We start from the raw sequence: 125369 nt of genomic DNA, 5'->3' as shown, positions 1-125369 counted from the left end.
TCGCCAAAGCTACATTTAAAACGCCCAGGCTAGAGTTAGCGGGCTCCATTAGCTACGCGGCATCGAGTTTTACTCTCCAGACAGCATTAAGTAAATCAAACATATGCGACTAATTATCTTTCTCCCCGTTAACCATTAGCTCGCTAGGCCAGCTAGCTCGCAACTTCTATAGTTAGCATTGGCGGCTAACAACAACAAACCGAGGGACAGCGGAGCGTTACGGCTCAGCCATCCAGCTGCGCTTCGGTCGTTACTAAGTTCCCTGGTGTTAAACTTGTGCCGCACAGAGGAAGACGGTGTTTCCTTTCAGCTAAGCGTCTCTTCGATTAGTTCCCGTTACTACAACTGGCTGCTCGCTTAAAACCTTCATCCTTGTTGTTTCGTGCTCCAAACAAACGCCACTGTCAAACACCGTCCTGCCTGCCTGGCGTTCCTTTTCGCCTCAACTGCGCCCTCTACCGTCTCGCGGGTGAACGTCTGTTTACCGAGTGCCAAACGGTGCCAGGAGTTTGGGAGAATTTTCACACCCATCCACTGTGGGCTGACAAAGGTGTCGATGGTGATGAAAAAGGGGATAATTTACTCCATGAGGCACGTGTGACTAAGAGAGATTCCATATTAAACACATACACGGGTGCAGCATGGACTGCCTTTGTTTGCATTTCATTAAAAACAAATTTAACAAGAAGAATAAACATCCAGATTTTGATCTTAATGTTGATCTATCTGACAAAACATTACGTAATCTCTATGTCATAAACCGCCCTGCCCTGCCCCGTCTCTCTCTCTCTGTTTGTGTGTGTGTGTGTGTGTGTTACATACTATGCCTCTGAACAGGCCCGTGATAGTAGTATCCCATTACGTCCTTTGGGATGTGCTGGTGTTGGTATGGTGAGCAAAGGGCCAGAGGGGCTGTGCACCATTCTAATCAGTTCATGGCTCAACCCGCACTGTAACAATCACTCTCTAATAATCTGTGTGTGTGTGTGAATACAGTCTCTAAGACATTCAGTGTTTATACTGCAAGCGACTGTATGTCACTGCAATTCTCTCAGGTTTCACTGTGTGAGTTGAATACAATGTGTGATATGTAACACATTGATAACACCTTTCTTTCTTTAAAAGGTGGGTATGCTTGGATCACATAATATATAATATATGAGCATCCAGGTTAGCAGCAGGTTCTGCACTGCTTTGTGATCTGCCCTCACCTGCTACAACCGACATCGCAAGATTACTACAATTCTATTTTCAACAAAATTGAAACAGATAGTTCAGAACTAGGGTTTGTATTCATCCAGAATTTGATCAACAGGGGATATCAGAGAAAATCTGTGACTTTACTTTCAACAAATTAGCTTTCCTTGCAACACAATATAATTGTAGAGGTTTGGGAAATCATTGAAAACCCAAATATTTATTTTTAATATTTTGAACAGCAGTCAGTGTGCAGAATTGCAGTGTTCCTTATTTGAACTTTTGTTTTGAGTCCTACAGATGGCAGTCTATGAACCTGTGATGAATCTGGCTTTGGTTTCCTTTTCACCCTGAGCTGCTGTTGCTCTGGACTTTTCCCAGAAAAAACAGAGTGAGTCAGTCAGTCAGTTAGGTGGAGCCATGGTGGTTGTTGCACCATTAAGAAAGCAGAAGATAATAAAGCTGTAGAGGTCAATCTGGCCATATAGTTCTTAATCTGTTAATATTATCATCTGGAATGATGAACAACATTAAGTAAATGAGAGATCACGATATACAAGCTGTAACTGCTGCACTGCAAGGAAGACACTGAATTATATAAACAACCTAGTATAGGTGGCAGAATTAATTATAGCTTCAAATACAGTTGGACATTAATTACCATGTTTTTTGTCAGTGGAATGTAATTAGAATAACCGTAATTAAAGGAGGCTGCATAGCGTGATTTAACATATATACTGTAGGTGTTTCTGAGTTTACCTGGGTGTGAGTTGCTAGGCACTGAAAACAAAATGAAGAAATAGACAGAAAATACAAATTCAGTCATCATAATAGTTTATGCCACTGTGGTCAGTAAAGTCAGTGAATATGAGATAAATAATAGAACAAATGAACATTACGACTTATTCAATTGTGTGTTGTCAATTGAATTGTTTTTATTTCGAATTCATTTTGAGACATCATAACATTATAAAATATGAGTTATATTGAAAATACAGGCATGCAGTATGACAACATCTTAAGAACCTGTTTGCAGAACCCTTAAAGGCCACATTTGTTTTCTATTTTTGAGAGTGTCAGCAGAGTTTGGCCGGTCCAGAGGTTGAACCAGGTTGAAACCAATCCATGACAGTGATCCTGCTGAAGGTGCCAGGTCATTGCTTAGCTGGTGTCTCTGTCACTCAAGAGACACATTCATGTACAAATGTAGAAATGTGCTGATGCTGTTGGCCCACATGTCAGGGAATGAATTAATGTAGAAGATGTATATATATATGAAGTTATTGGCCCGTTATGAAGACATATTTGAGCAAACAACGTTCTAAACAATGCCCCCTTAGCTGCTGAAATCGAATGAACAGAAGTGCAAATCAAGTATAAAAGGAAAGGTAGGAAATTAAAGAGAATGTGCATTAAAGTTATGCATGTATTTAAAATACACCATTGCTTTGATCCTTTTCATGAACATTTTTGATGTGTATTTCACATCTTACAACATACTGTTACCTTCTCTCCTAAACAAGCACTTATTAATAATCAGTTATCTGTTTTTCATGAACGACATTAAAAGAAATGACAGTTTTTGGCCTCGTTACTATTAGAAAGCAATGTTTACAGCATGAACATTCCAAATGATACTGAGGCATAAGTCAATCTCTGATATGACAGTTACAATCAATGTGCCATTTAGCTTTCACGTTTCGATAGCAATCATAAATCAGATGTTCATGATCAATATTTGAATTTCAACAAAACGATATCAGACATGGAAACAGTGTTTGATCAAATAGGTGCCATCAATCCCCAACGTAACTCAAACCTCTTCATCCTCTCTAACATTCTTCATCAATCCGTCTGTAAAGCAAATTGTAGCAAATGCAGTATATAACACGACATATACACCTTGTGGTAAATTGATTATTGCACTGATAGGTATGTGTAAGATTTGCCCATACTAATTAAAAGTGTGAACAAACTGTGGTGAATATTTTGACAGTGTATTATGTGTATACCATGTGTATCACCTACTAATTTTGCAAAATGTCCATTGAAAATTACTGTAAATTCATTTTATCCAGTCTACTCTAAAGCTATATACATTTTGAATGCACTGTATAAGCTATGCTGTAATAACACAGTACAATGCCAACTGTCAGGAGTCTGCCTGAGCCAATGCGCTGTACAGTCCAAATAACCTTTACATTTACATATTCCTTACTCCAAGTGTTCTCTTTTAATGCGTTCATATAATTGGTCTCTCTCGTGCCAGATGAGAAAACTTAAAGTCAGTTTATTACTTTATATAAAATCCATACTTGAGTTGTGACCGTGAAAGTCAGCTTGATGTAAAAGTGTGAAAAGTGTAAAGTTGCTTCAAAGCTTATTAACATATCTTTGGTTATTTTGATCATTCTATTGTTTGGTATTCAAAGCCCACAAGCCACAGCAAGTGTGTTATGTAAAAAGCTTGTTCTTGTCAGTCCACGCTATGAAGGTGAGTCACATAAAATACCACAACATTAATATAATCCAGGTCCAGGATCCTTCTTCAAAGTCTCAGAGACGTTACTTTGTCCAAACTTACAGCAATGAAACTCGATTTCCCTTAGTGTGATCCATAACATGGTGGGATTGCATCTGTCTTTCTGGTTGATCCCATGCCCTAGATGACTTAAAATCTGTCAGAATACACTACTTATTTCATTTCCAGCTGGTTTTAAGGCCATCACAGGTCAGTGGAGACGCTGCTTCTCTTAACCCTCAGGCTGCCGCCCCAGCCCCGGGGACAGGTGTTGTAGGAGTGCAGGCCAGGTGACCTAAGGCCTGAATCCTCAGACTCTACTGAGGCATCAGAGTCAGTGAGAGAGCGAGTGTTGTACAGCCTCACAGGGGAGCAAATCCTTTGTGTTGGAGTAGGCGGGGGGCTTGTAAAGGTAGGGGACTGAACCCCCAATGCCCGTGGCTGGAAAGGGCTGATAGGAGGCTTGTGACAGTCATAACCATGATGGGAATTTCCCAGAGGTGAGATGGGAAGGCTGTGAGTGCTCAGTGCACCAGGGGAAGGGCTGTTTTTACGTTTGGCAGCGTTGATGATGTTCATCGCGAGGAGGCGGTGATTGGCCTTAGAGTCTGGGTTATTCATAGTAGGGGACATGCAGCGATTGTCTTTTGGAGGGGGGACAGGAGAGGTGGCAGAGGACCTGGGCAGAGGTTTATAGGTTGGACAGGACCAGCTGGACTGAGAAAGCGCAGGAGATTGGCATCTTGAACCCGAAGGAGGAGAGAATGGAGAGGTGGCTGTAGATGTTTGCTTGTTAGATTGAGTAGTTTGGTTTACCATGGGGGACTGGCACCTGGAATCCCACGGTTGAGAGAGGGGAGAGGTTGTTGTAGATGTTAGTTTGTTAGATTGAGTAGTTTGGTTTACCATGGGGGGCTGGAATCTTGAACCCCAAGGAGGAGAGAATGGGGATGTGGTTGTAGATGTTTGTGAGGGTCTGGATGGGGAAATGGAGACAACAGGGGAAGATGGGGTATTTTGGCTGACCATAGGGGACTGGCACCTTGAACCCCAAGGAGAACGAGAAGCTGGAGAAATCTGGGAGGGTCTGGAAGTGCTAACAGAGGTGACGGTGGAGGGTTGAATATTTTGGGTCACCATAGGGGACTGGCATCTCGATCCCCAAGGAGGAGAACACGGAGAGGTGACGAAAGATCTCTGGGAGTTTTTCGATGTAGATATAGTGGAGACTGAGGAATGCTGGGTGTTCTGGCTGGTCATTGGGGATTGGCACCTGGATCCAGTGGGAGGGGATACAGGGGAAATGACTGAGCGCTTGGAAATGGTGGAGGAGGCATGGTTAGTATGAGTTTGGAGGCTGGGAGTCCAGGCTCCAGTGGTGGGCACCTGTGGGCTGCTAAAACGCCTGGTGAAGCTGGGCATCCTGCTTGGTGTAGGGGTCTCGGGGGTTTTCACAGAGGAGGACTCCTTTGTCACCTGTTGGTTCACAAGAAAAAAAAGTTTTAGACTCCAATACACTGATAGAATCAAAGAATGTGTGGTTGCCTAAATTTGTCTTCTGCAGAATCACAAAATCTCACATAAATCATCACAGACCCTATTTCATTTCACTGGCCTTGTTTGTGAACCTGTTTTGATAACATGTTTACTTCTCACTCTGAGGCCGAGTGTCACCCAGGTCACACATGTGTGTGTCATCTATAAGCCTGAACACCAGCACACATGGGCCTGGTCTTTAGTGTCTCTCTCAGGTTACTGTCATCTGCTCACCCTGAGGTGCATAATGTTTACAAGGATATGAAATTACTCAATTGAGGCCAGAGAAACGTTCCCTTTTATGTGCTCCACATCTGATCATATTGTGAAGACTGTGTGTAGTATTGCAGAGGGAAAATGAGTGTTCGGAAAGTTGTGTATTTGATTTGGGACGTTTGTTGCAGGTCAAGGGTCATCTGTCTAAAAGTTCAACAAACCAAAACAACTCAATATCTCACAGTGGCAAGCACAAATAATCCCGTCTGAGCCTTAAATGTTGAGTACTGTATTTTAAAATGAATGTGTACTAAGAATTAAAGTTTTGTGTCTGTTATTCGGAAAAGCAGGAGAGTGAAATAACAAAGACAGAAGAGTCAAGTGGAAACGTTTTAGTGTGATGCCAGGAAATGAGAAAAGGAGAAGGAGGTCAGAGCAGAGTGTTAGATCAAAGCTTTAATCAGGAAGGAAAGATTCAGTGAATCACTAAGTGAGACATTCAGAAGGGAAAAGTGACTTGAGGTTTAAGATTCAACAAAGCCTATAGTCAGAAACAACAACGATTGATGCTGTTCTGTTCTATGAAAAACTTGCAGAATTACAGCTTAAAGACATGGAAAGAATATATGCACGTCCATAAAGCAAATTACTGTGCAGTCGGCAAATTAAAACATCAAAGAGTTCAAGTTCACAGCATGTATTTAGGTAGAAAATGTAGGAAAGCAGGAAAAAAACAACCCGGAGTACATAAAGACATAAAAGTAGTTCCTTCACTTCAACTTTCATGTGAGTGCGTTTAATTTGAAATCATAGCTCATTAAGCAGATGCCAGAACATCTGCTAAAGTGCTTTGTAAGGCAGCAACGGAGACTGGAAGTGTTGAGTTGATTCTCAGGGTAATTTAGACTCAAAATTAAGGTTTCTCAGTGCTTAGCAACTATGGCACATTTTTAGTTTGAGGATAATGAATATTTTTTTGGCATGTTCATCATCATAAGCAACTTTTCACACATTCACTCAACTATTAAGATACATTCACTTCACCCGTACTAAAAGTCAATGAATCTAATCTAATCTAATTTTACATGTAAAGAAACAGATTATACTGTATATTTACTCAACCATAAACAAACAGAGCAGCCACCTAAAGTCAATCATTAGTACATATGTATCTTGAGAAGTGGATCAGAGTAGTAGTTAGTTTTCTGACTTCCACTCTAAGTGCCAGACGAAGATATAATCGTTCAATCCTATTATATACTATATATATTAAATATAACTATAGAAAACGGTGCTGTACCCACATGTACATTCTAATAAGGCACAAGATCAACAAAAAAGAGCACTGAAATGTAAAGTTTAGGCCTCATATTGGCCACTTCCTTATCTTAGGTGTATCCTGCATATGTAAACAAACGATCTAATAATAGTAGACAGAAGGTCTCCACACCTGCGCCTCAATTCCTGCCTTCTTAGCAGAAAACGTTGGCTTTGGCGCCTGGACCCCCTGTCGAGGGGAAGACACTCGCTCAGGAGAGAAGGCAGACAGCTGAGAAGTGATCCGTGGCTGCCCGGAAGACAGCGGCTCCGTGTAATTTGATGGATATTCTCTTCCTCCTGTGGGGCTGAGAGTGAGCTGTGGAGAAAAGTAAGGAGCCGGACTGCTGGGCAAGGAAGCCTGTCTGGAGTACGACTGTGCGGTCGTCAGGGCCCTGGCGTGCGGCGCTCCTCTGGGTAAGGTGCTAATGGGATCTTTGATTGGGTTAAGGATGAAGAGCGAGGAGTTGAGCTGGTAGGGCCGGTGCCTGGAGAGGTCCATCTCTATCTTGGAGCAGCCGTTTTCCATAGAAGGGGGCTCCGGCACAGGCGCCACAGGAGGGGGCGGGGCTTTGTGAGCAGGTTTCCGCTGAGTCACCTGTTGGGCCTTTATGTTTTGTGACAGCTGAGCGCACATATCAGAGTTTTTAGCAATGGCCTTGACCCGACCAGGCATGCTTGACGGGTACACCCAAGATGGTGGCAGAGACATAGTTGGAGACGGAGACCTCATCTGTCCTGAATTCTTATTCTCCACTACATATTTCTCCATTCTTGACTGACGCTTGGCGAACAGCTCGGCCCCCTTCCCCGACACGTTGGTAAGGGTCTGCTCCGGCCTGTGCTCCTCCCTTGGTCTGGTCATGGAGCTCTTGAGGCAGGAGGTCCATGCTGGAGCTATTGCCTCCTTTATCCTGCATTCCTCCTTGGCCAGGAAGTTGGAGGCTTCTGCACCCAGAGCCAGTAACTCTTCCTCAGGTGCTGCCTCAGGCACAGATTCATGTCCATGTCTCTTCTTTTCATCCACCCCTTGCACCAGAGACAGCAGCTCTGGATTTGGAGCTACCACTGTTTTCTCTTTGAACGTGAACATAGCCTTCCTGTTTGACCTTTTGGCAGCGCCCTCCTCCAGTATTCCCGTTTTTACTCCTGGTGCCGCCTTCCTCTCGACACTGGGCTGAGGGACAAAGGTGGAAGGCTTGGGGGCCGTGGCAGGGCCGTAATGTTGAGGAGGGGACTGGTATAGCACAGTGGGGGTAGGGGACATGACCGGAGACATTGGAGGTGGACTGGTGTAGGTCTGTGGGGGTTGGTTCGTGAAGGCGGGTAGAGGAGGTGTGGGATACGATGGAGCTGGAGGTGGAGGTGAGAAGGCCACCTGTTGGGTGACAGTGAAAGCAGGGAGAGGTGGAGTGGCGTAGGAAGGCGCAGGAGGGATCTCCCTGACAGGGCTGGCCGTCTCTGGAGACTGAACTGTCAGCGGCGAGAAAAAAGGCCGGGCAGTTCGGTTGGTGATGGCAGCTGGCTGCTTGGATAAAGACACAGTGATCTTCTCTGGGCCAGACATACTATGGCAGCCGTTAGAAAGTGTGTGACCCCTGTTCATGCCTGCTCCCCCATCAGCATGTTCCAACATCACTTGATCTGTGCTGTTTCTTCCAGGGGGAATCTCATGCACGATCTCCCCATGGATTTCATCTTCCTCCTCCTCCTCCTCATGCTCTTCTATTTCTTTGACAGGAAGGAAATGTCTTTCTTGGATAACAGTGTTCTCCATCTCCTCCTCCTTCTGGAAATGCTCACCTTGTTCCTCCATGATATCACCTACCCTAGTTGGTGAAAAAGGTGTCTTGGTAGCGATGTTCTTACAGTTCAGGTCTCTGTCCTTCTCCTCACTGCTCCTTTCTGCCCATGTGGGTTTGTAAGACGAGGTGTTCACATTCTCTGCCCTGTCTCGCCTCGATCCCTCTCCACCACTTTCAAGTGTGAATGCGTTGACTCGCTGCTTTCGCCTGTTGAAGAGCTGAACCCCTTTGGAGTTGGAGTTGGGGATGGTGAGCTGAGCAGCAATGATCTGACTCCTGACACGAGCCTCCTTCAGCTCCTTGTCTGACAAACTGGCGCTCCTGGTCAGATCTAATGTCAAACAGACAACAAAACAGAGAGACAATCAGTGAACAAATCTCGGATTGTTAGAAAATAACAGATTTTGTCTTCTTTCCATTCTAGAGACGGCTATGTAGTTATTAAGTAGAGTAACTTTGGGTGACTTAAGAGTGCGCTGAACTTGCCATTAAAACCAAGAAAGATCCCACAACAGCTAATAAAAGCTCATCAAACAGTTTGATTCTAAATGTAACAACCCCGAGAGCCAACGAGGACAAATTCTTAACAAGTCTGGGTCGGCACATGCTATTTAAAAACCCACATAATTGTTCCTGCACCATATGGTTTTGATTGTCCATCGCTGTTCTTTTGATTCCAACCAGTTCAGTGAGAAATAAATACAGCATTTCAACTTTTCACTCAGCAGACTGGAGCTGGAGACAGACATAGCAAGCGTAGGTGGAGAACCATTTTCAAATAAACATTTTAATAAGAAAGTCAGGAAAGCGCCCTGACTGAAAGTTAAGAAAATAACAAATCGGCCACAGAGTCCTGAAGAAACGACTTCAATCATTTTACACTGCTTTTGCGTGTTTGGGGATTACTTAGAAGAATATGTGATAAATCAACAAGTAGAGAGAATGAGTGGAGTGTGTTGTGTGGAATGAAGTGCTCCATTCCAGGCCGTGGAGCTATTTCCTCTGCCATCTGCGGCGTCCCTCCCCGAGCATTCCTCCACTGCTGAGAAAAGTCCCTGCCTGTGCTTCCAACATGCCTTTGGTTTCCCTCTCCAACGCACATCAGCCCCTTAATGCACCATTTTTTACAATCTACACTTTCCAACAGCGTCATTTGAGGATTACGGTGTTAAAGCTAATGTAAGATTGCAGCGTTCTCCTCCTTCATTAATCAAATCTAATCAAAAAGAAAAGAAGAAAAAGAGCCAAAACCTGATGTGATGCATCATTTTTAATGTCAATTTCAGTTTCAAAGGGAATAACTCCACTTGTCACTTCTGGTCGATTATTCATGTAACTGACTGCCGGTTGACATTTAACATGGCTGGATGCTTTCCTCAGCTGGCACAGCGCTGATGCTCTCAGCATTTAACGAGGCCGCGGATCGTGACAGCTTTTTTATTTCATATAATGACATGCCAATCTAAATAATCAATCAAAGTGAAGTTTTCCTGTACGGGCTGCACATACTGCACACATAAAGACAGAGCGATTATTCATCTGGCAAAAATGAATAATGTGCATCTGTCTTTGCCTTCAAGGTAATTGTACTTTTGTTTATTTTCTCATCACATCTAAAGAAGGACTCAAGTTTATGTTTGTGTTCTAAACATTCACAATGCGATTATATTCTTGGCTGATGGAGGCGGTCACACACACACACACACACACGAAAACACATAAATGTCATTATCCATCATGCGAAAGGATCATATCAGCCCGTCACTGCCCTTTTGCTCCTCTAGCCACAAAGTAAAACCAGAACCTATTACATCAACCACATAACAGGGAAAAAGCATTATGACACAACTAATCCAATCACCACTACTAGCACCGGCATAAATCAGTCTTATGAACTATTAAAAGGACACACAGCCACTCACACTCAGCGTCTGTTATTAGTGTCTTGTGTTCAGGTTTGACACCCGCACATACATGATTAATAAAGGCTTTTATCAGTTATTTGCCTTTCTAACTGATCTAGCTTATGTTGTCCCAGCAGAGAGCTGAATAGCAGACTTGTAATAACACTCGGTCACCAGGCTGCTGCAGTGTATTGGCTGTAAACATTCCACCTCTAGTGGGTGCCAGATTACCGATCAAGTAACATGCAGGTGCAAATCCCATCAGGGATTAATACCAGGACCAAAATAGTGAGCATTTACAAGATTAGGATACAGCGTAGGAAATGTTTAGGCCTTTGTTTATCCATTGGATGTTACGATGAGGATTTGATTCACTATAACACAAATAAATAAATAACTCAGCTTTCTGTTAATTAATTCATGTTATTTAGATCAGATAAATAACTTTGATGCTTCAAACTATGATTTAAAATGAAAAGTGAAGCAAGATTCATCCCAGCAGGAGGAAAAGCTCAAAAGAAGTTTATATAAACTTTACCCAGAAGTTTATAAGTACAATATTCCATCACAGAAACATCACAAAGCTCCTAAATGGTCGTCTACTCGCCACAAACATACAAGTGCATCCGAGCGCAGAGCGTAATTCCTGGGCTGTAAACTCTCCTAATGATTCCCAGGCTGGCTGAAGGTTAATATATCTATTTCTTACCTTTTTATGTCAGGTGCTGAGCTCCACTGCCTTGCAGCACCTCCATAAGCCTTTGCTTGCAATTTAACTGCGTCTGTTACCTTCACACCCCCTTTGAGTACAGAGACAGAGGATCAGATTTCTTTTTCTTAGCAAACTTCGCTCTGCAGTCCAGCCTGCTCAGCAGCACAGACGGAGGGAGGGAGCGAGGGAGGGAGGGACAGAGGGGGGAAAGGCTGAATGACAGCACAGCCTTCAGCTTCATTTCACTTTCTCACATCTGAATCACTCTGCCGGGATAAACTCATTATGACGCTGAGAACACATCCCTGAGAACACAGCGTATGGCTTAGCCTGACAGAATATTGATCTTCCAGCAGTGGTACAGGCAACACTTTGTTTCGGACAGTGGTGAAGAGGTGTCCAATCAATGTCAAATATTGACTGGCTTATCTCAGTCTAATGACCCCTTCTGCTGTCTTTGAAGTGGAATGGGAACCCATAGATCCTCCACTCAGCTATTGAGACAGCAGATCCCCCTGCCTGACCTCGGCTGACACGCCTAAAGCCCTCACTGCCTGTCTGGATATCACTGACTGATGCTGCCTTCTCTCCAACGCTCTGCCCTCTGTGAACCCTTTAGGGGCCTAAGCTCCAACCTGCAATGGCAGGATTGGAATTTCCTGTTCCCCAGCTGAGACAAAACTTAGCCCTTGGCAATGATGCAAGCCCCTCCATATCACATTGTCCCTTCCCACCAACGCCTCACCTCCTTCCCTTCTCGTTTCCCTCTCCACCTTTCTCTACCCGGCTGCCCTCTCCCGTCCCGTCCCCTCGGCCTTGCGTGGGTGAGAGCAGGCGGAAACCTCCCCCGCAGCAGGAGGATTTAAGTCAGGAGCCAGCCCTGCGTTTGTGTATCAAAGGTCAGATTACCCTGTCGGATGTTATCTTTTCACCGGGGCGATGGCAGTGGGGTGAGCAGGATGACAGCGCCGGCCCCCGTGGGTGACGGCCGAAGCGGTATGGAAAGAGGGATTAATGGCGGGCCTGGGATCTGACGATGGTTGAATGTGAGCTAACCTCCCTGTGGATCCCGTGGGAGACTTAAAAGAGCGGGGCTGAAGCCAGGGCTCCTGTTGCACCATGAGGGGACTTTGCAGAGCTGTAGTCCAGTGTGAATTGTGTCGTTGTCATTGTTATGCATTCACGGATTTGTGTTCAATTTGAGGAAACTCATTATGGGATGGGAGGAGAGCTGGAGATTATCCTGTAGATGCATATCAGGGCTTCAGCCACTCTGACGCTTCCTTTATGCTTCACTACAATAAAACGACTCTCTTTAATGCGTCGGAGCAGCTTAGCGGTAATTACCTCACCACCATTTTCCATATCACCATCTAACAACACAATGCTTCGCTGTTCCTGAGCGCTAACGTCTCCTTTTTCGTACTTACTTGGGAGTTGACAGCTGTTAAAGTAAAAACGAAGCGACTGAAAAACTTTCCGAACAGCTTTTTCCCACAAGTTAGGTCATTATTGTCGGTGGCTGTGCTGCATAATAACGCTGCCCTTTAATGGTGACGCATGATTGCATTTCCATTGCTGTCTGTATTTTTTTTACTGCATGGAAACAGATGTTTCACCGAGCAACAAGGGCTGCGTGAAGATGTACTGACAGGTCTGTTTTACCAATTTGCTGTAAATTGGGTTTTCTACTGTAATGATATACTACACTTCAACAAACAAACAACTGGGAGGTTATTTACAACTACACAAACAGCCAAGATTAGGACGCCGGATAAACACTCACTTGTTTTCCGGCTCATCTGTTCTGTGTTGAATTCCCTCCTCTCCCATGATGCATTGCAGTCAGTCCCGGGGCCAGGCATGTCCTGCTCTGCCTCCAGAGGTTTCCTCAGCCCTCCTGGACTCCAGCTCACTCCTCTCCTGACAGACAGATGTCCCTTCTCCATCTCTGTGGCTGAAGTGAAGCGATTCAGCTGCAGGAGGAACAAACGCCCCTCAGCAGGGGAGGATGTGGATGTTTGGTTCCACTCGACAAAATCTTATTTCCCGATGAGATGAATCGGTCTCTCTCTATGTCAGTCCAGCTGGAAAATGACGGGGAGGCTTCAGTCCTCCCTGGCAGGCAGTGAAGGTATGAAGAGACAACAGCAGAGGAGAATGGAAAAGAGTGGGTCAACTTTCCAGGTTACTGCTGCTGGTTCCGGTCATACTCCCTGGTCCGGCAGTCAGTTCAAACTCGACAGGAGACGCTGAAGCTGACTGTGGTTTCATGCAGCATTGTTCCCTAGCAGGACCTCCCAGGAGGGGCAGCTCCGACGCATCTTGGAGGAGTTCCCATGGACGATTGCCATGAAAATTTCACAATCTGATATCCTCCGTTTGCGAATCTGGCAAAGGCGGCTGAGAAACGGGGCTGTTTTCTGTATTTGCATCTGTCTGATACTCTTTCCCAGACGTTCTTCTTCTATTTCAGTCACCAAAACATGCCTTTTGTCTGCAGCACAATCTCTCGCCCGCAGATTATTTTCCTTTCAGAGATCTGGCCCTTTATCTTGGAGAGCATAACTTTACAATGACGTGAGGGGGAACTGTATATATGGTCGCTTCCTGCTGTTAGGTGCATGTGAGGAATAATATTTCACGGTGAAAAGGTCATTCCACAGGCTGGCTGGAGTCCAGAGTGCCAAAGCTTTCAATTAGATTTGCTTTATTCTGGTGTCCCGTGTTGTAGAAAAAGGCCAGACGCAGTTTCCGCAGACAGGATAATCAATTTTGATCTCTAAAACATTTGGTCGTGGAAAATGAAACTGAGAAGGAAAGTTCTTATTTTTGGTGGCTGTTTTGATTTATGTTGAAGTCTATCAGAAGTAGGACCCAGACTCCTTCATGGACCGGGTCATTCTGCGGTCAGGAGCCTCCCGCATTCAGTGTTTGAGTTTGTTTTGCTCCTTTTTAGAGAGGATTTGTCTGTGTTCTGGCAGACTGTCTGTGCAATAACTGCTCCAGTTTGCTGAACCAACTCTGTGCAGGATCAAAGAGGAATTCTGCTGCTAGGGTTGATTCTGGAGACAAATCCAACTACAAGCCCATGTTCCATCCACAGCAGCCTGCAAAACAAGACAAATACAGTTTCACTCCAATCAAAAGCTTTCAAATATACTTTTCCTCAGTTGTGTTATTGAAACATGACTATTACCAAGTTAAATGTTTGTGTTTATTCACCCACAACATTGGCAAACCACTGGAACAAGATTCCTTCTCTGTTCCGTCTTATCACCACCGTTTATGAGTTCAAATCTAAGACCTCGAGAGAAAGTTTGGAGTTTCACACGAGATAAAGCGTCGGTGTTTAAGGAAGCGGTGGAGAGATTTATTACAGAATGCTGTTAATGAGCTTTGATTTATTTCCAAAATCATCTCATATCTCAGCCAGCGTTCACATGTGAGACAATAACAGGCGCATGTCTTCAAAGCCGCAGATCGGCTTTCCCACTCGGGCTTTCAGGGCGGAGAAGGAAAAGGAGGAGACGCCTTCATAAAAGTCTGAACTTGATAAAGCCAGTGTTCTCGTTAGGAGGGGAAGGAAGGTCACAATTCATTAATTCCTGAATGTCGGAAATCTGGAGGAAACCTGCCAAAGGAATGGCTTTATCTTCGCCTCTGGGTGGCTGTGACGCGATACAGAACACAACAAATATGCGGATTTGTGATTTGGTCGTGGAAAATAAAACTTTTCTAGCTTTCGTCCAGCGTCACGTTCCTCATACTGAGATACTGAGACCTGCTGGTACAGTGTGTGATCATACACACATAGGGTGTTTACACGGCCTTGTCCTTGATCAGACGTGTGTCTCCTTGACGCCGATCGGGGTGCGTTTGTTTTGGTTGTGAGTCACCGATGTAACACTCAAAGCAAACAAAGCACACGTGATCATTATTTTTAAGTGTGCTATTGTTTTTTAGAGATTCCTCAAAGGCATCGCACCATAAACCAGAGTCACCTTCTTCTCTAGGTGTGTGTGTGTGTGTGTGTGTCTGTTGGCACCATTAACATTGTTTGTGTCTGTGGAGGGCTGTGATTTCAGCGGCTGAGTCACGGCGGCCTGTAGAAACACTGTTCGCCCCAACTCAGACAATCAACCCAAACACCACGCTGCCCCTCCCCTCCTCCCTTTAAACAGACAAACATAAATCCTCCTCTCCTCGGCTCTAGCCGGCGCGATCACGTCCAGCGAGGAGCGATGAAGGTCTGCATTGTTTCTGCCGGTTGCGGCGGCGACAGCGGCTCTTTGATTCCTGCAGATGTGTGAAACATCCAGCTGTTCTCTCTGAGATGAGTTTAACTGTTTACCTCAGGCTGCGTCGTTATGTTTTCCTCCTCCCCGTCTGACAGATTCTTATCATTATTAAACGACCTCACGTCCAAACACCACTTAACCAAAATGACTCAAATCTGGCCTGATTGCTTCCTTTGATCTGCTCCACAACTATTTTGTAACAACCAGACAATAAGAGCAGATGTTAGACACTTAACCCTAACTGGTGGTGTGCAACACAATACTGACATGTTGAAATACTTTTAATTCTTCTTTAATTCCTCCTCTCCCACCTCTGAAGCTTGTATCCAGCTTGGTTCCCGTCTTACTCCTCCTCCAACAGATCCACTCCATCTCCTTGTCATACCTGAGATGTGATCTCATCCCTCCATCTCCCCTCCTCTACCCTCCAATTACATCCAAGTTCAAACGCTCCTCCACAGCGCTCACCTGTGCCGCACCCACCGTCTCTCCTGTACCACCCGTTGACCTCTGTGATTGAAGCCAAGGATATCATTTACAGTTTGTCCCATTGGCCCCTTTTAGCGCATAATCACAGAGTTCCTGTACGTCGTCAACAGCGGGTGGATTCTCGTGCAGGCAGCAGATCTCTCTCCCCCCCTCAGCCCCTCTCGCATAGTGACGACGTACAAAAGAAAAGGTTTTTGGCAGCCACACGAGCTGTAATCATTCATTTGTCCCTGTTGGCCATTTCCCTCTATGTTCCTCTGCACACCTGGATCAATAGACATCTTGTAGCAGCCATGTCAGCCGCCTAATAACTCATAAATCTCCCTTCAGGTGTGACACATGTACATCATCAGCTGCTCTGGGAAACACACACGGGCCAGGAATGTAAGATGTGAGGATCTGGGGCTAGGTGAGCATTCCACTCGCCACATGAAGCGGATCAGTTACCTCGCTCAGGATTGAGCCGCTGGTCGTGACATTGACTCTGATCGGAGAGCTCAGTGCTGCTGTGTGCCTGCAAACTTTCACAGGGCCTCTCTCTCTCTGTCTCTCTCTCTCTCTCTCTCACACACACACTCTAAAATGGGTTATTCTTGCTTTATAATTGCTCCGCTGGCTCTGATGCTCCACATGTCTGGGCTTGTGCTGGGGTAATGACTGACATCCATTAGTGCTGCAGGTAGCAGACGCCAACGAAACTGGCAGATTTCTCTCTGTGTTTATCTTTCTCTTTTACTTGAGACAAACTCTCAGCTAACACAGTCATCAATCATTCAAGGGGAGCGCCGTGTTATCAAGTTTATATTTCATGCAGCTCATCCTCTTATCCCCGTTACAGGTGGAGAACATCAAGGCGAAGATAAAAACATCAAGACGATGCGGATGATCCGGTGCCAGGAGGGAGGAATCTTCTCAAACAATCATGGAAAGCATTACACATCAAAGCAACAAAGCACAGCGACTAAATCAATGTTTTCAAAGTGTGTAAGGGAACATCAGGGCCTCTCTGAGCTTAGCATTTATTTACTCATGAACCCATTTGACTAACTAGCATGCTACAATTCTGACATGTCTTCATTCACACCAACATAAAGGCCGTATGGTTTGCTCATGTACATATGTATCTATAGCAACGTAAAGCTGATCCAAACCTGCTGCTGCCCCCCTGTGAAGCAGTTAACGGGCTTCACCTGTTGTGTTAACAGGAAGCAATTACTTCTAAATGTAAGTCAATACAGTCTCCAGCCAGGTCTTTAATTGGATACACCTTCTAATGTTACACAGTGCCGCTCAGAGTCCAACACGGGGCTCCGGCACAGGCGGGACAATGGGCTCGGGTATCAGGCAGGGACCACAGCAGCCCTGCAACCCTGCACAGGCTGCTGCAGCCGCCACAGATGTTTGTCATCCACTCACACAAAGGCTCTCTCTCTCTCCCTCCCTCTTTCTCTCTCTCTCATCTGCAGCTTCACTCCGCTGCTTTCTCCAAAAACAAAGATAAAGCCCCCTCTCCCCCCCCCCCTCCTCCCCTCCCTGCCCCCCTCCTCCATAAAGCTACATTTGGTGAGATACAGGTGGAAAAGTCTGCAGCCAACAAAGAGTTGCAGGAAGACAGATAACGATAAGATACAAGTTTGTAGTCCGGGGTAGTGTGTGTTTGCATGTGTTTGTTTGTGTTTGTGTGTGTGTAGTCGTGCTGCTCACCTGTACTCCGGTGGGTCTGGCTGTGTGAGGCGTTGTGTGTGTACTGCCCCTTTTTCAGCTCCTGAGGCTCTGATACACACACACCTCCCCTTTTTACCTCTTCCCTCTCTCTCTCTCTCTTTCTCGCTCACTCACTCGAAGCAGACGAAGGATGGGGGTGGGGGGGGTTGAGGGTAGGGGAGGCTAGGGTGGGGTGGGGGGAGGCGGGGGGGCGTGTAGCTGCAGCATTTGGAACACAGAAGGTTCTTTGTCTGGGATCTTTTCATATGGTTTCCTTCAGGCTTGCATACTGAACACATTATGCCATAATATATTTTCATATTCAACACAGGGATGTTGAGGGACCAGGGGGCCCCACTCTGGCCCCCCCTCCCCCCTTTTTTAACCCCCTTCCCCTCCTTCCTTGACCCATTTTTCCCGCCGTGCACACCGAGGAAGAGAAATCCAAATAAAGACGAAAAACTATGCAAGGAAAAATGCACAACAAGTTTCTGCTAAAAAACCCTACAAAGAACTCCGTTTCTGCTTTTCCTGCTTGTGTCTGAATCATTAAACTGGGATAAACACAGGAAATGAAGGCGGGAAAACATGCGTGAGGCTGGATAATAACTCATAGAGGCTTGTACTTTCTGCAGCCATGTTTTTGATGCTGCATGACCTCTGACCCTATATCTGGTCCCACTGATTTACTCCCAGGATCCCACAGGTGCCGTAAAAAAAAGGTTCTGCAACATCTGCTCCACCAGAGTGTGAGATTATTGGATTTATAGATGTTCTGCAGACCAAAGCATGGACAGTGTAACGTCTCACTAAAGGCTGAAGGTGGATGTTGACCAGTCGTGGTCTTGGGCACCAGGTTTTGTCTGGATCCAGATCTTCCAAAGGCTGCAGTGGATCATGCACGGTCCAATCTGTCAGCGGGGAGAAAGTCGTATCCTGAACATCTGCCAGACTTTAGGAGCCGCGTCTTAATCGCCCTCCGGCTACGGGACAAGCTAACTGTTGCTTAATGTTGCATTTCCTCCGCTTGTGGTTGGCCGCTGCGTTCAAACAGGGAGCTCTGCAGGTCGGGTGAAGTTTAAGTGAAGGACAAACCTCTCCATCACAAGCATCCCTCGGGTTTGGGAGCATTTTTCTTTTTATACAGAGAATATAAAGGGATAATCGCAGCGCTTTGCTATCAAAATGCTCCTGAAGGTGTCTGTGGAGGCGGCGGTGCGGTTTTGGTTAGATGGCCGTCGCTCTTCACCTGATGGATGGCGCTGCCGAGCCGTCGGGATAATCCATCACCTACAGGCGACTTCCTCTCCTCCTCACACCCCACCTCCCCCTCCCCCTCTCCTCCTGCACCGGCTCTCCTCGTCTTCTTTCTGCTCTCACTCTCTTCCTCACACATCTTTCCTCACATTTTTCCTTTTCTTACATTCCCCCATTAATCCACTCACTCCTATCTCCCCCTTCAGTCTCTCTCTGCCGTCTCCATTCCTCTGCGCTCTCTCCTTCGACCCCGCGTCTCCTGACATGTTTATATGTGTGAGACCCCATGCAGCTGGGAGAGCGGCCATTAGCCACTATCTCTATCTCTCTCTTCTCCCCTCGGCTCTGCTGGCGTGACTCTCTTAAGGGCAGCTGTGTCTGTCTGTGTGTGTGTGGGTGGGTGGGAGGCCGAAGAGCTGAGGGGAAATATTAGCGCACATTCCTTCAGAAGAGCGGAATTCTCTCAGTGATCTGGTTTGCGTTCCCTCTTAAGCCAGATCCGTCCACACTACACTGGCTGAAGTTATTAGAGAGCGACTTCTCTCCGGCTGAGACATGAACTGATTAGAATCATGCACAGCCCCCTTTGCTTGCCATACCACCACCAGCACGTCCCACTGGAGGTAATGGGATACAGTCACGGGCTGGTTCAAAGGCTCAGCTTTAGTATAAACAGAGAGAGAGAGAGAGAGAGAGAGAGAGATGAGTAGACACTGCTCTGTAAGCTCATGTGTGTGTCTCTCTCTCTCTCTCTCTCTCTCTCTCTCTCTCTCTCTCTCTCTGTGAACTTGACAGTAACTCCACCACTTGGCTTGATTAGGGCTGTGGTGTGTACATGAGACTGACTGTGTCGGGGCTGCGCTCAGGTTTCAGCTCAGTCTGTTTATTTTCATTCCACCAGGCCTGTGTGTTTCTAATGAACTTCCTCAGATGGTGCTGTGGTCTGAAGGGGAGCTGGCTAAAGCCTGGTAGAGTCAGGGTGTGCCCGCTCATGGTTTGCATGATGGATATTCCAGGAAAGCCACATGGAGGGGGAAAAAAGGACATATACAGAATATACGTACATACACAGATAGACGCATAGCAACGTTACAAAGGCAACGCAGCATTCTACTTCATTCAAATGCTGAATAGTAGATGCACTTATATCACAAAATACTCAATAACAAGTAAGCAAGTAAGCACATTAGCAGTATTAAGGCATCAAAAAGTGAAAGAACATCCCTGTCAGGGTCAAATGATTGAGCCATCAGTGATTAAGGTCTACAAAACAGGAGATACAAGGTTTCATGTGACAGTATGAACAGCTCATCATTTAAATTCAACAGTAAAAGATTAATTTAGAGTCCAAGAATGTGTATCTCCAGTCAGCGTTGGGCTTTTCATGCTTTTATGGCAGTTGAAGTGTTAAATGCTTCTCTATACAACAGTAACTCTGACGCCTGAAGCTACCAGATACAAGGTTTCTACCCAACAACAAGTGACATTTTCATAGTTAATCATGTGATGGATTTCAAATCTCAATGTGCAAAGTAAGTTGTCATTAACTAGTCATCAAATAAATGGAGGGAAATGCCGAATAAAATGTAGCACCAAATGGAAAAAATTAAGTAACAATTCCCGCCAAATTGTACAGTATGAGAGTCAATGTCCATAGTTACTTTCCACCCAAAATAAAATAAAATATAAGACAAAACGTTTCCAGGTCCGTCTGTAGCTCTGTGGTCTAAATTGCTTTCACAGACTGGGCAGGGCATGTGAGGGAGGGGTGTGTGTGTGTGTGTGTGTGTGTGTGTGTGTGTGTATGTGTGTGTTAATGTATGTACAGTATGTATATGCCAGACCTGAACCCGCTGCACCATAAGCAACCGGTGGCCACAGTCCACTAATATGCAGGCAGACTCTGAAGGCCCAAACCACAATCAGCTGGCCCAGTCTGTCTGTGTGTGAAAGAGCCAACACGGCCATTTACATACCACCAACAACAAACGACGGCCATGTGGCTTCTTTTGTCATTTCTCTGGAAAATGAATCTCCGGCGCTCCCTGGACATGCTGGATGTTGCGTTCACTGCCAGCGGGTCTGTTTTTGATATGTAACTGTTTTAATATGACAGTTTTCTGGTGTCGTCCACTTTAAAGTGACACTTTAAAGCTCACACATATTAATTCAAGTGCATTGGGAGGCGCTGCACCATCAGTCTGTGGTTTGGATGGAAGTCACACTTGGCATAGGTTCTCTCACACACACTCCACGTTATAATGTGTGCAGAACATTACTTACTTCAATGGAATGTCATGTAATACTTTATTAACTCCTCATTCGCCGTGCTTCTATATTGAGTGTTAAGGAATTAAGGTAAATGAGTGGAAGCTCCAAGGCGCCCACACACTTTTCACGCTGCTGCTTTCCATTTAAATGAGCTTTATAAATAAATAGGACTGAGCAGTTTATAACAACATTATATAGTTTATGGATTAAATCAGCAGAAGAGCTTTTTGGATCAATTGCTGTGACATTTGCGTCTGATTCTGTTTGGTTCAGCCCATTTCCCTCTAAATGCCGCTCTGCTCAGCAGCTGGGCCTCCCCGCAGATGGATACGAAACAAGGCAGGAATTATTCTCTTGACAAGAGACCGGCTCTTTGTTTGCATCCACGCTCTGCAGAATGTTATCAAAATTTACCGGGAGACAAAAACAAAATGCCAAACACAGATCTGGTTCACTGGCACACAAGCTTAAGACTTAATCTGTGTCACACTGAGCTCAGTCCTGACAAAATATTTATCCTTCTATCCCTCCTGCAAATGACATTAGTGCCTGAGCCCAAAATATCTCCGGCTAGTCATTGTGTGTGTGTAATGTAGTGAAATTCCAGGAAATCAGAGGCCCCAAATGTGTGTGTGCGTGTGTGCGTGTGTGTGTAGAGAGAGAGAGAAGAAGGAAAGAGACAGTCAGGGGACTTTACATGTACAGCCATCTCCCACGGCTAACATCTGTCTGAGCAGAGTACGGCTTTCTTCTCAGACCTCTCTGTCATATTGAAACGATCCCTCACTCTCACAAACCTGCTTCTGATGTCCATGTGCTTCGTCTTCAGGAAATCAATAAAAGAAAGTAATGATAGGGGGCTTCATGTTTGGCTGATACAGATTTCACTCAAACATGCACACATGGTTTCTCTGTGTTGCAAAAAGTCCAAATCTATTTATGACAAAACATCTGGCAACTTCCTCAAACGTTAGACCAACTTCAAAACCAAAAGACAAACATTTACATGTATCTTTGCTTTACAGAGTGAGATCTCGAAATAAAACAATGCTTATTATAGTAATTTCGTAGTGTTTTGTTCTTCCTGTCTGTCACACTTGCGTGTGTTTATCAGCTTCTCTTTTAACTGAGCTCATTTTAGTCCGTAATTACCTTTAATCGCAAATCAGAGATCAGATGTAATTGCCTCCTGTCATCTCAGTCACACTGGCACAGCTTGTACCTTTTTCACAAACCATCTAACTCAGTCCAGTCACAGTGGCTTAGAGTCATAATCATCTGTGGGTGTGTATTCCTGCAGCTACATTTACATCGGACCCCCACGCTTGCATTGTGTCTGGATGTAATTAGATTCATACCTTCATACCTTCATACCTTCTGCCATCTGGACTCAGGCTGTCTCACATTTTTACTCTCTAAATTAAGAGACTAAGATTGAATCTTTTTCCGCTCTGGGCTCATATTTATTCCCAGTACAGTGGAGACTTTGTTGGTTCATTTTTCCTTCTCTCTCTCTCTCTCTCTCTCTCTCTCTCTCTCTACACGTTTCTCAGTTAGAATGAGCCACCAGAGAGAGATTCCCTCTCTCGCCCTGGGAATAATTTAAGAGGATTTGCAGAGTTGATGTACAAATAACTCAGCTGCAAAAACATTCATGTAAAACAAGTTTATTTAATGCTTAATAGTGAAGCACAGTCCACAATGATCTCATTCATAATGCAAAGGCAGTTTTCTGGGCTTATGCTTGTTTTATTATGAGGGAGATAAGATCAAAGTGGAGGCTCAGTGTCATTCCAGCTGCCAGGTAGCGTCTGGAGCGTTGCCAGAGCGGTGAGTGTGGCGGTAATAGGTGTTCCTGCTGTTCACATTTAAGTGGAGTCTCCACAGCGGGAGCCGCTCATCACTGTCGCTCCTCAGGTTTAATGGTCTTTCACTGGGCTGCAGTGGATCCATTACTCAGACCTGAGCTGAAATTCTGGCAAAGATGCCACTTTCCCATTAAGGAGAAAGTGCCAAAGAAGTAAGACAGGTTATGGTGAAGTGGCTTCACCAGATACGGGAGGATATTTATCCTGCTTTGGCTCAAGAGACCTCCACAGATCCAGTGGAGGACCCCTGTGAGCTGTCCGCCAGCCGCCTGACGGATGGGACCAACAGCTGTGGAGACAGTCTGCTCCTCATGAGCCAAATCAAGACCTCATAATGAGAAATGAATGGAGGGCGTGTCTAGACTCCACGGCTGTAATGAGGGATTATAGAGGAATAAACCCAACTGAACAAACAGAACAGGTCTTCATCATCCTGAAGGGTTTATTCCGTAATAATCACCTGCTGACGATATAATGTCCTGCTTGTTAAACAGCTACATACCAAAGAACATACATGAAGTCATACAGTACTTTATATTATTTTAAATGGATGTATTTCTGATAACAAGCCTGTGCTGAGAAAACAGTGCCATTGTTGTTACTCTGTGCAAGCATAGCAACTACTTTGCTACGTAAACAATGGCAGCAGAGGCAAAGCTACAGTAGCTACAGTAGCTACAGTAGCTCAACAGTAGCAGCCTATTCAGAGAGAAAGTTAAATTGCTCCTAAATGTCTTGAGATTGGCAAAAACTCGAGTTGCTCAGATGACCGGCCCGTTATCAAGTTCACTGAATCGTTATTAAGGAAATAGTTGACCCGTGGTTTGCCGCCACTGACCAATCAGAGTCGCACATTACAGAAAGGCGTTTTAATGCATAACATCATCCATCCTGTTAGTACAATATGAAAGTAATGAAGTGAGGAGAGGCAGCGTGTCTGTCCTGTTTCTGGATCATCCTGTCAGTGCCATTGAACTCAACCACAAGCGGTGGGAGTTTAGCAAATCGGGTCTTTTTATTGGTCCGTTTTTACCACAATGACTTATTCAGCGGAGCTTTGTGCCCGAAAAAGAGATCCAAAATTCCCCTGAAACTGTAATGAAAGAATTTCCTTTACAGAAAAAGTTACAGGCAACTGGATCACTGTTGTATGTAAAGGAAAAGTTTTGACACATTTGACACATTAGGTTTGAGAGAGAGAGGGAGAGAGAGAGAGAGAGAGAGAGAGAGAGAGAGAGAGAGAGAGAGAGAGAGAGAGAGAGAGAGAGGCTTTTGTGAGCCATAGTGTGTCTGCTGGTGTTATCCATCACTTTTGGTTTGGGGTGTGTGCAGGTATGTGTGTTTCTGCTGAGGCATTTCCTTTCTCAGGAATGAAGGGAGTGCATGTGTGTGTGGGTGGAGTAAAGACGAGCGGCTCAGACTCAGACTCAGGCTCAGGCTCCATATTAGAGTGCTTTAATTCCAGCTATGTGATGACTGTGGCTCAGGATAAGGATAATATTTCTCCTGATGTTTCCTCCTCTGCCCTGATTGGTCGGATTTAAGTATTTATTTAATGAGCCAATCACAGCTAAACCCAAGTGATGAGTTACTCCAGGATGTTCTGGGCAGGTTCAATGTAAAATCTTTACATTTGCCTGCAAAAGCACTTTACATTCTGAACTAAATTACTTATAATGTAAGATTTTAAATCATGGGACGTATGAAGAGACAAGAAAATCCTGTTTGGCATTTAACTTTCCTCCATAAAGTGGTTTGGAAAAAAACACACAGTATCCAGACCTGCACAGTGTGTGTGTGTGCGTGCGTGCGTGCGTGTGTGTGTGTGCGTGTGTGTGTGTGTGTGTGTGTGTGTGTGTGTATATGTGTGTGTGTGTGTGTGTGTGTGTGTGTGTGTGTGTGTGTGTGTGTGTGTGTGTGTGTGTGTGTGTGTGTGTGTGTGTGTGTGTGTGTGTGTGTGTAGAGTATGGACACATATACCAGGACCACAGGAGAGAGGCTGAACTGCACTCAGCCTACCTTACCTAGGAGCTGTAGACGGGGGAAAATATCAGTGTGTGGCTGTTGGCTCAACGTCTGTTATTCTATCCCAGTATCTCTATTCTATCTGCTTCAATTGATTTATTCACCGACTAATCACAGCTACGCACTGTAACGTCTCAGGAACCAACATTAGTCAGATCATACTGAGAGTGTTTAGCTTCTGTGGTGTTCAGATAGAGAGAGAGAGAGAGAGAGAGAGAGAGAGAGAGAGAGAGAGAGAGAGAGAGAGAGAGATAGATAGATAGATAGATAGATAGATAGATCTACTCTGTCACTCATGTCTGTCAGGTGATTTAAAAGCCTATAAACTCTTCACTCGGGGAACTCAGACCCAGACAGAAGTAAAAACAGTCTGTAAGACCACAGAATGATTCACTCGTCACTGTGTGGATCATTAATTCCCTGAATTTACTACAGGGCCTTTCACTGGGCCCTGGTGAGCTGTGCTATGTGGGAGTTCTGCCGTCTGATTCAGATGAGTGCCGCTTCCCTCTGCACTGAGTGTGTATGAGTGTGTATGAGTGTGTGTGTGTGTGTAGACGCATATAACCCAAGCTGTTAAATCAGCCCCAGGTGTGTTCAGACTTTCCTCCGCTTCACCCCGGATGTCTGGAGAAGACACTGCAGGGTATGACATCATCGTCTCTTCCCATGAAACCCAGATCCTTCTCCTGCTCCTGCACCTGACCCCAACAGGCCCGGCACAGAATACATCCCTAAACCGCTCCCACGCCGGGCACAGGAAACGTCTTTACAGATTTAAAATGAACTCGCTTGTTACCGTAAAAAGAAGATTGCAGGTTGTTTATCTATAACTTCTTGTGAATGCTGGTTAGGTTTAAAGCCGGAGCCCATCTGTTCAGCATATGGCTCTGAATCAAACCTCTAAGCTCTTCACCAAGAACCAATTAAGTAAACATGTTTCTTCACCTGATACATTTTGGGATGTAAAGCACACTCGCGCCTCAAGAAACTCCTTCACCCGCCGCCGTCACCAGCCACCCACCATAACGTGAGATCACAACACGCAACACGCTAAAGAGGCTCTATTTTCATGCACTCAAGCCTGTTATAGTTGAAGTTGATGCAAAATACTGGATATGCATCCCCAGACGGAGCCTGAATGCCACAGCCTGCAGCTCCCTTGATTATTGCAGTCAAAAGACAGACATTCCAGACAGCAGCAATGAATGTGTTGTAAATAGACAAAACATGTTTCAACAGGCTTCCTGTGACTGTTTCACCATTTCCCTCTATTTCAACTTTTTCCTCAATTTTCTGCTACTCCACCCTCCTTATTAGAAACCTCTAAGACCACAGATATTCTCTGGAAAGCAACCTGGTTCGGTTCAGGGAACACACTGCGATGAAAATGAACTAACGGAAGTGAGAAGTCCTCCCCTGGGCCTCAGGAGGCAGTGAGAGGAGCTGAGAAATCACTGCAGCTTCCACCGGAGCACTTTCTGCACGACCCAGGGAGATTTGATGTTAATAGGATTGTGAAGTCACGGCCCTGCGAGCTCTGTGGTTCGTCTGTCTGTCTGCAAGAGTCAAACAAAGCTTCAGAAACAGTCAAAGTCACCACAGAAGAGAGAGAGAGAGACAGAGACCCCACAGACTGGCAGCTGAGTGACAAATTACACATGCAGCACTTTCCACTGGATGTTTGGCGTGTGGCGTGATTTGTGCATGTATGTCAGTCTGCCTGTCTCTGTGTGTGTGTATGTGGGGGGCGGCCTCTGATTGTGTGTGCGCTCCGTGTGTGACCGTGTTTGGTCTATGGACAGAAGGAAGGAGCTTGTGGTTTGACAAAGACAAATAGCAGAGTCTGGTGAGTGTGTGTATCAGCACATGGCATCGTGGCTTCCACTTCCATGCAGGTCGTGGCGCTCTGGGCAGGCTCACAGTGGACGCATGATGGAGAGGGAGTGAGAAACAGAGGGAGGGAGGGAGGGAGGGAGGGAGGGAGGTGAGGTGCAGCGTGTGATTAGTTAGGCGGTATGGCATTGTCGCGGGATAGAGCGAGCTACTTTGTGGTATTAGTGTTAACTGCATGTGCAACATCAGCGCAAAAATATGCTGAGCAACAGAACGAGAGGGGAGCAAATCATTATGCTGGAATTATGACACACAGGCGGATGAGAAGCTATGAATTCAAAACGCAGCTGGCTGATTCAACCCCGTGAAACACTGCCAACACACAGAGATATCTTCCAAGCTAATTATTATTTTGCATTTTTTGTTTTATCTTTTGGAAGGAGGAAGGAGGAGGAGGAGGAGGAGGAAGTCTGATAAATGACTCAAATGGAAGGTTAGACGGAGGAAAGCAGCAGGGCACATCACTCATTAGAGCACATACCTCCATCTATCTCTCTAGGTTATATCAAAACACACCAATCATGTATTTTAATCCTCCAGATAAGAATCTAGGCTGTGTTTGGGTTAATTGGTTATATTTCATCTATTAGTTTGACTGAAACTGACAAAAACGCTCCTGGATCACGATCCACAGTGTGTGATGGTTCCAGTGTGTGATGGTTCCTCCCTGGGCCACGTTGCATCAAAATTAATACATAACACTACACTAAAGTATCCAGAGAGCTCAAACCTCTGCCAAACTCAAAACTTGCATTCCTTGACCATGAGCTCATAGTGACTGCCTATAAAAAAAATCTCACACATCCAAAACAAAGCAATTCTTTGAAAGCAGTTTACCAGATCAGAGAGTAGAACATAAATAAAAAGTGCAACAATCAATAAAACTCATCCATCATCTCATTCTTTGACCTTGAAAGTGTACCCAGAGTAACTTCCTGTGTTGATCCTTGAGCCAGGACCCAATCTGTCCTCCATTACATACAAATCTACCAGAAATGTTTAGATTTTTTCTGAGACATCCAAACACACTGGAACCTCTTTGGTGGCGGTAACAAGCAACAGATGGTCAGAACAACCTTCGTGCAGGTAGAAATGATTTGCCATATTTGTTATTCTAATATGTACAGTACCAAAGGATAAAGAGTAAAACAGAATCCGTGTCTCTTCCCTGGTTGGCAGCAGATCCTAAACAGTATCGACTCGCTTCCCAGTGGAGGTAAGATCAACAAATGTGTGCCTGCAGTGAAGTCGTTAGTTGGCTCTAAAGACAAGAAGTGTAATTTGTTAGAGTTGACTCTTATCACTGTTCCTGTGGTCCCGTTTCTCGTTGCCTGGGCTCTGTAACATTTCCCGCCATATTCCTTTGATTAGGGTACATCTGACTCCCATTAAAGCTTCCACAAACGGATCCAGGCGCTGCTCCGGAGCTGGATGGAAAAGTTCTTTTTTTCCCCGTCTTCCTTCTTTTACTTTCATGCAGCCAGAGGCCAAGTGGAGCCTTCAGGACAGAGAGCAGAATCTGCCTGGCAGCGGAGGGTTGAGGGTGCTGGAATAAAGAGGAGCGTATAGGAGCGCCTGTTTTCTCATTAACACATTCCAAGTGAAGTGATAGAGTCCAGGCTTACGGGACTTTTATCCCTCAAAAGAACCTACCATGACACCAGTAACTAAATGTTGTTTTAATGATTTAACCGACACCATAAATGGACACGGTGCATAAGATTTTTGTGTAAATGCTGCCTGCCATTGGCCGCACATTAAAGTCCTGCTCCGAATTATATTTAAACCCTGGGAATTACGCTGAAACGGAGGAGATTTCCACTGCACTCTGGTCTCACCGTGTCATTTTCCAACCGTTAAATGGGAAAAGGGAAAAGAATCGACAAAGAGAATGTGTTTTGGACAGCAGTGGACTGGATGTGCTGACCGTGGCACAACGGTGAAGGCAGCCAGGCACAGAGGCAGGCAGGCAGACAGGCAGGCAGGCAGGCAGGCAGGCAGGCAGGCAGGCAGGCAGGCAGGCAGGGGCCAAGTGGGCCACGGGCCGGGCAAAGACAATAGGAAGTGATATGACTAATCCACCGGCTCCAGGGGAGGAAGTGACACTGTGGAAAGCCTCAGAGTCCTTGAATCCCACAGAAGATCAGGTGAGGTGGAGACCAGCCGCTAAAAGGAGAGGAAGCGATTTAACAAGCTGGACAGCTCGTCACTCCCACTGCAGGCAAGTGTGTGATACAGAAGGTGAAGTGTGACCAACAGGAAGAGATGAGAACGCCGCTCATGTCCCTGCTGTCCCCACTGCTGGACTGTGAACCATCGGTGGAAGAAAACAGCCAACAGAGGTCCAAGCAGAACTCAAATCCTTAGGTTAGATCAGTATAAAATGAATTCAAGAGGGTTTTCAAGTCAACATAATCAATAACTGATAACTAAAACCATCAGAAATGTCATCGAGCACAATATCTGCCTTTATCTGTGCATTTTGCTCATAATTCCTTATAGTTACAGTGGTCGAGTTCATGTATTTTGCAGGTTCCCACATCTGTGAAACACACAGGCCCGTAAGAATGTGTGTGTGTGTGTTCCTGGATGCAGATAGGCCTGCAGAAAGATGCAGCGATGAATCAGTGTTTATGTTCCACATACACAAACATTATTCAATAAATCAGTACAGAAGTCCCGAAGCCGTCTGACTTCTCTCTGGGCTGATCAAAGCAGAGCGCAGGCCCAGATGGGTCGTATTAAAATATGACCCTGTTTCATATTGGCTACCAGCCCCAGTATATCAGAGCAGATTCATGGCACTGACAGACCAGCTATTTCAGGTCATGCACTCCTGCCACAACAACCCGAGCACGTTGTAATTTGAGCCGGTCGCAAGGAATTAATTGTGTGCTTTTTTGGCCAGAGAGCATAAATCAGTTGTCTGTGTGCTTCCACAGTCTGTCGTCCGTCCCCCCGCCGCCCCCCTGCACAGCGAGGAGCAAGCAGGCCGGTGCACTTCTTACTGTTATCCTGTTGAAACGCCGGGGTGGTCCATAACCAGCCATGAAATCAGCCTTTCCGGAGGCTCAGACGACAGACAGCCGACAAGGCGAACCAACGTGCAAAAACATTCCCAACACTATGTAAAATAAAATAGGAACAGATTCTGATACACGTGTTCAGGCACAATCAATAGCAGCCTATTTCTAATAAATGACTTTGACATAATAATGATGCAGAACCGGTTGCTTGTTTTTATAAATCCCCCCATTTCCTGCGTGTTTGGCTCTTTTGAAGGATTAGCTAAGTGTTTTTAAGATCCAACTAAAACAAAGCTGACGTCGGTAGCTCCAGAGCCCGAAACCACCATCCAATCTCTGGGGCTGATCTCGGTCTAGATCCTGTCCAGACAATACCCCACTTCCCCTGGCTGCACCAATCAAAACACATGCCATTACAGGGCAGCTGGTACAGACGCTGGCAGATGAAAAACAAGAAGGGAAGGTGAGAGAAAGAGAACATGCTGCTCTGAGCTGAGACTGAAGAACATACAAAGTCTTCAGAGGAGGAGAGGCGGTCTTAGTGTCGTCTAACTCCGCTGACCTCTCTGCCTTTGTTGAGTCTTTGTGGCTTTGGTCTGCTTGGCTTCTTCTCCCCGCTGCTCTTAAACAAAACCCATTTAGTGAGATGGATGACAGCGCTCCGGCCTCTGGCAGCGCAGGAGTCGAGTAACAAATGTAAATATGCTTCATCACAGTGTTTAATTATTTAAGGAAGTAATTAAATAGACTTCTATCAACAGAGAATTTGGGTCACTGTAGAAGAAAATTAAAATGTGAGATTCTGAGAATAAAGTAGGCAAATATTTCGAGAAAATGGTCCAAATACAACAAGAAGACACTCATTTGAAGACTGCATCACAGGTACAAAGACCACAGTGAGGAAGAACTCCTATGTAGGTACAGCAAGTAAGAGTTCAGTCAAATTTAAGTGACTTTTGAATGAGATATCTCTACTTTAACACAAGTTCGACTCTGAGGGACTTCTTCATCCAGCCCTGGTCCCTGGTGCGGTGCAGTCCAGGCCTCTGAAGGAGTGAGTGAACCGGGGCTGCTGGTCAGGGGCAGTGAACACACTCACACACTCCCCTGCTACTCTCTGACAGACACTCTAATCCATTTAGGTCAAGTCGTGGCAGAAAATGTGAGGCCTTGACAAAGCCCAGCTCTGTCTGCGTGATCCAGCCCACTGAGTCTTAAGCTCTTACAGATGTGTGCAGAGAGTGGGCATGGATCAGGGCCTGGACTGGGACGGCTGACTAACTGGATGCACGGTGCTAAATCTGCCACACTGCCGCACTCACACACACACGGATCTTTCAGTCTTCGCCGCACGTCTGCCTTCTGTCTACAGATCTTACACACTGGATGCGTTCAGACAGCCGGGGGCCTGCTGGGTATTTCCCTGCCTGCTATGGCACAATGTACACGTCAGGATATCTGAGCCTTATTTCTCTGTTGCCTTCTAGGACGAGAGGCCAAACGTCTTATCAGCTCTGATGTTGTCTTATTGGAGTCTGACCTTATGATCTCCAGAAGCAGAGCAGCGCCTGACGAGGAATGTAATTTCTTTTGACTCCGGTTTCCCCTCATGAGAAACTGTCAGGCGCTTTTGCCGTCAAGCAAACCGCTGGAAAATCTGAGAAAAATGTAACATCTCTCCGATCAGACAAGTCAGTGCAGCTATTACTCTGAAATGAACCTCAAGACATCAAAGCGGATGGAGGAAGCTGACAGTAGATTATGTCATGGAGGCTGAATACAAAAAGATTTATTCAACATGATACTCAAACAGATGTCGGCAGTGTGTGTTGCCATGTGAATGCCCCCTTGTTTCCTTTTCCAGTCAGTAAAATGAGTTTGGGGTCTATCACGACTCGGTTCACATCCAGGGGCAGCGGCGGCCAAGAGTACGGGTCGGAATCCATTTTCTGTCGCTCTGATCAAGGCTTGAAGGCGAACTCAGAGAGACCCGGCACATCGTGGATCTATTAGAAGTTGAAGGAATGAAAGGCAGCGTCGTCTGCAGCACTACTGTGCGAGAGGGCGGGGCCATAATAAGGGTTGGGCCAGAAAAAAATACAGGGAGAAAAAATTAGAATGCCATGAAATCAAGTTAGACATAAAGGGGCATGGCCTGAAAGGAGGGATACAGACAGACACCAAGGAATCTAGGAAAATGTAGAAATGGTGATTACAGCGCCACCACCAGGCTGAACAGGACAGGTCCAGATTGTCCAGCAAGATTGATTGGATTTAACTTTTTCAACATCAGGAGTTTGACAGTTTGGACGGGTGAGGTGAGGTGTGGGGTGAATGAAGCACACAGGGTTTGGACGGTGTGTGTGTGTGTGTGTGTGTGTGTGTGCAGACAGATGTGCTGGATGAGGACGTGGAGGCGGTGAAATGAAGTAGGGAGGCGTTAGGTGTGATCCCAACACATTCCTCAACTCCTTTCCTGGCCACCTGTTGCCGCCTCCCAGACATGTTGTTTTAGCGTGACTGGGACTGTACTGTGCCTCTCTGTACACCCAAGGAATTCCTCCCCTTCCTCCTCCTCCTCCTTCTCCTCCTCCTCCTCCGTCTTTACTGGCTAGGTCAGACTCCATTAGACAAAAACAGTAACCCACACTAGCGGTTCTGCCAAAGGCTTCTTGAGAAAGGAAGCGAGGGCAGAATGCAGTGTGGGCTGCATTTTCAGACTTCTGTCTGCTATTCTAATATTTCACACAGCTCATAAATCATTGGGGTAAAATGTTGAAGAAGTCAACCAGATTAAAGATCCAATTGGGAAATCATCAAGTTCTGCCTCTGTTGCTGAGAAAGCTCTGGGGTTTTCCTCAGAGCAAGAATCTTTGCTTGCATCACAAAGGCAAAAACATGAAAGTAGACAAAATGTTCTTATATTGTCTGCAGAATCAAAGCAAGGGAGGCGACGTTCGTTTGGGATCGCATCCAAACCAGCATCTTACTCCCCTAAATCTGAGTCAGTAACCATTATGTGTGCTTTCCAACGGCAAATCTAATTACTGGCTGCAACCGGGGTTAACTAACAATTTGGGTTTGACAATTTTTCCCCTTTTAAACCGTTAGTAATGTAAGTCCAGACCAAAGATCTCATTAAAACAAGAAGAAGGAAGAAACCTGACAAATTTCTCATTTCGCTTAAAACAACAAAGTCGCTTGCAAAAGGCTTCCAAATAAATTCATCTCCGGTTACGCAACTCTAAAGATTATATCATTCTTTCACAACACTATAAACTGTAGAAGGATGACATCACGCATGCGGCATGTGTGGACAAAGCAAAGCAACATTTGATAGATCAAAATCCTGCAGCGTATTAACGGATTAAACGCTTGCATAACAAAAAACAACAATCACAAGGTATTGATATGACAGCCATGCAGGTTTTGAGTGTATCCATGGAGACCCGCCCCACATATAAACCGCCTGAAATACACGCCCGACAATCCGGCCAGCCAGCAGCCATCTGGGCCGATCCAATTACAGCGCAGGATGGGAGAATGAGAGAACGGTTAGCGCCGCGTTTGTGTTGAGGCTGACCGGAGGAAACCGCGTCTGTTTCCATCCGTTTCCAGGCCGCAGGTGACCAAACTAGTGTGAAAGCGCACAAATAGAATTCAGGCCCCTGCACGTCCCTGAGGTGTCTGGATTTGGGGGGTTCCTGGTTGAGGGGGGATGTTTGACCTCGCGGCTGGGTTCTGGAGTTGGGGCCTGGGACTCTGCGTCTCCAGAGGAATGTCTTAAGCTCTGCAGAGTCGGGCCTGGGTTTCAGTTTCCTGACCCACTTAAAGGCGGCGCACTAGCAAGCGGACCCCCGAAAGGTTCCCGTCTGGCAGCGAGACCCGGTCCGCTGCTCTGCTCCTCCTCCTCCTCCTCCTCCTGCCAAGCTCAACCAGCTTAGCGACTCCAACTTTTATTTTTACTCCCCTCTAATTAGGGGCCGGGGTGGACCGGGGAGGAGACGCAGAGAGGGAGAGGGAGAGAGAGAGAGAGAGAGAGAGAGAGAGAGAGAGGAGCAGTGAAAGAGAGGGAAGAAAGGACGAGTGGATGGAGAGAGAAGTGAATGAGACAGAGATGTAGATGAGTTTGATTGTGTGTCTGAGGAGAAGGAATGCTTTGTTTAGCTTTTCATAAGGTCTTGTTATTATAACCCTCAGCATGGAAATATTTATGAACTCAGTGGCGCGGGGAAGAGAAAGCCCACGATAACAGATCAAGCTGGACACTCGCCGGCATACGTTCCTACCAGCAATGTTGTGCAAGCTTCAGCAGAAACATTAGGTCATGCAGATCCAGGTTACACCTTCGCCAAAATCCTTCCCCGACTCCTCACACTCTTATTTTCCCTCATTCTCTCAATCTTTAAAGCAATATCTCCCATTAAATACCAGCAGATACTGTCCATGTGGTCTGCGTGAAACTAAGCCTCCCAAAGGCGAACGCTCTGTCAACACTCACAACACTTTAAAGTTATGTAAGGCATTAAGCACGCCGCTTAATGCGCCCCAGAGCCACGGACCAGGATCCAGGAGGGGGGGGATGTCTTGCTCTCGCCTCGGGGTGGTCAAGGTCAAGTACTCGGGGGTCAAACTCATCCATCCTGCGGTAAAGAAGGAAATATGTCAGGGACGTGTTACCGCCCGCAGGTCCGGGAGTCCCGCTCTCTCCTGTGTGTGTGCAGCTGTGTGTGTGTGTGTGTGTGTGAGCGGCTACGTGCCGTCTGCAGTGAGTCATTACTTTCCATTTAGGAGCAGACCGTGGAGGCTGAGGATGAAGGTTTGATGTTGCCCACTGAACACCATTAGGGCGCATTTAACCCAAACGGTGGTTGACAGCCTCAGATGTTCAAAGAGTAAAAATTCATGTGAAGTGAGATGACGATGACGACGTCGCTCTGCTTCACCCGCTGTAAGAGGGGGAACGCACAGGGGAGCGGTGACATGTGACTCCGACTGGTTCAAAACTAGAATCCTCCCTCCTTTGAAGGTTTCTCTCCTTCCCTCCCCCCCTCCCCCCCTCCTCCTCTCCTCTCCTCTCCCTCCCTCTGTCCTCGGCCTTTATTACTCTCCTCTTTTCCTGACCTTCTTCCGTCCAGGACGTAAGCCAAGCCACTTCTTCCTCACTTATCGCTGCACTTATCCAAAAAGCGATTTATTATTATGCTGTTGGTTGCAGAAAATCAGAGAAAGGTTGTGATAAAAAGTCAAAACGTGTTAATAATTTATCCCTAAATTCACTCTTCCTCTACTTTATTATCAAACCAAAAGCACATTGAAGCTTCTCACACACACACACACACACAAAGTCCCCTAAAGCTTAATTACATTCAACAGAAATGTAAATCTGGCGGGGCCGGGCCTCAGTGGGCGGGGGGGCGGGGTGGGGGGGCTCACTGGACTGAAATTTACCCCCAAATTTATTGGACTGACAACAAGATTATGTTTCTCCCCCGAAGGCAGGAAATCAAATCTGTGAGCCACATCAAGAGGAAAGTATGAGAGCAGCCCGGTTTATACAAAAGCTCCGTGTAGTCACATTCAGTCTGCAAACTTTACCGTTGACAAGTTGTGGCAGCGCTTTGAGACGTTCTCACAGTGAAACACCGAGCCAAGGTGGACGCACAGAGCAGCCAGGGTACTCAAGCTAATGAAAGATACGCTTAAGTCAATAATAAATGTCTGGAAATGTCTCCTTCAAACACCGGCGAGACTCTAACAGCTTGTCAGCTCATATTGTTAATGTCCTTCACGGGGACGAGCTAAATGTTGCGTTCGTGTGGTGTAGGAAAATCAGGAAATGGCGATTTTACAACTTGGAAATTGCAATCAAGGTCGTCTTTACATGTTGTAAACTCGGGATTGATGATGTCACACAGGATTAACAGCTCTCATGAATAATGTGGAAGAGTTCTATGCATCTCCTTATAAAACAGAACAGTAGCACTCGCTTGTACCACCCTTTGTTGAGCACTTGAAAGCAGCGTAATCCAAACCTGCACATTGCTAAACACAAAGGTGGACAAAATGCACATAACACCAAACAAAATGTGAGTTTCCAGCTGCAGAGGAGCGTCAGACACACACAGAGCCTTTCATCCTCCAAATGCCGATGTAAAGAGCTGTAATGACACCAAAATGCAGCTTGATTGAAGGCCTGAAGAAGCCTTGATGTGTCTCCTTTGGTGTGGCATTGTTGCCTTATTGTAAACCTCCCGCTGTAGTGCGCACAGGGGACGCCACACAATGTCTTTATGACTGTCAGAGACTCAGTCAAACTCCTTTAGACATTTAGATTATCATATTCTTGTCATTTCTCTTTCAGCAGCAATCTCAAACTGTAATTTCTCTTCAATTCCCCGGGCCTGATTGAGGGTTTTGTACCTGAGCCACCGTATTCTCTGATGAAAGGCTTTTGCGATCCTCTGACTCCATTTCCAGAGTAGATTGCAAACTCCTGGGCTCAGTTAGATTGAGTATCCATCAATCAGTCTAACACAGGGCGTGATGTACATTCAGCCCGAGCTTAAACATGTGTCCTGTGCAGAGAGCAATCAGGGCTGCTGTGGTTGATTCCCTGATTGGAATCGATACTGAATCAAAACACAACTCTCTACGCCTGTGGCTGCTTCTCTAGGTGATTGATTAAACAGGGCATGATCAATAAGAGCTATATACTGTGCGCCGTAAAATGTACAATCATAAGCTCTCTATTCATTAACATAAAGTTTTTAGATATGATTGCGTTATGGAGTTGTGTATCTCATTTGTATAAAAGACAAAATGTGCAAGTGTTGCGTGTTGATCTCCTCGCTTGTCTCGTTTCCAGCAGGATCAAGTCTCCATCTGCAGTGTGTGTGTGTGTGTGTGTGTGTGTGTGTGTGTGTGTGTGAGTGTGTGAGTGTGTGTGTGTGTGTGTGTGTGCGTGTGTGTGTGTGTGTGTGTGTGTGTGTAAGCTCCACCTCGTGAAATATGCCACATTTTAAAACACAGTCTGACATATATTACTGCTGCACAGTAAATCCATTAAAGCTTCCACTGGCTTAACTCAGACTCCCCTGGTTGCTACACAGCACAGCTCAGTGATGGGACGAGTGTGTGTGAGTGTGGGTCTTGTTGGGCTGGACGCGGTGGTTTTGGCGCCATGCCCTGAGAAAGCTGCACAACACAGAGCGACCGTCTCCGTCTGCTGTGTCCGTCTCCGTCCTCAGCATCCCTCTGCACGTTCTCAGCTGCCAGTGCACTTTCAGCCGGGCCTAATGGGGCATGGCTGCACAAGAAGCCCCCAGCTACAGCATCCACAGCACGACAACAATACTACTTCTATTACCAGTGTTAGCCTAATTGAAATCCTCTATTTATTGAACTTGCCTTATTGCTGGCGTGTGGCTGAATTTCTTGGGGGCATGTAATTCATTTTGTCAATTAAATGAGCTTGTTGGGGTGGATATTTGTAGACTTCAGAGGATTATACAGCGCTGGAGTGTGTAGGCCCAGGCTCTTCTCTATAAATCAATCAAGGAAGCCGAAGCTCTGTGTTTGTTGATTGCTTCAAAGTGAAAGTCGCTTTGTATTCTCAGGTTTAATGTCCTCAGACTGGAATTATAAGTTTGAGTGCGGAGAAGCAAAGTCCTGTGAAAGGTTGAGGCGTAGGCGTGGCTGGAGACTGGCAGTGTTGATCTTCCAGGTAGCAACACAACACTTCCCACACATCCCAGTGAAAGTCACACCTTATTAAGACATTCCAGAGTATTCCTGCCTTTACGATCCACTAGTCATGGTCCTCTAATTCCTTTTCTTGCTCTGCTCCATTCTTCCATTGAGTGGGCAGCTCACGAGCAAAAATGCAAGTCTTCCTGCCCGCCGGTGGCTCCAGCGGTTCCCATGGGTCCCCCCTCCCCCTCCTTCCCCCCCCCCTCCCCATCTGTGGCACCGGCCTGAGCCCATGGCTGCTGACACACTTGTGCCCTTACACACGCAATGCACCCGGTGAGCAATTGAGCAAATAATAAATGGAAGCACAGAGCGGCCGGCAGTCTGCTTCTGTGTCAAGTCGAGGCAGACGGGGGGGTTCAGATGCGGCGTCGGGGGTCAGCTGCTTTCTCAGAGCCATTCTTTTCAAAAAAGGCTTCCAAAGTCAACATTCCAACCAACCAACAGCCGTCAAGATGCAGCCGGGAGAATGAAAGGGAGAAGGAAACAGAATAGGGGAGAATGACAGGAAGAAAATGGAAGGGGAAAGGCTTTTTTCCACAGAACTCTAAGGTTTCACAGGTTTGGCTTCCCCGACCCTGAGAGCCTGCATGCCTACAGTTACTCATCTAGGCAGACATCATCAATTACCTCTAATTAACCAGATGATGGTCTGGTGAGCAGAAAATGAAGGAGGCGATTAATCACTCAGAGCACCTCCAGGCCCCGATACTCAACCTAAAGAGCTGCATGTGAATGAAAAGGTTCTCTTGAGCCTTTTGTACTTTCCATCCTTTTGCCCAGAGAGAGAGAGCCCAGCAGCACATCACATGTTCCAGCCAAAAAAGCTCCACAAACAAGGAGAGAAACATACTCTCGTCTGAGGATCACGTTAAGACAAATCCCAGCAGCTGTTATGGTGCATGTAGCTTCTCTCTCTCGCTCTCATTCTTGCTGGTGTCATGCCTCGTCTGTGGGCGAGCTACCGGCGGTTTCTGGTGAATGACGTTATTGTGGAAAAGGTCCTGTGTGTGTGTGTGTGTGTGTGTGTGCAGCGCTCAAACTTGTAATTCAGTGAGGAATTTTTCATCTGGTCAAACCTAGCCGGGTCATCTTTATAAATAGGGATGTCGGTCGCTTTCAAAAGAGTGGGGGAGAAGAGGAGGAGAGAAGAGGAGAGGAAAGGAGGCTTATTAAACACCCGACTCCGCTCCTGATCCGCTTGATGATCCACAGACTCACGGGTCACATTTCTGTGATGTTTACAGTCAAATAGCTACAAAATACGAAGACGCTGAGCATGAAATTATTCCCTTCTTGATCCAGGAAAATATTATCCTGACCAGATTTTTTTCCAGGTTGTGTGTGCCGGGATCAGTGGAGGTTCTGTGCATGAGTCAGTGATAAGGTTACAGCCTGCCTGCCTCTACAAAGCCATATGCTGCCGCTCAGTCACTCCCAATCGCTGCCTCCTCAGTTAACACAAATCAAATCACAGCCGTTAACCTGCATGCGGTGAAGACGTTAAGAACATCAACAAAGCCACGCAGCATAGAAGAAGCTAATTGTGCAGCAAAGAAGACAGGAACATGGGATATTCCGGCAACAGTCCCTAAGGAATAAGTGCAGGTAAAAGTCGACCATGCAGTAAAAGTTGGCTTCTGCAATCGTCAGCTGGGTCTCAAGTGGGAGGCCCGGCCCGTTCCGTGGTACGGCCTCGCCCAATGTGTTTTTTATTACCTCATTTTCAGGAGTGATTTATGAGTCGCACACAGGCCCCCCCCCCCCCCCCCCCCCCCCCCTCTTCTGAGCTGTTTATATCTGCCCGAGATAAAAGAACATCATGGCTTTATTACCCAGGCAGAGTGGAACTGTTTACATAGCAGACGGCCTCAATGGGGAAGTGCAGAGGGCCTGGATCACATATCTGATCGGCCCTCCTCTCAACCACCCTGTGTGTGTGTGTACAGAGGGACTCATGTGTACAGAATGGGATTTGCAAGAGCACATATTCAAACGGTACCCTGGAAAAATTCACAAGCAGGTATTGGAGCAGATTCTAAAGACAGAGCTTTGTTTGTGTCGCTATTTTAATGTTTATGTATCTGGAACAGAACTTCACATAACTCAAACCAAACAAATCAAGAGAATAGCTGAGGACTGTCTCACAGAGTCCTCCTGTCCTCTGATGCATCAACCCTAACCTCCCTGGTTAAGGCTCCACCGCTATTTAATAGTTTTCCTGCAGCTCCCCCCAGTGGCGAGAATGAATACAGCAACAAACCACAAAACATCATACAAATTATGACAATTCAAATTGGGGAATTGGGCCTTTTTCCACTTTGAAGTCCTCACAAGTCTGAAGAAGAAGAGAAGAGAAGTCTGGTAGATTATTGTGTTATTGTTTTATTGGCCAATACAGAAGAGTAAGTGTGTGATAAGGCTGACACTAGTTTACACTAGGTAACAAAAACAAAAGACAGCAGCTTACAGTACAGAGACAGTCAGTGAATTCTACAAAAACCATCAGAACACTTTGACTAGAACATATGATGCTGTGTCAGTACAATAGATTCAACACTGTGTTTTTTTTTAATATCATTCTTCTTCTTACCCTCTTCCATAGTGCCAAAGTGTTACCGTATGAGAGCGGTGACATCATCCTCACCGTCTGGGCTTACGGCGGGTTTAGCCCCGGAGCGCAAACTAACTGCATGAGATTACAGCAGACGCGGTACGTGTGACGTTACGTTGTCTAACATGTGATATGTACAATGGTTGTAGCATGCAATCAAACACGACACGACTGTGAAGCTGAGGCGTCTCCAGCTACGACGAGGGCAGCGTTGGAAACTGGTTGGATTTTTGTGATGCGATGATTTCTGATTCTGCTCATCGTGTTTGACTCATTTATTCTGTACAGTTTCTTATAGTAATGACGGAAAAAAAACATAATTTGTAGTGTAAGCATGAGGAAGAGGCCCCGGAACAGAATGTGAATGTGTCTGTGTGTGTGTGTGTGCAGTGTTGTGTTTGCCGTGTATGCATGAGCTGTAAATGTGAGGTTTCCACTGATTGCCTGCTGTTTGAGACGACACACTGAATACATATTAAATATATTTACTGTAAAGCATTAATAAAAACACAGCTTCAAGACAGAGTTGAACTTCTAGGCTGTTACTGTATGATGATGATGTGAGAGCGATAAAGCAGCTAAAGAAACACAAGCAAGCTACTGCAGCTGAGCAGTAAGTGTGTGTGTGTGTGTATGGTACATTTGGAATTCTGTTCTTAAAGACCAATAAGCAGAATCAGGAGTCATCCTTAAATCAATCGCACAGTTCAACCAAACCCCCTAACCTGTCGCCTAGGGGAACTATTAGAGAAGGAAAGTGTTGTGGTTGTTCAGGCGGCGAGCGGCCCAAGCCTCAGCTCTACGTGGTGTGTGAGCCACACCGTCTCGGTGACGGCGTCGGCGCCCTCCTCCGTCGACCTGATGGGAGCGGCCAGGTTGCGGAAATCGTGGCGGATTTTGAAGGAAATGCTGACGTCGCCGTCCTCTTCCCTCTGAGGAATCACCTTGATGAAGAAACCAATCTTGTTGGACTTCCTGAAAGCGACGACGCTGTGAGGGGAGAAAGGGAGGGATGTTAGGGGTTAATATACAATAATGCAACGTAGTCTTTAACAGTATGGGTGTGTGTGTGTGTGTGTGTGTGTGTGTGTGCAGGTGTTAACTTACTCTGGGTCGTCCTGAAAGTCCTGTGGTTCAGCCAGTTCATCATACTCAGCAGCAGCATCCTTTCCTGCCAACACCAGCTCCTTGCTCGGCACCAGGATCTGCAAAAAGAAAGAGTTCAGACGGACATGTATCATCTTCTGTCCTTCACTTTCACAGCCGGCTCACGTAGACGATAATTTTATCTCGTGAAAAAGGTTAACTATTTCTGACACGGCTTCCACATTTTGCGCCAAGTGTAAAGAAAACCGTCAACAGAGCCGGGGGAGGGAGAGTCAGCAACGCCCAAGATAGCCTCGCTGTAACAGGTTAGGAAATTGTTGATATTGGTGGGGCCAATAATCCAGGCTGAGGACACACACACACACACACACACACACACACACACACACACACACACACACACACACACACACACACACACACACACACACACACACACACACACACACACACACACACACACACACACACACACACACACACACACACACACACACACACACACACACACACACACACACACACACACACACACACACACACACACACACAGAGAGATCCCTTCATAGAGTCGGACCAAACGCTGCCACTACGACTGAACGGATCCTTATGTCTGTAACTCCCGTGAAAGAAAGTGTCGCACACTCTTCTTCTTCTCCTTCATCGTGTCTTACAAGTGTAAGCATACAAGGTGGGACACAGAGAACAGAACCTCGGGGTGTAACTAGCGAGATGAAATCAACAAAGCATAGCCCGGCCTCAGCACCGTGTGAATATCAAACGACAAAGAGCGACATGCGTTATGGCTCTCCCGCACTCGGCTGGTTCGCACTTGGCTGCTCAGTTGAAACTTCGCCTATTGGGACGAATTAAGAGAAGGAGATTGGGAGTTAAATACCTTGGCGCTGCTGTTGATGTCGTCGGCGTCTTCCTCCTCACAAGCCACCAGAGTGACATGCGTGATGTTCTCCACTGGGTTGGTCAAGGTCAGCAGCACTTGGCTCTCCTTAAAAGTTGGGGTTGAGAAGAGACCGCCGTTAAACCCAAATTGCTCTCCGGCAGCTGGTTTAGATCGTTTACACGGCAACGCAACGCCCCAAAGTGCCGGTCTGGGTTTGTTTTGATGGGGCCAGAGCTGAGACCACACTGGAAGGTTTCAGGAGCAGCGGTTCTTACACTGCTGCCCTCTGCTGGCTCGTCTGATTCCTAAGCCCCATCAGAGACAGAAGCTCTCCTCCTTCAGCTTCTTATATTTAAATGAAAGTGAAACACGTCGTTGTTCTCATTGTACACCGATTGCGGTCCCTAACGCCGTTTAAACCCACCTTTACGACCTTATTTCTGATGTCACTCGGTGTTATATATCGCTTTTACAACTTGTTCCACTCATTTGAATGTTTTTTTATTGTCTTCTTAGTTTTTTTACGATGTTATTACATGGCACAGCACCGTCGCCATTAGAGCTCCGATCTTGGCCATGATGTGCGGCTGGCAGCGAACCAAATCTCGCCGCTTAAAGCAATAAAGAGCGACCGCCTCCGGGCTTACGCTCTGGTTAGTGGAGTCTATTTCTGAGAGTCACGTACGGCTCTTTAAGACACAATAAAGCAGGGCTGACACGTCGTATGCTCAGTGTCTCAGGTTAGAGGTAATGTGTGTGTTCCATCACGTGTTCAACAAGCCGGAGCGGCGCTGCACACTGACCTTCATGTATCGGAGGTTTGGAATGGACATGATTCTCACTTCGGGGATGTAACTCCTGTGGGACGGAGAGAGAGAGAGAGAGAAGGAAATGAATGGGCTGTTTAGAGTTATTCTGGGAATCCGGTGAGGTCGCCACGTTCTGTGCTCTTTACAATAAACAACGTTAAAAGGCAGCGCACTCGACGGCCAAACAAACCAATCAGAGAGCTGTCCTTCAAGCTCAATCGATACCTGCCCACACAAGTACAAACACCCGAGAGAGAGAGAGAGCGCTCTGTGGGCGGACAGGGACTTTATAACCATGGGACCAGAGCTGTGGGGGATTACGCAACATTCTTTATCTGTGGCGACATCAGAAATCATATCACTTACATCACTCAGCCACTAAATGATTTGTTTGGTTTGATATTGAGCCAGTGCTGCCTGAAGAGAGAGTGTGTGTGTGTGTGTGTGTGTGTGTGTGTGTGTGTGTGTGTGTGTGTGTGTGTGTGTGTGTGTGTGTGTGTGTGTGTGTGTGTGTGTGTGTGTGTGTGTGTGTGTGTGTGTGTGTGTGTGTGTGTGTGTGTGTGTGTGTGTGTGTGTGTGTGTGTGTGTGTGTGTGTGTGTGTGTGTGTGTATGTTGTGTGTGTGTGTTTAAACAAATACGAGCAGGTTTTCCTGTAATCAGGCAACATGAAGCTTCAGGCTGATTTTCATTTTGCTGAAGTGCCAAACTGACCAACAGAGTAATCAGATAGTGGGGATGAATACTCACACAGCCACCAGCTGAATTTTGAACTTGATTGAAGTAGGGTTGAATTCCGGCTTGCTCAAATTGTGCTCGCATTTCTAGAGGAGGAGAAGGAAAACACTTATGTAGGGCTGAGTGTGTTATACACAGAACAACAGAGCGGAGGTGTGTGTGTGTGTGTGAAGCCCTGAGCTGGTACTGACCCTGCAACGCAGCGAGCGCTTCATGATGAGGTGTTTGTGTCGGGGGTGGAGCTGAGACGCCCCCGCAGGCTGGAAGTCCGGCTGCAGGAGCCGCTGGCGCAGCGTCGTCACTGTGAGGACGAGAGGATGTAACTAGAAAGGCTGAAGACTTCCAACCAGAGGGAATGATCAGGACTTAAATAGCAGGTAGTGTATTCTGTATGTGCTTACCCTCCGGCAGGTTGATGGGCCTGGTGTAGCAATCCTCAGGCAGCGGCTCCACCTCATCCAGGGCCTGAGCCGGCTCGATGCTGATCTCCTTCTGGTCCTCGCCCTCTTTAAGACTGTGTGAGGAGACACACACACATATCAGGACATCAACAAACTCTTACAGTGCTGTTGTGCTTCTCATAAACTTTATTGAATCTAATGCCAACTTGGGAGCAGAGATAGAAACCTATATAGAATCTGTAGTAAAGGGGCTAACACACATGTACAACACAGGTCCAGTCCTTTACACCAACTCTAACTTTCAGAATAAGACAAAGGGCCACTCACGAAAGTCCAGCTAGACTTGATATGGGAGCTCCAGGTCTCTGCCTCTGCAGTCTGGTGCCAAGGCCGTACTTTTCCTGAGGAAGTTCAAGAACAACATGTAGATCAATATAGATCATTAAAGAGTTTTGTATGAAAGGATTGAATCTACGACTACATCTACTCCTCTACAGACGACTGTTGACACCATGATCTAAAATGAATTAGTGAGAACTACAGAACATAAAAATGAAGAAGTTGGATTCAATTTAATGAAACAACACAAAAAGCCAAAAACAAAGTATTTTCTCTGGTGTTAAGAGAGACAAACAGGAGCTTTTGTGCCAAAGATAGTGGAAGAGAGTGGAAGAACCCGAGGAGGCAGGAGTTCATCTATAGTGAACATATTTTGATCTGGTTCAACACACAGCAGCAGTGTATTGTTTCTCTCCCACTAAGCGGCATAAAGGCTCCCATTATGTGGCTCTCAATCTCATTTAGGCGAGGAGACGTTCATGTGATCTGGGAGGTCACTGGGTAACAGATTAGGGACAGGGACAGAGGGACAGAGACACAGAGAAGACACGGCCACTACAGATGAGACGAGCCAATTTGTGAAAAATGCAACTCACCACCACATGAATTGTGTGTTGCTGAGGGGGCAAAAAAACCAAAATATCACAGTGCATTAGCAAAGAAAAAAGAGAGAGAGAGAATAGAGAACCAGGTGAAAGTAATCAAGCAAACATCAGTGGCATGCGACAGCAACAGAAAAACGCTTTCACTGATGGAAAAGAGCTGCGAGAGACGAGACGGAGCGATCTGCTGCTCCATCCTTCGCTTCCTTTGAGGCAGAATGCAGAGAAACAAGGTGGCAAGGGAGCATAAAAGACTGAAGAGCTCAATGTTCTGATCGTGTCAGTGTTCCTCCTGCTTATGGTGCCCTCATCAGTCTATGGGCCATGACTGCACCGCTGAATGAAAGGATGGATGATGGGACTTGGGAGTGTTCTGTGGGTAACATAGCTGCAATTTATCTACATCCTCCTGTTCTATAATAATGTTTTAGTACCAATTTTTGCTCAATGTTCCCTGTTCAGTTTACTGCAGAGACAGCAGGTTCTGTCCAGTTCAACCTGCTACTGTCTGCTGCTGATCCATTGATATCTACTCATTTGTTTGTTGTGGTTGTTGTTTCATATCATGTTTCCTTATTTGTGTCTGAACACCGTGTTCATCATGAGCTCTGAGGGGGAATCCATCCTCTCTCTCTCTTTGCTCTGCATGATGAGGTCACACGCCTCACTCGCCCCGCTGCAGTCTAACACGCCGATTTTACAGCCAATTCCAGAATCCTCCATCATTGTTATTAGCGTCACTAAATGTCAACGGCGGCGACTTTTCATCAGGTTGGCTGTAAAAGTAAAGAGCCCCTACAACATTTTTTACTAACTGCAAATCACGCTGCGACGGCATACGGAGCTGTTTGACATTTTGCAAAGGTTAATGAAAAACGTATGTCGTTCTCAAAAAGGCTGAACGGAAGTCCGAGTACCGAGAATGCCAGGGGCATGCACTGCCGCCTCCTCGCCAGCTTCTTCCTGTCTCGCTCCTGCTTCTCTCGGTGGGCCAGCTGCTGGTAATACTCGATCAGCTTGTTGATCTGTGGAAACAAACACGTCATAATGAGACCGGTCACTTATAGCTGGAGCACAGGGTTCTTATTTTAACTGAGCACTGTAGCGTGACCTTTGGGCTCCATTGTGGCAGAAGAGGCAAAGTAGATAAGAGTCCATGTTTACAGGAAAAGCACGACACAAAGCATGTTTAAAGTTTAAACTAATACATTCTGGGGGGAAAATGGAGAAGTTTAACATTTATAATTTCTCCGCTTCCTTCTGCCTTGAGCTGACTCTTAATGAAAGCATTTATTCACAGACACGTCTATGTGGGGACGTAGGAATGTCCGATCAGGAAACATGTGAGGTCATGAGACAGCTTAGATCCCTGCAGGGAGAACGTACCCGCTGAGTGTGAGGGTTCTCAGGCTCCTGCCATCCACCGCTGGCTGCAATGAAGGAAAAAGCACAACAAAGCTTTAAAACAGATTCAACACATAACAAACCACTGAATGATTGAATGATTAGATGGAATTTGAACACGACATTGAGCCGAGATAATGTTCACACTGCTGATACTCATGATATCAATGTTCTGGTAAAACACAGACAAGGGGAAATTCAATAATATGACCTTGTTATCAGTATTTTTTTATCCTTTTAAGACTGTTAAACCCACCGACTGATTTGTCAGCCATGCCTACATCCCTGGAGGTCCAGCGGCAGAAGCCACAGGCCAGGTAGTAGGCCTTCTTCATTGTGGTCTTGGTGGGATCGTCGGGCAGAGGAGCCGGGATGTTGGTCGCCCGGGTGGACAGAGTGTGCATGCAACACGGGCAGTCAAAACAGTTGGCGCATCTAGAAGCACACGCACAAACACACACACACACACCGAAGCATTAAACCAGATGTAAGGGCAGTTCAAGTACAATCAATGTATGAAGATGCATTTCCCTTTATCTCACCTGTTCTTTTTAAGCTTGGCCTCAGCTGACGGCATGTTTTCCAGACAGCTGGGACAAAAGTGAGAATCCACCTGATGAGCAGACAGAGTTACAGAGCAGACAGTCAAACCTCACATCCAAAGCTTAAACATTTGATTCAAGCTATTTCACAATCGCTGCATTATCTAACTGTATTAAATAGGCCTCCGTGTGACGAGGAAGAAGGCTCGATGCTTCTTCTCCTTCTCACAGGTTTATTAAGAATACGAGATTAGCAGTGATGTCAAAGTAGCACAGCTGATGTGTTCCACTCACTGAGTCTGGGTGTGGTGTCTGTGTCGTTTCTGTACACCGGGTTAACAAACAAGCAACGTTTCCACATTGAAAATGCCATCTTGGGTTTACCAACTAAGGCAGCTTATTTGCTTGAGGGCAGAATTGTTCGCTTTGGTTTGAATAAACGAGCAAATCAAAGAAGCTTCCAGCGTTGGCCTGGATAGCACCAACTAGCATTGCCACCTAGCTCGGTATTACGTTACCACCACGGAAGTTAAACTATCGCTTACAGCCAATGAAATAACAGAACGACGAAGAATATGTTGATTGACGGGTGGGCTACCCACAAAACGCGCGGCCTGTTCCGGAAAGTCCCGCCTACATGTCAAGGCAACTAGCTAACAGGCTAACAACAAAGCTACTGGCTATCCGAACCGAATAGCTAGCTTGAGCGTAGATAACGTGACGTACCTCATGAGACACGCACTCCAGGGACCGTAACTCGCTGCAGTAACGGCAGAAATAAAGCTGCGATATGGGGGCTCGGATCTTCTTCTCCCCGCGTACCAGATAGATCACTTTATCTGGCTGCAGTAGCGACGCCATCTCTGCCCCAGCTTCTGGCCCGATGACACCGCTAGACGTCTGGCGGCGTGTGAGAGAGGGGTAAACAGGCTGCTCAGTGGCGACACCATGCGGCGAACACTGGAACTGTTTAGTCACCATAAGATAAAACAGCTGACAAGTGATGATTTAGTTACAAGTCAGCTAGTTACCAATATGAAATTATTTAGTTAAGATCATTTCATATTGGCACTGATGATGTCATTTAAAATCTTAAGAAAGGTGGACGGATGTGTCTAGCAAACAAGACTCACTCCAACAAGTGATACATTAACTGAAATGGGACAAAGGTTTGTTTTGATTCGGTTCAGAGATCCCAACACCAAAACAAGACGAAAACAAGATCTGGATAAAGCCAGAGTTTAGAGAAACCCAGGGAGAAAGGATGATCAATGAATAACAACGAAACCAACAGATTGTCTTATTCATCCACTGTCTTTATTCAGAAAATTGTGGCATCTATCTATCTATCTATCTATCTATCTATCTATCTATCTATCTATCTATCTATCTATCTATCTATCTATCTATCTATCTATCTATCTATCTATCTGTCTGTCTATCTATCTATCTATCTTTGTAAATCCCTCTAAATTCATTCATTTCAACCATCTATTCATTCATTCGATCATCCATTCGGGTCAACCATTGTTGTGTGTTTACTCCGCCAGCAGGGGGCGTCGTGTTTGCAGCCCGCTGGTGGGACTCGCTTGGTTACTTATGCGGAGGGCTCGCAGCTCTCCCCTGCACACTGAGCGCTCACCATGCTGAGGATGTCGTCCGCTTTACCGCTGCTCCTGCTCGGGCTGCTGAGACCCAGCGCCGCCGGACACCTGACCACGCAGGTACACACACAACATGTACCAACACACACATCTAAGTCTAAACTGGGAATCAGATGATATCACCCTGTGCTATATTATGTTTACGGTGTTTAAGATGTTTTTAATCGTGTTTTGATGATTAAGAAGTAGGTAAATGCAGCGGTCATGTCTGTTTGGAATTTAATATCGCTCTTATATCTTGAAAGTTAATTACAGAGAGAAGGAAAGAAAACAATTTAAGTCATCAACTCAGCCTGTTAAGTACAGTTAGAAAGATTTCCACCAATCAATAGATCGTTATCAGCACTTATTGGCACGTTAACCTTTCCCTGCTGGTTTTCAACGTTTTGCATGTCAACACATCGACCAGCTGTAAAATGGGCAGCAGGTGAATTAGTCTGCGGCGCTTGAACCACATTAGCGTTAGTATCTGATAAAGCTGCTTGAATAGAATTTATTGGGTTGCAATCCCACCTTTTTATATTATTATTTTTGTTGTTGTTGTATTTTGCTCCTTTTCTTCAATGGTTGAAATGTATGTACAAACCGACAATCAAGACGGATTCAGCCCGTTTGTGTTCTCTGTCCAACAATAGCAAGGAAAAAAGCAAATGCACTCAGGTCAGCTCTCATTGTGAGGCTGAACTAAACTGAGTGCTTGTCTTTCAGCTTAATCCTCTCCTGCTCTGTTGGCGTTAGGGGCGTGTTTGGTTTATAGCAGTTTTGAGTACATAGCAAGATAGGTATGATGGTGAATAAGGAGATTTGTTTCATTTGTTGAATCAGCTGCCTTGCATTCAGACATCATACGTGTCATCGTCTGATCTAGATCGTCTGAAAATGTTACGGTTCTGATCATGGTGGCATGTTTCAGAATAAAACTAATCCTTTATCCAGTCTGAATCTCACCAAGATTGTGATAGCAAACATAAAACACAAAACACGGGGAGAGTAATTCCCCATTTCATGTCAGCGGGGCCTTTTTTTGGCAACCACACTGATATTGTGAAATGAAATGCAGAGGTGAAGTAAACACCGCTATCACAAATGGAAAAAAAGAAGCTACATATTATACAGCAGACCTAATGGATCACTGTGTTGTGTTGACCTGTAATGTTTCTACCCGCAGCTCTGTGACTCATCCACAGTAGGCACCATTTACGACTACCAGGCAAATGCTATAAACGGGAGTCGCACTGTGCTCTTCAGTGACTACAAGGGCAAAACCGTCCTTTTTGTGAATGTGGCGACATACTGAGGGTACACCTTCCAGTATGTGGGTAAGACAAAGCTCCAGTATCATATTTAAACACACACACACGTATCTCCCAGCTGCAGCAGAAGAGCCTCTACCTTTTCTTTTACCAGAGTTGAATGCACTGCACGAGGAGATGAATTCGCTTGGATTCACCATCCTTGGATTTCCCTGTAATCAGTTTGGAAAACAAGAACCAGGGCAGAACAGTGAAATTCTGCCAGCTGTAAAGTAAGAAACATCAAATGAATCATTCATTATGGAAATACGACGGATAGGGGATTTGTATTTATTTAAATTTCAGTCCCAAGGTTCCCTGACAAGGTGGTATAGAATGTGCTGGAACATTATATCCTGCAGGTCGAGATGTCCAGAGGAATTTGCAATATCGGCAAATCCTCTGTCAATCAGCAAAGCTTCATTTAATCTGGCTAAAAACATCTTTGGCAATCAGATCAGTTTCTCGCCACAAGCTTATACTCGAACATATGCATAGTTTCTATCTCAGTTTCCATCTGTCATAAGGCCAAGCGGCAGCTAAGCCTCAGCTCATGAAGTGTTGGTTGCAAAGTGCTTTAGATGCCTTTTAGAGAGTGTGTGTACTGATAAGATGCCCTCTCCCCGAATTCCAGGTATGTTAGACCAGGCAACGGATTCGTTCCAAACTTCCAGCTGTTTGAAAAAGGTGACGTAAATGGAATAAATGAGCAGCCGGTGTACACTTTTCTAAAGGTAAGGGCAGCGTGCAACAAGTGTGTGATTAAAGAACACAGTTTATATAGAAATAGAGGTTGAAGCTACAAAGGGCAGTAATAATCTGATTCTTCATTACACTTAAATACAAACTATTCATTTAGCAGGGACATCTATTCACAAACACAGCTGATGAAACCAAAGAATTGTGTGTTTCACAACAGCACATCATGTAAAACAAAGGCCTGTTTTGTTTGACATTATTCCTGATGAAACAGATAGGAGTTTCCCATCACATGATTTGAATATTGGTGACATGGTGAGCCATTTGTTTGCATTTAGATGACAGACTGAACCTCTAACCTTCACAGAAAGAACAGTAGATGTTGTTTGTACGTACACACAGACACAGACACACACACAGTCCGGTTAGGTTGGTTACTGAGAACACAAATCCCCAGTATGTAAGAGCCTGCAGACCCTTTAATGAAGTCTGTGTCGGTGAGTCATCATGCCTGACACAACTAAATGGAATGTAAATATGAATTAGTTAAACCTGTATTTTGCACAGTAATGGAAAACACTTATATTTAGATGTTCAAAAGTCATTTTATTGAGATGTAACAATCAAAGTCAGTCTTACCCATAAAGAGCTTGGTAGGCCTTGGTAGTCGATGAACGATTCCTCTGCCATTACAGTCTTTTTACTTTCTTCCATGCAGAAATCCTGCCCAGCGGTTGATGATAATTTCGGGAACCCCACCGACAGGTTGTTCTGGGAGCCTCTAAAGATCTCCGACATCAAGTGGAATTTTGAGAAGTTTCTTGTGGGTCCGGATGGGAAGCCGGTGATGAGGTGGCACCCCAGCATCAGCGTTTACAGCGTCGGAGCAGATATCCAGAAATACTTACGTCAACTGTACACCCAGCAGCGTCTAAGCTAGAGTCCCATTCATTATACAGTATTATATGCATCATATTCTCCTTATATATGATATAGACCATAGAATGTGATTTAGCAGTTGGAGAAAGGTATGGAACAGTTTTTGATACGTGGAGAAGGCATGTTTAAATGAAGGGGAGGCTTGAAAACAGGATCTCTGTGGTGCCTCTCCTGAGTCAGGGGGTTTCAGCTCAGCTCTTCAGTGCATTCAGGCTGCTCTGGAATCCTTCAGCATCATGTCATCTCCTCAACACAAGACCTGTTATCATTCCTTTCAAGATGTTAATTACTTTCAATAAATCATGGAGCACACACTGACCTGCAACGTGTTCCTTTGCCAGAAACGGTGGTGATGATAATAATAATGATGAGTGTTATGCAAGTGTGACCTTAGAAAAGCACGTGCACATTTGTCACTACCCCCAAAAAAAAGCATGGAAAAAGAAGTGTGAGATGCTAATAGACATTTAGAATAGATTTATTAAGCCAGTCAAATACAAAAAGTCTCACATGTGCTTTTGCCTACAGCAAAAAAAGGGCTACAAACCAAGAAAACACAACTGCCAGTAATTACAGCGTACCTTTCAAAGTGCAAGTTCTGCGGTTTCATTTCATCTCTCACCAATCATGATTTTTGTTCCCAGTAACTTAACTTGTTTATTCGAATGGAACCTTTTCTTCCAGATGTGTCTGCACATTTGAAGCCCTTCACCTGTCTACCTGAAATACTCTCCACTAAAGGGTTAAACCCAGCGGGTAATCGGTGGAACAGTGGCTTGATTTAAGATGCACGTTGGATCTGCTTGTCAATATTATCTCAGGGGAGGAACTCACGTCTCTTATCAGGGCTCGGGTGTTACAGCAGTTCACAGGTCAGTCGGTAAGGCATGTGTTGCTGGTTGAGTTGGACAATAAGCAAAGTCAAACATCCTGGCCGAGGTTTTTTCTCTGAGGAGTGGCAGTACTGCTGCAACACTAGGAAGGAATTCTTCCTCTTCTGCTTAGCACTTTAATGTGTCTCAGTTGTAATAGTATCACTACAACTATTATCGTTCAGTTAACAGGTATTAAAGATGAAGAGGAATGTTGTGGCGGTGCAGCCTTACAGCGCTGAAAAGCTTTCCATGTGTCGCGGGGGTTAAACTGTGGGCAATAGTACAGGATTCCATAAGATGAGTGTGAGGATTGTGATGAGCGGTCAAATCATCAAATCAAGTGTGGTCAAGTAAAAAAAGTGTTGTGTTTAATGAGATTAGGTCCATCGTCATGGAAAAAAGGTTGTGTTCATGTACTGTGCATTGTGTATTGTGTCTGATACAAACATACAATGTCAATAGCTACAATAATATTGGGATTACACTAACAACATAGAAAGAACAGCATTACTAAAGACAATGATTTACACTTAGTCAATGCAACTATCAAAACAGCAGATTATAAATAAATAATCAATAATCACAATCATGTTTTTAGGTATGATACCATCAAAAAATTCATTTCCCCAAATTTTTAGTATTTCAACAACCACTTTGGAACAGTTACACATAATGGGACAGTTCTAGAACATCGATGGTACTAAAGAAAGTAACATTCACGTTGTAATCTCTATGCTTCAATGTACCTATATCATCATTCACTGTTGGAATGAGTGGAATCTTACTCGTGTTGGGGGGGGAATGGCGTCCTTTAACCCTTACAAGTAACAAACTGTCCAGTTGTTACGTGTGTGAGAGAGAGAGAGACAATCACATAGGTATATTGACTGGGAAGGAAAAATTTTTAAAAGAAGATGTCGATTATTCCAACCTATTTAACAAATGACTTCGGTTCCTGCATAGAATCATATGAAGCAGATTTGAGTCTCAAAAAGAATAGATTTAAAAGAATCTAAAATGATATTTCATGTATATATATTCATAATAGCGAAGTGTTTCACAAATAGGCTTATAAAACGCAAGTATAAACAACATTACAATAGGATATCTACAGTTCAGTAGGAAAATTATAGATCAAATCACACCTTGTCAACTCAAAAACAAACTGATTCATGCTACTACCCAAATTCCAGCCAGAGGAAACGGCGATGCTTTTAGTGCTTTCCAGGGTCAATGTTCTGTCGCTCCCTTTTTCCAAATCCTGCTGCTGTGGACTGATCTGCACGTACACAAAAGCACATTTAAATGACATAACAGTGGAGCCATTCTGTGGTGGTAAAGTCACAATTTGTCAAAATATTCACAATCCTGGTTCAGTGATGCTTAAAAGCCACAGAAATGCAATGTGTGGAGCTAATTGTACAGATAAGAGATCCTCTGTGGGATGGTACCGTACCTGCATTCTCTGGCGGTGGTCTTGAACTCTCCCCCACTGCCCTGGCCCCTCTGGGTTGTGGGAACGATGACTGCCAAGGGAAACCCTGACCACAGAGAAGGAAGCGGCTTAGTTAAAAACTCAAGAGCGTCTCCATCACAGCCAGCAGCATTCAGTCCTAACAGTTGATGAAGAATATAAAGATCTTCAAAGTGGCTGGTCAGGAAAGGGCTAAATACCTAAAGGCCTAATAACAGCTTTCTGTTTCTCCCATATAGAGGTATAAAATAAAGAGCCATTTTTCTCAGTGAACCAGAGTCACTCCAGAGACGGAGACAGCGGGGCCTTAAAGGACCCTTACCGGGGTGACAGGCTGGAAGTCTCGTACAGGGGGTGGTGCTGCTGTCGCGGCTCCAGATGTGGCGCCTGCCGCATTGGGCATCCGGGGAGGGAAGTGTACGGGCCAGCCCTCAGGGCCCTGCGGTCCCACCTGCACAAAGGGACCACAGTAGGGAGGGCTCAGCGTGCCGTTCACTGAGCCTGACGTGGGGTCTGAGGTACGTCTTTTCTGCTGCTGCCCCTATGAGGGATCACAAGTACACACGTGATCCCCGATCAGTGCACTGCTGCTACTCTGGGGGGAAGTCAGGGCACCGGCTATGTCTGAACTTCACCCCTACTGCCACTACCTCCCACAGAGGAAAGACAATGTTCCACCTGCTCATTCCGAGAAGCACTGACTAAGCTATCTGGAGTGAGGCTCTTTCCCTGTACTACCGATCGTCCCATTTACAATATTACAGTCAGAACGTATGTGACTGCATTCTGTCACAAGGGGGCGCTGGTCTGCAGCATTTAACCAAGTTCACCTGCTTTTGATGCATTCCAAATGCCTGAAAGCACAACTATCAATGAACCCTTGAAGGCCAGAATGATCAAACTCTGAGCTGACAGCAGAACGTTCCTGTTTGTTCCTGTTTGCCTTCCGGTGGCACTGAGCTCATACTTGCATGCAGGCACCAGGATCATCTGGGGCTGCGTCCAGTACCTGTTTGTGATGCTGCATCTGTAGTCTCTCCAGCTTACATCTCTCTGTACGTTCTCGCTGACACTCGTTCTGTGCCTGATGGAGCTGAAACACACACAAGCGCATTTAGACAACACATCACACATGAGACTGCTCCTAAGTAACACATGTTCTTTAAAGAATCCTCCATCTGTTCTTCCTTAATATCTGAGTTGGTGCCACAAAATAGTCTAGATCAATTTACATTTACATTGCAATCACTCAATTGAACAGTTTATACAATACAATTACACAGCTGACAATAAAGTTAAGAAAGATAGTTTGTGGTTCTGTTAGACTGTTAACTGTTTAGTCTTGTGACGTGTGTGTGTATCTTTATGAATGAATATGGAGATTGGAGTGTAGCATATATAAGAACAACATGAATACACATCGTACCTGATTCGTCAAATTAGTAATCTGACCCTGCAGTCTCTCAACTTGCCGCCTCAAGTCCTCCTTCTCCTCATTCATTCGCTCCCTGTCGCTCCGCTCTTTTCTGAAGTCCTCCTCAAAGATTTTCACCTGAAGGGCAAAAACACATTGAGAACAAATGAATGTATAAATGTGCCACTGCAACCTATGTGTATGTCTGTGTGTGTGTGTGTGTGTGTTTCCCTTGTGTGTGCCGTACCTGTTCCTTTAGTACTGCTATTTGAGTGAGCAGCTCCTGCTTCTTTAGATTGCTGGCTGGATCCCCAAAGTTACCCTGACCAGGTGGTTGCTGAGAGGATGAAGGTGTGTGCAGGTTTAGGGCTTCCTCTAAAGCCTGGAGATGAGACACAAACACTGTTACATCCATTTCTGTCAATTTCTTCCTCTTTGTGGGAGAAGAGGAGACACAGATGATAACCCTCACCCTGTTGAGACGTTGGATTTCCTTCTCTTGGTATTCTCTCTGTTTGCTGAGGGGCAGCAGCTGATCCTGCAGGTAGCGAACCTTCTGCTTCAGCTCAGTGGTCTCAGTGTTCAAACACTCCTTCTCCCCCTGAAGCCAACGCATCCCAAATATTCAATAAACTTTCTTGGAGTATACTTTAAACTTTTGTGTAGTTTAAGTGGTGGTTTGTTGACATGTGATGTAGATCCAGTTGTCTCACCTGCACATTTTCAATCTTGGACTTGGCCAGCAGCAGCTTCTTGTCATAGTCCCGCTGCCTCTGCTCTCTCTCTGCCTCCAGCTCAACCACCGTCTTCTGGGACTCTGCTAGTCTTTGTCTGAGATCTGTGATCTGCAGGAAAATAACAATCCTTTAGCTGATCAATAGGAAGGCATTTCCCCCAATCACAGTTGTTGAACAAGTGCTGTGTTATGCTGATGCATTGTGCCTTAGAGCCTTAGAAAAGTGTTATCAATAATAAACTAAGGCACAGCAACATTTGCAAGCACACAGGTTTGTGTAAAATATGAAAGAACCCGATGACGCAAATGGATCTATCTGGTGTTCTGTGGTTTAAACCTGACGCTGCATGGTGTCCCCGTCTTAACAGTGTGAATCTGGAGCTGCACACGGTTGTGGGTTATCACACCTATAGGTGTGAGTTTGACTGCGAGAGTGTGCTTGTGTGTGTGTGTCCTTGCTGCCCTCTAACTGCACCGCAGCAGGATGTTGGCGGGTACCAGAGAGGAGGGGAATTCTTACAGAAGTGTGAGAGGCCTTGTGGTGAGCATGCTCAGATAGCAGCCATTGCAAGATTGCAGCTTTTCCACTGGACACGCACACAGAAATAGCACTCAGCTGCTTCACTGCCAAATGATGCAGAGACTGTAAACAGACTGAGGACGGTGTTCTATAACAGATTTCCATTTTGCAAAGTCTTTGCAAGCTGTCACTTGACTTTGTTGACTGATGCTTTTTTTTTTTTTTTTTACAGAAATTCTTTATGGTATTGAGAAATGTCATTGTTCAGTTTAACCTTGAAAACTGCTTATAAAGAAACTTCAAACTAAATTAGCCATTTATGAGCTAAATGTGGTCTAATGGCAAAACTAACAATAATATCATAACATAATATCTAACAATTAAAATAATGTCTGACGCATTTAACAGCATCTGCAGGGGCTGAAATTATGGAGGTGGAAAATGACTCAGAAACCAAGCACACTGTAAACACACACACACACACGCATCAATCACATGCAGTACCATGTATCATAACTAGTAAATATGATTGATTTGAATCAGAAATGATGGCTTCTGTTGGTATGTTGAAGCACAGTTGATGTGCCGAACAAAACATCTTATTATGAAGTGAAGAATGCAAAGGAAATAACATTTGCTCTCGAAAGCTTATTTCCTTTGAGTTCCATAATGTTCAGGTATGATTAATACAGATCAATATGTCATGAGTACACAGGAATGTCTTCTCCCACTCCTCACAGCAGCTCTAGTCATTACTATACCTTCTGTTCAAACTGTGTCTTCATGGAGTTCCACTGAATGTCCCACTGCTTGTTCACCTCCAGTACCTGAAGTGAAACAAATGACACTAAAGATACCGGAAACAAAATACACAGACTTTCCCCTTCGGCAAAAGAGGATGGGCAGCGGGTGTAATAAAAAAAAAAAAAAGACTCACATCCTTTCTCTGCTTCTCCAAAAGCTTGATCTTCTTTTCATACACCTCAGCGTCACACGGCCTCGTTGGGGTTTTCTCTGAAGACTTTCCACTCTGGGGGTCAAAATATTCCTTATCATCAACCAATCTGATTATGTCACGTTTTAATTTAAAAAGTTACATAACATGTAAACTATTTGAATAATTTCTTGGTTGTTTCTTAGACCCATCATTTAGTTTAGATTACCTTTTGCGGTGTGGTAGCTTCCATTTTAGGTCTGACAGCAGCAGATTCGTCCTTTACCGGCTCCTCTTTGGCCTCTGGAGGTTCAGTATCTGATGGTGCTGCTGCCGACGTTGTTGGCGCCGGCGCTGTCCCTCCTCCCGTGACCAGCTCCTTTAGTTTGTGATTCTCCTGTCTGAAGCGAGAGCAAAAACGATAGCGTTAGTCCCATCCCAGAATTTAGTCCCAGCCTTTAGTCCTTTGGGAAGAACCTAGAAAATCCACAGGGTGACGCCAACAGAAAGCACTGGAATAACAATCAAAGTGAAAGCGTAGTCAACTGTCAACACCCTTAATAAATTACGAGGACTTTCACTATCAGATAAACGAAGACGTGCAACTCAAAGAGCAGCCAAAGTTCAGCAGTTTTACAATTCAAAAACAAAAGGCTGGAGCAACACATCTAGTAGAAGTGAAAGTCGTTTCAATGTGAACACATCTGCAGGGGTGTAATATATCAGCACTGTTGACCCTGCAAACAATAAAGTTCTCCTCTAACAGAAGCAACACAAAGCTGAGCCGTGGCCAAAGAGAAGAAAAACATTACCTTAGATGTTCCAGGTCTCGGTTCCTGACATGATGATCCTCTTCCATTTTCTTTCTAAGCTCATTGTTTTCCTGTCTGAGCTGCTCACATAGAGTCTGTAAAAACACAAAGACACACCGTCACAAACACATCATCTGGGTATAATGATAGAATAACAACAGGTGTGCCATTTTTATTCATTGATAACATCCGTAAAGGGAAATGACTCAACAAACTACGTAACAAGAGAGAAAGTTCAATGTGTGACGTCTGTCCGTCACACGGTCCTCCTATATTCATAAAAACGACATCATGGAATTATTACATCCACAGACGGCGTGACTGTGGAGTTGTTGGGACCAGAATGTGAAGTGTATTTCCCAGTTTAAAGACTTTCTCTCTCCCCTTTAAAATAAAGTACTGCAGCGCATGGAGTAGAGCCTGGACACAGATCCGACCAAATGGGTGTTTACGTTTTAAGAGCTGCAGAAGTAGCATTATTGAATTGGCTAAAATAGCGCCAGCGTAGGTTGAAAAGGGGAATTCTTCCAGTTTTGCACTTAGGACGTTTCCCCCTTTCGTTTTTCTGGGAATGAGGATGTTACGAGCCTGTAAGAGGGAAGTCCTTTGTTCATTCTTCTGGACCTTGGAGGAAAGATGGTGAAACTCCACCGCCATGCGGCCCAGGTGAGCCAGGAGCTGGTTGGGGTTGGACTCCTCGGCAAAGATGCTGAAGGAGCTCTCTAGTCTCTTGAGCTGGCTGGCGAGCTCCGTGTTCTCCTGAGGCAGGGGGGGGATTACTCCTGCGACTGCAGCCGCCTGAAAGTGCACACACACAGATCAGTCAGTCCTCCCTCTCCAGCTGACTCACCCAGCAAACTAATCATAAAAAATTTAAACAAGACTGACAAATAAATATGCAAGGACTCGTCACGTGTTTTCTATAAATAACTGCGGCTAATTTCACTGTGAGGTCTAACCAGTTATTCACGCCGGATTGAGATCGACTCAACACAAGGCTACAAAATGGCATCCACCACACTAAACATGTTATACTAAACATTCTGGTTTAGTATTAAGAAGATCCTGCAGTACTGTGCAATATGTGACAGTATAGACAAGCATGTAAAGGATTCCACACACATGCCTCATGGACTTTGTCATGTCCTAATAAGAACTTCTCAGGGATGTAGTGATGTGTCACTCTAGTCAGTAATAATCCTGGACTTTCCCATTGACTGACTCAGAATGGAGCTACCAGTATTGAGTTTGGTGGTGAGTCACCACATCCATGGATACAGTACTGTATGTTCCTAATATTGAGGAAATGACAATAAAGAGGAAGAATCCCACAAGAGCCGGGTTACAGTCAGAGTGCTGTAAATGGTTTGTTAATAGTAACTTTTTTTTGGAACCACTTTAAACAGTTTGAAGAAACGTGGAAAATGATTAAGAGTGCCGGGGTGCCTGGAAATGTGAATTCAATCTGATCTAAACTGTAACTTACTGTCAGGCCATCTGTTTTCTCCTCCATATTTACCACCTCAAACTCTGATAAGGCCTCCTGTAAAGAGCAACGTGTTCAACAGTGAGTGCTTGTTATCCTTAAGGAATAACAGTAATAACCCTCCATTTAAAGCAAAACTTGACATGTTGTGAACTCTCTGGGTCACCTACATTGTTACACTGGAGGTATTACAGTGAAATATCATAGGAAATGATATTACAGAGTGATTTGTCAAGGGCTGAGTAAAGTAGGCAAAGTCTGCATCACATATATGTCTCTGCTTCAGCCTGCTACTCCACATTATCCAGCAACTGAATAGAAAGTACAGGTTTCTTACGTTGGGCTTGTCAGGCTGGAGCGCCTTCCCTAAACAGCTTGGCTGCTCCTCCTTCTGCTCTGTGCTGGGATGCACACAGGACTTACCGTGACCTAGAATAAACCATGATAGGTGCCATGGTTACTACTGGCTTCAATCAAAAACAAGCGCATGCCATGTTGTTTCAATAATGTACACAATCTGCAATACAAACATTAGCCTGTCAGGTTCAAATCATTGCAGTCAGGTGTGTGAGCGATACCTTGTGTTTCAGCCTGAACGTGCCCTCCTATACACAGACTGGCAGCAAAGCTGGAGGACTTGAGCGCCTCGTTGTCCCTCACGAGTTCCTCCACTCTCTGACGAAGCCTCGACGCCTCCGACTGAGACTCCTCCAGCAGGTCACCTGCAAGATTCACGGAGATCTCGTCTGTGTCCTCGACGTGCAGTCACCAAATAGAAACTGACACTCCAGGTTACGACATTATGTGTTCTGCCACCAACGGCTCTTTGACAAATACCAAGGAACGTCACCGACAAACAAACACCTCAGCACCCTATCAGTGCATATCAGGTTTCACTGCATTCCTTCAGTGTTGCCACAGGATTATTTCACCCATTCATTTACGTCACAGTCCTGTGATGGGAATGCTCAGTTATGTTTGTGTTATCAGTGTATACAGGCGGCTAGACTGCCCATGAGGAAACCATGCTGTCTTCAGAAACATACCTAAACTTTTGAGTCCCTTCATCCTCTCCCTCAGAATGCTGTTCTCCTCCAGTAGCTGTCGATAGCTGCTTCCCCCTGCAGCATCCTCCCTGGCTTTGACCTCACTCCCACCTGGGTCATAGATGCGGTATGGGCCTTTCCCTTCCATCACCGCGGCTCAATTCCTAGGCATAGTCCTTTGAACTGAAAGACAAAAAGGGTCAGAATTAACAAAATATACAAAGTACGAGAAACTGGAAAACCGAGCGAACGGCAATATTTGCTGCTTCTGGGGTCACTTTGTGAAACGCCAGTAAGGTTAACATGTGGTCGACTGTGTCTTTCTCCAAGGATATCATCAATCAACAACTTTTACTAATGCTGACTTCAGTCCCGAGCGAATGTTACCTCCCTCCAATTGTTGAATAATTCAGTCATTTAACGGTTGAGGTTTAATGTTACTGCTCCCACTTTTTGGGTTGTAGAGGACTTGCTTGTTCTTGGTTAAGGTCTGTCACTGCCTGCCTCACAACCTAATGGTCCATTTATATCAGGGGAAAAGTCATTTCATGTTCACGTGTCACAATCAGAGCCACAAAATGCATCAGCCAGCACTTACAAATGATGTATCAGCTGTGTTTGATCTGTCATTCATTCACATTGAAGTTAATTAATAAGTCATTAATGGTTTCTTACGTTACCAGTCAGTTATACAGGGAGTATTATCCAGAAGAAGACACTGCTTTGACAGGAAACTGATCACTTTCGACTAAAACAGTTTGGAAACTTAGTTGAGGAAGCAATCTAAAAGTTCACCCTAACTTTGTAAGGTTTGTGACAGAAGCTCTAAAACAAGTCAACATCACATGTGGACACAGAGATCGAGCCACTGATTATACAACAGGAGTCAACACGTACCTCAGAGACTACACCTGCATAGTATAACAAGAATTAACACAAGATTCTAACTGTGGAATAGCAGAAATGTCCTCTTACTACAACTTAAGCTGCACTACAATCACATCCACTGTGTTTCTTAGCCTTCTAATGACAGTGGTAACACGTATGAATGAAGCGGCTCCTCTGTCTCCTCTAACATGATGCACTGAAACAGGCCTTACCCCTCCTCTTCGTTTATTATTTATAACGGGATGCGCGTCAAGTATCGGTAAAGTCCGTTAAGAAGACCGAGGAGACTGTCAGCTCGACCACAGGAGCAGCAACAGCACCAGCATCCCGTCCACACTCACACTTTCGCAACATCTGCTCAAATGTGCTAATGTCTGTAGGCTACGTTCATATCCGAGGAACAATGGGGCAAAAGCAGAGTGAAAACGACACAAACGTGAGGTGAATTCTGCCCATAAAGCGTCGCCCGAGTAAACGAATGTGACACACGGCGTGAGCGAGCTAATGATATGTTCATTGGCTGAAAGAGGCTAATATTAGTTTTCGCTGTTGTCATGCAAATTGCTAGCAACATCATCGTTAGCTCACGGCTAGCTAACGTTAGCTGACAAGAGTGGGACGCGGAGCCGCCGTACGCGCGATACCGACAGTTGTTTCGACGCAGCGAGGCGACGAGAAAGCGGAGTGAGATGGTGGAAAGGTAAGAACAAAGCGGGGCGTTATGGCCGGCTACCTTTCAGCTCGCAGTGTCCTCTCGTCTCTGCCCAGACATCTATTGCGGAAGTGGTCTGCTGCTCTGTGCTGTAACCTGGGAAATTCCACCTCGCTCAAGACGTTTCATGTAAACAGCGATGACTGACAACGCCCGCGGCCAATCAGAGAAGAGCGTTCGACCGGGTCCCGCCCTCCTCAGGTACTGCCCGTAATGTAAACATGGAGCGAGCTGTTTGGCGTGTTCACACAGCTGCTGCCTTCACGGCCCTGCAGCCCGAAGTCACGTTTACTACTTTTCTGTTCCTGACATCACTGTACAACATTCATGCTGTATTAGAAAATAAATATATTAATAAATATTTTTTTTGCTTAAAGAGTGATTTCCTTCAAACATTCAGCGGATTTACTTGACCTGACCTGTTTCCTGTACAAATCAACATTTTTCAAGGAATGTCAAATAAATCAGATGTAACATTAAACAAGTACACAAAACCTTCACATCATCCTGAGAAAAAAGACGATTGTTTTGACAGTTCTATGAGAATAAAATGTTTCTTTAAATCTCAGAAAAAAGGGAAAATATTGATTCCACAAAACAAGAAAGAATTCTTGAAAATCGTCTTGATTATAAAAGATCAATATCCAAATCTGTCAAAATTTAAAAAAACCATCCGTATTTGAACAAATTTAGCAGTCTCCTTCACATTTGCCCTATAAACAACAAACAAGGACTCGAAAACGGTCTCTAAAGTGGGTGTATGCTATTTTGGTGCTTTTTACATTTTTATATTTTATCTCTATAAAAGGTGTTCCATCATGGGCCCTCAAATATGTATGTATTAATGTTTATAAATAATACCATATAACATTCAGAATCTGCATAATTTGGGTAAATACATTTGATCTACTTTATTTTATTGCTTAAAACAAACAAACAAAACAAAATCCTTTCCCATGAGCAAATTTGTCATGAAATGTAAGAAGAATAGAATAACATATTTCCTCTGAACTTTACGGCCGTACTTGGTATTGGACGGAGGATAGATAACAGATTTACCGGTAACTTGTCATATGAGAACACGTGCATATCATCTGTCATTTTTTTCCAAAAGCTTAAAAGTCATGTTCCATACTCTTGAGGTCAGTTACCCTGAACTTGAACAATTCTCTGAAATTAGTCGACTGTTTTAGCTGAGTGGAATGATCAACAAATGCCTCCAACTGCTTGACCATCGAATTCAACAGTACCAGTGAAGACCAGATCAGGCCGCGTAATTTATACTTCATACTGGAAACTCCAATATTAAAGAATACCAAAAATATAGCCACATTATAGATACTGAGGTACGCACTTTAGTTACTTAATTATAAATCAAAGTGTCAAAGTTCACACACTCCTAGAGTATGTTCAAATAAAAGCTCAGCATACATAATACATAATAAATGTAAAAATAATAATAATAATAATAAAATGATTAGGATTTGAATTAGAATTGCAGTACATGACTGGCCAACTATGAAACTCTTTGGAACAATAGTGACATCTTGTGGGAATTAACAAACTAGTAATCTAGTCGTATTTCTCCCATAGAGGCCTTGCAAAGACTACTGAAATATTTAATACTTCTAATTGATTTCACAAATGTTCCACACCTAACTGGTCATTTCAAACCAGATGAGTTTATTCCCACTGTTTCCTACATGTTTCTGTAGACTGACTCGGTCTTCTTGGGAAGTCACAGTCATACCACGATTAAATCAGAAACACAGTTTTGCAAATACCTCCAGAAAGATCTACAATAAAGCTGAACAAATATAATTACAGCTTTATTGTTTGTTTATATTGGTGGAATGGAAGCTGATGAGGTGAACAGCGAAGAGAAAACAATTTTCTCTGATGAAAACCAAATGAGAGAGAGAGGGGTAGACACTGTGTTGAGTGAGTAACAGCATACTTCATTTGTAATGTATCTCTAAAGTACCCTTACGTGACATTCAGCTCTAAGTGTGTTTTAACCACAATGCTTAGATATAGAAAGTCATCAGTTTTTATCTGTATTTTATTACTAAACTAATCCTCTTTATCTCAATCTGAAAGCTTGGGTGGCACATAATATTTAGATTTTTGCTGATGTTGGTGATAAGCCAGTTGGTGAACCTGAGCCTATATTACACAGCGCAGTAAACAAAAGTCTCAGAGTCTCAGAGTAAATGTCGCCCAATCATTTAGTGCTGCTGAGTAACACGTTCTGCCCTCTGTTCTCTCTCTCACCTCCTCCACTTTCTCAGATCATAGTGAGGTATTTTTCAAGGACTCCTAGTTGTAAAGACAAGAGGGAGAAGGAGAAGGGGGCGGGGGGGGAGCGGATGATCTCGAGTGTGAGAATCGCGTTGGACTGAAGCCCCGCCGTGTTACAAGCGCTCGGGCCTGCTGGGAGACAAGGACGGTCCAATCTGCTATCTCCTAGCAGCACAACCGAGCAGCTGATAGTCATTAAGTCTGTGCTGCCTCATACAGAGTGTCCTTTTGTTAGCAGTGGACCCCAGTTGTCCTCTCAAGGCCTTAAATCAGTCACCCTTCCCACCCTGTTTCTGTAATGAAGTTACAATCTAAAGCCCATATGCAACAGCACCAGAACCAGATATGATGTTTGTCTGACAGCCGTGTTTCTCATTATAGAAGCTATTTTAAACAACATTTTAAGACCAAGAAACCATCTCTTTAAGGTTTACAATTCAATCTTTATAGCATTATACTAAATATAGAAAATGTAGCAGAATGGTTTTAGAAACTAAAAAGGGAAAATGTAAACAATTATCCTAAAAAACAATGAGGACAAGTTAAAAGGAAATGTTGTGTTCACCCATAAGTTACACATCTTACAGCATTTGGTTAAGCTTAAGTGTTAAAGTACTATTAGACAGGAAATAGAGCTCATCTTCACTTTATACACATATAAAACATTCAAACAGGCAACTCCTCTAAATGTAATGTAGAAACTTTCTTCTTTTGTTACTCACGTTTCCTTTTTTGGTTTTGTCTCTACCATCCAGCAAACAACATGAAAATCATCAGAAACCACAACGGCGCCACAAATAACCGTAATAAATATAAAACGCTCTATTCTAACAACTCATATCTTCAAACAAATAAACAACAACTCACCCACACATTCTGCTTGTATCGGAGAGGCACTTTTTAAGGAAACTGGTGAATAGGGGGGAAGCAATTTCACTGTGAGACGTGGGGAATTCCCATTACCCAGCGAAATGGCCTGATGCTCTATGCTCAGAACAGAACCTGGTGTGTGTCCAACTGTGTGACCTGCCTCTCACTGACAACCAAGAAGAAAACATTCAGTGCATTTAATCAGTCTTATGTACCAGGCTTTAGACATTAAAGCATCCACAAGTGGAAGAAACAGGCCACAACACAACAACACCCAGCATTTAACTCAGGCAGAGGAGAATCAAACACACAGTGACCTCTTCTCTGTCCTTATTTCTACACACAGAACAGCACAGTATAGTATTTATGTCTTTATACTCATGACCAGACAGACCATCATAATGATGGAGACAGCAGCAAAGCCCCATCATTTCTCAGAGGGTATAACAGCTTTGAAATATGTAAATTGCAATGTTTTACACACACACACACACACACTGTGCGAGGAGCAGCAACGGTAAAAACTCCCCCACCTATCAAAAAGGGAATTCAAACAGCACGGCTTATTTTGTCACTGCACTGCATTATAACAATGTGCAATTGAATGTAATCTCTTAATCTCTTAGAATAATAAAACATCAAATAGAGCAATTTCAGGTTGTGTGCACCATTAAAAAGCAGAGTGTAAGTGCTGCAGACTGACTGACTGAGCTGGATTTTGGCTTACTGCAGGGGATTTCCTCGCCACATGCGTCTTTTTTCTTCTTTCCTCTTTTAACTCAAAGATGGCTTGACAACAGCTGTGCTCACGCATATGCAGTGAACTGAGACGCAGGCTACAAGAGAAAATGTGTCGCAGTTGACAGCTGTTGTGTGTCATTCTGCCTTAAAATGTATATAAGGCCAACCGAGATGTTTGGCACCAGGAAGACGTGGGCAAGGCCTGTCAGAATGAATGTCTCAGCTCCTCTGTGTGTGTGTGTGTCTGGTTATGAGTTCAGTCATGGTGCATAGGCAGGTCTGTACTTCTGTATTCTTCATGTATTTGAATGGAAAGAGAGTGTGTGATTGTTGTTTCAGTAAAGTTCAAAGCTGATAATAATATGCTGGATTTCGTCATGCGAGGCCTCACCCATTATTTACAGAGTGAGTGTGTAGCTTTAAGGGAAATAAACATTTTTGGGATTTTTTCAGTTTATTCAATAGAAGATAAACTCAATTGGACCGGGGAGTTTCCTGATGTTAAATATTAATAATATTTCCTGTTCGGCTCTGCTCAGTTCTGTTGCCAGAATCAACAAAGTGGATCACTGAACTGCCCCTGCTAGATAGAAACCAGCAAACCCCACCCACAACACACACTGTACGGAAAATTACAATGAGGAAATAACGGTGATGCACATTTAACATAAACTTGCATAACAGAAAGCAAAGAGACGTGGAGGCCTTTTGATTTTAAATGTTTAATTCAGGTATGTGCGATACCGTGAAATCACAGTAATCATTGGACGGCCTGTAATGTGAAGGCACTGTTCAAACACTAACAAGTCTGTGATGTGATGGACATGAAGAGAAGCACCTGACACCTCCATGTTACATATGAGTGTAAAAAAAAGAAATAAATGAAGTCAGGCGTCGTTCTGACTGACGGGAAGATGCGGAGGTGACAGCAGCAGACTGTAGGTCACTTGGTTTGGCAGCAGTTAGGGGCACTGACAATAGAAACTGATTTCAACCAGAATAGATTCATTCTGTGGGCGCTAATGCACTTTTTGTCTTGTGGTTTTGTTGACTGAACTGTGTGAAGCTGCAGACGGGCTTAATCTTCTCCTCCGCAGAGCATCAGCATGGTTTTACGATAGTCTCCTGAGGTATCGCCCTGTGAAATGACACATCAAACACACACACACACACACACACACACACACACACACACAGAGAGAGATGAAGTGCAATTCAGGGGAAAAAAAAGTCTGCTGACATTTAGCCGTGACACAGTCGATACCAAATACCTTAATTTGCTAATTTGGAGTTTCTGGCTAAAAACGTCAGAATTGACATTCCCGCGTTCTAACGCTGTCATTGTTTTGGTCAAATCACAAGACTTCCAGTTGAATCATCCAGACGACTACAGCTCGAGTTAACCTTTGACGTCACCCGTGACACACGTGAGGCCAGTGATGTATTTATATGTCTTTATTTCGAAGGGAACTCTGCCATTTTTACACATCAAGATTCAGTTCGTTGAGCAATTAACCAGCAGGAGCATCAGCTTTTGTAGCTGTAAATGCAGATGTGTGAAGTCAGGGAAACTGACCTCCAAGAGATAGTTTTATCTCCCACTATACGTGATCAATCAGCTGCTGTCACGTGACGCAGATATGACATAGCGGTCATATTTCCCTCATTTTGCAGAGGCCCCATAAAGCTACAAAAGCCGTTACAATACATACAATGATGTCCTCCTGCTGAATAGTGCTCCTCCATGAACTTTGATGGGTAAAATTGGTGAAGTCAATGACAAAATACAGTAAATGATCCGAAATCTAATCTAATCTAAATGTATCCTATCAAAAGCACAAAGTTGCATAATGTCATTTTTGCCACAAGGTCACACTGAAGAAAGCACATTATAGGGCAATTCTTGTTATTGCATAATGTGTTAATATTTCAGGCAAAAACCAATCCAGGGCACCTACTTACTGGTTTGTACTGGAGCGATTTCATCTGTGAGTTATTATAGAACAGCTTCTGGGCACTTCCTGTGTCTACTGCTGTTAGCCAATCACAGAGGATATAGAGAGGAAGTTAGGCATGCAAGGGGAAATTCCTAAACAGCTGTGCCGTATCCGCAGACCCAAAGTCCACCACAGGAAGCTATAGATCACCGTACCCCAGCAGGTCAAGGCCAAGAGAGACGACACGCAGTGACGCACACAACACAACACAACACAGCACAACACAGCACAACACAGCACAACACAGCACGGCAGCCAGGAGGGTTAGTTGAAAGTCTTGACTTACGAGTGCGGTTTCTACCTGGATGAATTCATGGAGGGAGGCGTCCTGCGTTTCTTTAAACTCTTTGCGAATGTTGAAAAGGTCAATCTCGCTGCGGGACACCAGGATGCGGATCAGAGCTCTGTCGTCTGTGCCCAGGCCCTAGGGAGGGGATCAGTGTGTAGAGTAGCAGCACGCAGAGCAAGAATACCACAACACACACCAACACGTATCACTTTAATTTGCTTTATCAGGCGTCACATGATGACAACAATACCTTCATGGCTTTGTACAACCGGTCGGCAAAGTAGGACGGCTGATTCTTTACACTGCGAACTGTAAAGGATCAATAGAGACAGAAGTGTTGACGAGATGCATAGAATAGTTGGTGTCAATCATACAAAATGTAAAACTTTAAGGATGAAAGTATTATAAAGTTTCAGGCCATTACCTATAGCGAAAAAGGCATTTCTCACATCACCAGACATCTCCTTCTTGATAATCTGTTCAATGTCCTTATTGCTGCATCGGACAAATTCTTGGAATACTGTGAACGATAACGGGTGTCATCATTACTATGAGTCACATTTGATTCATTTTCTGAGAGAAATCTAGATCCAGATCTGTACTTGATCAATCTTTGTGTTGTATCTGGTTTGACCTTCTTTACCTTTCCTAAGATGAGGGAAGCTCCTGGTGCACAGAATACTCATGAACTTCATCTCCATGTCATCAGACTCTGCAATGCATGCGTCGGCCAGTTCCTGAGCGAGCGAGTGAGGGGAAACATACATTCACACTCATTCCTCCATTTCAAATGGAGAAAAATACTGTAGAGAAAGCTATGATGAAATCACCTGAGCATCTGCATTGGCTCTTTCATCATCTACAGGGCCGTCCTCTCTCGCACCCTGAACACAATGAGAAGAAACAACATTGCGGTACAGAAGTTCACTGAGATGTTTGGCCGTTTATATGATAAGTTATGCAAAACGTTATGAAAGAACATTGTGGTGGTGCTGCTTTTAATTTGACCTTTTCTCTGATACATCTACAGACACTAGACAGCAACCAGTGAGTGGGTGTGGAAATTATTAAACATGGTGTGAGTTCTCATAGCGATGAGCCGTACCTGAACCAGAGAGACCAGGATGCGGCAGAAGTGGCCTGATGTGTCGGAGCGAATGGCGTCCTCTAAAGACTTCTTATAGCCTGTGAATCATCAGCTCATCATCAGTGGATTGATACGGTGTGGAACAAGCTTCTCTCTCACAGAAATAAACTCCACAGTGATTTTAAGAGCATTATTGTACAATGAATTATTAAGGACAAAACTAATGGATGGAAGGATTTGGAGGCTGTGGTGAATTTATAATTTAGTATCGGCTTTTTCAAGTAAGGACATACTTGCAGTCATACATTTGAATGATTGTGCTGAATCACAGGAAATGCATTTGTTGTTTTTTTTATGAGGTGTTATGCCTAAATCAAACGTACCGTGCTTATAGGCAACATTCATGGCTTGGATCTCCTCGTTGGTCCTGGTGACCAGGATCTCGATCAGAGCGTGTTCGTCCGTTCCAGCACCCTGCAGAAACGAGAGAGAGAGATTTCAGAATCACATCATAAAGCTTGAAGTATGCACACGTCCCTAACACTGAGTTTAAAGTACAGATATCAATCACACGTCTGTAGAGTGAAGCTGTAGGCATCATCTTCACAGTACCTCCATTGCCTTCTGCATCATTTTGGCGTCAAACTCAGCAGGGGTCAGCATCAGCGCTATGATCACTCTCTCCAAATTCTTTGACAGCTCAGACTTCAAATCCTTCATCAGATCCTGAGAACAGATCAACCATAGTTGTGTTTCATCTGATATGAGCACATGCATATGTATGTTTATACATTTTAAACTAAACTTACTCTTCCCAAAAGAGATTTGAAGGTCTGTCTGATCTCTTGTCTCTGGGCGTTGCTTCTCTGTGCAATAATGTCAATAATTGCATCCTCATCAGTTCCTATGGCAAAGAAAGAGAGAAGTGTGCCATTTGTAGTTGTCGTTGTGATTTAAACGTGCTTTACTGTGTAAGTATCAAACGGCTGCATACCAAATCCCTTCATGGCTTTCCTCAGTGCCTGTGCATCAGCAGAGGGGTCACAACTGGATGCAGGACGGAGTGTTGGCTTCAGCTGAGGTCGTGGAATGACAGAATTAGATGAATGTGATTTTAAAGGACTGCATGCACACACAGACTCAAACATTTCAGTTAGTGTGTGTTAGTGGCAGCAAAGTGAAGCGAGTGAATTTTCAAAACACAAGCCAATAAACCTCGGAATTGAAAATACCTGCTGGGCAATGTTAAAGCAACAAACATGCAGAGGTCTGAAAACACGCAGGAGAGAAGAATCTGCCTAATGTGCTGTTGTTCAAAGATGTATCCAGCTGATATCATCACTCTCTGTACTCAAATAAAGCATTGTGAAAATAATCTCTTGACTTTTGAGCGAGCTTGTGCCCTCTGTGGGTTAGGAGTCATGACACCACCAACAGAGAAAAGGTGGGTGGTCTGAAAAACAGCAAACTTGCACAAAGCCAGTGAGAGAAAAGGTCTTTTGTGGCGCAAAATGTTGAGATCTTTTGGACATTCCCTCGCTCCTGGGTCACCGTTTGTTACAACGCACCCCTTTGTAAGATGAGCAACATTCTGATCATATTCCAGACAAAGCCGTCGCTGTGCAAGTGTGGCAGCCTTATCAGCAGCAGCAGGTTTGTTGCAATGCAGCGGCCGGTTAGTCGATGCATGCTGTTGCCAAGCCAAACGTACAATCGCACATCTAAAAGGGCAGCAGATGAGGCCAAACCTGGATTTTGGTCATGGCACTTAATTCCCACATCTTGTAGGCTATCTGAGCAGCTTCAGGGAAGAACTCTCCAGCTAGACTGCAACGACCAGTGTGACACAACACAACACACTCAGTATAATGGATCTGCATGGATGTCTTCCTTACTTTCACAAGGTTTCTCTCTTTAGAACATACTTATACACAGTAGTTCTATAAAACTGAGGGTCTAGCACCACCGTGTGGTCCCTGCTGTTGCTACAACCATAACTTACTCGTCATCGCCTCCACACAGGTTCAGCAGAGTCCTCTTGTAATCCCCTGATGTGTCCTCCTGATCGGTGTAAACACACACAGAATACGGTTACAGGTTTACTTCTAAAGCTACTTATTTGTATATTAAAACCTTAATTCTTTCCACACCTTAATCATGTTATAGAGTGACTTCTCATATCTGAGACGGAAACACTCTCGGATGTCCAGCATGTCGATTTCAGAGCGGCAAATCATGATCCTGATCAGTGTGTCGTCGGCTGTGCCAAGACCCTAAAGATGGAGAAAAGGAGGTGCAGGGTTGAGGGGAAGAAGAGTGCAGAGATGGGAAACAGTCCTAACTCATTTTAAATGGAATGTGAGGTTGAATTACAGGAGAAACTATGTTACCGTGACATAATGACTGTGTTGCTAAGGCACGTTGGTGTATTAACGGACGCAGATGAAAAGGAGGAGCTATTCTTCTATTTACCTTCATAGACATGTAAAGCCGTCTGGCAAAGAACATGGGAACGCTTCTTATGCACTGGACTGTGAGACAAGCCGGGAGAGAGAGACGCGTGTTTAACAGAGACGTGACAGTTCCTCATCGCACCGTGAAACCATTCGAAGGGCGGTGTGTGATTACCGACAGACAGCATCAAGCGCTCGAAGTCGCCTGACAGCTCGCTCTTTATGCTGTCCTCGATGGAGACTTCTGCAATCTTCTCATAGGCGTCAAAGACTGAGTGAAGGAGACAACAGGAGCAGACATATGGGATGGAGACGCAGTTAGAGGACTTTAACTGAGACAAAGTTACAATGAGAGTTCCTGTTTGTTTCCCAGAGAGCCTTGCTCACCCATGCGGAGGTGCGTCACACTGCGGTTTCCCAGTATCATGATGAATTTGGCCTCGTCGGTGCCCCACTGCTCTTCTCCGGCTGCAAACAGGTCCTAAACAAGCACAAGTTGAGATGATGCAATTCAAACCTTTCCTTTTATCTTAAACAAACAAAGCTAATCTTGAATTGCACATTAAAATCCTGCATTTATTCCAGTGTATAAATAGTTTGCAGAGAATGAAAGCACTGGATGTCGCCCTGTGCAACATCTCTTATCACCTACTCCCTATGCCAACCTAGCGTCTCTCCCTTTGCGTCTTCAATTACAGATCAATTTGCACGTTCATTCATGTGACAACTCAGGCGCCCGCTCGCTCGCATGACCGCCCCGTGACTCTATCAACCCCTGCCTGACCCCAGGAGCCGCCTGGAACCAAGGTGCGAATGACTCCCTGCAGATAATTGCCTGTTTAACTCCACAACAGGGACTCAGAACTTAAGAAGCCACTGGTGAGGAGCAGTGAGACGTTCTAAAGAATAAGCAGGACTAATGTTGAAGATCACCTGTGCGTCCTGATCCACGAGGTCGGCGTTCACCACTCCTGACTCCTCTCTGGTCCCCTGCATCCATGAACGCACAGTCAGAATCAAACCATCAAAACAACAAGAGTGCTGATACAGTGTGCATGGTTGCCTGGATACACATCAGTAATCTGCACAAACTCTCTTGTGATCTGACCTGAAGTAGAACAATCAGCATCTTCTTAAAGTGACCTGAGGTGTCGCCGATCACGTCCTCTTCCATGTCGCTGCCGTATGCTGCGGAGGGGCGACAGGAAACAGGAAGTCAGCATGAGCTATGAAAATTGGATGGAATTACATCTGGTAGATTATTTCATAATTTAAAGCAAAAGAAAGGCGTCTCACAATCCCTGTACGCTGCCACCATATCACGGATCTGCTGGTTGTTCCTTGATACCAGGACTTCCATCAGGCATCTCTCGTTTGTTCCGGCTCCCTTCAAAACGAACACGAAACCAGATATGAATCATCTCCTGTCTTCCTTACATGCAACTGAGAACTAAATCAGCTACCAGATCCTTGTCCTACTTGAAGAGCATCGTGGATTTCTTTGGCGTCGTGGTAGGCAGGGGTTCTCATCAGACTCACGATGAGGCGCTCAAACTTGCCCGTCAGCTCATACTTCAGATCATCAATCAGGTCCTGATGAAGTACAAATTTAGGACGGGATCATTTACAGTGATTGCTCTTATCAGAAAATCTGAAACCCCAGCTGGTCACGTGTTCTCCTACCTTTCCAAAGCTGCATTTATACGCCGAGATGACTTCCTGCCTCTGTGCGTTGCTCCTGGAGGTGACGAGATCCAAGATAGCATCTTTATCGCTGCCTGAGGAACACAGAGGCAGTCAGCTGAGTCACACGTGAGGGGGAAACATGGCCGCCCGTGCTACTATCACCACTGCCGGGTGAGATTCCTTATTGTGACGGGAGGAGATGAGAGATGACCTTTGAGCCGCCCGCTGCCAAAATAACTCACCCATGCCTTTCATAGCATTGTAGAGGCTCTCGCCATCAGCGGTGGGATCAAAGTCCGGAGCGTCGACTATTGTGCCTCTGAACACCTGCAAGAGAGAGAACAAGTTAGGGTACAAATTTAAGTTTTGAAGCCCTTAAAAGGACAATCCACCAATTTTACCAATCCAGCTGACTCATGGGCAGAAAGTGACTTTGTTTCCGGGCTACAAGCTGCAAATTAAACCCCTCAACTTCTCGGAGAGGCTTTAGTTTCCTTCAGTGATGTCATAGGGGTGAAGGGTCAGTTTGCATGTTCTGTCTAAATTCACAAATGCATTCTGTTGCTTTCACAGGCTGAATAGATGGAATTCAGCGTGAGTCCCTGTTTAACCCTGCAACTACTCACATAATGAGAATAAAGAGCAGATATGACACACAGTTTGATTGTATGTGTAACCAGATGACTGAGGTCAATACAGTACCCAGAATGCAATAGATAGTCCTTACAACATTAATAGCAGGAAGCATAAGGGGATGAAATGTGTTATGTAATTATATGATCTTCACATTCCGATTACAGCCTGGCTGTGTCGTTAACCTAAAGGTCAAAGGGGACAGAGGTCGCGTTGCTGTATCTGGGTGAAAATCTACATGTTGGAGACCTGGTTTGACCTTTAGTTCCTTGCAAAATGGTGCAGCAAACTGTGCAGGGCTGAGAGAGAGAGAGAGAGAGACGAGGAGTCGGCCATTATGACTGACAACCTGCACCTGTCGCCCCTGGCATGTGAGCTCAAACATGCACTGTGCGTGTATGTAGGGTGGGTCGGTGGGTGTGCAGGAGCAGCAGGGGGTCAGGTTACACATGAAGCAGCGGGGTCAAGCACACAATGGCTCAAAAACTGGAAATATGACGTGACTTACATATGAAGGCCTTCCGTGTGTAGTTTAAGTACTTTACCCTGAGGTATTGTGGTTAAACTACAACATAACAGCTCAGGCTTCTGGAATTTGTGAGCTGGTGAGGTTGTAAGATGGTGGAACTACTCAGACTATGCAGCAGTAATCTCAACACTTGTGCTGTAGAGATTACTGCTGCATTGGGGCGACGGGCCAGGATTCACTCCCTCTCTCTCTGCACTCTCTCTGCTCCTCCGCTTTACCATAGACCATCACTCTCCGCGACAGCTGGAGAGCTTCAGCCGCCTAGCAACAGGGCCACAAACACAGGCGCCCCTAGCGACCGGCCTCCTTTCACCCGGCTCGATTTAAAGGAGACGCAAATGACGAGGCAGCTTCCCAATGTGGAAAAAGTCAGGATATTGATTTCATCTTCCCAAGGAAATTCCTCCCCCCCCTCCGCCACCCCCCCCCCCCCCCCTCCGCCACCCCCCCCCCCCCCCCCCCCTCCCTGTTTCCACCGTCACAGAGTTCCCTTTGTCCTAAACATAATTGCCGCAGCGTAAACGTGTATAATTAAGAGCTAAGATCACTAAGTTGCACCTTTTAACAATAAAGCTGGACGTCTGCCATAGAAGTCATTACTTTTGGATTAATGCTGGCCCATTTGTCTCTCAGGTGCTCGGTCACCCAACACTCCTGCTTTTATCACACATGAGACTGGGACGGTGACAGGTTGCAGCAGATGAATGCTTCGTCTTCATCTGACCTCTCCATCCTGTCACCTCCTCCATTCAGCCTGAGACAAACCCGTGCCGTTTGTAGAATGGAACGTTCCAAACCTATTAGACACGCAACGCAAGATGGAAAGGAGAAAGAGGGCTCGTCTGCTTACCATCTCTGAAGTTTGGTCTTCTGTGCCAAGGCTGCAGGAATCAATAGTTTGGGGCCTAAAGGGAGAGAAATGCTGAGGTGGGATGGGATAGAATTGCACAGCGTCCATGTTGTCTCTTAAACAATAAGCATGAAACTGAATCCTTTGTTTCCTGAGTGACATTAATGAGCCGGCCGGCTAAGTATTCAGCCTGTGGTATTAAAGTTACACTTACACACATTCATACAGAGCAGCAGTGTCACACACAGCTGACACAAAAAGAGACAAATAGACAAGAATTCTGTTTTAAACCACATTATTTGGCTATTTCTTGCTCCTGAGGGATGTTTGAGCATGTGGCGTAATGAGGAGAGAACATACACACACACACACATGCTTGATAAGAGCTTTGAACTTTGAGATAGAAAAGGTTTTTTTTTTTAAAGGTTGTCCTGTTTGTTTAAGATAGAAGTGGAGCTCTACTTTAAATAGCATCCGGCTCATATTAGAGTGCAGGTCTGTGGGAGTGAGTCTGCAGAGCCGCACCCATGTCTGTGTGTCTGTGTGTGTGTGTCTGTACCCCACTATGGAGAGAGACTTTCATTCATGCCTGATTACAGTTCTTAAACATTTCATGCAGTATATAATCCATTTAAATGATGTAAACTAAGTCTGTTTCTTCACTTCATGTCCCTCAGGAGGTTTGTGCTGCAGTTCACTGACACACTGAATAATGACGCATCAGCAAACTTCTCCGCTGTAGGTCTAACGGTCTGTACCGGTCTCTGGAGGTCCCCCCAAGTCTCCTTAGTCCAGCCCGCCCAAGACAAATACCCGCTTACCTTTCCGTGCCGGGTGTGAGACCTAGGTCAGAGTATGAGTCGTCCTCAGGGTGGTCCTGGTCCTGGCTGTGTCCGCTGTCCCCGGTGCTTCTCCTCACGCCGTCCCGTTACGTGTCCTCTGCTGTGACGTAACCGACGCAACCACTGCGGCGCAGCGTCTCCAAAGTGCGCGTGTGTGTGCGTGTGTACGTGTGCGTGTGAGGGGGGAGGTCTGTGCGGTGAATCCGACGCTGTCCGTCAATGTAACGTGAAGCCCCCCAAATATGCCGCAAGCTGCGCGCCCCAATTACGCATAATTTTACGCATCACCCCACTTCCATATCAGTCAGTCAATAACTATGGATTTATTGGTAAATATTATTTTATAGCCTTTCAAATATCAGACATATACACATTACACAATATCAAGCCATTTCATCGTCAAAATGTGAAACTTTGACTTAAACGTCAAACTGCAAACGTCAAGCGATTTATAGGTTTGAAAAAAAAAGTGAGACTTTAACTTTGAAATACTCCAAAACAGTACAGTAAAAGTGTTTAGTAGTTTGTGATCAGAGTTGTCCTGAACACAACCATGTCAATCATAGCCAGTAACTCTGGGGAATCAATATTTCATAACCCCTCAAATATCAGACTTTAATCAATTTCAATACAAAATGTGTTACCACCTTTTCTCACCAGCTTATTTTGAAAAACGGACGTAGTCACTTGTGTATCCTTGCGCTAACGTCACCATTTTTCCGTTATAATACATTTACCGTAAAGACGAGAATACACGTGCAGACTAAATGTAGGTGCGGCTGATTTGATCACGGAGTTTTAAATGACGTCGAGCTTGACCGCAGTTACTCCAATGCTTGTGTTTACTTCGATTTCGCCACTTTTTCAACATTTCACAGTGGTAATTTTGTGAACCAACGCATCAATCACACACAAACAAAGGAACACACACCCACACTTCTCCATTGTTGTGCGTGTTGTGGGACAAACATTTCCATTAATAAACTTTCGATTTCTCTGAACAAGTGTTGACGCCTGACCGCGCTATTTCTGTCCTGGCCTCAGTCCATTCCCGTAAAAATGTGTGTGTGTGTGTGGTTGTGTTGACATCCAACTTGATGCGTGTAACATTTAACCTGATTACCTGTATAAGGGCTGAATGGAATAAATTACTTACAAACACACTTTATGGACATTTGCTACTAGAAGAAGAGGAGATTGCAGCTTGGATGACTTACTGACAGAGTCCAGCAATGCTCTCATAACAGAACATGACTCATCCTCTGCTGGTTTCTATAGTAACTCTCGTCTCTGGAAGTCGTAGCGCCTCCAGTCTATCTGGCTGTGGGCAAGAAGGAGCTTCAGTTTAACTTAATCATGTCATAATAATGTCATCAGCCACTGTGGAACATGTTGGACTCTCCCTCTCTGTTGAGTTCTCTCTCTCTAACTGTCCCTCCTAAACAAGGGCAGGTAGGAACCAATGATCACCTGAGGGGAGCTGAAAAGTTACACAACTATTTAACTTGTAAATATATTAAAATAAGTAAACTAATAAGTGATTGGAATATTGACTAAGTATAAAGTTAACAGTAGAATTTAAATAATGTATTAACTGAGGTTACACTGTCAATGTTTCCTTGAGATCACCTGACCATCATTCACGACATTAACGCGCTGTCGGTGGTGTGGAGAAGTTATTCTAGACGAACTGAAGAAAAATGTGTTCTTATGTATAATGTGTTCATTGAGTTTGTTTATCTTCACCCCTTTTCTTTAATAGAACACGAATCTGTACAAAAGAAGACACTGAATCAAAGTGTCTTTGCAAAACAGAACCATGTGAGGACTGAAATGTTTTTACTGACCTCTGCTGGTCTTATTGGATACTGCATGTTGGTCACGCTAACACCAACAGTCCTGAGAAAATTCCTTATAGAATGTCGTATTTTATGATATAAAATAAAGTTTTTAATGTGTACGCGTGTTATACAACCACAGAATACGAGGGAAAACATATTATTGCCTATATTATATGTTGCAAATTGTGTTTCTGAGAGGGTGTCAATAGACTATTATTTAATTTGACAGCAAATCACCGAGAAAGTGTTTTGCAAACGATGTCAACAAAAATAATTCTTTCACGAAAGTTTTGATTGCATTCTTGATTTCACCAGGAAAAATTTCCCCTTACCCATAATCCCGCCCCCCCCCACCCCAAACACCAGCAGGGGTTAAAGCAAAGCAAAGCAAAACAACGTCAAATAAGTGACAAATGAGCACAACAACATTTCTGTCATTGTGAGCAGGATTTGCTGTTCCCAGCTCTCTCCCCCCTCCGTGCCTCCATGCTATAAAGAGCACATTATGACCCAAGCTGGTGGGGACTGAGAAAGGCTACTTTGTAATTCCATTGAGTGGGAGGGTCACACAGGCCAGTCTTGTATATATCGCGCTAAAAATGATACTTCTGTCATTGGAGGAGTAAACAGCACGGACAAGTTTGTGGCATTCCATTTCTCACAGCTGCATCACTCCACATGGGACTGAAGATAAGGTAAACAATTTACACATCAGCAACATAGTCAGAATATTTGAGCTTGCATGTGTGAAAGTATTATTGCATCTCTAATGTTTCTTGCATAAAGAAAATGTAAATAAGTTATTAATGAACGTAAACAGAGTTTCAGGGTGATCCAGTTCTTTATCTTCCAGATGATAAAGCTGCCCTGCACGTGTGTAGTAGATGTTATTTAGTTAAGCATTATCCTCGTGTTCCCTGAGGAAATGATATCTGAAGGAGTGAGATGTGTAGATAGAGAGGCTGGGCTTTAAATTTGGTCAAAGGTAACGACCGTCCACACAGGCTCCCTACTTTCCTGCCTGCTGAAGTAGATGCCAGGAGGGATTAGGTGAGCTGAAATCCCCTGATGGGAGATGAGAAGGTGAAAGCTCCCTCTCAGAGAATAAGTGTGCAGCCGGCTGCAGGCATAAGCCATGAAAGCTGCTTTGTCCTCTCTTTCATTAACTCGTTAGGCCATTAGTCTGGCAGGCTCACACCTTCTGGATACAGCAGCGATAATGCAAGCAGGCGCACAAACTCCACCGTGACTCCCAGGATAAGGTCATGGCCGGCTCAGCTTTTACTCACGGGCTTGTTTCCAAGCAACATATGTATGTAAACAGGATTAAGACGCTGTAATCTCTTTGGGATGACATTTTTTCCCTGAATACTGAATGGATTCATAATACGGTGAATGAGAATGCGTCACATAGGGGTGACGGTTTGTTATGATACGTGGTTTTGAAAATAGAACATTTCTCCACTTGTTACTACTTGACTATACTGAAACATCTCTGCTTCTGCTGGTTCCTAATCATTTTTATATGAAGGTCGACCGCAGACACAGGTGCACCTCAAAGTTTTCTTCTCGGTTTACCTTGAAAACTCTATCAAAGCAGCGCTCTCACTCACAATACTCCATAAAAAGTGAGTCATCCTAACAATCAGCAATACGTTTCACATATTTCACCACAATAAAAACCAAAAGTCAAAAGTCAATTAAAACATATGCTTTAACAAACAATAAAAGACACGTGAAAGATAATAAGGCAGCATTTCCGTGATCCTTGATGTGTCAGACACCATAAATGTTGAATGAATAACTTAATTACTTCTGGCATGGCAGAATAACACCAATAAAGTCGTTTCTGAAAAATTAAACTGTACTTTATATTTACAACTGAAGCGGGGAAACACACGCATGTCCTTTTTCCTCCTTTGCAACAATGATAAGAAGTTACTCTGAACAACTGATAGAACTCAGTGGAGGTGAGAACATGCTGACGTACTTACAGACCGGCAGAGGAATGTTACATCTTGTTTAGACTTATGTATATTTTGTGAATGAAACGTTGTGGGTCATGCTTGTGTAAGTAGAGGTGTAGGTTGGTTAAAGTGCAGAGCTGGAGGACGGTGTTGTTGCTGCGTCAGTGGGCAGCCAAGGAAAAGCACAGGCATCAGCACTACAGTATCAGTGGGCGTGATAAAGCCCATAAAGAAGGAGGCTTATAAAAGAATAATGTGATTTGAATGATTGACAAATGATATTAATTGCCTCTTGTAAGTACACAGAGGAATTTCACAGAGAAGGTGAGCAGATTTTTTCTTACTTTTGTCTTTATTTCTTATTTACAGATATGTCTGGTTTTGTTTTGGGGGAAAGTTCAAGGTTAGACAGGAGTTGGAGTTTGAGTTTGATAAACTCAAAGAAAACAGGGAAGTTGTTGGAGTTCCTTACCGGTCTGTTGTGATACAGATAAAGAGATCAGCTTGTTGAATATAGAAGGTTACTGTTTGAGGGGGATTTTGGTAATTGTGTTGTTTTAAATAGGAAATGTTCTACTAAGGAGATGACCTAACAATTATTCACTGACATGTTCACTGATCCGCCCTATCCTACCCTCCCCACCCCTCTCTCACTCTCCCCCCCACATCTCTATCTCTCAAACACCACTGCTCTCCTCCACTCTGATTCCCTTCAGTCCTGTCTAAACCTCAGAAGCATGTCGTTCGGTGGGATAAAGTCGTTTTTGTTGAGCTTGTCTCGGAGGAAACCTCTGGAACCCGAGGGAGAGGAGTCCACCTTCAAGCGATGCCTCACCACCCTGGACCTGGTGGCCCTGGGCGTGGGCAGCACCCTGGGCGCCGGGGTCTACGTTCTGTCCGGAGAGGTGGCCAGAGACACTGCCGGGCCCAGCATCATCATCTCCTTCTTCATCGCTGCTCTGGCCTCCATATTCGCGGGGCTGTGCTATGCAGAGTTTGGGTCTCGGGTTCCTAAAACGGGCTCTGCATACCTCTACAGCTATGTGACTGTTGGAGAGCTGCTGGCCTTCATCACAGGCTGGAATCTCTTACTCTCCTACGTCATAGGCAAGTCCCACAGACAGGAATGCTTTCATAGATCAATGTGAGACTAAGTATTGTGTCAATCATAAACTTGAAAGAATTGCTTATTTTTAATATTACAGTCATCAAGTATTATTAATTTGACCAAACTGGACAGGAAATTAATTTAAATCTCATCTTAACCCTCTGTGTTTTTACTGTCATCCCCTGAAGAAATGCTAATGTAACATGTTATGGAACATGTTTGACTCACACAGACCATTAAACCCATAAATGATCAACCATCAACATGAGACACTAAAACATTCACCTTTCACCTGCTGCACAAGCACATTGTAACGACTCTTTTAACAAATTTGCTTGTAAAAATGCTTACAAACGGCCTGTTAGCTTTCACTGCTGTCAGCTTATTAACCCTCATGGAACATGGTTCAAAATAACAACGGCTGTAAACTGGAAGGAGCAATCACCGTCAATATCTGTGTGTTTATGAGTGATGCTTAGTTTAGCTGATTACTTTATTGCATCATTACTCATTTCCTTGCCAGGGACATCGAGCGTGGCCCTGGCGTGGAGCGGGACGTTCGATGACCTCATCGGCGGTGTCATATCTAAGTACTTTGAAGAACACGCAGCCATGGGCCTCCCCGGCCTAGCGCCCTACCCGGATGTCTTTGCTGCTATTCTCGTCTTGCTCCTTTCAGGTAATGTCAACCTCCAGTCAAGGCTAAAGAACCTGAAGAAAGTAGATACAGAGCTGTGAAGAGTTTTAACGTCTGTATTGCCCCATGAAGGCATTCTTGCATTTGGAGTGAAAGAGTCGACGACCATCAACAAGATCTTCACAGCGGTCAACATCCTGGTGCTGGTGTTCGTGGCCATTTCTGGCTTCATCAATGGAGACATCAGCAACTGGAGGATCAGCGAGGAGGCTCTGATCAACGCCACGGCGGAACTCCAGTAAAGTCAAACAACAATAGAATCCTATCTGTGTTTGGCCCTCGTGCAAGAATTGTGATTTTAGAGTTGTTTTCCTGTGTTATCTCCCCCCTCCCCCTGCAGTAATCTGAGTTCTACTGCCAATGTGACGAGCGACTTTGGAGTCGGGGGCTTTTTTCCTTATGGTATCAGTGGAACTCTCGCCGGGGCTGCGACATGTTTCTACGCTTTCGTCGGGTTTGACTGCATTGCCACAACAGGTAACAAAACGAGACCTCTTATCTGTATCACTGCACGTGTTTGCTTGTTAAATATGTTCTTTACCTGATAAATACAAGATGGAAAATAAAGATGAAGGCATCAATCTGAATCGGACAATTGTACTTTAGCCACAGATTTTAATTTCCAGTATTTGAAACATATTGAAGATGCAATTTCTAACAATGAAATAAGGATTTGATAGGTTACAGCTTTTCCAGCATTGTTCTATCGATACAACAAAACAGGATAGAAAACCTGTTGGAAACTGAAGGGGCATCGCCATTAAAATGACCTCTGACCTCTGTGCGACTTCATCCTAGGCGAGGAGGTGAAGAACCCCCAAAAGTCGGTTCCTATAGGCATCGTGGCCTCACTGCTCATCTGCTTCCTGGCCTACTTTGCCGTGTCTGCTGCTCTCACCCTGATGATGCCTTACTACATGCTCAGTGAGAAAAGCCCCCTGCCTGTGGCCTTTGAGTACATCGAATGGGGTCCTGCCAAATACGTTGTGGCTGTGGGTTCACTTTGTGCGCTTTCAACCAGGTCAGACTCACACAGAGCACAAATCTCTCTGCTAAAGACTACAAGCTAATAGACAAGTCAAGATCTCCACATTTCCACTACCTGTGAATGTGGTTTAACAGCTTCAGACTCGACCTTCAGACTCAGTAAATAGACAGAGAATGGTTTGATAAGTATGAATATTGTGCACCACAGTCTGCTGGGCTCTATGTTCCCGATGCCCCGTGTGCTCTTCGCCATGGCGAGAGACGGCCTCCTCTTCCGCCCCCTGACCAGGGTCACCGCCAAGGGGAGCCCTGCCATCGCCACCATATCGTCTGGGGTTGTGGCAGGTAAAGCTGGAGGGGAAGCTTTCCCAGGAGAGCTCCCATGTTTCAGCTCCATCTGTTCATCAGCCTCTGCACACATCTGGGGTTTATTGAAGTAACTGCATTGCCTGTTTCTCATCTTCAGCCATCATGGCTCTGCTGTTTGATCTGGCAGCCTTGGTGGAAATGATGTCCATCGGAACCCTGTTTGCTTACACCCTTGTGGCCATATGCATTCTTATACTGAGGTGTGTGTATTTGCTTTACTCGCACCAGCACAGAGGAACTTCACGCTCATTTACCCTGAACCTCACACACGTCTTCTCCTCTCACTCCAGGTACCAGGAGAGTCCCTCTGAAACAGACTCGGACCTGAATATCATAGACTCAAACACTAGGTTCAGCTGGTTGAAGCCTCCATCCACGCCTAATCCAGTCACATCTAAAACCGTCACGACATTGACTATAGTCTCAAGTAAGTAGAACAGAGGTTATATTGTTTGTAAAGCATCTGGACCAGGAACCTTTTCTTGATTTTTAGTGCCTTTCTGAGCCCCAGAAATTCACCTTTCTCACTCAGAGATGTTGTCTTTCTGTCTCCAGTTGTAGACGTGGCCTTACTGTGTGTCCTCCTGAGCCAAGGTATGGATGCCCTGATTGCCGTTGAGGCGTGGAGTGTGGTGTGTGTCTGTATTTTAGCCTTCATCCTGGTGCTCAACACGTTCCTCATCTGGAGGCACCCACAGAATACCGCCAAGGCTTCTTTCATGGTGAGAATATGTCAAATGCATAGCTGAGCATTCAGACCCAAATCCAGCGTCCAACAAGAAAAGACATGTTTTCTTTCTCTCTGTCCGTAGGTGCCGTGTCTCCCTGTACTGCCTATAGTCAGTGTGCTTATCAATGTCTACCTGATGGTCCAGTTAGGAGCAGAAACATGGTTGCGCTACGCCATCTGGATGTTAGTGGGTAAGAACACGTTGATGTCGATCGACTCCCAATGACGGGTGAAAGAGATCTTAGTTGTATTTAGATTGTGAACCCTCTATGATGTCTCCCTGCAGGGTTAATCATCTATTTTTGCTACGGAATTCGTAACAGCGTCCAGAAGAAGCGTCTCCTGGCCAGCAAGATCCCGATCGAAACCATCAGCGAAAAAGCAAACACTGACATCGTCAGGGAAGAAAGATTCTGAGAGAAGCAGATCAATGTGTTACAACCTGTAACCGCCGTGAGAGCGCAACTACTGTTTGACTTCCTGTCCTCAATGTGTGTCGGTGCGGCAGATGTGTGTCGCACTGGAATGCAGACAAATGGACAAATGGGACAACATGTTCACTTTTATCCCAAATGGCACTTTATCACATGTTGTTGCAGTTAGTGATGTAATGAATCACCATGATTCACTTTCTCTGGGTCTTCCATTTAGAAATGTGTCACTAGAGCAAAATTTCGTAATATAAAGTATAAAGTAAAGCACAGGGAATGAACATTTTTCTTAAAGCCATTGGTGGATGGCGCAATAATTATGCCTGCACACTATGTAGGATTATTGTAAATCCACTTTATAGAGTTTAAATCCAGACTCTCACTCCCACCGGCTGCCACCACACTTTTCACACGTTTGTATAAATAATCATCATTGTTGTATCTTTAAATGGAAAGTTTACATTTTCATATCAGATGTAGTATATAGAATATCGAAATCACGTCTAATGACATGCAGTTCTAATGAGGAACTTTTTATACATATCAAAATTAACATATCGACAAATAATCTGTAATATAGCTGCAGAAAGAAGATTCACTCAAGTCATGGATTATTGTGTTGTTGTTGTTGTAAATATGGAAAATGTACATGCTTGCAAATGATACTGTATATTGTAAATATCTTCATGAATTCAAATGAACAGGATGGTTATAGCGCTTTGTACAGTTCCTCTTCTATTAAAGGATGCGGGCTCAGAAATGGTTGAGCAGCCAGTGATCCTGCCGAACAAAAGCACCTTTTATGTCAGATTACCTGAGTCGTGTTCAAAACTGTAGCTGAGCAAGTCACCCGAAAGGTTACACTGTTCACCCTGGGTACAGTATGTTATGGGGCTTTAACAAGGTACTTTCCACTGATAAAGAACTGTGAGTGATGTCGCTTTGTTCTGTTTGACGTCATCCCCTTTTGCACCAGGAGTCCAACTCCTACTCTCAAATCTAGTTTTCACTCAATTGTTTCAATAAATTGTTCATACGCAATATTTCTGGGACCATGTCAGTGTTTTAAGCTCATCACGTGTTGAATAAAACATCAAAACGACATCTGTATGTCTTAGCGTGATCACTTGCTGAACCTGTAGACAGAAAGTTCACGTGGAAGCAGGACAGCTTGTTTACGGGGCACCAAATGTTTTCAGTAACATGGCCACAGTCCTCCTCTGCTGCAGTGTGTGGTGTGCTTTGGCCTGGACAGACCCATGCTGCTAACACACTTTCAGTCCAACAGCTAAGCAAACAGACACACGGAGGGGCCTCTGTCTCTGGACCCTCATTGGTCCTGGCGAGCTTGAAAGGCTCCATTGAACCAGTCAGGAGGAATTTGGGTTACTAACGCTACTCTCAGGAGGAGGAATCTAGGTGATTCTGGTAAACAGCTGACCACTCTGGTCTCAGTCTGCCCCTGAGTCTGCCCTCCCTCCTCCTCCTCTACCAGCTCTTCCTCACTCCTCTCTCTCCACGCGGCTTCGGCAGTAAGTTCTGGGTTGAAATACGTGAACTTATAACCCGGTGACCAATCATGTCTTTGGGGAAAGTGTTTGTGGCGAAGGGAACGCTGGTGTTGAGCACGCTGCTTATCTGTGCTGTGATCCTGGAGTTAGGTAAGTGACTGAAGAGCATTGCTGAGTATTTCTGTGAACATGAGTGCTTTGACAAGATCTATGTCCCTTAATATGAGATAATGAAATGATGGACTGCTTTTGTTCTCATATCATTAAATGTGTTTAAACTCCATTGGATCTGGTACATGATGTCATCTGTTTGTTCTGTAGCTCATTGTCAGAAAGATGGCCAAGAACAGAGAACTCCATCTCCAGGCAGAAAGCCCAAAGCCAACAAAGCCAAAGCAGGCAAAGCCACAAACAAAGGGCCCAGAGCTGTGACGGCTAAACCCAAGGTCAAAGCTACAGCAGCAGCCCAGGCACAGAGCGTCCTCACTCAGGTGCTGCACGTCTCATCCAGTCCACAATGAGTTTAGCTATGTTACATGAGCTTTTACTGCATGCTGGCACTGTAAAAAGATATCTAGAAATGTTATTGACTGGGTTTCTATCTGACACTTGAAGGTGCTAAACCGTGGTAAGTTTAAGAAGGTGGGTGCGACCCTGAGTGTGCAGGCTGGAGACACTCTGGAGCTGAGGTGCAGGGGCAGACCTGTGCAGTGGGGTGTTCCTACCTACCTAGAGGAGGATGATGAAGGGAGGCTGAGGTAGGCAGTATAAGCTTGGATGAGCGATGAGATTTATTGGACATAATGTATCATCTCAAAGTTTACCCAGTCTGTTTCCTATTTTGCCTCTTCAGCATTATCCAACACGAGCGATACGGATCTCTGACGTTGGTGAACAGCACGGGTGCAGACACAGGAGAGTACACCTGTTACCCTATGTACTGTGAAGATACTGATTGCAGGAAAGACTACGACAAAGCTCTTAAAGTCTTCGTCTTCTTCCCCGGTACCATAAATACACTTTATTGCACCTTACACATGCACATTACAGAACTATGAAAGGAGCCAACTTTATTTGCATGATAGTAAAGCTTTGTACATCCTCATCTTATCTTACTATCTTATCATGTACCACGTTTTCTACCTGTGCCAACTGTTAGACCCACAGGAGCTGTTTGTGCCATCATCTGACTATTATGAGGCGATTCAGCTGCGGACCAACTGGCCCACGGTCCTCCCCTGCCAGGTGACGTCACCTGAAGCCAAAGTAACGCTGCACCGTGAGTTCCCTCCATTGGAGGTGGCGGTGGACGGCTCAGAGATCTCCTTCAGTGTTACAAAGGGCTTCACCATCCATCGGCCCAGGCCTCATCACGCCGGAGCCCTGTACTGTGTCGCCAGTCTGGGCAACCTCAGGCAGAGCTCCACCAAGTACATGCTCATCTACGTCAACTGTGAGTGCTGACACAGACGCCTCCATTCCAGTCTAACTCAGTCTTGATACATGCAAATGCCATGTTTTCTATTTCTATTCCACATTTGTCATCAGACCCCATGGCCCCTCCGGCCCCTGTGATCCAGGCCTCGTCCAGCTCGGTGGCTCTGGGAGAGAACCTGCGTGTCACCTGTGTTGTGATGGGGGAACAGAATGTGGTTGTAGACTTTGCGTGGGAATACCCGGGACAGCAGGTCAGACATGGGAGCAGATCCTCCTTCCTGTTCACTCCATTAGCCCAGTGGTACAGCGCTACTCAGTGGACAGTCTAGGTTACTGATTTTATTTTAGGGAACCTGGAAGTCCCCTTAATCATATTTTCATGGATCAAATCTTCAGAAATTTGACTTCACCTATCAAAGAAAAGGAACCCAACAAAGACTTACACACAATGCACTGTATTGATGTACACACAACAGCTCCGTGTGGCCAGATTAGAGCTGTTCTGTTTTCTGCTTTGCTTTGGTTCTCAAACATCTGGCAGAGAGGAGGCAATGGGTTTTCCATGTTTCCTGGTGCTACTGGTGAAAAGATTGTGGAGTGTGGGCGGGTTAACGCCTACAACATGATCCTTTCTGCAGTCACCAGATGCTGCGCTGGAGTTTGTTGATGTCATATTTGACGGCAGAGTTAAACCAAACTGTCAACCAACATTTTAAGTGGTTATAGTGAATCTTTGTGTGATTGTGGCACAAACAGATGTGGACTCAAATGCACAACTCAGTAGTCAAGAGCAGGTAGAATCAAAAGTCCAAATTTGTGCACACAGACTAAATACATGAGGGAAGGAGGGATGATGACTCTTTGTGTTTATCTAATGGAGATCCTGTGCTGCTTGCAGATAGGAAGACCTCTGTACACGCAGGAGAGCACCAGTCAGGTGGCCGGAGGTGCAGCTCGTCAGCAGGTTCAGTCTGTTCTCCTGGTGGACGAGATGAGGGAGGTGGACCAGGGACTGTACACCTGCACAGCTGAGAACCTACAAGGGGCCAAATCAGTATCCACCACTGTTAAAGTAGTGACCAAAGCCAAACCAAAGAAGCCATGAAGCCAGCTGAGCCACTTTACTGACGGGAAGGAGAGAGAGAGGAAGAAACTCCTACTTTCTACTTGTAAGAATATTCTTTGTGGGTTTGAATAGATGGAAGTACAGTTACATTGATGTAATAATAGTGATAGATGTACTTTGCCTTTTCACACTGATCTGTGTTAATTGCTGTGTATTGATACTTTGGATATTAAACTGTTTTATACTCAATACACACATGGTTTCTATTCATTTCTTACTGTACATGAGACCGAGGATGAAAATACCAAAGTGATAAAGGTGAATATTCTAATTGATATTGTTAGAAATTGCAATGGTTTAGTTTTAAATATTTGTTTTTATATTTTTAATATTAACAGAACACAAGTAACATTATTGTAAGTAACTTTTTCCCCATAATTACTTTATTTCATTTTTTTAATCGCTTTTGCTAATTTACTAAATCAACCAACATTGTTATATTCAATAAACACATGAATTTGACACAAAATCAACTTTCAAAATGAAAAACAGCCAAGCTAATGAAGCGTCCATCGTGCACGTCTACAGTCTCGCCGCTAGAGGCCGCTCCTGCACGGCGTGAGGGAGAGACGGGCTCATGTCCCACCGCCTCACATGTCTCCCCCGCCCCTGCCTGCCCCCTCTCGGTCTGCGCTTGTTCAAATGTGTGAGAGGGAAAGCAAAGCAGAGCGAAGGGGGCCAGTCAGTCACAGTCTGCAAACAGGTCCGCGGAGCCACACACACTCACACGCCATCATCCGCCTCATCATCGACTTTAACCAGCGAGACCACCGAGACTTGAACCGCAGCAGACCACCAGGCTGAGATCATGACCAGGAGGACTCACGATACGGTGAGAGCCGGATTACACGCGAGTCTTTCCCCGATCGGATCTGATCTGCTCAGTTTGTTGTTGTGAGAAGAGAAGAAGCATGTTGCGAACTTTCTGAGGTTTAAACGCGAATAGGAGAGACGAACTTGTAGTTAAAGTTGATGGTGCAGATGAAGCGAAGAGTCCGTGTGTGTCCGACTGAGGTTTGTGCATTACCGTTTGTTTCATGTGTCCTGGCATTTGCAAGTGTGTGTGCGTGTGCATGTGTGTGTCTGTGTGTGTGTGTGTGTGAGAGAGAGAGAGAGAGAAAGAAATTGCCTAATCAACCATGCAATTTTGTCAGTTCTCTCTCTCTCTCTCTCTCTCTCTCTCTCTCTCTCTCTCTCTCTCTCTCTCTCTCTCTCTCTCTCTCTCTCTCTCTCCCCCCCCACTGCAGTATATTGAAAAGTGTGTGTCTCTCATGATTATGGCTGTTTGGATTGAAGCTCACACTCCAGGGTGCCTCCTCGATGCCAAAGGAGGTCGGGGACAAAAGGTGTGTGTGTGTGTGTGTGTGTGTGTGTGTGTGTGTGTGTGTGTGTGTGTGTGTGTGTGTGTGTGTGTGTGTGTGTGTGTGCAAGTGTGTGTGTGTTGCTGCATGTGTGGGTAGTTGTGGGTGGGTGCAGGGGGGAGGCGGGACACCAGCTCAGTCTTGGGGACTGCCAGGCTGTAGCCGTGGAGACCAGAGGCCACAGGTGACCTCTGACCTGTAGCGACGCGGTGACGGCTCCTCTGAGTCGGACGGTTACAAGTGCACGCTGACGCAAGTGGAGGACAATAAGCACGACAATACAAACGGACAACAGGGCCCAACATTCCTGTAGTGACGGAACGGATTATAGGCTCATTCAGGGAAGGAGATTGTGGAATTCTACACTGATGGAATGTGTGTGTGAGTGTGTGTGTGAGAGAGTGTGTGTATGATTGACAGGTTCAGCAGTAATCACAGAGACTAACACAGAGTCTAAGTATAGTGTGAGGTTGAACTCAGCCTACAAAAATGCATTTCTAACCATTTCTCCTTCTTAATGTTGAGTGTGACACAGAGGTGACTGAGAGGTCACAGCACAAACTACAGCAAAGTCACAACAACAATTAAGAAAAACATTCAAAACAAGATATCAACTGAATGTTTGTAGCCTAAATTGCATTTTTGCAAGAACAAACTGTTAGATTTACTGATAAATGTGTCTCCATCATGTTGTTTTCGATGCGCAGGGATCAGAAGTGAGGCTCCAGCAGCCTATTAGCACAGCATGTCCCTCCTCAGCAGAATGAGACAGACAGCTGATGAGACGTCTTCATTCAGCTGTTTGAGCTCCCAAGGGTGTGACACTCCCCTGTGCGTGTGTGTGTGTGTGTGTGTGTGGTAAGCTGGTATACATCTCCTCAAAGCAGCAGCAGCTGATGAAACAGCGTTCTCGCTGACCGTCAGATGTCTGCCGGCCATTTGCTCCGTGTAGCTCAGTAGAGTCATAAAAAGTGGAGATGGATACTAACTCGCCGCTTTCTATCCCACGTCTCCGTCCTGATCGAATGGAGACGACGTCAGAACTGGATCGGAGGCGTTCTTAGGGTCTTGTTCCTGGTCTGGTGTGAGGGCTCAGGGTGGCTCAGGGAGGCGTGGGCCTGTGGAGCTGTGTGAGGTCATTGTACATTGTGTGATCAGCCACACAGATGAACTGGACTCGACTACTTGGATCTCCAAAGTAATGCAATGCTGTTTTCCTGCAGCATGTGTGTGTGTGTGTGTGAGTGACACGCATACAACAGTGTAGCAGATGGTGTAACAGGGAGGAGAGGCTGCCTGGTCACGGTGGTCACGGTGTTTGAGGCTTCAGGCCGCTCAGCTAATCAAACCCTCATCAGCCTCTCTTCCGCTCCATGGCTCTGCTCTCTCTCATCTCCTCCTCCTCTGATTTTCCTCCTCATCTTCTCTCTCCGTTTGTACTTCTATCACTCCATCCTTTCTCTGCCCCTCAGCTTGACCCAATGGCTCAGAGGGGTAGACGGGTTTGTGTCGTGCTCTCTTTGGGATTACATCCTGAGCTTTCACTCCTTCCTCACCCCCCTCTTATGCCTCCTCCTGCCTTGATCCACTCACTGGGCCGTCTGTCTCTGCGATTAAAGCCTGGCCCGGTTCATACACTCACACTGGGACTCGACTGGCTGAGCTCTGCTGCTGTTTAATACTTTTACTACCCAAACTTAGACCTAAGACTCTCAAAGCGGTATTGACGGATTTCAGTGAGACTTGGTGGGCAGGTTGGACAAGATACAGAGAGGAACCTTAGACACTTCTGGCCTTCTAGTCGTCAATAGAACCTAATGGAAGGGTGTGTCTGCAGCAGCTCACATAGCAGGCAGTTCTCCTCCCAACATCTCAAATTTAATCAGCCTCTGTGTAAAACATTGATTTATTTAGACTTAATTCAGGGTCATGAGCTTCAGCTGAGTAATGCTCCTGCAGCTGAGAACACGCCCGAGTTAATCATTAGGTCTCTCTGACAGGTGTTTCCTCATAGCTGGAGATTGATCGTCCAAGCTTTTTGTCTCTTCTCGACAGAGTGGAAAGAAACAGACACCATAGACATACACAACTCAACCTTTGACATTTTTGGCGTTAAAGTTAAATGGAATGCCTCAGTGGACTCCGATCAGGCCAACAACAAATCTATCCCTCATATTCCTCCTTGCACTCTGTCGAGCAGCCACCTGACTTGTTGAACAATGGGTTCAAACCTCGTAGGACCTCCCGTGACCTTCAGGGTGTAAAGGTCTGAGAGGGGACTGAGGACTCCCTGCTGTGCTCTTTGTCCCTAAATGTCACACGCTCAGACAGAAATAGACGCTAACTCTGCGCGGCGTCTTATCCCCAGGCTATTGTGCCGATAATGAATGTGGGCCTGAATCTGCGTGAGTCAAACCCGCCTCGGCCTTATCGCTTCCCTCGTGTTTGTATCGATCGGGGCTTATCTCCCCCCGTGTGGAGCGCCCACCCTTCATCTGCCTTCTATAGATATCAGCAGCCATGGATATGCGTGCGTCGAGATGGAGTCCACGCACTCCCGAGCGGCCGGGCCCTTATCTCCTCTCTATTTAGTCTGGAGAGGTTTATAGCCATGTGCGGAACGAAAGGTCCAAAAGTCCAAGTCCTCCTCTGCGAGTGGGTATTGTTTATTTATATCAATGCGTGCAGCAGCAGCAGCAGCCACTTCTTCTGCTCAACAGCGTCACATCCTGTTGTTCTTACACAAAATCAATACTGTGGATTTGAAAGGTTATATTTAGCCGCTGCGACCCACTCGTGTCTCTCTGAGGTCACGGCGCCGCTTTGCTTCGAGGTGCAGAGAATTTAGAGCTGATTTTGGTGAAGATACAAGACTCAGTCACACAATATACTTTCTTTACTGAGCTCAGGTGGGAGGGCGGTTGTCTGGCTACGTCCCCCCCCATCGCTGCTTCCTGTGGCATTATTGTCCAGCGCAGCTTAGACAGAGGAAATGAGTCTGGTCCAGATTGCAGTCTGGTCTGGTCGGTGTGTCAGACAGGTACTCTGACTGTGAGCGGGCCCCGACTCGTCACGCTGCTTCATCTCTCCGTCTGCGCGTCTCAAACACACCCTGGCTCATGTGCAGTTAACAGCACACACACACACACACATGCGCCATCTTCACCTCAGTGTCCCCTAAGCTTTGTGACTGGAGCTTCTCTGTTGACCAGCTGGGACTTACAACTGAGAATCTGTGGAATCCTGAGCCTGGCTGTGCCTGTGGGGCCGGGGTGTAATGACAGGGGAGCAGCAGCACCTGTGTGAATGTGCAGCTTTGTTGGGGTTTTCCCCTCTTATCGCTTTACAGACGATTCTTCCAGATTCCACTCAGCAGGCCAAAGGGCGCCACGAAACTCTGAAATCTCGTCCTTTCTTTGGAATTCCTTTAATAAAGCGCCAATCTCTGAACTCTGGGCTCTGTGTGTGTGCTTCATCTCTAGTTGGCAAGTTCCTTTATTAGTTGGGATTCCTGTGTGCCCACCCATTGGTGCCAGCGGACACCTCCCTTCACCTTCCTTCACCTCCCTCTCCCGAGCGCCCGAATCAGCTCGCCAGGCCCTGCATCACATGCTGGGAGCGAAGAAAGAAGAAAGGAGTCAGTCACTCTCTCCTGGCTGAGGAGCGGAGAACAATGTCCTCTCTCTTCTGGCTCCTCACATGTACGCATCTCCAGTTTGAGTTATGTAACCCGATATGAAGGCCAACCCGTCCAGTCACTCCTGCCCCGGTTGAGGGAGACTCAGGCCTTTGTCCACTCTGTCCATGCCAAGTCAACCCCCACACACACACACTCTCTCCTTTTCCATGTCGTTGTTTCTCCGGGCTCAATTATTGTTTCCTTTGCTCGTCCGTCTTTGTCTCCTCTCTCGGTTTTGTGTTATTGTGTTATAATCCACACACAAACAAGACACGTTGGAATATCAACGGCAGGTCCTGATTGACCGCTTCGGATATCATTCACGTTCGGGGCTTTTGTCTGCGGAACTGGGAGAACGAGTCCGACCACAGCGTCCCAGAAGATGGCTCCTTATGAATGTACACAAAGAGATGAGCAGGAGGGGGGAAGGAGGAGGAGGAGGAGGAGGAGAGTTTAGGCTGGATGACAAACTACAACCTTCAAACAATTGTCGCTTTTTGTTTCCTACAGAGCCTTTGGTGTGATTCTCATGCACGCAAATTAAAAAAAACACCTCAGGCGTGTGTTTGGTCCAGTATGATGTCATCCTGTGGCGGCCTGAAGGGCAGCGGTTAGGGCAGCTCCCCTCCCATCCACACCTCCTCACTGCCATCACAACAAAACAGGAAGTCATGTGGCAAGATAATCAGTAGCGCGCGCATGAGACATAAAAGAGAGAGAGAGAGGGAGAGAGAGAGAGCACGAGATCAGGAGCAGAGGAGTGAACTAACCAGGTAAACTCACTGAATTTATCTCAATCAAGTGTTTCCTTAGAGGCTGTGTTGAACTTTTCAAAGCTTTTTCTACAACATTTGTTACACTTGAGCTGTCCAGCATCAGCAGCTGCTCTCCAGATCAAAGGAGCGACTCGTCCAACCTGTAGAATAAAACGAGCTCACGTCCACATGCCTGAGATTCAGAAATGGAGGTTTGATTTATTTACACGCCGGCGCATTGGTAGTTTGAATCCTTGGTGGTGATTTAAGGCAGAGTCGTCACAGATCTGCTGAGAGGAGCAGAGAGGAGATGTTGGTTAATTACTTATCTCACCAGGAATGCCAGTCTGCAATAGAGATGAATGGGAATGAGTCAACTCGGGAGCTAAATCTCTCCTCCCCGGACGGATGACGTCATACTTGGCAGCAGCCTGAGCCTCCATTCACTTCCCACAAGAAACAAAAAGCGCTAATTAACGACTACCGTTAATTATTCCCAAACGGAGCCACGTGGTGCCTGAACAGTTTGCAGGTTTTTCTGCTCCACTGAGCTGCAACCTGACGTCCTCACTCCATCCTCTCTCCATTACTCGTTTGTGTTATTTGCTTTTGTGGACGGTCGCCGGCCCGTTGATCTATTTGCGTCCCTGTAACTCCCTGAAGGACGACTCTCCGGCTCACTGTTGTTTATACGCACGGTGACCAGATTCCGGCGGGGCTAACTATGTTCTTAAAGGTTGTATTGTGTCCAGACACAGCTGCACAGTCTGAAGCGCTCCTCCTTATCTCTGTCATGTTGTTTTGCTCTTTGTGCAGTTTTCTGTCATCATTATGAGCTCACCGCAAACCCATGCGGGCACAACAAGCTGCTGTGTGCAGGTTCACACTGCTGTTTCTCAGCAAACACTTGCATTATTTACAGAGAAACTCCACAGGAGCCAAAAGTGCTGATTCCCTGATTCTGCAAAGTGAACGTCAGCATCGGTGTTTACTACCCGACACTCTCAGGCTGCTGTTACAGTGCTGAGCGGTTCAGTCTGGGTCAGGCCGGACCTGTGTGACGACCCACCCACACACACACACACACACACACAAACAGGGAAATGTGTGTGTGGCCTCGGGTCGAGTGTGGCGCAGGTGTGTGTCCGTGTGGGAACCGTTCACTTTCTATCGCTGTAATCACAGAGTGGTGACTCCTGCGTGAACCGCTGCAGGAAACAAAGGAGGCTTTTAGCAGAGCGGGAGCGAGAACCTCCGCTCATATTGGCTCTACTTTCTCTCTAATGAACTTAATAATATGCTCACTGGCTCGCTCAGGCTTATGTCTTTAACGGCTCAATTTAACACCCTGTGACTCCCACTCAGTCATTAAGCGTCTGATGTTACAGGTTCTCTTGGGAAGCGACTTGCCTCTGCTTATAGGCTCTGTGACTGCAGGAGAGGAGTGAGGGGGTTTTCTGGAATAGTAACTGGGTGCTGTTTGTGGTCTGCAGCACAGATGTGGAAGAATAAAGGTGCCCTCGCCATCACCCGTATCCGAGCTGCGCCGGTGATGTGAAGGCACATTAATAATTACCCAGAGAGAAATGTAAGGAATGTATGTCCTCGTATCGCTCTCTCTCTCTCTCTCACTCCACTCTTTTCCTTTAACCTCTGCTCTGCCTGCAGATAACAACAGTTGTCAAACGCTCCCTCCCTCGCTCGCTTGCTCACTCGCTCACACAGAGCACAGAAACCAAGCAGTGAACTTCAACTGCATTGGAGATTAGGTGAAATGAATAACCTGCCATTATGTTGTTTGCACTTTCTCAAATTCCTGCAGGATTGCGTGAGAAGATAGTTCACATTTGTCATCGTCCTCAGTGAATCATGGGAGAAATATTCCCCCTGTCTGTTTATTCATACTGAATGTGCTGAATGTGCCCCATGCACAAACCTGCCAGCAGCTCCTCCCATCTGCTCCCCTGGGACGGATATTCATGATACACCAGGACCGTCAAAAGTAAAAGTATCAACGTATGGAAAAGTAATGATACAGAAAGTTTAAAACAGTATCAATACTTATTTTGCACAGAATCGATCATCTCTCTCTCTCTCTCTCTCTCTCTCTCTCTCTCTCTCTCTCTCTCTCTCTCTCTCTCTCTCTCTCTACTCGTCACACACACACAAAGGCTGAAATTGCATCCTCTAAAAAGTAAAAGATGCTATAGATAACGCATTTCATTTCACATTACAAATTGGAGCGTAATGTCATTTTTGGAGGCGGGAGGCTCTCCTGTGCACAGACTCCCACGGGTGCTGTCTTCTCACCCCGAAACAAGCTTATGTAACATCATCCAGATCCAAATCAATGAGGTCTCATGAAACACCAGCGCAGCCATTCACCCCGCGTAACCTCAGCGTCGTTACTGTAGTCAGAGGCAGTAATTGAATTCTGCGCAGGAATACAATACTGTCCAGTCAGCAGCGACGGGGGCGACGACGAAGGGCCAGCACACACTGTGCAGACCGCCATCGATAGGTTTAACAGATGCAAATGCATGGCACGGTGGTGAGGAAACCCACATCAGCTGGTCCCTGTCAGTGGACGTCTTGATGGTTGATTTAGTGGAGTGATTTTCTGAGGGGAAACTGATCTGCTGTGGTGGCGTTTGTTCCCCAGTCAAATCCTCCCCTTAAGCTCCCCGTCAGTTTCCAGTTTCCATTTAAAGTGTAGGCTTTTGTAGAAACGCAAGAGACTGTACACAAGTTTGGTGAGACTTTAGTGACTTTGTTGGCGATTGGTAAACATGAATTCATTGTAAAAGCACACAAACGCTCCATAAATGAGGACATACTGCGTCTGAGCTGTCAATGTCCTGCAGCATCAAGTTCAACACTGAATATTTGACTTTTTCAACGCTGCTGTAGTTGTTATTCGTCCCTCACAATGGCTTTATCTATTTAGGGTCTTTGTTTAATCAATTTAATTAAAAAGAAGAATTGTTTGGGCCTGAGAATTACAAAACTTGTGAAATGAAAGATTGAACTCACTGAACTCATTAATAAACACATATAAAGGTATTGTGGTGTTTAAAAGAACAATTACCTTGAACTAGATCTGTCTCAGTCTGAGCTGTCCCACATTGCAAAGTTATAAATATTGGAAAATACAGAATATTGAGTAGTTTTAAAATGCTTCTTCTGTGCTCCTCAGAATGTCATCGGCGTTGCACTTGGATTGATATTTGAGTCGTAACCATCCGGTGTTTCATGGCTTCACACAATGCTGCAGTTCTCCCTCAATAAAAACTCTGACGCCAGCTTGGAAAAGTCGGCAAAGAAGCGGTGGTTCTCAATAGAGGCCTGTATCTACAAGTCTGACCAAATATGACCCACTGACCCCATGTGAGGACGGGGGCAGTATAGTCATCAATAGACACAGTGTGGGAATAAACACTGGCCTTTCAGCTGGAGCACCCGCACGTTTAACTGCTTGTGAGTTATGTCTGCTTCACATAAGGCGTCCTTCACCCTGAGTGTGTCATGAAATGAACCTCTGGCTTTCTTTCTATTCTGTCATTCAATAGTCAAGCGATAGAAAACACCTTGAGGCGGTTTTGCGGTTCTTACCAAAAATTTCATGTCTCCGTGTATCTTGTCTTGTTCGATTTCACACATGCATGATGGTACATGAGAAGCAACTGCCTTCACACACACACACACACGCACGCGCACACACACACACACACACACACACACACACACACACACACACACACAGATGGAGGAGGAGCGTCCCTTCTTTTCAGTCTCTTGCTTCCTCTGAGTGGCCCGAGGCTCCTCGGAGGGGAACGAGGTCTGCCTGGCTGAGTGTCTCTCATCCATAATGAATAACCTGCTAACAATTAGAGGCTGCTGCTGTGCACTCCACTGATGTCCCGCTCCACTCCCCCCCACCCCTCCAGTCTTTACACGCTCTCACGTTATAGTCAACCAGACAGTGGTGTTCTCCTTTGCTTCATAAAGGTGTTTGGATCGACCTGAGGGGGGCACTACAGCATTTGTCCAATCGTTGTTACGCTATTAACTGTCCTCAGGGGCGTCTGGACCATTTGTTAGGAGGATTTTAACAACATAATTGATACTAAGTGGCCTGCAGTGACATCACTTGTTTCCAACCTGCAAGGTTCACGCAGCAAAGGTCCGTGAGAGTCCGGGTCCGGATTCCGCCGCTGGTTTTCTTCAGCGTGCGCCTGCTGTTAGTTTGTGTTTCTGTGTGATAGAACTGTCAGGGCATGAAATATACTACTGTAGCTCTCTTTGAAGTGTATTAAATAAGGCTTGTGGTCAGTTGAGTCATAGCTACTGTGTTTTACAGGAGTACAGTATCTGCTGTGAGATCAGTGCAGCTTTGATGGAGCTTACATAACGTGTGGGAGGTTTAGATGGAACCTGCAAAGTGGCCCCACAAAGGTAAATAAACTTTGATGGGCCCGTTTACTGCAAGCTGTGAACAGGCTTTGGGGTTTTTTTTGCTTTCTTTGTTGCTTGACCTGCACACACATAACGTGTGTGTGTGCACCTGTGGGAGTGTGTGTCAGAAAATGGACGAGCCCAAGCTTGCATTGTGAAAAGCATGTTTGGAATGTAGCTTCCTTCTCTCGTATCCTCGGTCTGGGTCGCTCATACAGCCGTGACCTGCTTGTGTCTGAATAGTTGAAATGTCCCATCTCTATGTGCAAGAGTTCCAAGGAAGGCTTTGTTTTCCCCGCAGGAGGCCTGAGGACTGTATTTGTAAGGAGGGGGCATCTGTGGAGTCAGTCTGAACACAACCTCCCCTGAAAACAGTTTCAGGGGAGGCGTATGTTTTCTAAATGAGCAGAAGAGGAATTTCTGAGATATGCTTTGATGCATAAACCTGAGCTGAAGTTCATGCATGTTTAGCTATAAATACTCAGCAGGACTTCACAATAACATGAGTCACAGTAACACGAGATGTGATGCACACTGCACCGACTCAGATGGGACAGAAACGCTTCAATTTTCCTCAAGCAAACGGCACAAAAGCACATTAGAAGAAGTCTGAGGCAGATTTCCATCAGTCGTCAGTGTCCCACTCACTCTATTTTTATGTTCAATGCCCTGAACTAATAATGCCAAAGCTCGGCGCCGTTCAGCTGGCACCGTCTCGCTTCAGTGACTGTCAAATGGGGAGAAAAGTCTGCTGACAAGGCGGCTTAGCAGATTTATTCAGTCAATCAACCTCATTTGTGAGCATTGTGAACGCCGGGGATTCAGACTGATCATTTCTGTTTAAATTCAAGTTTTACATGACAGGTATTCTGTATTCACTATATAGATATATATAGGGTAAAAACGTATTATGAGGATTAAAGAGCCAGCACAGCACTTTGCCACATTAATGGTAACCACATTTTTATGCTTGATCATAGTTTTACGTTTGAAAAAGCTCATCAGTGCTTTGAAAGACGGATAAATCAAGAACAGAGCACGTTTCAATTACACCAAATAACATTTAAGGCTGGAAGGAGCTGCTTTGATGGCATGCGTGTGTGTGTACGTGTGTGTGTGATTTAAAGAGGTGTGCAGTGTTTCAGGGCCCCTCGGCGAGTCATGGCTGGGGCTGTAAATCTCTGTGTCTCCCGGCTTATTCAGGCCCATAAACTAGGAGGCAATTATAGGAAACAACTGGATGCAAGATTTCTTCAGTCCTCTAAGATTTGTGGTCGCAGTCTAAAAGGGTTTTTACCTTCACCTCCCCACCCAGAAGAAATTGCTTCGCCACCCCCATCTCCCTACGCCCCCTTCACCTTAACTCCCCCCAGCTTCCCGTACAGCATTGATTTGAGGCCCCCTGTATCTTTGGCAGAGACAAGACAAATGGAGTCAAACCCTGCACCTAAAAATACTGTGTCAGACCTTGGCCCCTCTCCATTATGATTTGCACTCATGGTTTATTCATATGGCATGAGACACACACACACACACACACACTTTGCCATGACCCACGCTGAGTCATATCCATCATCTGTATGTCACCCAGGACCCAGTCATACTAGAAAATCAGACCGGATCAGGTCACACTCGACAAATTACCCTTACTGCCATTATTGACAGACCAAAGGGAGCTATACTAGTATGCTTAAATGGAGCAAAACATGGCTCCTTTAAGAACTTCTTTTGTCACTCTGTGCCAGTAGGGGGCGCAGAATGGTCACAATGGCCTTTTACCACTTTGACAGACTTGGCTTTCATTCTTTTCTTGGCTGGTGAGAACTAATCACCTTCATTCCTCCATGTGGCTCTGCAGAGGTCCAGATCATTGACCCAGAACATCCTGGAGATTTCTCACCAAGCTCATTTCTGCTTAACTTCTATGCATACTCATAAAGGTGTAGCTGGGGGGTGGGGGGGACCCTGCACTAAAAACCACTAAAACAGCCTGAATCAGCCTTGCAAAATGCCTTTATACCCTTTAAGCTCTACATCTAATGAAGTATACTGGGACCTTTAGTAGCCAAGACGCTTTAGTGGAAAGTTTTATATTGGGGGAAAGAGAAGCTCATGAATATAAACATGAGAGCCTGAAGCTTCTTTGATCTGGGCCTGGCTCGCAGCCGTGTGTGGAGTGGGCCCGAGCTGCTGCTGCACCGCTCTCTCTCTCTCTCTCTCTCTCTTCAACATTTACATAATTGTTACAACCGTGTAGGGCAGCAGTGCAAAGTACTTGATAAATGTGAAAGAGATGCCTGAGTACCACAGGGAATGTCTTAAATATTTGCGTGTGACAGAGTAAGATTGGTTTTAGGGAGTGTGTGTGAATCTCAGGATGGCAGGACGGCCCGGTGTCTGCAGTTAGATGAGGCTCGCCCTCTCATGCAGCCTTGCACCTGTCAGATGTTCCTGCGCAGCACCAATTATACATTGTATTGCTTTATTTGGGTCAGAAGTTACAGTATTGGTGATACAGGAGGAAGCAGGAAAGGCGTGTTCGTGCATTCAAGGACACTCTATTGTTAGAAGTTGGCTGCTGAACAACAACCTTTTAAAGAAACAATCAAATGCACATAAACCTTTTGCTTATTTGTGATTTTCCGTGCTGGACCTTTTTAACAACACAACTACTGGCCCTCAGCAACCGGCCCCCGAGTCTTGGATACCGGATGTCCTTGATTGCACGAACAAGGAATTGCTTTCACAATGGTCTCAGAAGAAAACTAAATGCAGTGAAAAGTTCTGTGTGATGGATGACCCAGCCTGCTGAACGCCCCTTTGAATAAACCTTACAGTGGAACAACATGAATTCGAAGCAGAAGCTGCCTGGAAGTTTGGGAATTAATCTAAGAAACGTGATTTAAGAAATAACAGCAAAGTAGAAGAGTAGTTAATGTGCTGAAAAGGTGAAAACGTGTTCGCTAATACTCCGCCTGGTCACCGGGAGCCTTCACAAGCTGGCTGAGCACTAAAGGAGAATGTTTTCCTCCCGTGGGTCCTGTTTATTGTCGGAAAGACTGCGGCGTGTATGTGTGCTTTATGGTCTGGAGGATGTTTTATGGCTGCTGCTGGTGTTTATGCACGGGAAGAGAGAGGGTCAATAGGGTGAAATCAATAGTGATCCTTAATGAGGTTGTCTGAGAAGAAGGGACGGGAGGGGAGACGTGGGTGGATGCAGAGGGGAGAGTGTGAAAATTAAACAAATTGTAAGACTTGACTAAACAACTCGACAAAACTGGCATTTAAAGCTACAGTAAGTTTTCAAAACAAACAGCGCCTACTACTGACAGAATCTCATTTGGAAATACCTATGACGCAAAAAAAGAAGTTATTCGCTCCACATTAAAAGCTAAATGAAAGTTCTAGATGCCCAAATAGAGCTGTGTTATGCTATAATCATGGAATGTAAGTCTTGTAAATTCTATTTTCCTTGGGTATTTTCCTTACACCAAACACTCTCCACCACATTCTTTCCACCAGCAATCTATTAAAATATACAGATGTTAAAGAGGAAATGTAATAGGGATACAGCTTCTGAAGTGATGATGGATGCATTTGTATCTACAGACCTTGTAAGTGAACGACAAAATGCTCCAACAGAGGGAGATGCAGGCGCGATTAGTGACATATCCAAGTAGAGTGTGAGAAGAGGTGAAATCCTTATTTTTTCCTTCAAATGTCACATTATATTTTCTGTTTCTTTCCTCCTTTGTACCTCAGAGCGCCTCACCTCCCCACAGAGCCCTGTAACCAATGGCAACCACAGTCCAGACTCTCCCTCTGACCCGTGGTCCGAGCAAAGACTTCCAACACAAGTTTCCCGCCCCGCGCCTCTCGTCCCGCTGCGGCATGGGAAGCGTAGGCAGTCTGGTGGAGAGGCCGGACGTGTCCCCGACTAAGGGCAACCACGCCATGCCCCAGGTCAGGCCTAAGCATACCAACGGACTCCTGAAGAAGGGCTTCACCCAGAAGGAGCTACTCAACTACCTCAACATCACCAGGTTGGTCCATGGTATCCCTCAATGTCTCTAATGTTGCTTTGCTCAAGGCGACATGCAGCTAAACTCATGTGATCCCAACAGAAAGGAGCCTAAAGGAAGCACGAGCAGAGACGGCAAGAAGGACGACGCATCTGGTCTGGTCTCTCTCAGTGGATGTGAGGAGGACAACATATTCGCCAAAGTCTACCATAAAAATGGCACCGAAGTAGATTTGACAAAGAACTCTCTGCCCATCGGCGGCAAGTATGAAAAGGTAAGTGAAGAAGGAGACACACAGAATAAAGAACCAACAGCGTCCATTTGCAATGTTTTAACAATGATAAAATGCGTCTGAGGTGTGGGATCATCTTAAATTGGATCTAAATTGCTTCCTCCCTGTAATAATCCCAACATTAGTCTTGGATGTGACATTGGGGCTCCGTTGAGACTCTTAGATATGACTCACTGGTTCTGCAACAGAGGTGAATAAATGACTTCCCAGTGGTCATTGTGTTCCTTTTGTAAGTAATACACAGGCGGTGATTGGCTGCAGAGGCGATCCTGGATTGATCTAATTATCACAGTTATACGTCTCTCCAGCCTCCGTGTGTCTCAACAGCCCCCATAGCCTGTTAGCCACGTAAATTAACACACCTCTCAACTAGCGCAATGAAATCGTACTTTATTTTGCTTGAATGAATGATGCAACACTATGGATTCAATGGAAACATCGTGATTGATGTTCTGTAGGGCGATGTCGAGGCTGTGACTCAGCTCTTTCTCTCCTAATATCCCTTGCCTCTTTTCCACTACTGCCACTCCTCCTCTCTCTCTCCATCCTCTGCTAATGGCCAAATCCAGAACATATGTTGAGTCTCGGTTCTTCTTTTCCAGGCTCGTTTGAGGTCTTCAGCCTTCAAGCCCGTCACGCCCAAAAACTTCAGCTCCATGCAAAACCTCTATCCGTCCTCCAAGTCGGAGGATGTGGATCACAGCCTTTCCAATGGGCTGCACAGAGCCTACGCCCACGTCCCTAAAGCTGTCTCCACCTCCTCCTCCTCCTCCTCACCCTCCCGTCATGGAGGACCTGCACCCGGTGGCACCAAGGTATCTTAACAGGAGTTCATATCTTCCAGCTTGCAACCAGATACTCACATTATAGCTCAATTCTACTCTCTTTGCTCCTAAATCCTCACCCTGCTTCCCTCCGGAGGGTTATTAAGCCCTGTCCTCAACCACTGTGGGAGGAGTGGAAGTGGACATTAAAACCCCGCCGACAGCAAATCTGCATTGTGCTGACTGCTCCTAATCTACTTTCCTTAACTGGAAGTGCTTTGTTGGACAGCGGAGGGAAAATTAAACAAATTACATCTCAGTCTTGATTCAGTCGGAAACATTTTAGCTGTAATTGGCTGCAAAGGTTGAGTGAGCGCGTCTCATACGTGATAAACTCAGTGACCTTGGTGGACATGTGCACTTTACTACTCACAAACAATTGACCTGATGGTGGCGCTTTAACAACAACAGTTTCTCTCTTACTTAGCCACTATAATAATGTCTTTATCCACTGTGCAGGCTGTTTCCTCCGTGCGTGGGACGAGCCAGGAGGAGGACAACCTGTCTGACTCAGGCCATAACTCCATGAACAGCTTGCCACCATACCGGCCTCCGTTCCGTCCACACCTGTCTCACATCAGGTCCGTCCCATCATTATCCTGATTCTTACATCTACGAGCACTTTATATTCTAAAGAAGTGCCGCCGTCAGCATTTTATTTGGCTTGCTGACTGCGTGGGTTGTGATAATGGATGAGATTATAATGGCCTTTGTGGGTTTTTTCCTTTCCTAGTGCGTCGATGGGCCACATCAATACCATTGGCTCCCTGGACCGAACCTCTCTGGGGCCAAAGGCTGTGGGCGCAGGAGGCGTGGCAATGGGTGAGATGGCCATGTCATGCCGGAGCATGGCCACTCTTTGTCATCTGGCTCCATATAGGGGAGAGGCACCGCCGCCTTACGAATGGACACTCTCCCTGTCTGTGGAGGAAGTGGTAAGTACCAGGATGGATGGAGAGAAAATGGACGTGCCAGTGTGATTGATATAGTGGATGATGATCAAACTAAAAGTGATGCCATCCAATAAACAAAAAGCTACAGGAATGATGCCATCCAAACTTGAAATTTACAGCAATGATGTCATCTGAATTAGCTCATAGTCTAGTTCATCTTTGGCTCTTACAATGAGACCTCTACGCTGTTGTCTTTTCCAGGTACGGGATCTGGAGGAACGCCTGGTGGAGAAAGAACACGAGCTGAAACAGATGAAGAGGAACCTGGATGAGAGCGAGGGCGCCGTCGCTCAGGTGAATCTCATTATAGTCGTGTTGTTCAGCTCTTTGCCATCAATCTCTCCTTCCCACTCTTTTGAAGTTTGACCGCCATCTGCTCACTGTATGTCTGCAGGTGTTTGAGGGCAAACAGCGTTTATGGGAGAAGGAGGTGGAGGAACTGAAACGGCTGTATGCCGCCAAGCTGCGGCAAGTTACCCAGCATGCTCAGCGTTCCCAGCGAGCCCTGCAGTTGCAGCTATTCAAGGTCCAGCAGGAGAAGAACCGACTGCAAGATGAACTTGACAGCCTGAAAAAGGAAAATAGCCATGAGGCTGGAGCCATGATAAAGCGAACCAGTCCTACCCTGGAGGAGACACAGTGGGAGGTAAAGCCTGGGGGAGGTGCAGTCTCAGGGAGATGTATTTAGAAATAAGTATGGTGAATGGAGGAGATGCTTTCCTCTTAGAATGATTGAAGCAGGGTCTGTATTCTGTTATAATTCATGTTTCTCTTGCCCCCCCTGCTTGCATCTCTCAGGTTTGCCAGAAGTCCGGAGAGATCTCCTTGTTGAAGCAGCAGCTGAGGGACTCCCAGGCGGAGGTGACCCAGAAACTGAGTGAGATGTTTCAGCTCAAGACCGATCTCCGGGAGAGTCGCACGGAGCTGAGAAACAAGGAAAGCCAGATGGATGCGCTGAAGTTGGTCCTGCAGGGCACAGGGCGTAACAGACAGCCCTGTCAGAACATCCATGATGGAAGAGTAAATGAAGAGAACGCTCCAGCTGGAGCAACAGGTGAGTTAAGGCCAGTGTAGCTCACAACAGTAACTCGTAATTTAAACTACTTAAGCTGCAACCAAGCCACCGTGTTAATAAAGTAGTAGCAACACTACAAGTGCCTGAGAATCCTTGTATCCATGGAATTTAGTGATGCCCTCAAAGTACCCGGTTACATATCCAGTTACATACACTGAAGGGTATTTGTATGTGAGACCAGTATCTCGTCTGTAGGGGGAAATGATTGGCCTATATATCAAATCAGGGCGGTGGCAGAAGAAAAATAGACATACACCAGGTCTGCCTGTGTAATGTCAAAGGAAGGCGTCTTAACTGGGTTATCAGTGCAGTAACTGGGTTACATTGATTAATGATGTTTACATGCTTGGACCCAGAATCATGAGGAACCAGGTCAGAACCTCGATTCAGCGTCTGTGATGATTCTTTTTCTCTGACAGCCCTCCTGGATTGTCAAACTATGCAAACTTTTTTCATTGCAGGGGGGTTCGGGGGTCCGACAGAGGAGCGGCTGCGTGCGGAGCTGCTGCTGGAGCGTCGCCAGAGCGAGGCCCAGGCCACGGCGTTCGAGGAGGAGAGACATACGTGGCAGACGGAGAAGGAGAAGGTGATCCGCTACCAGAAGGAGCTGCAGGCCAGCTACCTGGAGATGTACCACCACAACGAAGTGCTGGAGAGGGAACTGCACCAGCTGAGGGCAGGGAGAGACCGAGGAGGAGGAGGACGGGGGAGTGAGGGAGGGAGAGGAGGGGGAAGTGAAGGAGGGAGAGGAGACAGCAGGAATGGGACACTGGAAAGAGAAGTGCCAGAGCTGCGGAGCGGGCAAGAAGAAGAAAGACCTGCCTCCAGTTTGCCGTGGATAGAGAGGATCGAATCATCAGAGATCTGAATGTTTCATCTCCTGTGTTCCACGCCAACATGTTTGTGTACGCAGCCTGATTTCCTGCTCCAAAACAAGACTCACTCTCCTCTATTAATAATGCACCTGTGTTGAATGGTTCTCGCCCTCATCCTGCAAAGACTGGAACCGCTAACCTCCCACAGAACACACTGGTACTGAGAGGAGGATACACAAAACCAACCAAGCACCCACACTGTCCCACGTAAGAGATCTCTATACCTATCTGTAAATTAACAAATTGAAATGGCGATTATCACTATTTTGTTACGTGTTCATTTTGTTATATATGCTTTGAACTGCACAGACGTGACTGGAACCAAAGGATTCAAAGGGATTTAGTGCGGCCCCGGTGGATATCTGGGCTCAGTATGAAGGATTAAAACTATCCGGTGCCATGGTACTAATTTTACTTCTATGCCATTAAGAAAAGCTGTGTTCTTAAGAATTTGTAAATGTTGGACCTATTTTTGTCACTCAGTTCTCAGATTCTCTGACTTGAGACAAATATATTTTGTAAATATAAAAACCTATTAGATTTCATTTGACTTCTGTAAGCCAAGCACACTTTTGTCTTAAAGGGGCCACTTTCACGTCAACAGCTGAGAAGATGAGGATGATGATGTTGACGATGAGGATGATTTTACCTTCAAAGACCTGGCTAATAACCTCAAAATGCATGATGTGTTTTCCTGTTTTGTTGTTTTTTTTACGCCACTATTAAGATGTAAACATTCAAAAACCAGCTCAAGCTCCCTTTTATATTAGGGATTAACATACTGTGACTCTTATCTATTTACTGGAATGAAATCTGTATATATACAGTCAAAACTGTGTTTGTTCTCAATTCATAATAAACATTTATGAAGTGATGTTAAGCTTTTGCACTTATGGGTTTTTCTATTTGCGTTCTGCTTTAAAAAGGGACAAATCTCTACTGAGTGTGGCCGTACAATCCGGTGACGAGGGCTTAATAACAGCCTGTGCAGCGTGTTGGAGGCTTTTGGCACTTGCGTGGCTCTTAGAGGTTTAGCCTGGATCCTTATCTCAGCCTCTCCCCCTGCTGAGCCCCCCCCTCCTCACATACCATCCCCCTGCAGTCCAGGCGGAAGAGGTTGAAGGTCAGCTGAGAGGAGGATCCTTGTTTGCACTTCTATGGAAGCCATCAAAGGTGCAAAGAGAGACGAGTGCCAGCGATGTCTTGGCAGGGATGGAGGTGTAACAGAATTATGTGCAATTTTCCCTGCAGCGAGAGTATCGTATAAAAGTGTGAAAAGCCTGTAAATGTTTATTTTTTCATGCAGGGTTATTATGTGAGAAGTTACGAGCTGCCTGACTCACGAGGCTCTTACCTTGGCATTTAATGCATTATATAAGCTGAGGCTTATCATAGCGGCACGGCTCAGAACAGGTGGAGTGGGATGAAAGAGAGAGAGAGTTACCTGGCGAGGCTTGACCCTTTGTAGGAGGGCTGCAGCGCCATCAAAGCTGTTTACCCGACACGTTAACATGACGGGGGAAAACGTATCATTTCAGGCTCCGGCTTGTGAAACTCAGATCAAATCTCTTTCCTCCTGAGCTTAAGGAGTGGGCGACAACGCAGCAATAGCGCCATCAAGTGTGGAAAGAGATAAATTGGTACAAGCAACCCACTACCAAAATGCCAGTAGGAGCCTCCAAAACTGACTTGGAGTATAAATTTTTATTTTAATTTTCAGATGCAAGTATATGAAACATGTTAGAGGGTAAATATTTACAATCAAAGTTGCATAACACACAGAAGCAGGAAATGCAAACATTCAACAAAAATAATACAGAAGACAGAAGTACGGAGAGCGAGCGGTCGATCTGAAGAACACTCAAGAGAAGCGATGGATGATTGTCAACCAAAGTGAGAAAACGGGGAAATTCAGAGAAATTCCACGCAAAGCTTTAGATCGTTCCTAATGAAACCAAGATAAAAATGACATTATCTTAAATTCTGTGTGAGGTGAGTATGTGTGATGTTGTATTGTGGGTGTGAGCTATGCTGGTGCAGTGTTTGCTGAACAAATTAGCCTCATCCAGTGTGAGGTGACATCAGAATTTGAAAGAGGAAAAGGAAATATGACGAATTTACAGGCGGTACATTCAAATGGCTCAGATTTAGTGGCACATTTCCCCCCTTTTTCCGTTTGAAACTTCACCATTCGGAAAGAAATACGCAAAATTCCAAAGATTTTGAAAGTGCACATATTTGATTCAACACTTCCCAATAGAGTTACACAACAAAAAACTGCAAAGTGTGGCGTGTGTATTCTTACAGTGAGCCCTGAGGAAATGTATGGGTTTATATTATTTTTCTATTCCGACTTCAAATCAGATCTATGCAGCAGAAGCGTTTTACATATTAAGCAACAGCCACAATGATCAGAACTTCCTCACCCACGACAAGTAAAAGCTCAACTACAAAGCCCACAGTCACTGCAACTTAGACCATATTGGACAATACGGCCACTGTACACGTCCAAACCACCGTGTGTGTGTAAGCTCGTCGTACACAGCGCAGAGCCGAGGGAGGCCGGTGTGTGTGTGTGTGTGTGTGTGTGTGTGTGTGTGTGTGTGTGTGTGTGTGTGTGTGTGTGTGTGTGTGTGTGTGTGTGTGTGTGCAGTAGTGTTGTTTGCGCATTTAATATCCATTTGGATGGTTGCGTTGAAAATAGAAACAAAGCACATTTCACAGTAGTATATATGTTTTTTTTCCTTTTTTGTCGTATCTGTTAAATACATATATAGAACAAGACAAATGGGGGTTTCCATGACGAATAAATTCTTGCTGGTGCAGTCAGTCACAAAAAAAGGGAGGGGGAGGGGGGGGGAACAAAAAGAAGCTGCTCGACCACTGATTAAACGGATACATCAGCCAACAGTGACTTTCAGCTACATGAGGCCTTTATTACATTACGTTAAAGTTATAAGTCACATTTCACAATCAGAGTTTGAGTCCAGCTTAGGCCTCTACAGTCGCCTCCACCAGCAAAATGACAAAAAAACCTTCCATACAATTTGTTACTGAATATATCTTCTCCGGTCTCTCTCTCTTTCTCTCTCTCTCTCTCTATCTCGGTTATAATAGAAAGTTAAATACTATCGTGAAATCAGAAACAGCCTAACCATGCCGCATAACCCACACGCTACACCCGTTCATATTCATTCCACTACTTCTGCCAAAAATGGAAAAGAAAAGAGAAGCAGTCATCTGTAAGCGAACTCAAACAGTCAATAAAGCCAAGAAAACAAACACTATAAAGTAGTACATACTGAAAAAGAGAGGCCAATAACTGCAGGCATTCGCAAATGAGTTTCAGTGAATGAATCCTTTCTCAGAGGTGCTTCTTCGCGAGGATGTTCTCGTTACCGACAGACTCCTCCTCACTCGACTACAGGCTGCAGGTGAGCCACCCCCACCGGACTCGCTATTCTACACAAAGCGGCGAGCCCGCGGTGGGTTAGAGGTGGCCAAGGCCGTCCAGAGGAGCACTGGGGTAAGACTGTGAACGGGGAGGGAGGGAGGGAGGGAAGGAAGGAAGGAAGGAAGGAAGGAAGGAAGGGAGGAGGGAGGAGGAGGGGAGGGAGGGGGGAGTCAGAGCAAATGGTCCTGAAAATGCAAAGAGCTCCAGGAGAACTCCATCCTTACTCGTGACAAGAGGGTGTGTGGTATCAAAAGTAGATCTGCTTGGCATGTGACGGATTCTGCTCCATGGGGCAGTACGGGCATTTCAACCTGCAGAGGAGACACAGGTGTGTGAGAAAAGAAGATGAAGATGTCTGAGCTCGATGAATGAGCAGGTACAGGTGCAAACTCTCCACCCAAGACAACAAACCACAACGCTTTAGACAAATTCCATCCACTTTGGTATTACTATCCTGAAACAATCACAACCAGGCATTGCTGACTTACTTCCCAGCGTTGGTAAGTTTGTTAAGGGCGTCTCTGGAGATGACGTGGCCGCAGATGAGCTTCATGGGTGGGTTGCTCTCTGAGGTCTGCTGCCGGAGGATGGGGCAGGCGAAAACCGAGTGGTACCAGCACTTCTTCCCGAGGTCAATTTCAATCTGAAAGCAGAGACGGGATGTAAATTAATGCAGATTAAGAAGTGAATAATGAGGATCGATGTCTTTAGATAGTCTCAGGCTTAATGAACTCACAGGCAGCTCGTCCTTGTGTGTCCACACCCCGCTGCACTGTCTCTGCTCAATGACCTGCTTGATGTTCATCAGCACTGGCAAGGCCATACATCCTGATGCAAAGCTGAGGACAAACACACAAACAAGGAACACTGAGGAACTTTGACCGCAGCTCAAATCTGCATTATATTAGAATAATAGAATTACCCCACCCCCCAAAAAAATTCAATGTCAAGCTTTCCTGGAAACAAAAAGTTACTTTGAAGAGCTGAGAGCTGGTGTTTTATGTATTGTTAATGGAGTTCTGACCTAACACTTAGTGGAGACTCTACGGAGAGGCCCAGCAGAGCACAAGCATCCCTGGTGAAAATGTTACAGATCTCAGTCCACTGATATGTGTCCAACAGAAAGCGGTACGGGGAGTTCTCAATGCCGTGACGCAGGTAAACCAGACTGCCCATCAGGGTCTGGATGTCTGTACAGGCAGAGGAAGATACAAGGGCCACAAAAAGAATACGTTACTTATGAATATTTAGAAGCAGGGTTCCATTTGACTGAGTAAGAGTTAGACTCTGCTGCCTACCTGTCTGGTGCTGAGCAGCGAAGGGCTGGAAGTGCCTGGCGTACTGCAGCGCCTCCATTTGGTTGCTGATGCCTCCACTAAGCAGGCTGATGAAGTACAAGCGGTGCAACTTGAATTCTAGACTGCTGTTGAGATCCAGCAGGCGTTGTCGATTCGTCACTGCCCACCTGAGAGGGTACAGATAAGGGAGGGTACAGTCAGGTCAGTCCATGTAATCCTCAACATTGGTCATTTGATTTAACAAGTAAGGGAGTTCACTTGACAATAAAACAGTGAGTCAGTTTGGATAAATTGAAAAACAAAATGGGAAGGAACCTACTCTAACGCCGGCCTGAGGTCCTGCATCCTCAGAGCCTCCAGGATCCTGTTGAGCTCCAGGAAAGGCTGCTTCATACTCATATCTATAACTACTCCAGACTCCTGAAAAAATCAATCAAGATTTAGATTGTGTTCCATAGATATTTATAACTTTCAGTAAAGATGTTAACTCAACATCAATATAAATGTTAAGACTTCATATCACTTTACCTGACACAGGTCCTCTGCTACACTGAGCATCCCTTGTCTGTACAGATGCTCCACAATGGTCTCGCTTAAGTATTTCTGTCTCTCTGGGGTGTCCCACACTGTCTCTGCCACCACCGCACTGATTTCTGCGTCAAAGTTCTGGAGAGAAGAATGTCAAGAATGAAGCATGTTTACGCCAGATGTCAAATGTTTGCACTGGAGCTTTGGTCCTTACCCGGTCAATGGCTTTGCCCACTTTTGACACGCTGCCGTGAATGTCCTTATGTCTGGACGCAAGCATCTGTACTGTTTCTTTGATATTCTTGCAACACTGGGCCATAGTCTGGGATAAGACCGATAAGTCTGCATCTTGTACTCCTGCAGAGGAAACAGACCGGGTCACTATACATGCAAACAATAACAATGTATGTAAAGCTATTTCTCTATTGTTCAGGCAGTGTTTTGGTGTCAAGTTGTCTTACCGAATGCGACTAGCTGTCCCCGTATCTCACACACGCTCCGCAGGAGTTCGTCTAACCGCTCCTCGGACTGGTGTCCATACATTACAAAACGATGGAGCACTTTCTCCAGCTCCCGCTCCACGCATGCACACTGTTCCATGGTTCGGACTGGAACACACACTCACAACACTAACACCTGGGATTGAGAGAACAGAAACAGAGCTCACTCAAAAGCCTGAGATAAGGAACATTAATCAAATGTCATTTACAGCTGTAAGATGATACAAAACAAAGATTCAATCTAAGGAAAACATTTAATTTGAGGAAAAGCAACAGTTGAGGCTTCCTATCTAATGATTTCAGTATAGACCAACAAGGTGCCTGTTGAATTTGGAGAACACTAATCATACTCTCACCCCCACAACACAATCATCGGCCTCATGATCCAATCAGCCCTGCAGTGAGAGTGATTCACTGACAGACCTCCATTCAACACCTAGACTCCATCCAGACATTACCAGAGCTATCCTGGTCTAAAGTTTGGCCTGATGTAATGTTGCCATCAGCTAACAAGGCCTCGGCTGTATGGAGCACACGCTCAGTGTACTCGGGAGCGTGTTGTTTACAAACTGTCGTCAGCGATTCGACCTCCAGACAGCACTTAACAAAGATCATTTTCGGAACAAATCAGAACGGTCGCCCAGCTGATTTATATTCAGACGATATGTACTTGTGTTGAACTTACAATAATCGATAGTCAATAGTGATGTTTGATACAGCTCAATCGCCGCTTCTCAGCTGTACACAGAAAATGTCCACCTAACGCCGGAGAGCTAACCAACATAAACGCCAGCTATATGTCGTTGGTCACTGAAATGCCTCGTTTCCATCATTTTTTATCAAGCAGTCGCGGAGAAATACATCTTACAGCTAATGGCTAATGGTGCGTTCGCTTGCACGCCTTTGTTTGGGACGTTCAGTTGGCCTTTGCTAACATAAACAAACGCACCCGTCGCTGGTTAACTACAAAAAGCTCGTCATCGCTAGCGGTTAGCGAGCTAACATTAGCCAGGTGCTGACAAGGCCCAAATAATTTCACTTCTAAATGACAACCTGTTTGTTGTCGTTATTTGGCATTTTTCTAACATATAAACGTCTGTCGTTGATTAACTGAAATACAGGATACATTTAAATAAACCCAACTCACCTCTTCTGCTAATTAGTTAGCAAGCATTAGCGTTAGCCACTTGCCTGTTATGGCAACACTTGACCAGCAGTCGTAATGCGGATCTTCCGGTGTCGCATTGTGTCTGTTCTGAACCTTCACAATAAAAGTCTACTTTCTCTGCGACATCGACGTTCAGCTTTCTCTTTCCGGTAAATATTATTATGATTATTGATTGGAAACACTCCAGTTGGGTCGCTCTTTACCACTGGCTCACAAATGGCGCAGAGGTAAGTACATATAAAGGCGAGGCGGCTGTGATAACCCTTTGGTATCTTACATGTAGTTGGCAAGAAGATTTAAAAGTTACAGGCCAAATGTAAACTGGGTTATTACAGCGCCGCCATTACCAAACTTTAATGAGTCAAGTTTCAGTGAAATGAAGAACAAATGGAGGGAGAATATTTTTACAGCAATTGACACAATTAGAAATTGCTGGTTCACCATCCGTCAGTAGTTTAATAACTTTAACTAATAAGTTTAGTTGTAAGAGCAAATTAAGTTTGGCCATGCACACCTTTACAATTGTCAACGGGTCATTTGAAAAAAACAAAAAACACATTTGAAATATTATCTTTGTTTATATTTCCATTTGTTTGTTATAAATACTGTCTCTTAAATACTCATAACACATGAACCTTGTTTAGCATCAAAGCCCTTAATGACCCCAGTGGAAACACAAGCCGAGATGAATTGAAGAGTACAAGTCTTGTTTATTTGTCTTTATGCCATGGCAGACACGGGACACTGCTCTTGTTTTGGCCAAAGGTATATTATGTTTGTCTGCAACTTCATTTTTTGGCACAGAGTATTATGAACATCCTGGCTGATAAATACCAGCACAGCGTATCGTTAATGTAGGTATTTTATGTGGTTGCATTGCTCAGGGTGAGGGTGGGTGAGGTTTTTGGACTTGAGCAGGCTGTTGTGACTAATCTTTGAGTGATGTAGACTAAAGCTCCCTGTGGCTGAGCTGCTCATCATTCTTTCCCTCTGACTCCTCCACTTCTCTGCTGTGCCACTTTAATTGTAGAGTTTCAAATCCATCTGCACTTTCTGTGAACTTAAGTTTGTAAGTAGCACCCACATGCATACATATGATATTTTCGCACCTAAAAGGTATTTACTGTTGTGTAAAACTGTGACACGCTTTCATATCATGTGTGCCTCACGATATCTCTATAGTTTTAGAACACATAGTGAAAACACTTCAGAGTACAGAGGAAAGTTGATCCAGATTTGCCATGTCACTACAGCCTCAGTGAAACGCACCTATTATGGAAGTTTGTCAACACAGCCGAATTAATCAAGGATACAATGGCCATCAGGAGACATATATTTTATGCGATACGAAGGATTAATTGCCAACTTTCCTGTGTTGAGTGATGCCACAGATGGCCACAATCGCTGACATGCAACCTTTTGAAGGGATACAATCATACATTTTCCACTGACTTGCCCAAATGACTTAATGACTTAGAATTAATGGTAATCCTGTGGGGTATTATGTTGGGACAGAGGGTTTACCCTAACTCCCAATCATGGAACATGGTTGGACCACCTCTGCACCAGTTTCGTTGGGAGCAGACTCATTTTGATCATTTTGTTTCGATGATGGTAAGCAAATCCTGTGTGTTGTTTCATGGGAATGATAGCCAAGGTAAGATCAATATGAAAGCGATTAAATTTCTATTGAGAGACAAAAAAATTAAGGTAGAGTTAAAACATGTGCATGTTCTATACTTCACTGATGTTATACAAGTGTGCTCGCATGACACCTGCATGTGAGCTGTCAAAAGTTGGATGGTCTACATCAACCTTTAACCTGTCGGCCCCCCAGCTAGTCTCCAGCATGAACACACACACACACACACACACACACACACACACACACACACACACACACACACACACACACACACACATTGAGAGAGTGAGAGTGAGAGTGAGAGAGAGAGAGAGTAGCTGCACTTACAATGTTAAGAATAACTCCTTATGTAGTAGAGTAGACAATGTGTGGGCTGTATTGTGAGCTCTGTCTCCCCCCCCCTCTATTCCATCCCAGAATGCACAGACAAACGGGTAAAGCTATGGCTATCTGGCTCTGATAGTGGCGTTCTATATATAGTCGGCCTGTGACTGAGCTGGCTCTAAGTGTCAGATTCCAGACACAAGCATTTATCCTGGCAGGAGCAGCACCTGCTGCTAACTATAAACCTGCCCCCCCCACCCTTGACATGGTACCCCTGCCCAGCTCTCACAGGAAAGCCAATGGTAAACCAAACCTCACCCTGGAGAAGAATGATCCAAGTTAGACTCAGTGAGGCCAGCTTTGGAGGGAGGGGCAGAAATAGAGAGGCGAGTGTTGGAGAGCAGGCGCATGTGTCTGATCTAGATGCAGTGCCGTGTACAAGTCCGTTATATGGCAGTACCTTTAAGATCCTGAATTTGTCTAACTCGTCAGGCTCAGCCAGCCTGAGCTGTGTGGGCCGAACAGTCAGGAGTTCTGGATATGCACAGAGCTCTTGTCTGTGGATTTGAGAGACAGCATGCTGGATGAAAGGCAGTAATTGCACCAACAAGGAACTCAATGCACTTTGGAAAAGCACCACCACCAACCGGAGGTACAGTATAGCAATATATCATCTTCATCATCAATCATCATTGTCTTTTCTGGCCTCTAGTTGCCAGGCAATGTAGCGATGTTAAATGTAGGGTAAATGTACAGTATATACATATTTTAAGTGGATCAGTGCTTTCTATATACTGTAAGATGAAGAAATATCAATCTTTGTAGATAAATCACTGCCATGAAATCCTGTGAATTTCTAAACACATAGGGATGCTTTATATTTCTCTTATGTACTACAAATCAACTTTTTAGTTGCTATTTCAAGGAATGCTCCTCATTTTTCTGGCTTAATTCCAACTCCTTTTACGACATAGCAACATACTTCTATTTAAACTTTGGGTGGATTTTCAATATTTAGAGGAAGTCCACGCATATTTCAGGGCTTGCAAGGTACATTTGCTGTGGACAAGTTCACAAAACGGTTAACTTGGATTGAATAAGCTTGTCTGTGACAGATATAAATGAATTAACTGCAGCTGACCATATCTTATTTCCAGTCCAGGAACACTTCCCAGAGCAGACTAGAGGAGCAGACTGGACAGACCACAGTGAGAATTTGGAGCTTGTGACCTAGCGATGGACAGCTGGACTCTCCAGGGGGACAGCTACTCCTTCCTGCGCAGCGCACCCCGCTCCTTCTCCCTGTGCCATCGTGACGGGACTCCTAACCACATTGAAATCTTTGACATAATCAACGTCCCCACTCAACGCAGCGCCATCTCCGAGACCACCTGCCTATGTGACATTTTTGGAGACGATTGTGAGTCACCCTCCCTCTCAAGCACCCCTACTTCAGGACCTGCCCATTCCCACCGAGAGGTTGATGGGAGAGCTGCTGCATCACCTCTTGTGGATGAACTGAACGACTCATCGGGTTCTTATCACACCCCCCAGGGCTCCAGCGAAGGAGAGGAAGTATTTGAGGATTCAAGAGAGAGGCTTTATAGTCCCTCATTGCAGAGCAAAGATTCTGAGTCAGAGGGAGAGGCACTGAATTCAGGGCAACCAGGAGTTTTTAATGACATTACCCAGGAATCGGAACCAAAAAGCAAATCTCCTGTAACCCAACTTGGTACAGCTCTACCATCACCTGAAGTCCTCAGTAAAAGAAGCCCTTCTCCTGCTCTAAATAACCCATATATTCTCAGTCCAGAGGGAAAAGTGCCCTCCTTGTCTTCATCTTTAGTTGAGAGTTTACTCCTATCTCCTAATCCAAGACAAGATCTTTCATCTGAATCAAGGAGTATCACTCCTACACCAAGAAGCAACCTTAGCCCCTCACCTCAGTCTTCAAGTGAAAGTCCCTCCCCTGAAGCTAGAAACGGTGTCAGCTCATCTTCTTGTGAATCACTTAACACTCAGTCTTTACCTGAGTCCATTAAAGCACAGGTACTACCTTCAGTTGAGTGTTTACTTCCATCACCTAATCCAACACAATATCTCTCATCTGAATCAAGGAGTATCACTTCTACACCAAGAAGCAAACTTAGCCCCTCACCTCAGTCTTCAAGTGAAAGTCCCTCCCCTGAAGCTAGAAACGGTGTCAGCTCATCTTCTTGTGAATCACTTAACACTCAGTCTTTACCTGAGTCCATTAAAGCACAGGTACCACCTTCAGTTGAGCGTTTACTTCCATCACCTAATCCAACACAATATCTCTCATCTGAATCAAGGAGTATCACTTCTACACCAAGAAGCAACCTTAGCCCCTCACCTCAGTCTTCAAGTGAAAGTCCCTCCCTTGAAGCTAGAAACGGTGTCAGTTTCTCCTCTGGTGAATCACTAAACACTCAGTCTTTACCTGAGTCCATAGTAGAGCAGGTACCACCTGAGGAAAGTAGCATCTCTTGTAATAACAACAGCAGTCCCCCATCTGTACAAATAAACGAAAGTTTTTCTGCAGATCCTACATCAACTATTAAACCAAGAGTCCTCCTTTCCTCTCCGTTACCGTCACCCAGTAGCACTGAGTCAAGGGAAACATCAGTATCTCCTGAGCTGAAGGATAGATCTACTAATATTCAAGCATCATCTCCATTTGTAGAACTCAGAGAGAGGGTCTGTGTTCCTGATCTATTCAGTAGAGGCTCAACACCTGATATAGAAGATCCTCCTTGCATCCCTGACCTGAATTCCTTCACCACCACTGCAGGAAGAGACACCCCGACAACTCCTGAGAAGCACGACACAGGGCTATCAGCTGAAGCTGGCAGTGCTGTGTCTACACCTGTTCCAAGATACACACCTCCTTCACCTGTAATCTCATCTGCCTCTACTCCTGAGCTTGGGGAGAGGAGTGTCTCACCTGAATTTAGATACACGGCTTCCTCACCTGGCCAGCTCAGTGCTGTCTTTCTGCCTGAGACTCAGACAAGAACCCCTTCTCCTGACCCTTGGGCTATAACAAAACGCATTTCTCCATTCTCTGAAACCAGGAGCCAGGATTCTTCACCTGTGATCAGTTGTAATTTGTCTCCCTCACCTGACTTTAGGAGCAATTACTCTCCGAAACAACACAGATATTCTGCCCTCTCACCTGAAATTAGGATAACAGCATCCTCACCTGTAAACAATAGGAGGGAGGAGTCTTCTAAAGTACACTTGACATCAGACTCTCTTGATCCTCACCTTGATTCTGCCTCGTCTCACTCCAGGAGCCTCGCTTCATCTCCTCATATCACAACGATCTGTTACTCTGTGGTTCAACCTGAGGACAGGGACACTCACACGTTTCCTGAACTCGCTCGTCTCTACACCTCAAAGCCTGAAAGAACACGTGTGTCACCTGAAGCAAGGAGCCCTACCTCAAGCAGAGATAGTAGGCAGAGCAGCAGAGCAGAGTCGACAGGCACGCCAAGAGACTCCCCTGACACCACAGACTTTACACACTGTGTCCCACAGGCTGAGAACTCTGCAACAAGTCCATCGCCTCATCACGTGAACCTAACAGCTTCTCCTGAACCAAAGCAACAGACACCATCACCTGAGCCAAGGTATCAAACCCCTTCTTCTCAAAGGTATCAAAGTCCCTCACCTCGACACAGTAGTAGAGATTCCTCACCTGTTAGCCCATCTCCTGAACATAGATACCATCAACATTCACTTGTATCTTCCCCAACTATAGTTAATACTCAATATACACAGCCCACTCCAGCACTCAGAGATACACCTGAGTCAGAGAGGCAGTCTTCTCCTCTTAATATTACAGTGATAGAGTACCCCACGCATTTGACAAAAGACTCAGTATCACCGTCATCTAAAATAGACATTGGAAACAAATCAGTTGTGGCTGAAATCAAAAGCAGTTTGCCACAGGTAATAACTCCTTTAGCTGAGTCTACTTCACCTGTCATATCTGCAGAGAGGCTCTTAGATAGTCCAGTGTCACAACAAAGCAGAGAGACAACACCAAGTCAAACAAACCATCACTACAACTCAAGTTCCTTCTCTGAGGAGAAACAAGACACTAGCCCAGCCTTTGTCCAGCCTGAACATTTTTTTTGTAATTCCCCTATTGAAATTCAGTCTTCTTCATCCATTCTGTTAGCCCCCATTAACGACAGGAGTTCAAACTGTTCACCTTCTAACAAGACTACATCAACATCACCTGTACAAGTGTATTCACTGTCTCAAATCAGTCCTCACTCCCTAAGCTCTGACAGCAGTGAAATCAACAGCTCATTGAAAACTAATTGTACACCTGAACAGTCCAGAAGAAAGCCATTACTCAAAGTTAGACGTGAGAGCAAAGAGAGGTTTGTGGAAGACATGGCGCACAATGTACATAGGAGGAGAACGCCTTCTCCCCCATTAACCAGGTTTACCCCCGTGCACATCATAGCCCCGGAGAAGCAGCGCAGACAGTGGCAGAACAGAAGCCGTAGCCCCCCTCATGCTGTAGCATCCTCGCCGAGCAGTAATTTGAAGAAACCTTTGACAAATAGGGAAAGTCCCAACGTTGCCCCCAGTGACAATAATAGCCAGGCCAACTGGGTCAAGCTAGAAAGGCAACTAGAGATGGAGAGGGAATTGCAGCTTGAGGAGGAGAGAGAGCTAGGTAGGGAGAGGCAAAGGGTCAGAGAGATGGAGAGAGAGAGAAAGAGGGAGGAGCTGATCCCTGAAAAGGAGGAGGGGTGGATGGGGGACGCCAGTTACAGAGGGGAACAGGTTGAGCTGTCATTCAGTGCCAGGAATAGAAAAGGGCCTGTGAGTCGCAATACAGCTCCCACAAGCAGAGAGACTCGTCAGGGAATGCCAACAGCACATTCCTATACAGACAGTTCTCTCGCCACCAAACAGCTACAGCAACAACAGAGTCTGGTCAGAGCGCAGACTTCCCAGCAAGACAGCAGAGGTGGAGGTACTTCTAGACGGCTTAAACCTCCTGCACCCCACAACAAGAGGAGCGCTCTTGGACGCGTGGCTACAAACAGGCCTGGCCGGAGCTCAAGCTCCAGCATGGGAAGCGAACTGGATGAGGCAGACGATGAGGTGAAGTGGTTTACAGATGTGGCTTTCCGCAGCCTGTCGAGCCCTGAGGTAGATTACCTTGACATGTACAACTCCAGTCACCGCTCGTCTACCAATGTCTCCCAGCCCTCTACTCAGGAAAGCCCAGCTGGAGTCAATGCTGCCTGGCTTGCCTACGCTGACTTCAGGGGCTCTGCTCCAAAGTTGGACAACGATGAATTCTCATTCCAGCAACCTTCTGCATACTACACAGATGGCCTGGATCCATCAAGGCGCTATGAGATGGGCAGCTTTGAGTGTGTGGATGTGGCTGTGGAGAGGGAGGACTCGAGGAGGATGAAAAGAGGAGTACCTAAGAGACAGATCCAGCTGAAGAGGAAGAGTAATGCTGAGACAAAGCAGGATGAGAGCAGTGAGAACAGCAGTCCCGGAATTCCGGTGATTTTGGACAGTCCTTCTCTGGAAATGCAGTCCAGAGACATATTGTTGAGACAACACAGTACACCAGCAGCCATGCAACAATCCTACCAACAGCCAAGCCCTGAGCCTGATGAAAAGGGTGAGAGAAAATCTAAATTTCAGAAATCTGTTTCTCTCGATGAGACGTGTTCTAAGACCCAACTGGCAACGTGCCTCATCAAGAGCGTGCTCTCAAAGAAGATGCAAAATGTGGAAAAACAACCCGAAGATCAGGCGGGAGAGGAAGCCAGCGTCACATCTGAAGAAAGAAATTCCCTGTCTGAGTGTGCCATGGCACCACATGAAGGCTCTCCAAAAACTGACACACCTAATCTGAGTTCTAGTCTCTCAGATTATAGTCTTTCAACTGAGAGTCTGAGAGAAGACGCAAGCTCACAGGGGGAGGTCAGACCGCTTAAATCCAGCAACAGGATGAACACATACAGCAGCAAAAGCAGTGATGATTCCCAGAGCAAGAATTTGACCTCATTAAGGCCTGAGATGAGATCACAACTGAAAATGCCATTTGATAGTAAACAGTCAACCTTAGAAAAAGTCATCCCAAGGACTGGAATAAAAGGAGTAGATGTCAGCAAAACATGTGTGGAAAGTGAGGGTAGTGACTCAGCAAATGCCACTGACCGCAACACAGGAGCTCCTTTTCCTATTGGAGGTAGCAGCATGCAGGTCAGGGTGACAAACAGGGGTCAGGAATGTGAAAACACAGACGACCATAAACAACTGCAACAGGGTGACAAGAGCACCTTGATGACAAAAACACAAGAGATTAACCTTAAAGCCATCTCTACCGCAGAGAAAAAGATAACATCCCTCAATGTCGCTCTCACATCAGAAGTGGAAAACAGATCTGAGCTAAGACATGAAGCTCCCTCGCCAGAGACGTCCACTGGCGAAAAGGAGCACAGAATAGAGACGAGAAGTGAGGGGAAATCAGATGAGGAAGAAATAAATGGGAATAGTAAAGCTAAGGTCCCCATGCACAAAGTTAGAGATGTGAGGCGGCTTGTAAAAAACACCTATAACCTGTCATTCAAAGCCACCAGTGCTGCAACTCCATCGGATGAGAGCGAAGACGCGATGCCATCCGATGAGATTGAAGAAATGGCAGAATATTCAAATGAGGAAAAGAGGGAAGACATAACAGAGGAGGCGAGAGAGCTAAGCCAAGGGGTTAGGAGGGAGGGGGTGGTAGGGAGAAGGAGGGAGGTACAGGAAGAGGAGGAGAGGAAAGATGTTCAGAAAGCTGAGGCGAGGGATGAAAAGCTCCTGAAATTATCTCCACTTCCGCACCATGCTGGGAAGCCTTTGTCTCGCTCGCAGCCAATGCAGATAGAATGCAAGGCTGTTTGTTGGAAAGAAGACAAAAATAAATTGACCCCTTGCAAGTTAGACCCAGAGAGACGAGGAGAAAACCCCCAGGTGTCTCCACAGCTCATCGACGACACAAGAAGAGAACAAAAGAATTCCCAGAACACACAGAATTACGCAACAGGAGATGCAGCCGTATCAAAGCCACATCAGCCTGATCCAAGAGAGGAGGCCGAAACAAGAGAGACGACGGCAGAAGCTGCGGACAATGAGGATGAACACGTGGTATTGAGGAGAGACAGAAAGCCTCCCATGCTCGGAAGCCTCCCCAAACTCCCCAGTAAGGAAAGAGAGGTGTCCACTGCTATAGTAGTGATAAGGGATGGATCCAGCAGGACCATTGCGCCTGCATCCCCAGCCCAGGAAGACATCCAAGCCCAGGCCACTTCACCTTCACCTGGGCCCATTACTCCTGCTAGCACTCCTGGCAGCAGTAGCCACTCAGTTTCTATGTTATTAAAGGAGAAAGGCTACCAAGCTGACATTGGCGCGATGGTGAGTGATGTCCAGAGTGCAACTGCTGGAGGTAAATGTGTACCCCATAAGCATGTGAACTGCCTGGAGATCCCCCTTCAGACTGCCACACCTTCAGATGGCGGTCACGCTGAGTCCCAGCGAGAAAGGACATTCTCCTCCTCGTCCACCACATCTGGATCCACAGCAGTCTGCAACAAGACAGACACCCAAACAAAAACCAGAGGAGGAGAAGTCAGTTTTGAACCTGCAGTAAAAGATGCAGCAAAGCAAAAGAGTGATTCTCCTCCAAGAAATACACATCAGCAGACATCACCTCTCGCCAAACGGAAGGAACTAGTAGATTTTGAAGCAGTTAAAAGACAAGATCCAACTTTCCCTCCGAGATCTCCTGCATTAAGGAGATTCAGGCCTCAGCCGATTGAGGTGTCACTTTCTAAAGAGGCACAGAAACAAGAGATGCCCTCAAACATCACAGGAAACAGCAGACCTCAGGCCATAGAGGTCAAATCTATTGCTAAAAGTTCTCAAAAGCCAGTAGTGCCACCAAAACCAAATTACAAATTTAAACCTGCAGATGTAGGAGCGACGTCGAATGAAACACAAAGATCAGCAGAGGCAGCATCAAGTATAAAGTCACAGAGTGAGGACAGGTCTCAAACTATCGTAGTGTCCTCACCAACAATCTACAGAAAGATCCCTAACGATTCTACATTGACATCAAATTACACAAGAAAATTAGCGGTGTCAGCAATTTCTAGCTGCAGACCTCCACCGGGAAAAACAACAGCTACAGCCATGACTCTCTCAAACCAGCCAACAGCTCCATCAGAGACAGAGGCGTCTAATGACAGAGGTCAGCAGCCGCAACCAGGTGCCCCGTCTCAGAGCTCCAGATATACACAAAGACCTACGACCTTAGCCACAGCTCCATCATCAGCCAGTGAGCCAGGTCTACCCTCAGGCCCCATGTCGGACCTGACAGCAAACCAGATCCCCGCACCCCCGTCAGCTGTTGCCCGCCAGGCAAACCATCCAGCTGTTGTGGATCCAAACAGCCAACCACAGTATCCCAGGATGGCTTACCCTCACGAACAAGCTATGCCCATGACCTCTAACAATGCAAAACAAACTGCCCCTGTATCCACAACACAAGCCCCGGGATACGCTCGTGCTCACCAGTCCTTCCGCCGGTCGACATCCAGCGATCGTTCCCAAAGGACAGATGACCTGCGTTTCTACGTCTCAGATGACCCGCCAAGCTACGATGACAGGGAGAGCTTCAGTCCCCTTATGCCACCAGATTTAAGTCCCAGGAGGTCAAATCGCTACCAACCCTCCTCTCGCCCTCCTCCATGCTCCTGCACCTCTGCCTGCCCCTCTCATCCTGGGCCCACCCCTCCTCACCATCACCGCAGCCCCCACAGCCTCACACCCCCTGCCCCCTCACATTCACCCAGCCAGGGGATGCCTTACCCGATGAC

At 45.4% G+C, this 125369-nt stretch overlaps 11 protein-coding genes across 21 annotated transcripts in view; 5 read left to right on the top strand and 6 right to left on the bottom strand.

Moving 5' to 3' along the window:
* tspan17 (tetraspanin 17) overlaps nt 1–434 on the bottom strand; it is a 13210-nt gene extending 12776 nt beyond the window's left edge. The window contains exon 1 of the mRNA XM_076162722.1: nt 1–434. This exon is cut by the window's left edge and continues 162 nt beyond it. The gene's annotated coding sequence lies outside the window, so the exon portion shown is untranslated.
* Nucleotides 435–2238: 1804 nt separating this feature from the next.
* On the bottom strand, nt 2239–17766 carry synpo (synaptopodin). Its single transcript, XM_076162760.1, has 4 exons — nt 17703–17766; nt 12995–14318; nt 6921–8923; nt 2239–5194 (listed from the first exon to the last, which is right to left on the bottom strand). The coding sequence occupies exons 2-4, from the start codon at nt 13155–13157 to the stop codon at nt 3923–3925; spliced, it is 3438 nt and encodes a 1145-aa protein (XP_076018875.1). The 5' UTR covers nt 13158–14318; nt 17703–17766; the 3' UTR covers nt 2239–3922.
* Nucleotides 17767–40166: 22400 nt separating this feature from the next.
* Nucleotides 40167–48173, bottom strand: dctn4 (dynactin 4). Of its 2 annotated transcripts, XM_076162794.1 has the most exons (14): nt 47979–48173; nt 47253–47323; nt 46967–47145; nt 46693–46736; nt 46224–46331; nt 45301–45321; nt 44693–44766; nt 44366–44478; nt 44156–44265; nt 43977–44050; nt 43223–43277; nt 42417–42524; nt 41519–41616; nt 40167–41401 (listed from the first exon to the last, which is right to left on the bottom strand). In XM_076162794.1, exons 1-14 carry the CDS (start codon nt 48111–48113, stop codon nt 41182–41184), a joined length of 1410 nt encoding a protein of 469 aa, XP_076018909.1. In that variant the 5' UTR covers nt 48114–48173; the 3' UTR covers nt 40167–41181. The 2 variants fall into 2 exon arrangements, with proteins under 2 accessions (XP_076018909.1, XP_076018910.1); XM_076162795.1 differs by lacking the exon at nt 45301–45321.
* Nucleotides 48174–48864: 691 nt separating this feature from the next.
* Nucleotides 48865–52164, top strand: gpx3 (glutathione peroxidase 3). Its single transcript, XM_076162826.1, has 5 exons — nt 48865–48976; nt 50085–50235; nt 50324–50441; nt 50843–50942; nt 51626–52164. Exons 1-5 carry the CDS (start codon nt 48896–48898, stop codon nt 51845–51847), a joined length of 672 nt encoding a protein of 223 aa, XP_076018941.1. The 5' UTR covers nt 48865–48895; the 3' UTR covers nt 51848–52164.
* Nucleotides 52165–52308: 144 nt separating this feature from the next.
* tnip1 (TNFAIP3 interacting protein 1) lies at nt 52309–66034 on the bottom strand. Of its 6 annotated transcripts, none has more exons than XM_076162821.1 (18): nt 65912–66034; nt 61144–61326; nt 60676–60819; nt 60435–60526; nt 60098–60154; nt 59200–59409; nt 58612–58706; nt 58029–58200; nt 57803–57895; nt 57627–57692; nt 56323–56454; nt 56082–56210; nt 55857–55991; nt 55622–55747; nt 55205–55288; nt 54518–54736; nt 54178–54262; nt 52309–54000 (listed from the first exon to the last, which is right to left on the bottom strand). In XM_076162821.1, exons 2-18 carry the CDS (start codon nt 61289–61291, stop codon nt 53936–53938), a joined length of 2052 nt encoding a protein of 683 aa, XP_076018936.1. In that variant the 5' UTR covers nt 61292–61326; nt 65912–66034; the 3' UTR covers nt 52309–53935. The 6 variants fall into 6 exon arrangements, with proteins under 6 accessions (XP_076018936.1, XP_076018937.1, XP_076018935.1 ...); XM_076162822.1 differs by lacking the exon at nt 65912–66034 and adding an exon at nt 65767–65896; XM_076162820.1 differs by lacking the exon at nt 65912–66034 and adding an exon at nt 62765–62889.
* A 1327-nt stretch (nt 66035–67361) lies between these two features.
* Nucleotides 67362–77299, bottom strand: anxa6 (annexin A6). Of its 3 annotated transcripts, none has more exons than XM_076162828.1 (25): nt 77001–77298; nt 76180–76234; nt 74410–74494; nt 74165–74259; nt 73961–74074; nt 73778–73868; nt 73590–73669; nt 73415–73471; nt 72869–72962; nt 72657–72752; nt 72501–72559; nt 72179–72301; nt 72031–72089; nt 71777–71855; nt 71023–71104; nt 70838–70932; nt 70641–70754; nt 70412–70502; nt 70047–70126; nt 69772–69825; nt 69585–69678; nt 69366–69461; nt 69192–69250; nt 68939–69076; nt 67362–67793 (listed from the first exon to the last, which is right to left on the bottom strand). In XM_076162828.1, the coding sequence occupies exons 2-25, from the start codon at nt 76180–76182 to the stop codon at nt 67734–67736; spliced, it is 1998 nt and encodes a 665-aa protein (XP_076018943.1). In that variant the 5' UTR covers nt 76183–76234; nt 77001–77298; the 3' UTR covers nt 67362–67733. The 3 variants fall into 3 exon arrangements, with proteins under 3 accessions (XP_076018943.1, XP_076018944.1, XP_076018945.1); XM_076162829.1 differs by having other exon boundaries at nt 68954–69076; nt 77001–77288; XM_076162830.1 differs by lacking the exon at nt 67362–67793 and adding an exon at nt 67861–68688 and having other exon boundaries at nt 77001–77299.
* A 4267-nt stretch (nt 77300–81566) lies between these two features.
* LOC143010428 (cationic amino acid transporter 2) lies at nt 81567–85419 on the top strand. The gene is made up of 11 exons (XM_076162735.1): nt 81567–81936; nt 82461–82616; nt 82707–82872; nt 82975–83111; nt 83433–83655; nt 83830–83966; nt 84088–84190; nt 84281–84417; nt 84546–84712; nt 84803–84911; nt 85007–85419. The coding sequence occupies exons 1-11, from the start codon at nt 81567–81569 to the stop codon at nt 85135–85137; spliced, it is 1836 nt and encodes a 611-aa protein (XP_076018850.1). The 3' UTR covers nt 85138–85419.
* Nucleotides 85420–86617: 1198 nt separating this feature from the next.
* LOC143010485 (platelet-derived growth factor receptor-like protein) lies at nt 86618–89414 on the top strand. The gene is made up of 7 exons (XM_076162819.1): nt 86618–86812; nt 86984–87153; nt 87278–87420; nt 87516–87667; nt 87822–88115; nt 88211–88350; nt 88998–89414. The coding sequence occupies exons 1-7, from the start codon at nt 86731–86733 to the stop codon at nt 89202–89204; spliced, it is 1188 nt and encodes a 395-aa protein (XP_076018934.1). The 5' UTR covers nt 86618–86730; the 3' UTR covers nt 89205–89414.
* Nucleotides 89415–89862: 448 nt separating this feature from the next.
* On the top strand, nt 89863–108396 carry n4bp3 (NEDD4 binding protein 3). Of its 2 annotated transcripts, none has more exons than XM_076162703.1 (10): nt 89863–90057; nt 103238–103518; nt 103600–103771; nt 104392–104604; nt 105073–105194; nt 105347–105548; nt 105768–105860; nt 105961–106212; nt 106365–106620; nt 107103–108396. In XM_076162703.1, exons 2-10 carry the CDS (start codon nt 103271–103273, stop codon nt 107507–107509), a joined length of 1965 nt encoding a protein of 654 aa, XP_076018818.1. In that variant the 5' UTR covers nt 89863–90057; nt 103238–103270; the 3' UTR covers nt 107510–108396. The 2 variants fall into 2 exon arrangements, with proteins under 2 accessions (XP_076018818.1, XP_076018819.1); XM_076162704.1 differs by lacking the exon at nt 89863–90057 and adding an exon at nt 94939–95038.
* Nucleotides 108397–109185: 789 nt separating this feature from the next.
* On the bottom strand, nt 109186–114542 carry rmnd5b (required for meiotic nuclear division 5 homolog B). Of its 2 annotated transcripts, none has more exons than XM_076162833.1 (10): nt 114444–114542; nt 113258–113432; nt 113011–113153; nt 112797–112934; nt 112588–112688; nt 112269–112435; nt 111995–112160; nt 111707–111809; nt 111459–111613; nt 109186–111281 (listed from the first exon to the last, which is right to left on the bottom strand). In XM_076162833.1, the coding sequence occupies exons 2-10, from the start codon at nt 113394–113396 to the stop codon at nt 111218–111220; spliced, it is 1176 nt and encodes a 391-aa protein (XP_076018948.1). In that variant the 5' UTR covers nt 113397–113432; nt 114444–114542; the 3' UTR covers nt 109186–111217. The 2 variants fall into 2 exon arrangements, with proteins under 2 accessions (XP_076018948.1, XP_076018949.1); XM_076162834.1 differs by lacking the exon at nt 114444–114542 and adding an exon at nt 113982–114248.
* A 3127-nt stretch (nt 114543–117669) lies between these two features.
* Nucleotides 117670–124733, top strand: LOC143010427 (uncharacterized). Its single transcript, XM_076162734.1, has 4 exons — nt 117670–118008; nt 121637–121861; nt 123283–124224; nt 124653–124733. Exons 1-4 carry the CDS (start codon nt 117670–117672, stop codon nt 124731–124733), a joined length of 1587 nt encoding a protein of 528 aa, XP_076018849.1.
* Nucleotides 124734–125369: the final 636 nt, after the last annotated feature.

This window comes from Genypterus blacodes, unplaced genomic scaffold (genome assembly GCF_046128005.1).
Source record: "Genypterus blacodes isolate CSIRO-AG114 ecotype Tasmania unplaced genomic scaffold, CSIRO-AGI_Gbla_v1 ptg000128l_1, whole genome shotgun sequence".
In the NCBI taxonomy this organism is placed as follows: Eukaryota; Metazoa; Chordata; class Actinopteri; order Ophidiiformes; family Ophidiidae; genus Genypterus; species Genypterus blacodes.
The sequence above is the reverse complement of the archived record's forward strand: the minus strand, read 5'-3'. Positions and strand labels throughout refer to the sequence as shown.

Coding starts and splice junctions, on each gene's coding strand:
- synpo (XM_076162760.1), bottom strand. CDS start 13,157: ATGGAGAAGGGACATCTGTCTGTCAGGAGAGGAGTGAGCTGGAGTCCA. Junction 8,924..12,994: donor ACAGATGAGCCGGAAAACAA/GTGAGTGTTTAT, acceptor GTTTGACATTAG/ATCTGACCAGGAGCGCCAGT. Junction 5,195..6,920: donor AGGCAGGAATTGAGGCGCAG/GTGTGGAGACCT, acceptor GTGAACCAACAG/GTGACAAAGGAGTCCTCCTC.
- dctn4 (XM_076162794.1), bottom strand. CDS start 48,113: ATGGCGTCGCTACTGCAGCCAGATAAAGTGATCTATCTGGTACGCGGG. Junction 44,767..45,300: donor AACACACAATTCATGTGGTG/GTGAGTTGCATT, acceptor GAACTTCCTCAG/GAAAAGTACGGCCTTGGCAC. Junction 44,051..44,155: donor AGCGCTCGCTGCGTTGCAGG/GTCAGTACCAGC, acceptor CTCCTCCTCTAG/AAATGCGAGCACAATTTGAG.
- tnip1 (XM_076162821.1), bottom strand. CDS start 61,291: ATGGAAGGGAAAGGCCCATACCGCATCTATGACCCAGGTGGGAGTGAG. Junction 55,992..56,081: donor AAATCCAACGTCTCAACAGG/GTGAGGGTTATC, acceptor TCTCATCTCCAG/GCTTTAGAGGAAGCCCTAAA. Junction 55,289..55,621: donor TTACTAATTTGACGAATCAG/GTACGATGTGTA, acceptor TGTGTGTTTCAG/CTCCATCAGGCACAGAACGA.
- anxa6 (XM_076162828.1), bottom strand. Junction 74,260..74,409: donor CAATGCTATGAAAGGCATGG/GTGAGTTATTTT, acceptor TGTGTTCCTCAG/GCAGCGATAAAGATGCTATC. Junction 70,933..71,022: donor GAAAGCCATGAAGGGATTTG/GTATGCAGCCGT, acceptor TCTTTGCCATAG/GAACTGATGAGGATGCAATT.
- LOC143010428 (XM_076162735.1), top strand. CDS start 81,567: ATGTCGTTCGGTGGGATAAAGTCGTTTTTGTTGAGCTTGTCTCGGAGG. Junction 81,937..82,460: donor CTTACTCTCCTACGTCATAG/GCAAGTCCCACA, acceptor TTTCCTTGCCAG/GGACATCGAGCGTGGCCCTG. Junction 83,112..83,432: donor TGACTGCATTGCCACAACAG/GTAACAAAACGA, acceptor ACTTCATCCTAG/GCGAGGAGGTGAAGAACCCC.
- LOC143010485 (XM_076162819.1), top strand. CDS start 86,731: ATGTCTTTGGGGAAAGTGTTTGTGGCGAAGGGAACGCTGGTGTTGAGC. Junction 87,154..87,277: donor CACAGAGCGTCCTCACTCAG/GTGCTGCACGTC, acceptor TGACACTTGAAG/GTGCTAAACCGTGGTAAGTT. Junction 88,116..88,210: donor CATGCTCATCTACGTCAACT/GTGAGTGCTGAC, acceptor ATTTGTCATCAG/ACCCCATGGCCCCTCCGGCC.
- n4bp3 (XM_076162703.1), top strand. CDS start 103,271: ATGGCAACCACAGTCCAGACTCTCCCTCTGACCCGTGGTCCGAGCAAA. Junction 103,772..104,391: donor TCGGCGGCAAGTATGAAAAG/GTAAGTGAAGAA, acceptor CTTCTTTTCCAG/GCTCGTTTGAGGTCTTCAGC. Junction 105,861..105,960: donor GCGAGGGCGCCGTCGCTCAG/GTGAATCTCATT, acceptor GTATGTCTGCAG/GTGTTTGAGGGCAAACAGCG.
- rmnd5b (XM_076162833.1), bottom strand. CDS start 113,396: ATGGAACAGTGTGCATGCGTGGAGCGGGAGCTGGAGAAAGTGCTCCAT. Junction 112,689..112,796: donor TAGCAGAGGACCTGTGTCAG/GTAAAGTGATAT, acceptor TGATTTTTTCAG/GAGTCTGGAGTAGTTATAGA. Junction 112,436..112,587: donor GACCTCAGGCCGGCGTTAGA/GTAGGTTCCTTC, acceptor GTACCCTCTCAG/GTGGGCAGTGACGAATCGAC.
- LOC143010427 (XM_076162734.1), top strand. CDS start 117,670: ATGGACAGCTGGACTCTCCAGGGGGACAGCTACTCCTTCCTGCGCAGC. Junction 118,009..121,636: donor GCTCCAGCGAAGGAGAGGAA/GTATTTGAGGAT, acceptor GCCCTGAGGTAG/ATTACCTTGACATGTACAAC. Junction 124,225..124,652: donor TCGCCAAACGGAAGGAACTA/GTAGATTTTGAA, acceptor TTCTAGCTGCAG/ACCTCCACCGGGAAAAACAA.